Below are 140553 nucleotides of genomic sequence, written 5' to 3' on the forward strand. Positions count from 1 at the left end.
GAAACAAGCAAAAGGAGTCAAAATGAACCTTTATAAATGCTATAATACTTAGCTAGAAGTCATCAAATTATTAGTGACCTTTTGTGTCTTTAAATTATGCAAATTAAATAAAACAAAAATAAAGAAAATTGTACAAAGAACTATTTCAAAACTTTGTGGAAAAGAAATTTTCTAATTTCACCTGTGGATTTCTTTCTAGACGAAATAGACTCATATTTATTGACCACCAGTTAAATTCTGAGGTTTTTTAACCAAAAAAAAATATCATTTTACTATTAGTTTGTGTCAAGTAAATTACGAAAGAGATTCATTCTCAACTAGATATTTGACCATAGGTTCACTGACTATATGGGGGTTGTATGGTGTGGACAACTCTAATTATAAATTTGTGACTTCTTCATAAGATTTTTTTTAAAAAAAAATTATTTAATTAGACTTAATGATTAATTGTTATGTCAAAGTATATATAGCATTTTCTCAAAGAGATTTTCTAATGACAATGGTTTTGTGCCTTTAGTTGTCTACGGCCCATTAGCCCATAAGTATAATAATCAAGGAGTAATATATATTCCTACCCATTTTAGGCCCATTAGCCCATTAGTATAATCATCCAGGAGTATTATTATTGTGTTTCAAAATAAAAATAAATAAATAAAAATTTATTTAAAAAGAAGTAAATTTATTTTTTTAAATAGTCATATATCTATGTGAGGATAAATATTAAATACCATGCATTTCTTTGGATTCGGCCATATATTAAAAATGAATGTATGAATCATCAATCCATTTCTATACTATATCAGTCACTATAATCATTTTTCTTTGGATTAATGATGTGCATGTGCTATTACCATGTAAAGTGTAAACACTGTGACAACAGAATTTTTAAGAAATCAAAAGGTAAAAACCACATTAATTTATATATTCATTTTATCCACCCAAACCAAGGAACATGAACTCCACCAAAATTTGAGGTAAATACTAGAAGAAAAAAACATTTCCAGCAAGATAAAATCAAATAAAAAATTGGAAAATAAATAAAAGTGATAATAGTACAAATCTGGACCACAAAAAATGGAATAAAAAACAAAACAAAATTATTAGATAATCCCACTTGTCATGCCCCATATCTTCCAATTATAATAATTCCATAAAAAAATAAATTACTCCTATAAATTACTCCAATCTATGCATAAATCAAACCAGAGAGGGATGGTGGGATTCAGTGAGAAACAAGAAGGATTGGTTAAAGAATCATGGGAAGTCATGAAACATGATGTTTCTAATCTCAGTCTTCGGTTCTTCACCCTGTATGTAACTCTCTCTTTCTCACAATTCTTGATTATATATCAAAGTTGATTAATTTGAATGTTTCATTGTAGAATTTTGGAGATTGCACCAGCAGCTAAGGGGATGTTCTCATTTCTCAAAGACTCTGATGAAATCCCACAAAATAATCCAAAGCTAAAGGCTCATGCTGTTAAGGTTTTCAAGATGGTTGGTGTCTCTATATTTTCAATTTTTTTGGATATTGAAAAATTGGTAATGTTGATTAATTGGTGTTTTGATGAAATTGATGAAAGACATGTGAGTCAGCAATTCAGCTACATGAGAAAGGTGAAGTAGTGGTGGCAGACACTACTCTCAAATGGTTGGGAGCTATTCACCTTCAAAAAGGAGTCATTGACCCTCATTTCGAGGTAAATCTTTTTCTACTTTTATTTATTTTTATACTCTGAATCTCGAGAATCTAAGTTATCTTTGGCACATCTTTGAGTGCCAAAGATTGTGTTGGGGATGTGTTACGGACTCAATTCTCATATCGGTTGTGAGAACAACTTATTTAGGGTATATAGATTAAATGTGCTATCTCTCCTAACATGTTAGTCTTTTGGGATGAGTTCTCATGTTTGGTCTGTATCAGCATGATTAGTTAAATAATACTCCTCCGTCCTATTCTAAGTGAATCTCGAGAATCTAAGTATCAATTAGGGTAAGTAAAGCCAATAATATCGTTGAGGGCCAAAGATTAGTTAAATAATACTCCTCCGTCCTATTCTAAGTGAATCTCGAGAATCTAAGAATCAATTAGGGTAAGTAAAGCCAATAATATCGTTGAGGGCCAAAGATTATGTTGGGTATGATTAGTTAAATGAGGAAATCTAGTAGTTATTTGATTTATGAATTTTTTAGTCTGTCTAATAGCATTTGAAAATAAACTATTAAATTAACATGTTTCAATTTTTCTCTCAATTATCTTATTTATATACAAAACGATATGTTCTGGCGATGTTCGAATTAACAATATCTAACTAAAATAAGAAAAGAAATGAATACTTTGAAATAATTGGAAAGAAACAAAAGGAAATACTTTTTTCAATGAAACAATTGCATTTCGAGCATTATCAAAGACGTCGTTATGTACACAGACAAGACGATTTAAAAAATTGAAACTCACGAGAAGCAATATACAGGTTGTGAAAGAAGCATTGTTGAGAACGGTGAAAGAGGCGATGGGGGAGAAATGCAGCGACGAGATGAGTGGCGCGTGGGCGGACGCCTACGATCACTTAGCAACGGCAATCAAGAATGAGATGAAGGCTGAAGCATCTGCTTAATTAGTTACTGATAATCCTCTAATTTACGTTTGAAATCAAATAAATCTTGTAGTTTGGAGTCATAATGTACTAATCACTAGTGCCCAAATCAAGTTCATATCCTTTTTTAGTCCTTCAATTTTCATGTCTCTTTATACATACCTATTTTATAACATAACTTTTAACCGATTCTAAGATGTATTAGATGCTTTAACATTAGTTCCATGAAATCGATTCATGGTTTTGGGTATGAGCAGTCCGTGGTGTCCCACCAATCGAATTGCCTATAAATCAATGAAGGATTAGATTCGTCAATCAAAACATCACCACATCCAGAAAAAAAGGAAAAGATAAATGAAAAATTTGCCAAAGTTGTAGTACTATCATTTTTTTAGATGAACTACAAAATGTTCAAGTCAAAGAAGCGAGCCAAAACAAATAAAAGCATGAGACGTCACAAATCCAAACACAACTTGTCCACGAGACAGAAAAGAGAAACAACGCAAATCATACATAATAAATGGCTAGACAAATACCAATGACAATAGACCAAGAACAAAAAGACGACATCTCGACTACTAAAAAATTTTATTAAAAAAAACAATTAAACACCAAACTATGATCAAAAATGCATTTAAATCACCTCAAGCAAAAAATTGTATCGTGAAAATCTAAAATGGGATATTATTCGGATATAAATATCTGGCCCAATTAATCAACACAAATCAAGCCCGTAAACTAGTAATATGGGCTGCCCAGCAATTTCTACATTAATGGGCCTAAAAAACAATATTTCTAACATCATTCAGGCCTTGGCCCAAAATCTTGAAATATTAAATTGATTTTTTTTCGTTGATCTCATCTAATGCATACACTCGAGCCATGGAAATGGCAAGTAACAAAGAAATTAAATTGATTACAGATATTATATTGTCATAGTCTGAATTTATGTCTATATGTGTTAATAATATTTATTAGTATAATATCCAAATAAAATTTAGATAAAAACATATATGGATCAACACGAAAGTACTCAGAAGCATAGTCGAAAGCGAAATGTAACAAAAAAAAAAGCAATAAAGTTCACTTATTTGAAAGTGTATGAGTTTTTTTTAATTTCAATTGGGGATCAATGGTATATTTCTCTTGTATAACAAACTAGTTAAATGAAGAGTATTAAATTAGTATTAAATCTAATAGGAGAATCATATTAACAACTAAGTCACTACTTGCGTTTGAGTTAAGTAATAGATTTCACAATGATTAATTTGTCACAATTATTAATCTTATCTACCCCAATAATCCAATTATGATTCACTTTTTGTTAGAAATGTATTACGAAAAATATCGTTTACCCTTTATTTAATCTTGGTTAGAACTGCAACACTTCATTCAAAACTAAAATCATCAATAAAATTTGGGAAAAGTATTTTGTTGAAGGGCATTTAGAAAAACAAATGTAGGCTACATGTGTGGGAATTGGATAGCCATTGAGCATACAATTAAATTGATTTTACTAAAGAATATTGATATAATGTTGAAAAAGTATTTGAGAAATCTAATACTCCATTCGTCCCATAATAATTGTCACTCTTTTCCATTTCGGTCCGTCCCACAATAATTGCCACACTTCATTTTTACCATAAATGGTAAGTAGGTCTCACATTCCACTAACTAATTTCACTCACATTTATTATAAACCAATATAAAAAATTGGATCTCACGTTCCATTAACTTTTTCAACCATTTTTTTACATTTCTTAAAATACGTGCCCACAATAAGAGTGGCAATTATTGTGGAACGGATGGAGTATTATGCTCTTATTTTAAAATAAGAGAAAGCAACACAACTATTAATCTCTTGCAATGAATAGGATAAACAATGATTGAATTGGTAAGAAGTAATGAAATTTGGTGGAGAGAAAGACATAGCAAAAATCCAAGAAACTAAAACCAACTGTAATAACTCCATAAACCAGACCCCCCCCCCCCCCAACCCCACCCACCCCACCAGCCTGACCATATCCCTCATCACTTCTTCTTCTTCTTCTACTTGACCAATTCACATCATTATTACTTACATTCTCTTCAACACAAACACACACATTTCTTTTATTTATTCTCTTAAATTGTATAGAGTGATTAGAGAAGGAAATATCTCACACAAAACACACACACACAAAACACAATTGAGAAATGATAAGAGAGAAGATTTTCAGACTTCACAGGCACAAGTCTTCATCATCTTACTCATCAGCCACCACAGATGCATCTGCTCAGAAATTTGATTTCACTTTCTCCAAAATTCAAGCAACTCAGGTTCTTCTCCTTTCATTTGTGTATGTATGTGTATCTATGTTTCTTGATTTTTTTTTCAATTGAAAAGATGCCTTTTTTAATGGAATCTTGAGTTGGTTAGATGCAGATTCTCTGCACATGCTTTCTTATCCATATTGTTATGTAGTAACATGGGCTGGTTAGGGAATTTCCCATTCCTAGGTTGTCTTTTGTATTTATATAGATTAGATATTTTAGTATTTGATTATTTTGCAATTTGGTGAAATAGGTTAGAAATGTGAAAGTTTTTAGCTAATTGATGAAGAAATTGGGTAGTAAGGAGTGATAATCAATTGTCAGATAATGTGTTCAGTCAATCACAATTGCAAAAAAAATGTGAGATTTTAGCTAGTTGGGAGTAGAATCAGTGGTTTGGTTAGGAAACATTGCCACGTGGTATGTCTAGTTAATTATTATTGCAAAAATATTATTTCTTACTAAATTTTTTTTCATTATGTAGTTAAAATTGGCTGAAGATACTACGTAGCAATATATATGAGCAACTAAAACTTTTACTAATTAAGTAGTTAAAAGAGTTTAGCATCATTTGATTTAATAGTTGATTGGTGGCCATGAATATGTTTGAATCTAGAAGTTATATAGTTGCCTATGATGTTATTATAGTGGACCTAGGCAATAAAATGGTGGTTAGGACTACTACTTATAGCCAATAAAGATGAGTTTTGGTTATTATTTGATTCTCCTTTTCAAGACAATAATTAATTAGGCCTCTTTATTTGTTTTGTTATAGAGTTATGTCGTCACCTCCAATAAAAGTTGTCAAAATTTTAAGTTATGATAGATTGCTTTTTTGACTAAAGTGGTGCTATAATTGGAAATAAAATGTCCCGATAATAGTGATACGGTTGAAATCCACATTTTTTGGATCAATTTGCTATCTCGTAAATAGATAATTGATAGTATGTCATACTATGTCACACATTTTTCAAAGTTTTCATATATTTACTTGTTATTATATTACAGAAATTTCTATATATAGATCATCGGTTTATAAATTACACATAACATAATTTGTTATAATAATCATTTTAATATATAAAAGAGAGTCATTCTTCTTTATACTTTTGTAGTATAATATACAAGTGTAAGTATTAAAAAAATAATAAAGATGTTGGTGTGAGTGGCGAAGGGGCTTGACCCCATACGAAACATTTTTTTTTCAATTTTGTAAAGACTTTAAATTTATCAAAACTTATTTCAATTAATGTGCATACACCCTTAATCTAATCACCTAAAAAAATATAATTATTGAATTCATTTTAGAAATCACAGCCCCTATCAATTTTTTTCTGCGTCTGGCGTCCCTAAACTACTGGCCCGGCCGGCTGACAAGCCTAGGGCTGGGAAAAAATACCGAAATGCCGAAATACCGGCCTTATCGTACTGAAAAAATACCGAAAATACTGAATTTTTGTATACCGTGATTTTCGGTACGGTATGATACCTTACTGAAATATTTCGGTAAGGTAAAGGTATGAATTTTTATATACCGTGGCATATCGAAATTCGGTATATACCGTAATTTAAGGTATATACCATAAAATATGAATATAATAATATATAAAGTATTTTATATATTTTTAAATTATAAAATTTATTGTGAAATATAATATAATATGAATAAAATATACTAGTATTTAATACCCGTATATTATTTAAATTACTATAAAATATAAATAGTATTCTAAAAACTCAAATATTCAATTTTCATTGATATTGAAAGTAAGGTATACCGCAAAAGTATGGTATACCGAACTTTGGTACGGAATATCGAAAATGAGGTACGATATCGGTATGAAAATTCTCCATACCGAAAATAAGGTATACCGAAGTTTGGTATACCGAAAATTTTGGTAAGATAAAGGTATGATTTTTTCGCATACCGAATTTACGGTAAGGTATACGGTATGGTGGTTTCGATAAGGTATACTGTACCTACCCACCCCTAGACAAGCCCCCTATATGGAGACAGTTCATTTAAAGCATAATCAAATAATTATTGTAGTACAATTCATGACAACATAAACGTCACAAAATTTAATAAATCATTTGTAACTATTGTTCTCATTAATAAAAATTAATTACAGTATGTTTCTTGATGTGTTAGGTTCCAAAAGGATGGGACAAAATCTATGTCTCCCTCATCTCTCTAGAATCAGGTAAAACAGTGCGTAAATCGGTTAAGGCAAATGTGAAAAATGGGAGTTGCCATTGGACAGAAACCTTTGCAGAATCAATATGGATTTCAGACATTGATTTGGAGGAATGTCTCTTCAAATTCCTTGTTGCAACGGTTACACATTTCATTTCTTAGAAGATTATTATGTCTCTTTTCTAATATAACCAAAGATTCACATTTCTATACTTAATTATTATAGGGATCTTCCAAATCTAGTATTCTTGGAGAGGTTGAACTGAACCTTGCAGCTTTCTTGAGCTCGGAATCTCCGGTGTTAGTTACATTGCCTCTCAAAAAATGCAGCTACGGGACTGCTTTACAAGTAAGTTTGTTATGTGCTTTGATATCGTTCTGACATTGTCGCTTGCATGATAGTTGGAGATTTAGGATGAACACGGACGAATTAAAATGGAAAAATCAAACCGAACTAGAATCGTTTTTTTTATTTAAATAAAGGTGTTTTAGTAATTTTGTGTTATGATAATTTTTTTTGAAGTTTTATTATTTTAGTAAAATATGTGAATCAAGAATTTGTTCTATGTTGGATCTTTAATCTTATGAATGACTAAGATTAATAAAGAAGCAATGATATAAATATAACTTTTGGAAATTTGTTAAATTTTTCTAACTTTGGCTTAATATTTGTATGATTTCAATAAAAATCTTGTTGGAAAAACTGTGAAAAGTCTTCTTTTGCCCTCATTGTGATATGATTGGCTCTAGTTAATGAATGTGTGAAATTCTTGCTTCTTTGTAGGTTGAAGTGAAATGCCTCACACCAAAAACCAATCCAAGGTTTGTCACAATCTTGTTAAAATCTTTTATAAATGTAATCTTTTTTCTCACATTTTTTGTGTAATTGTTAATGCAAAGGGAAGAGAAATGGAGAGCCATGAATGCAGCAAAAGATGAGAGTTTAGATCATGAAAGCATAGAGAATCAATCTGAAGCATCAGACTCTTTCAACAAAAACAGCTTCAACAAAGTAAGTGAATTTTTTTGCAAAAAACTTCCCACTTTATGATGATCCATGGCCTAATGCTGTCGATTCTAGGAGACGTGCTACAGCTTCGACTCCATGGATGATTCTGTGGGGAGGCAGAGCAGCTACTCCTCTCATGGCTTTGGAAGGCAGGACTCGGTTGATTCGAATGAGAGCTGGAGCCATAGCTCGGTGAGGTCAGTTCGATCTCTTCAACGGAATCAGAGGGAGGAGTTCAGAAGATCTTGCCATGCTGCAGCCACTTTGCTCCAGCCAAATCTCTCTTTAAAGGAAGATGGTGATGACGATGATGGTAATGATTCGAACGTGAGAGAATTTGAGGCCGAGGCGAGGATGTGGGAGCAGAAGGCAAGGAAGTTGTCTGTGGATTTGGAGAGGCTGAGGGATGAGTTGTCTGATCAGAGTGTGTGTGTGACAAGGCTGAATATGGAGCTTGCTTCGTCGCGTTTGGAGTGCCAAGAGCTCACTCAAGAGATCGAAAACACGAAGGCCTTATTTGAGGAGGAGAGGCATACATTTTTAGGCCAGAAGGAGTTGGAAGAGGAGTTGAGGTTTCAGAGGGAGGAGAATGAGAATCGGTTCTCTCAGCTCAACAAGACCCGAGAATCAAACATTGAGCTTATCGCGATTCTTCAGGAGATGGAGGAGACTATTGAGAAGCAAAAGCTTGAGATAGAGAGCCTTTCTGTCTCTGCTAACAAACCATCAAGTGTTTATTTGAATGAGTCGAAGAATTCGAATGGTAGTGATTTGGAAGAGGAAAACAGCTGCGTCTCGGAGATGCAGGGAGCTCTCCAGTATGAGGTTTTGATCCTTGAAAATGCACTGCAGGAGAGGAACATAGAGGTGGGGATCGAGGAGGGTGTGTGGAGGCGCGTTGTCAAGGAGTTTGTCGTTGATTGCACGCGCGTATTAGCTCAGAAGGAAGACAAGATCATGAGTTTGGAAGGTAGGATGAATGTGTCCAAGATTAGCAATGAAGATAGTTGTGGATTTGAGAAGAAGAGTGAGATTCTTCAAGATGAGATTGCTGATTTTGATGATGGCGTCTTCGTCTCAGAGTCCTTAGACGAAATGATGGACGAAATGGATCAAACCGAGCTTATGAAGCTCTTGTCTGATCTGCAAGGAGAGAATATCTACTTGCTGCAGCGCGTTGGCGGTTTGGAAGCTCAGCTGAGGTACCTTACTGATATGAGTGAGACGAGGCGTGTGGAGCTGCAGCAGTCGGAGGGACAACGCGTGAATCTTGAGAAACATGTCAACAGATTGGGAGAGGAAATTGAGTCAGAAAAGGCTTTAATGAGGGAGAAGTTGAGTGAAATGGAGAGGAAGTGGTTGGAGGCCGAGGAAGGGCGTGTGGCATTAGGCGAAGTGAATGTAACGCTTCAGGCTACAGCCGAGAGACTAATGGAGGAATGCAACTGTGTTCACAAGTTCAACGGGGAGCTGAGGGAGCAGAAACGGGAGCTCCAAAGCCGGTGTTTGGCTTTGGAGACGAAAGCAAGAACGCTTCGAGAGTTTAAAGAGGATGTCGAAGATCTTGACTATGAATCGAAGGTGAAAGCCATCATCGATGAGCTGGACTCGAGGCTGGAGGTGTCTGAGGGCGAGAGGCTTCGTCTGGCTGAGGAGAATTCGCTGTTGCATATGCGGTTGGTGAAGGCGTCTGAGGTGGAGAAGGAGGTTTTGGGGCTGAGAGTGTTGGGGCAAGAGATGAGGCTTCGGAGCCAGAAGCTTGAGGCCTTGTTGAGGTCTGTCTCGAGGGATCACCAGGAGATGGAACGCGCGAATGCATCCATGGCTGAGGAGATTTGTATCCTGAAGAGGGCGGTGTGGAACGAGGAGGACTGCAGGAAAAGGAAGGTCGCGTTGGAGGAGAAGATTCTTCGGCTCGAAGGAGATTTGATAGCAAGAGATGCAGTGTGTGTGCAGGATGCAGAGATGAGGAATGAGCTGAATCTGATCAAGATTGTCAACAGTCAGCTGCTGATGAAGGTGAAACGTCTCGAGAGTCTAAGAGGAGACGAAGATGGATGCCGTAAATCCACTTCAAAATGTCATGGACCTCAAGTTCAGGTTGATCTCTCAATCTATCTCTTTGTTGTGTATTGTCTTTGCAATGGGGCGAGTATCCATTGCAACATGACAAATCTAACGCCCTTCGTCTCTTTCTAGACGCGCGAGAATGGACTTGCAGAGGCCAATGTGGAGTGTGAATCACAGCTTGAGAGGTACTGTATATATTCCTCTCTACAATTCTGTTTTAGTAGTTTTTTAAGGCATGGTATGGAAGAATGAAAGTTGGGGTTGGATTTTCTATTGTGTGGACAGTGCAAAAGGAGAAAATGAAAGAAAGATTAAACGGCTCGAGGCGGAGTTGCAAGAGATTCGGGAGCGATACTTTGATATGAGCCTAAACTACGCAGAGGTGGAGGATCAACGCGAGCAGCTCGTGATGAAACTCAGAGCTTTCAATGTCTAGAGCTCAACGATCCTCGGTTCATGCCGGTTTCTAGGAAGAAACCAGCATGAAAAGGGCCATGATTCTTGATGCAAGAAACCATTTTGAGGAAGTTTTGAGAAAGTAGATAATCATTTGATTTTTGAGGTACCAACAACATCTTCTTGAGTTGTTTGTAAATGAATGTCTGAAGAAGGGGGCTTCAACATATTTTTTTTTCACTTGGTTGTGCAGTTTCAAAAAGCATTCTTTTATGTAAAGGATTTGTTTGTGTTTTGAAATTGTAACGAGCAATGGGATATTTACATGAGTGGTCAAACGTTGAAAATATGAAGTAAAAAAGAGATCAATTTAATTCCAATAGAACCACTTCCCTAATCACCAATTGATTTTTGGACGAAAAAATCACTAGGATTTGGTTGTTCTTCCATCACCAATCACGAATAACATTATATCAAACCGAATGTGAATGTGAATGTGACACAAGTGATCCTCCGTAAAATCTAACATGGTATTGAACCGAATAAGAATGCGACAAAGCACTAGTGATTCTATTCGGATATTAACATAATACGAAGGACTTTACGTATAAGGGGGGCGTGTTGAAATATTCACATGTAAACTGTCCAATCTCAAAATGTGAAGTAAATTGGGCACATTCTTGATTATAATTTGATGCAAATAACTAATTTCATGGTAATTAATTATACTACTAGTACTTTAGAGAGAAACAACATTGTTAAATGGAAGAAATGAAATTAACATTTATCCATTAACATGGCTAACCAGAAATTGAGTCACCACACATACTTAAAAGAATTGGCATTAATTTATATACGAATTGAATGAGGAAGCAATTAGTGCCAATTGTTGTTCCATACTCCACCATATATCTTACCACAGTTGTTTAAACCTCCCTTATTTCTTCTTCTCTACATCTTTTTTTACAGTATGGAGTAAGCTCTAATCACCTCCACAATGGGTGCTCGACACAACGGACATTTCCCTCCTCCGTGCACCAGCTCGTTTGCACATTTCGAGCACGTGCACATATGCCCGCATCTATGCACAGAGACAGAAATATAAGCCAAAACCAAAGAGAACCAGTAACTGTCTTGAGTTAACGAAGATCGTGTATTTGATAACCACCATACCTGTACAGTAGGGCGTCAATATGGTTATCGCAGCATACGCAGCAGGTGCCCTTTCTCACGTTGCCCCATCTTGACCCGTCGTCTGATGTCTCAGCAGCCCCTGCATTTACAGAAAAAGATGTGCTTGGTGAGTCAGTGACAATTAGCGGGCAGAAGTTGTATTCTACGGCTTAGCAGCACGAGTGCAGACCTTGTCCACCAGGTGATCGATTGAGAGCAGCGGAAACTTCCTGTCTGACCGAGCGTTGGAGTTCCAGTTGCATATCCATGCAAGCTTCCAACATCCTCTGCATGTGATTCATTCCTTGCTGGAGTTTGGCAACATCAGCGCGTAGATCATTCATCATCTCCCATTCCTGCTGGAAGTTGGAAGAATCGAGTGTGTCAGAGGAGTTAAAAGACAAGTTCTGAACGATGAAAGTTGTAACACGAGGGGGTGAGGGTGGATAACATACAAGCTCTGAACGATGAGCACTATGACGAGACCATCCGGAATGGTGCAATTCCTGGTGCCAAAGAGGTTGTGGTGGTGGCGCTGGAGGAGTCGGTAAAACTAGCGAAGGTCTAGCAGTAGCATCACGTGGATCTTCATTCGGCTCGTCATTCTGTTGGTCCTCGTCCCTCTCAGGTGATGGAGGAAGGGGCAAGTTCTGGTGGAGATCCCAATCAATAGGAGCCCCTCCTCGCCTTTCCACATATGACTGAATCAACTGATCGAGGCTCTCACGGAAACCACTACGAAGAAGATTGGAAACACTCCTCCTACAAGAAGTTACAGAAAGTGCGTTTAAAAAAGAGTAAATTAGATAACGAGAAGATCAAGACTCATACAATACGAGATTATAACCTGCTCAGTAGTTCCCTGAGTTCCATGCTGTACACATTATCATCATCTGGAGGGTGGAACCTGGTAACTCTCCTAGAAGGAACTGATCGTCGCATTCTTGGAGGGTCTGAAGGCCCTTCCGACCAATTGTCCACGGCCTCTCGTGAGCCATCATCAGGCCAAACCTCATGGCTTTGTGGTAAATGACGCTGTCCTCCATCTTGGACCACTGCTTCTTCAGATGGCCAGTCGGATGCAGGATTTTGCTGCACATCTCGTCCTATGCCATCTGAAGCACCATACATACGTCCAGTAGAGTCATTCTGTGCAGATTGTTGTACGCTTGTTCTCTCATCTCCAGCGACCTGACCTTCTCTATTCCTTCCTTGATCAGGTGCAACATGTTGAATTGTAATTTGAAAAGCTGGACTCCGATCCATATTCCCCATTCGATCTGAAAATTGAGCACCAATTTCCTGATTTCCATGTGGCACTTCGTGTGAAGTATTTGTATTACTCTGATCGTTTCTAGAATCAATGTTGCCACTGTTAGGCGAAGTCTCTGGATGGCTGCTTACTTGCCCACGAACTATACTTTCCAATCTGGAACGGAACCCTTCCCTAAATGGAAACAACATCAAATCAAAATCACGAACTTCAATTATGCAATTAGAATGATGAACCCATGCCAACATTAACATCACTACCGGAAAAATATTAAAACATGCTTACTAGAGTAAACATTAAGAAGCAAAAATGAGATCTAATTCCCAGTTCAATAGACTTTCTTAGCCAGATAGATTCTTAAAGAAATTCTATGGCCTCCAAAAAAAATAAGATCATTTCTAAACGGAAATATTTTCCTCAACTTCGGTGGGGAATACAGTAACTGAAATCACTAGCTAGCTCAAACACTATTCTCTTAGCTGCAGTTATATTTAAGATTCTGGAATCACCTCTGATTGAGTTGCAGTTTTCAGGATCTGAACACTAGAGGAAACAATTTGGGTAAACTGTAAGCTATGTTAATCATATATATTGATTTGTAAATATCTTAGCAGCAATCTAAAATGTCATGCAACAAAGAATGCATTCAATCGATTCCACAAATGAATTTTGACTTTTGAAAGAGGAGAAGCTGCCGGTCTATTGCTTAGCTTAATCAAAACATTTAACCATAAGATGACAATCTCAAACAAGTACTATCAACAAATTATTCTACAAGAATAGGAATTGAGTATCTGTGAAACTTCTTGAACAAAATAACCAAGAACATGAGATTGAACTGACTAAATGGTACAGTATATCATAAGCAACTCAGACTGCGATTAAACACAAAAACGGCAAAAGGTGAAAGAAAGGGAAGGAAAGCCAAAAATCAAAATTAAATTGTGTACGTAAAATATATTGCTCGTGAATATAGCATACCTCATTCCAGAGACCGTATTTCGCTGTCTTAATTGATTCAACTCACCAGCCGCCACTGAAGGTGGTCTCTCTTCCTCAGCAGGCCTCTCGTTTCTCAAGAATCGGCCTCTAAGAAGTGACTGAAATTTTAAAATGTCCTTCAGAGTAGTCTTTTAGTGGCACAGGATAAACAAGTTTGTACGAACAACAGGGCGGCATTAAGATACTAACACACTAGTTTAAAATGCCCAGAATGGCAGATCAAGATATAAGTATATAACCATTCCGAAAAGGCCTTCCCACCATAGAAAATCATGAAACGGGAGTTGTTTATCAATACAAAGACAATATCACAGCTAATCCAGCATAAACTATCATGATTTTGAAACTTCATAAGATCAGCAATGTAAACTGTCACCCAATGATGAAGTGTTCTCCTATGCAGGCATAGCTTACCCAAGTTAACCATAGATTAAAGTATAAATACTATTTGTATAAAAGAACCTGAATACGATTGCGGTGAGCAAAATCAGATACAGCGCGATGTTCAAGCAAACCCTGAAGTTCCCGCTGCCTTTCCCTTTCAACCCTCACAAGCAGATCAAGCACAGCTTGCCGTCCTCTTAACCTCAAAAGATCCCTGCGTATATGCTCTGGCTGACTTTCTTCATGGTTAGCAGCAGACACTTCACGAGCACCATCACTTTGGTTTCCAGTCCTAGTTTCCCGATCCCGTTCTTCCCTCCGTCCACTGCGTGACCCTCTTTGCTGACTTGTCATTTGCATCCACTCCCTCACAATCCTAACCCTCTCACGCTCTGTTTCTCCAAGCCATTCAGCTCTTGGAATATCATTCCGCTGTATAAGATTGGAGGAAGTATCACTGATACCACTCTCCATCCATCCACGAACAATATGCCTCACTCTTTCCCTTTCAACTTCTCCAAGGTCAGGTGATTGCTCACGACTAGAACTGTCATGGTCTCTATTCTCATTCTGAGGGCCCAACTGATCATGCGTCCAGGTAGCATAATCATTCTCACTCTCAGTAGCATCAACCAGACTACCCTGATTCTCACCCTCCCTGCCTTCTTCAGTATTTATAGACGCATTGGTGTTAGAATCGACACTCCTCTGCTGCCTCAGCCTCTCTCTTACTCTCCCCCGAGTACGGTCCAGCACATGCTCATCCTCCAACTCCCGCCACATCTGCAAGATAGATGAGGCTCGGGTGCTGAGCGTTTCCACATTCCCCTGATGCCTCGAAGTCGGAGACTCTGTCTCCCTCAGGAACGACGAGTCAAGCATTGACACCGTATGCAAGCCGGCAAGCGCCATCAGCTCTGACTCGCGGTTCCTCCTCTCCATCGTGGTCATCATCTCCTGCGCCTGCCTGGCAGCCCACCTGCTCAAAATCCTAGAGTGACGCCTCCTGGCAGCAGAAGATTCCGCCAGGTCATCCCCATCAAGATCCGACCTCCTCCTCCTCCTGATGAGCTGTTCCCCTTCATCATCCTCTTCCTCAGTAGTAGTTGTTCGGGGAGTGCTACAGGAAGCAAAGGACATGTACTCATCATAATGCCCATTCATAAGCTCCTCCAAACCCCTCTCGAATTCCGAACGAGTATCGTTCTCTGTGCTCTCAGGTTTCTGCTGCAGCTGCTGACGAACATCATCCATCCTTCACTCACCCTAAAAAAGCTACCTTTCCTAACTCAATTCGCCCAAACAGAAAGCCCTAAAACTCAAATATTAACCACAGAAAGCCCTAAACCACATTCACACAAAAACCCAATTTCCACAAACAGGGAACAAACCAAACCCTAGACCCAACAATCCATGCTTGGCATCACAATTTCTCATCGAATAGTACTCAATCAACCCCTCCAAACCACTGAGCCGACTCATTTTACCACCTGATCAAACAATAATTTACGAATATCACCATTTCCAGCTAACACCGCCGCTCAATTATAAAATCAGGATCAAATTAAGATCCAATAAACGAAATCAATTAAAATTGGCAATTGAGCAGCAAGCATATTGAAATTCAGCAATCGATTTGATGAAGGAAACGTACCACTGAAGCTATATCTCTTCGATTGCAGTGTGGCAATAGGCAAAGATTAAAAAACCCAACTTTTCCCGTGATAATTATCAGTGTGCGAATATAATACTAATATATAAATACATGCAGTAATTGTACGTATAACTTTCACTGTATGAGTGTGTGTGTGTGTGTGTGTTAATGGATAGCGGTAGAGAGAGAAAGGAAAGCAACTGTAAGAAAAAATCAAATGAGAGAGAGAGAGGAGAAGATGAAGAAAGGACCATGGAAATTTATAAGGAGCGAAATGAAAGGGTTTTCTGTTTTCTGTTTCTCTATAATTTTTCATTATATTTTTTTAATTTAGTAATTTTATATTGCTACATTAAATTATAATTTAGCTACAACATGTCATCGAAAATAGTAAACATAATTTGTATATTTATTTAATTTATTGACATAATATTTTTAAAAATATGTGTATTTCAATATTAGAAAGCCTTTAGTACTTTATGGGTATTTTTAAGGAAAATCTACTAAAATTGAGAAAATGAAGTTAATAAAACAAATTTCAAAATTTCGAACTAAATATAATTAGCTTAGTTTATTAATATTGAAGAAAGTGAGTCAATACCATTGATGAATATGAAATAAGGAAGTGTTCTAACTCTAATATTATTAATTGTGACTGTATTTAATATTATTTCACAATAAAATTACTAGTACTACTAATCATTAATACTGTGTAGTTACTAAACTGCCCTTCTTTGATTGAATTAAAGCCAATACGTCTATCAAAGAATTTTTTCATATAAAACAAAAGGTGATTGGTCAAAAGCAAATGAACAAATAATATAGTGCTTTCCAACAACCACAGCAATAAATATATTTCATACATATGTGTATAAATAATTACAGGATTGTAGATAAATAGATGTAGGTGTAATTATGTGATTGGTTGGTCTACGAGGTTGCAATATTGCGCCGTATTATGATTTTAATAAGTATTACTCTAATAAATCATCACCAATTCATATGCTTTGTGTAGGGGTAAATTAGTAAATTGCGTTGAGCATACAATTAGTTTACTAAATTGAATATCAAGTCCAAATACTAGGATTTGGTAAAAACATAATTCATTCTAACATATCAAGTAAATCCTAATAAATTGATAATAATAACATTGCAATATTTTTATTTAGTCAAAAAATATAACGTGTTTCTATTTTAAAATAGCCGAGCCACTATGACTTTGTAACAACTATGTTGTTTGTGCTTAAGTAAGGTCAATACTCAATTGAAAAGAAAACAAAAAATAATTATCATTTGTGGTTTATATTGAATTTTCTTTACAATTTGATTCAGCAAAAATAAATTTGATTTTACAATTACCGTTGCTAGTGAAAGTGACATCGCCCAGTGGCGGATTCAGGATCTTTAAACGGAAGGGGCAAAATAAAATTTATCGGAAGTCAACGGAAGAGGAGAGGCAACGTTGGAAGCTATCGAAGGGGGGGGGGGGACAATGAAAAAATCACGTCCGGATCAATGGTAGAGGATAGCCGGGGAGCCCCCCCCCCCCCCCCCCCCCCCCAAAATCCGTCTCTAACATTGCCAAACGACATGTGACAGTGATGAAGGATGAGGTGATGGCACAGAATGGTGGTGGACTGGTGGTGGTGGTAGTAGAAATAGCGAGAGAAGAAGGATATGAGGAAGTCCAACTCCAACTCCAAGTATTTGAATGGAGAATAGAAATTTCTCAAATCTACAAAATCAGTCTAGGTTGAGGATAAAAACGTACAACCCATCTCGCCCTCTGTGGGGCAAGGCTTGGGCCACACTCTATGCATAAATGGTGACTCAACTCGATCCTACGCTAGGCCAACATATATCAAGACAGATTGACATGTTTTTTTTCTAACGGTAATACTAAAATCTTAAATTTAAGTACATAATTAAGTTGCAACAATCCCAAAATACACTCAAATTCTATTTTCTTGATGCTAGACAATAAACTCAATTCAAGTGTACTAATTTTTAGCCGAAAAGTACTAATTGATGATGATGTGAAATTAAGATATTTTTTGTGTTAGGATTATGATGGAAATAATAAAGAATAAGAAAATTGTATCCCAACTTCACATGTGGAATTGGCTAAAGAGAGAGTTGGAATGTAAATATTTGTTGGGATGCCCTTTTCTGATTTTGATACCTGCTCCCAAAAATGGGAATTTAGTCATAATTTTCTTTTTTTTTTTTAAAAAAACATCTGAATAAAGTATAATTACATAGAGCGATTTTTTCGTAGAAACATGGAGTACATATCAATTCCAAAAAACTAATATTCGCGAAATTAGAAAAAATGTTACTCCAGTTCGAACTATTTTAAAATAATTGAACTGGTGGGGTGAAGAATTAATATCTTGTAAAATCATTGGCATTCATTAAATAATTAAAATCCCAATCTAGTAAAACCAAATAATTGAACTCCGTATTATTTTCTCCTTTTGCATTTCACCTTCTAAGTCAACAAAGTATTAAAAAAAATGCAAATAGCAATTTATTAATCAATTAAATTCGATGATTTTATCCTTAAACACTTCTTATAGGCTAGTTATGGAGATAATATTTGCTTTAAATAGGTTTTCATAAATAAAAAATTGATTAATTATACACCATTTTCATGATATTAGTGGCATCAATCAATAATTGTTGACAAAAAATCAAATAATTGTTCCAAAACATAAACAAACAAAAACATTAGTGAATATGATTGGTCTAAAATGGAATCTAATTTATCTTCTGAAATTGTTTGCATAAAGAAATAGAAGTCCCTTTAGTGATTTACACTCCTACCCTAGGTCTAGGAGAAATATATGCATTTTCCCTTTTGGGAGTTATATAAATACTTTCACAAAATTAATGACATAAATACATAGAAATGTTATGATATATACATTATGTGAGCATTAACTGAGAGCATTGATCTCGTTTTGAGCACATTAGTCTTATTTGTGTTGTTTTATATATTTATTTTGATTCTATTATATAAATTATTATTAACGTAATTAATTTTACAAATCACATAAAATTAAAACAAAATGTATCATTCATCAATTCATTTAAAAAAAATTGGACTGCTAATGCACACATAAGGTGAGAGCATCCGCAGCGGTGGCGGTTGGCGCCACCGCCGTCCGTGCCAGCGGCAAGGCGAAGAACCGCCGCCGCTGCAACCGCGCCGCTGGCACGGCGCTGCTCGATGTATCGAGCACGTCCGTGCCAGCGGACGCACACGTGTCACTCTCCCATTCGCCAACGGCATAGCCGTTGGTTTTCAAACAATTTTTTATTTTTTTTTAAAAAAAAATCGGTTTTTTATTAAAAAAACCGATAAAAAATAAAAAAAAAAATTTCACTTCCCCAAAAAATTATATCCGTTTATAACCGTTTTTCCCCACTTTTTAATTTTTTTTTTATTTTTTTTACCCCAAAAATACACACTTTCATCTATAAATACCCCCAATTTCACTCCCAAAAATTCACACTTTCACTACACAATTCTCATCATCATTCTCTCATCTCCATTCTCATCTTCAATCTCTCATATCCATTTTCATCTTCCTCTCACACCCTACAACACCACTATGTCCGGTAACGACGACAACCTAAGCGGCTCTCACGGTTGGAACCCCGAATGGTTCGGTTCGCAACCGTTTCCTAGTCCGGAAACGGAATATTCGGCCCCTCCTCTCACCCAAGATTCGGGCGTTCCGAGTGGCTACCGGCCATACCCAATCGACGATCAAGGTGCCTCCGATGGGCGCTACGGGTGGACACCGGAGCCTAGGCCTCGCGCCCCTTCCCAAATGCCGAATCCTCCATCTCGCGCCGGTGTCCGCACACCGTACTCACCGGCGGAGATGGAAAGATTGTTCAAGGCGTACTTGGAAATCTCCGAAGATGCGGTGGTTGGAACGAACCAATCCGGCGATCACTTTTAGTGGCGCGTCTCTAGCCGGTACAATGCACACCGGCCGCCGGGAACGATCGAGCGCAACGAGAGTATGGTGCACAACTGCATCGGCCGAGCCAACGAAGAAATTGGCAAGTTCAACGGCTATTTCATCCAGGAGTCCCGGAATGCCGGGAGCGGCCAAAGCGAGGTCGACATCATCACCGCCTCGCTGAGCACCTACCAATCCATGAACGGTAAGTCGTTCAAATATCTTAACGTTTGGCAGGAGACGCGGACGCACCCGAAGTATAAGGGAGGCATAACATCCTCCTCTAGCGGCTCCTCCAAACGCTCACGGTCGGTAGCACTATCCGACTTCTGCTCGGAAGAAGTGGCTAGCCAACTCGCCGGAGCTAACTTGGGTAGCCCCGATGCCGGACCAAGCGGTTCCCGACGCCGACCGCAAGGTAGGAAGAAGGCGGCGGCCGAACGACGTCGCGCCGCGACTCCATCTGCCCCTGCTCCCGAACCCGCACCCTATGTTCCACCTCCACCCCCGAACAACTCGTTGTGGGCCCTTTTGGCCCAACTCAATATGGCCGATAGGTCAACTATGACCCCCACGCAACTTCAAACGCACGAGTCCATGATATTGGGTCTCCAAAAACAATTGGGGTTGGTGCCGCCGGATGCGTAGTCTTCCTCGGGTTATATTAGCCAATAATTATGTAATTTTTAATTTTTAGGAGTTTAATTATGTAATTTTTAATTTTTAGTATTTTAATTATGTAATTTTTAATTTTTAGGATTTTAATTATGTCTTTTTATTTTATTTGTAATTTGTAATTTTTATTGTGGTTTTTTTAATGAATTTTAGTATTATGAAAATGTTGTTGTGTAATTGAATTTTATATTAATTGTGCTCGTCCTTGCGGAAGAGCACAGTTGTGGGTGTTGTGCTCTTGCCAGAGAGCAGGCATGAATAGTACCGCCCGGGCCCACAACCGTGCCGCTGGCAAGAGCACGGTTGTGGATGCTCTGAAACATTCAACCATCATTTTGTTGAACAATTTGACAATCCATTGTTGAAATGCATGTGAAGCCATACTCTATTACATACCTGTATATTAAGTATAAATCAATAATCTATTAAAATGTAAAATGCAGTGAGGTGCATGTACATCAATGAGTAATAGTTACTCCTTTCTTTCTTTTTTCCAGAGAGGTTATTAGTTAAAAATTAAAGAATTCATTTATAGAACCGGTGGCAAAAGAAAACATTTTAACTCCATTTGGATGATATTTGATTTTTCATGGAGTAGCAGTTTATATGTCATTTCAACATCAAAAAAATCATAAATCTTAAAAGTTTAGGAGAAATTGCTACTGAATCAAATCAATATACCTAACTTATACCCAATAATATTTTTAATAAAACTATACAGTCATATTGTAACTTGACACACAAGATTATTACATATTTGTTACATATTCTTACCTTTATTTTACTGATTATGAATAAAGATTCTAACAATTAATTTTTATTCTCTCATTCTTCCCACCAAACTATGTCATATTATTTAATTCAACTTTACAATTCCTACCAAAGAATAAGAAACCATTTGTGCATGAACATAAGTTTGACATGTCATGTCCAAGAACCCTAGTTGAGTAATTTTATGTCTGTCTATTAGCATTGGGACAAATGCATTGGGATATAAAGTCTCTGCACCTATCCATGACGTTAGGTTAAAAAGATAATTATTTTCAATCTTCATCACATGTTCTTCCATAATCACACTATTGCATAAAACTATGCAAAACTCCATCACCAAGAAACAAACGATCTAATCTATCTTCACACATTTAGCTCTTGGAGACACTTGGTGCGGACCTACACCTAGTCTTTCGTTTGTCGAACATTGAACTCTTGCATGCGATTTTATGATTTCCTCGGATGGGACATGAAATCGGGATCTTAGGTTGTTGATAGGGTTTACGTTGACGAAACAAGGTTGGAAATCGAGGGAAGATCTTCAATGGGACCGTTTGTCGTGCAATTTGCAAAGATGTGGTTTAGCCGCGACCTTGTAGTATAGTAGCTCTTGAGTTGTGGCGAAAAGCATACTAGGGCATCATCAGCGAAGTAAGGAGAAGCATGTCTTGGCGTGCGCACACAGCAATGGAGGAGAGGCACGCGCAGAGATAGCATGCACCGCATGCCGTTTCACGCGACAGGTGTGGACTTTATTTCATTTCAAATTTTTATTCAATTAGTTGTATAAATAACCATAAAAAATCATATACAAAAATATAATACCCCTATAGTATAAGTTATTGGGGAAAAGTGAAAACAACACTTCTCTCTAAGACAAGAATTCAGGTTTAAATCTGAGTACTCTCAACAGTGTTGAGTGGAATGCAATTTTAATACTCATGGTTGTGAGCGTCAAGCGATGAAGGAAAATGAATGTAAGGCACACGAATAGTGTATGTGATAGTGCAGTTATAGTGCGTCCGATTGTTGATGTCCTTATAAAGACCGACATGCATGGCCATATTTTGTAGCACATGTTTGTGTTGCACTTCAATTGTTTGTTGCTCTGGTTCATGCCTATTTTATGTTTATGGTTTTTCTTTGGTGTCCATATTCATTTTGTTTGATCTCTAACAAAAGGAATCAGAAGCTTCTTGAATGTCACACCATATTATTAAGGAAACAAGCTTAATTGGTTCCTGGGTGGTAGATTGTCCCTAAGCAGACAGGATCGAATGCTGGCAGCCGCAGTGTGGGAGTTTCACCACTGTGGTGGCTCCTTGTGTGCTGGTTACCAGTGTAAGTTCCTCCCACCTAATGGGCCGCTGAGGTACCGTGTTTGAACCCCTCCATAGCGATGTCGGGCCGGGTTATGTGGGCGCCTGGGGTGAGCGAATCACCTTTTGTCCCTAAGGAAACAAGCTTAATTACGACGTGTGTCTGGATATAGGAATATGGTTTGCACGTACATATAGCTTAGTTGCATATTCTGTCTCCCAATTGATGATTAGTATATAGAACCCCATCTCGTGATGGTATCCTAAGATATTAGTATTTGAAAACGGCGACGTTTAGGATCCTTAAAATATATCTTAAATTGTATGAAGAGAGTCCATGTGTTGGCTCTCCATTGGTCACATGAAAAATGTGCTTGACATTAATAATCTTAAAATTACACTAAAGCATAAAATTTTAAAAAAAATAAAGGAAAAGCATTAAATCACTCATTTTCCTAGTTGAACTGAAAGATGTACTTACACCACAATAGAGATACTAAAATAGCTAGTGTTGAAGTAGAAAGCTTGTTTTTAGATCTCACCCGTCCCAAGCGGCTGTCGGGAAGTATCTCCGGAAGCCCAAGCTCGATAGTCCTTCACTAACTGCACATTGTTTAAACGAAGAGATTTTAGTTTACGGATAAGCAAAAAAGAAATCGGAATGCCAATCTTTAGCAGCACAAGAATACGTACCAAGCTGCTTCCAAGACGAGATCACACGTTATTTGGTGAAAGATCTATCAATTTTACTCCTATACAGGAATATTTCTAATAAACAGAATGGGATTTTAAATCTGAACTTGGCTTTCTATTAGTACTACTATTATTTAGCTTATATGCAGCGCCAGAGCATGAACTCGGAGGAAGGGATCCCTTTTTTACCCTTAAATGCTCAATAAGACTAAAACCAGCTATTTTTATAATACAAATACAATATCTATAAAACACCTGAGAAATAAAAATAATCACATTAGCAGACCTGTGACATAAATCGGGGAAGCATAGCCTTCAGTATCTGTCCTAGAACTTGGGAGCCAGTTGACTCAATGGATTGTGTTGGAATTGCACGAAATGCAAAAGGAATTTCAATGCTAACCTGCACAAGGCAGACGATGATCATCAAGCCATGTAAGAAAAGTTGCCTGTGTATGTAATAATTGATGAGTTCCACGGGCATAGTGTGAGTACCTCAATGACTGCATTGGAAGTCAACTTCTGAACCGGTGAATCACTTCTTGGGCTATCACAGGATATCTTATTCTCCATTGAAGCTGCATTGCCCATACCAAATCAGTGTCAAAGGACTCCTGAAAAGAATTATGTAGTGATATTCAGAATCGAAAGACGCAAATTCAGACAATCATGCCTTGTTTTTGAAAAATGAAAAAAAAAATTACACACCCTATAGTTCAAAAGGAAGAATAGGAAATATGAACCTCGGATCATTAATCATGTCATTCATGATTTAACAACACAATCATTGTTGAAGCTCTATTACTAATGACAGTGATATTCAACTAACGTAGAAAGGAGAATGATCAGTCAATCAGTGGATAACATAATGGAATAGCTTACTCGGGCATGAACATACTGCAACTGAATGGCTTTCTTGGTTATGTAACGTAATCTAGTGAGAAGGAAAAACTTAATAGACTATGAACCAGAACGAAAGACACAAAAACAAAGGAGCTGACACCGAACCGAAGTATGAGAAATCATTTTACAAAAGGCAGACGATGCAAAGAGCTCTCTTACTGCAAACTACACTGACTAGTTCATCTAAACAACGTAATTCTAGCATCTTCAGCATAATAAAGATCAGTACATTGTTAACACCGTAGTATGGAAAACACACATTAGACCGGAAACCACTCTTTTTTTATTTGTTACAACAAAAAACCCCAATCAGAAAATCCAGTCAACACCTAATATTTAGAAAGTTTCATAACAAAAAAATCAAGCTAGAAACAGTAAATATACATTTAAAAAATTACCGCACAATGTAAACGAAGATGCTAACCATCAAATTTGTCATTCTGAGCAACCACAATGGGCGAACCCTCAAGCTGCAAAATTAAAATATAAATTCAATTTAACTAACCCTAGCAGAAGCATACTCAACGAGAGAGGGCGAAGGCGATTCACTACCTTACAAGACAAGAGATTAATGGAGCAACCATCAGGCTGCTCCTCCACTCTCACCAGCAAAACAGGGCAAACTTCGAAGGCGAAAAACTTGAATCTATACACATAACACCTGAATGTATTGTCGTCCACTCGCTCTATCCGCTCCGCATCCAACACCGAGTACTGACTCGCCGGCAAGCTCATGTACTCAGCTGGAGCAAAAAAAAAATCAACAAACACAGTAAGTCTAAAACGAAATCGCACGAATTCAGGAAGAATGCATTACTGAGCGGGCGCTGGAGCTGGCGCACGGAGACGGATTCAGTTCTTCGCGCGATGAATCGAGCTTTGGGGCCGGAATCGGCGGAAATGCGACGCGCGGGCTTGGAGGAATCCTCCGGCGAGGAGGCGAGGTTGGAGAGTACGACGAGGTACGGAGGAATGGACCTCCTGGATGGGGATTTAGCGTTTCTGAAGTGGAATTGGATGGGATTTGGGGTGAGCGACGCCATTTTTCGAAGAAATCGGCGGATTCGGAATGCTTTGGTGTGAGAGTTTTGGTAGTGTGAGTGGATAGCTAGATGTGGTGTAGGATAAGTCCACGAGTGCGATAAAAGTGCAGAGCGTGACGTCCCGGCGTAGGTTAGCTGGGACCTGGATGTATGAGGCTAAAACTTGCCGGGCCCCCCTACCACATACGTCCTGATACGTTTAATATTTAATTATTTAGTTACAGTTAAGTAATATAGAAATTGTATATATTTTCCATATCTGATTATTAATATTATAAATAGGGTTATTGTTATTCTTTTCGATAATTGAATATATGAATTTAAGTTTCTTTCTATTTTATTTTACGCACTTAGGTTTAAGTTTTTCTTTTGTTCTAATCCCTTTTTCTAGTTCAAAATCATCTGCTACATTTTACAAAACAGATTCAAACCAAATCTAACCACATTCTCCAATAAGTTACTATGAAGAAAAAAAAATCTCATCTATACTCTTCATTTCATCTTAATTTTCTCTTTGAACACCAACGTTGTCTGCACTCTCACTGTCACTCCTAGCAATGACAATGCAGCAGCAACACTTCCTTCCATTTCCTCCGTGCCCATCGTTCATCATCTCAAACGCCCACAAAACAAGCCCGCATGATCAATGGGACGCGATGCATGCCGACTCTCATAGATATGCGAAACCTTTCTTCAAGATGCGGTGTGCCTTTCTCACTAGAAGTGTACTCTTAACTTTGTGTTGCATACGGTTACATCTGCATCACAGTCCCAACCATCCTCTTGATTTCCTACAAAATCGAGCAGCCACAGTCCCAACGCGTATCAAAGCCACCTCAAAACACCAAGCTCTTCAAGAAAAACGATCTTGAGATCATATCATTCGAGAGAAATTAAAGACTTAAGCCGGGGTAGTCGAATCTAGGTAGCTGCAACCGGGAACTTTTCTGAGCCCTTTCTCACTCATCCTCTCCCTCAAATCAGACACATTCAACCATCTCTCAGCCTCTGCATAAATGTTGGACAGTAACACATAGTTCCCAGCGTTCTGAGGCTCGACCTGAAAGAGCCTCTTCGCGACCATCTCGCCCAATTCAACATCACCTTGACTCCTACACGCCCCCAGTAGGGCACCCCAAGCACCAGCATGGGACTCCATAGGCACAGACCGTATAAGCTCATAAGCTGCCTTCACCCTCCCCGATTTCCCAAGAAGGTTCACCATACACGCGTAGTGATCCGGAGACGGACTCATGGAGTACTTCTCAGTCATCAGGTCAAAAACACGGCACCCCTCATCAACAAGCCCGGCGTGGCTACACGTGGTCAGGATGACCGTGAATGCCACGTCGTCAGGCCTCACGCCCTCGTATATCATCCTGTGAAACAGGGCAACGGCCTCTGCACCACGCCCGTGGATGCAGAGGCCTTGGATCATTGAACAATACGAGACAAGATCGCGCCGCGGCATCTCCTCAAACAGCTTGGTCGCTCGCGCCATATCCCCGCATTTCGCGTTCATATCAACGAGAGCTGCAGCTACGTGAGGGCGCATCGTGTCATATGGCCCTTCGTGCATATAGGACTCGATCCATCTTGCTAGCTCGGACGATCCCAATTGGGCGCAAGCAGACATCAAACTCACTAGTATGAACTCATCCGGCTTCAAATTCCTATCCCGCATTTCGCCAAAAACCTTCACCGCCTCACCTGGCTTTCCGTTCTGCACGTACCCGGACATGATCGCGGACCACGACACTAAATCCTTGCTATCCATTTGATCAAACATAAACCTCGCAGCCGCCATATCTCCAGCCTTCGCATAACCACCGATCAAAGTAGTAAAAGAGACAGCATCTCTCGCAGGCATTTCATCAAACACCTTCCTCGCATTCACTAAATCCCCCAACTTCACTAACCCTTTAATCATCGCATTCCACGTAGCATCATTCTTCTTAGGCATTTCATCAAACATCTTCCCAGCAGCATCCATATCCCCACAATCCAAGCACCCCACCATCATCGCCGTCCAAGACACCTCATTCCTCACACACATTCCATCAAACACCTTCCACGCAGACTCAATCTCCCGACACTTGCCATAAAAATCAATCAAACTCGACCCCATGAACACATCCCCCTCCGTCCCACACCGCACCGCCGCCGCGTGGACAACCCGCCCCTCCCTCAGCGCCGACACGCTCGAGCAAGCCTTAATCAGCGAAGGGAAGGTGTACTTATCCGGAACCACATTCCCCCCTTTCCGCATCCTCCTAAACAGCGAGAAACATCCGCTGAGAGGCGCGTTCTCGCAGTGGATTTTAATCAGGATGTTCCAGAGATATATATTAGGGCTGATTACGGAGTTGAATGCGGCGGTGGGGTAGCGGACGTTGGCGGGCTGCGCGGCGGTGCAGATGGTGAGGAACTGGGCGATCAAGTAATGGTCTTGCTCGCAGCCTCTGCGGATGATGTGAGCGTGGACTTGATTGAGATCTCTGAGGGTTTTACAAGTTTTCAGGAGTGAAAGAATGGCGGGGGGAGAAAGGCGGAAGGGCATCGGAGAAGAAGATTGAAAAACGCCGCCACATTTGCTATGATTTTCTTTCCCGTTTCTTTTGAGTGTTTGTTCTTAAGTTAATGTTGCTATTTTCCATTTATCAAATGCTATTTTCCATTAATTCTAGTTGTGAATTTAAAAGAAAGTAAATTGAAAAACATAAACAAGGAGTAGTATTATGCTACTAGTATTTACTTTTTGTTTTGGAAAATATAGTAAAATATAGTGATTTTTTAAAATTTTAAAATATATGATACTTTTTGAAAAAAAAAATTTCGGGAATGATTTATTTATGTGAAAAATAAATGTGAGTAGTTATTTTTCTTGATTTTTTTATTTCCTTTTTTATGTATAGTCACAATCTAGCCTTAACCCTATTTTTTCAATTGTTACATTATTTTTTTTTCATTTTAGCTACTACAACACTTGTAAAAGCATCCGCAGCGGTGCATCCGTCCGTCCGTGCCAGCGGCACGGCACGGCACCGCCTGCTCGCCGTTGCGCTCTTGCCGCTGACGCGGCGCTGCTCGATGCATCGAGTGCGTCCGTGCCAGCGAGCAGCACACGTGTCAACGTCTGATTGCCCAACGACAATGCCGTTAGAATTTCCTTTTTTCGATTTTTTCCCCCAAAAAATCACATTTCATCTATAAATACCTTCACTTCCACACAAAAAATTTCACACCACACTACACAATTCTCATCTAAATTCGCTCATTTCCATTCTTACAATTCTCAATCTTTCTTTCACTCTTACAACAAAAAAATATCCGGTTCCGGCAATCACCCCTCCGGCTCCCGCGGTTGGAACCAAGAATGGTTCGGCTCGCAACCATTTCCTAGTCCGGAAACGGAATTTTCGGCCCCTCCTCAAACCCAAAGTTCGCAAGCTCCGGGTGGCTATCGGCCTTACCAGGTGGACGACCAAGATGCCCCCGATGGGCAATACGGGTGGGCACCCGAACCACCCGTACCTAGAGCGGGATGGAGCGGCAGCTCTCAAACTCCCCATCTTCCTACTCGTGGTGTCAGCACCCCGTACACTCCGGGGGAGATGAATCAATTATTCAAAGCCTTTTTGTCTATCTCCGAAGATCCGGAGATTGGCACCAACCAATCCGGGGACCATTTTTGGTGGCGCGTCTGTCGCCGGCACAATCAAAACCGGCCGGCTGGAACAATCGAGCGCAACGAGAGTATGGTGCGCAATGCCATATACAGAGCCAACGAAGAAATCAAAAAGTTCCATGGGTATTACCTCCAGGAAGAGCGGTCGATGGGGAGCGGCAGAAGCGAGGTCGACATCATCAGTGCCGCGTTGGCGACCTACCAATACCAACACTACAAACCGTTCAAGCACCTCAATGTTTGGCAGGAGGTGCGTGTGCATCTGAAGTATAGGGGAGGCGTATCATCCTCCTCTAGCTCCTCCAGCAAACAGTCGAGGTCGGTATCCCTATCCGACGCCTGCTCTGATGATGTGTCCACCCAGCTCGCCGGAGCTAACTTGGGTAGCCCCGACGCCGGCCCGAGTAGTTCCCAACGCAAGGAAGGAAGAAGTCGACGGCCAACCGCCGTTGCGCCGCGACTCCATCCGCCCCCGATCCCGCTCCCGCTCCCGCTCCCGCTCCCTTTGTGCCACCTCAACCCCCCACCAACTCGTTGTGGGGGTTTTGGCCCAACTCAATTTGGCTGATAGGTCAACTATGACCCCCGAGCAACTTCGATCGCATGTGACAATGATACGGGGTCTCCAAAGAACATTGGGGGTAGAGCCAGATGAATAGTCTTCCACGTGGGTATTTGTAGCCTTTAATTATGTGATTTTTATTTTTTAGGAGTTTAATTATGTAATTTTTATTTTTTAGGAGTTTAATTATGTAATTTTTAATTTTTAGGATTTTAATTATGTAATTTTTAATTTTTAGAATTTTAATTATGTAAATTTTTTTTATAATTTGTAATAGTATTTCAGATAATTTTAATGCATTTTAATATTGTGGAATTGTCTTTATTTAAATTGAATAATAGAATGTTGGGACCCTTTATCTTGTCCTTGCGGAAGAGCACGGATGTGAGTGTTGTGCTCTTGCCTAATGACAGGGAGTAAAAGTGGGTCTGGACCCACATCTGTGCTCGTTGGCAAGAGCACGGATGAGGATGCTCTAATGCAGCCAGTCCCATTTTAGCCATAACACATTTTCAAGTATCATGTAAAAAAGAGAAATTTATTCATTATATTTGATAATATGACATTACAATAGTTAAAAAAAATTACTAAAAAGTACAATTAAAAAATATTATTAAAAATATATTTACAAAACTACATTATAGTGAACAAAAGTGTCGAAGAAAGAAGTGAACTACTCCCTCCGTCCCATAAAGATTGTCTCATTTTTTCATTTCTGTCTGTCACACAAAATTTGTCTCATTTCACTTTTTATCATTTTTTGCAGTGGACCTCATATTTCACTAACTCATTCCTACTCACATTTTATTATAAAACTAATATATAAAAGTAGGACACATATTCCACTAACTTTTTCAACTCACTTTTCATTACATTTCTTAAAACCCATGTCCGGTCAAAGTGAGACAATCTTTATGAGACGGAGGGAGTATAATCTATCCAACTTGTACGTATATTGTTCCAAAACGATCACTCAATAACAAGCTTCGGACCCTGGTCATTGACTCCAAATGCATATAGTCTTGAAAACTATTGTGATATGGAGTACATGTCTCACCACCATATATTATCTCCTATCACATATATACCCTAAATATTTTGAACGAATCTGAAGCTAACTCCCATCCTCTTGGTTACTTCCTCATCTTCTATTCTCTGTGTCCGTATGTCCCACACAAGTGGCAAAGCATCATGTTTAGCTCATGACCTAAATTCTGTATTTTGGTTATTAGGGCATCTCCAGTGGCTTTCGCCCAGCAATAGCCCAACAATAGCCCAGCCACAACCTCCTTCTGCCACATCATCAGCACTAAAAATCTTCTTGCACATCATCAGGACAAGCAAATAGCCCAGCAATAGCCTAACCACATCACCCCTAATTATATAAAACAAATAATTGACAATCACACAAAATACGGAATTAAATGTACGACACAGATACGAGAAAATTCAATAATATTATTTAAATTTAAAAAAAGTACAATAAAAAATACATTAATTTAGAAAAAAGTACAATAAAAAAATACATTAGTTTAAAAAAATTACATTATTTAAAAAAAACATGACCTCCTCCTCACTCTTCGTCTCCGTCGCCCCCCTCGCCACCGTCACCGTCATACTCCCCCCGGGTGCCATCCCGGGCAACATCTGCTGCCACAGGTACATGTTGTAGTACCCTGGCATCGGACCCCGTCCACCTCCCACGGGTACCGGGGGAGTTTGAAACCCGCTCGTCACTGGAGTACCTTCGTTGTTGTTCTTCATTTCGCGTTATTGATCTTGTACAGAAATTAAGATATAGAGAGTACTCGTTAAAACAAGTGGTGTGAATGAAAATGACATGCAAATCGCGTATATATAGTGTTTCGAAAAAAATTAAAAAAAAAATTCGTTCGCCGAACGCTCGCCGGTCCTGAGCCTGCAATGGCGGCGAGCGGACCGGCGAGCGCTCGCCGATTTTTTCGCTGAAATGACGCTCGCTGGTTCTAATGATTCGGCGAGCGGACCGGCGAGCGCCGAAAATCGGCTAGCTGGCGCGCTCGCCGCCATTGAAGATGCTCTTACTCTCATCTTAAGTCTACGTGTGCCTTTGTCCCGCACAAGCTGCAAACCATCATATTTAACTAATAGTATTAGTAACTCATTCACAATTAATTATCCATGACCTAAACTTATTGAACACTAACCATGATGCATCATTTCTAATAACACCAATAGATAATTTCACTTGGTCTTGACATTATTGGGCCACCAAACAAGTCCAAAGACCACATACACAAGCTAGATGTCTCTTGGAGCGTCCACTATAAGGTGGACGCGGCTATAGCCGCGAGCGGGGCGGTAGGCGCGGCTATTATAGTGGAGGGGGTGTCCGCCGCGAGGGTGGACGCGGCTGGTGGGGGGGAGGGCGGCGGACGAGGCTTCGCCGCGAGTGGGGCGAGGACGCGGCGGTGGGTGTATAGGCGCGGCTATAGCCGCGGCTATTATAGTGGCGGATATCCGCCGCGGCTATAGCCGCATTTTTTGAATTTTTTTTTTCGTTTTTTCATCTATAAATACCACTCCCCCTCTTCCCCCACTCCCATTTTCACAAAATCCATACACCCACTTTCTACAAAAACACTCTCTACAACGAATAAGCCGGAGTTTTGTAGTTGTATTTTATTTTAATTATTCGTTGTATAATTTTACCGGTTTGCAATACAACGAATATTCGGGCCTAATTACCTCGTATTCTAGTTATTTATACTGCGATTATTTAAATTACACTTGATTAAACTAAAAAATATTTAAAAATGAAAATTGATTATAAAATTTGGGGCTATTGGAGTTGTCCACTGTAGTGGCGGAAATAGAATTTTGGGGCTATGGACAACAAAATTGGGGTTATGGACAAAAACTGGGGCGGGGCTATTGAGCGTGTCCGCTTATAGTGGACACCCTTATAAATAGGAACGGCAAAACCCTAATCCTGAAAGAGCTCCTTCACTATTCTCTTACATTATTACCTGCTGATTCAACTTCTGTTTTGTGATCTAATGTTTCGATTTTAGCTCCTACGGATACAGAATCACTCAAAATAAAGACCCGTTGCTTGATTCGTCTCCGCCGCCGTTTCTGTCGACAGTCTTTGTGCCTTCTTTCCAGACATCATCCAGGACTCCGCATTTATTCAGTACAGCTTTGCTGCTTGCCTGCTTCGGATCTTACAATTTAAACTGTTTTATATATCTGTTGAAATATGATTTGAATTTTGTGTCTTCTGCTTTTTTGCTAGCTCAATTGAATTAGTAGCCAGGTTTTTTAATCGTTTTCCCCCAAAACCCTGATTTTGTTGCTTTTGCGAGAAATTGGGATTGACAGAGGTGAATTACTCCACCTTCTGATTGATTCAACCCTTTTTGTTGAGTAGGTTAATTCGTTTTTGGATTTTTTTGTTTCTCACCTAAAAGTTCGTTTTTGCTAGCTCAATTGAATTAGTGGCTAGGTTTTTAATCGTTTTTCCCTCAAACCCTGAATGTGTTTGCTTTTGTGAGGTATTGGGATTAACAGAGGTGAATTGCCCTACCTTTATGATTGATACAACTCATTTTGTTGATTGGGTTAGTTCGTTTTTGAATTTTTATGATTGCCAACTCAAAGTTAGATTTTTTGGCTAATCAAACGCTTATTTTGCTAATTTTTTGTAAAAAAACTTTGAAATTTGAAATACGAAAGCTGGCAAAAGCACAATGCTGGCATGTCCTGGGTGCTGTGTGGAAGCAGATGCAGAGAAGTTTGCCGATTTGCTTGTTCTTGTTGTTTATGTTTTTTCTTGCACTTATCACTTATTTGGATGTTTAATTGGAAATCTATGTAGTTGAAATGCATAGCTTCTTCGAGTATGTGATTTATGTTGGAGGGCATCTAGATTACTTAATGAGGAAAATGTATGGCGGATCCTTTTGCCTGATTCAACTGCCCGGCCTATGGCTGCTGGTTGTCGAGATTCGAGGCTTGGATATGATTGTTGCCTTACTCATCTGATACTGATTTTATCAGAACTAATAAGTTTCTCATATGTTTAAGGGCTGTTTACTTTGACTAGTATCTTAGATTGAACAATTAGATTGGGTTTGTAACATAATAACTTGATCTATGCTGTTTGGTTCTTGGAATTAAGTTAGATATGGAGAAGGAAAATGATGAGCTTTGACAGGTACTGCTGAATGGGCTCACTTTTCGTCTCAGGTGTTTCTCCTGGTGCAGCCAATTTTATTTGTGCTTGTGCCGAGCATCTGAAATGAACAGTCCACCTGATTAATGTTAATCATAGGCTGATTCCTCTCTGTCCAAGCTCAGTTCTAAAAGTCACATGACTCAAATCTTGAGGCTACTACATTTCATCCTTGTTCAGTAAAGGCATTTTCATATACTCAAATAAGAATGAATGCTGATTTATAGTACTATTCTTACATCTATGTTTGTTCGAAGTGAATACTCTACTTGATTAATGTTTATCATAAGCTGATTCCTCTCTGCCCAAAGCTCAATTCCAGGTGCCATCTCTTGATCGTACTACATTTGATCCTTGTTCAACAAAAGCACTTTCAGATTTTGGTGACTTAGGAAATAGGAATGAGTCTTGGTCGAGTCTTGTTAAGTTATACTCGTATGTTTCTTTGTAGTGAAATCTTGCAACTATTTGTGCAAGCAAAAGGTAGATTTGTGTCTAGTTATTTTTGTTATTCATTAAGATGAATTTCTTGTTATGTAATGGAAGCATTTCAAGCTGCAATGCAGGCTGAGAATGTCGAACAGTTTCTCATGGTTAGAGCATCTCAGCATGCTTACCCGAGCTTACTGTGATCAGATGTTCAAGCTATCTTGACTCGTTTGTCGCATTGTTTCCTGGTTGTGCTTTTGCATCCATCAAAATGAGGTTGGCACTTTAGCTGCTTAACTTCCTGCTAGTGTGGCTGTTAAAGAAATGGTTTTAGCACTGTTATTATTCCTTTTCAGGCAGACTTTATACATCAACAAGTTTGCATAATTTTGTGTAAAGTGTTGTAGGAGTTGGGTATATTTAAAGGAGAAATGTGTATTAAAGGGACTTTTGTTGCCCTTCTTCCATCTTTTTAATTGAAATAAATCCTTTTCCATCTCAAGACTTCTACTTGTATTTCTTTTTGGTACTTTGGTTGTAATATGTCTAAGGGCATTAGCAATGGGGCGCCCTATGGCGCGCCACGTCAGCAGTTTTATCCTCCTACCTCCCCACCTGCAGTGGGGCGCCCTAAGCCGCGCCCTATGGCGCGCCACGTCATCATTTTTAAAATATTTACAAAATCTATACGAATTTAAAAAAAATAATACATTAAAATACGAATTTCAAAAACTTCATTTCATTTAATAAAAATTAATACATTACAATGTGAATTGAAAAAACGCAAATTCAGCGACGGCGGTTACGAGCCCGTACTTCTTCAATCATGTCGCTCATGAGCTGGGCATGCTCCTGTTGGTTGCGCATTGCAACCTGTCTAGATAGAACCTCTTCGAAGCCTAACAGTAACCCTCTATCGGGTGTGTCGGTCGATGTGCCGGTCGATGTGTCGTCTTCATTCCAGTCGGTGATGCTTCCGCCTTCACTCTCGGCTATCATGTTGTGCATGATTATGCACGTATATATAACATCGGCGATGACTTCCTTGTATCAGAAACGAGCCGGCCATTTCACAATTGCCCACCGTGATTGGAGCACCCCAAATGTCCGCTCGACATCCTTCCGCGCCGCCTCCTGCTTTTGCGCAAATAAAACCCTCTTCTCACCAATTGGGCAGCTGATCGTCTTTAGGAAAACTGGCCACCGTGGGTAGATGCCATCGGCCAAGTAGTACCCCATATGGTATTGGCGTATGTTGGCAGGGCCGTTGCCGTTACATTGGTCGGTGTAGAGGGTGGACGAGTTGAGGACGTTGATGTCGTTGTTCGACCCGACTACGTCTGTTGGCAGTGAACTCGATGGCAGGGCTTCGAGGATCATCGTCGGGTGGCTGCCCTTGTATCCACTTGTGAATTGGCCTCTCCACGCCGTCGGACAATTCTTCTACTCCCAGTGCATACAGTCGATGCTCCCGAGCATCCCGGGAAACCCGTGCGCCCTCTCGTGCATCTGCATCAGACCCTGGCAATCAGTGGTTGTCGGCTTGCGCAAATATGTGTCTCCATAGGCCTCTACTATCCCCCGACAAAAGCTCTTCAGACACTCGCGGCCTGTAGTCTCCCCACAGTGGAGTTACTCGTCAAAAAGGTCCGCCGTGATGCCGTATGCCAACTGACGAATAACAGTCGTGCACTTTTGCAATGGTGTAAGGCCGGGTTTCCCGATGCCGTCCTCCCGAAACGTGAAGTATTCATCACGTGAAGACAATGTACGAACAATGTTGAGAAAAAGGTACCTCGATATTCTAAACCGGCGGCGGAAAACAGTCGGGCCCCATCGCGGTTGATCGGTAAAATAGTCTTCAACCAGACGTCTGTGAGCTTCCTGGTGGTCGCGTCGGACATACGACCTATGTCGAATAGGCCAATGGACTTGCTCAGCTGCCGCTGCCGCTGCCGCCGCCGCTGCCGCCGCCGCCGCCTCCTTCTCGCGCTGCATTTGCGCATAGCATGCCGCCATGGCCTCTTCAACGGCTGCATCTAATGCTTCGTCAAGCGAACCTCCGGATTCAGACGAACTAGAACTATTGGTGTCGCCGAGATTCATTTTGGTTGAATGTAGAGAGAGAATATGTAAAGAGATAGTCGATTATGTTCGTATGCACAACTGAATGAGAAACAAGATTTAAATAGAAAATCAAAACCGCGTGCCATCGTCCGCGTCGATCGTCTACGACAGCCGCAATGGGGCGGACGATGGCGCGGACGATGGCCATCGTCCGCGCTATCCTCCGCGACCGAAGTATAGGGCGCAACTATCATCCGTGCCCTATGGCACGCACTCGCAATGGGTGCGGACGATGGATGGCGCAGACGATGCGCGCCATCGGGCGTGCCATCGTCCGCCCGTCGCGGATGCTGTAAATGTGTGTATTCAACTTTATATCAAAGATTTCCTTTTTCCAAATATTGGATATGACAGTTTATTACTATGTCAGTTCATATGCTTTGGTTTTCACACACACTCATTTATACACCAATTTACAAGGTTAGTTAATTTATTTTATTTGTTGAAATCAAGGGTCCCTGTCCCTGACGTCCCATCTTCAAATCAATCTCATCCGTCGAAATATCTCATCCAACGGCTCCACATCCCGATCCGCAACACTCCAAAGCAACCAATCAAAACACAGTCCCCATTCTATAAAATAACCGCCTCAAATCTCTCTTTCTACATCTCGCAAATTCCACACTCAGATTTCATTCAATCCCACTCTCCCTTTTTCCCACAGACGATGGCAGCCAAAGGAGAGAAGAAACCCGCCGAGAAGAAGCCCGCCGCCGAGAAATCCCCGGCCGAGAAGAAGCCGAAGGCCGGGAAAAAGCTCCCGAAGGAGGCCGGCGCCGCCGCCGGAGACAAGAAGAAGAAGAGGAACAAGAAGAGCGTGGAGACATACAAGATCTACATCTTCAAGGTGCTGAAGCAGGTCCACCCCGATATCGGGATCTCCAGCAAGGCGATGGGGATCATGAACAGCTTCATCAACGACATTTTCGAGAAATTGGCGCAGGAGTCGTCGAGGCTCGCGCGCTACAATAAGAAGCCTACGATCACGTCGCGGGAGATCCAGACCGCCGTGCGATTGGTGCTTCCCGGTGAATTGGCGAAGCACGCCGTGTCGGAGGGGACGAAGGCGGTGACGAAGTTCACGAGCTCTTGAATTTGTGCGTTTGTGGTACCTAGGGTTTCGCACCTCCGAGAACTGGTGATGATTTGATTTAAATTTCAGCTGGTGCTTCCGATTGTGTAAATTTGGTGCTTATGAATCGTTTCAGTGGAAATTTGAGTTTCGATAAATGCATATTTCTAGATACTGAAATTTCTAGTTGTGGATTTGGAATTCGAATAATATTAGCTCATTTTTTGGATCATGGATATAATTTCGAGTAATATTTGTTTTGATTAAATGTGTTCTTCACTTAGATTGGGATTTTCTGTGACAGCCTTGAATCCCTCTCTCTATCCATTTAGGAAGATGAATTGAGCATCCTGTTTATGCAATAAGCTAAAATCATGATTATAAAACAAGCATTTTGTATTTGTATAATCTGGTATAGCTCTTAATGAGTGTCAGTTCTTCAAATTTTGTGATTTTGCATATTTTTTATGCTCTCAAATGATGGAAAGCAAACTTGTGATGGAATTTGATAAAAGCAAACTTGTGAAATTTTGTATATTGTAGAATTTGATAATGGGACAAACTTTCTTAGAAGGGAGTAGTATATTGCAATCCCGTGACTCAAAATATAGCATTGTATTTATTTTACTTTCACTTTCATAAGAAAATAATCATGCCTTTTACTAAAATGAGTACCATTCATTATAGCAAAATCAAAGCTATTTATCACCTTCAGATTTTCAATTAATTAAACATTTAATCCAAATCAAGATCATCATTTCCAAATTCCCATCGAAGTAAAGGTGTCTACTATAGGCAGACACCCTAATAGCCTCGCCCCAGTTTTTGTCCATAGTCTCAGTTTTTTTGTCCATAGCTTCAAAATTTTGTTTCCGTCGTTATGATGGACACTTCCAATAGCCCCAAAATTTTATAATCAATTTTCATTTTAAAATGTTTTTAGTTTCAATCAAGTATAATTAAAATTATCGTAATCTAAATAATTAGAAAACGAGGTATTTGGGGCTAGATATTCGTTGTATTGCAAAAGGGTAAAATTATACAACGAATAATTAAAATAAAATACAACTAAAAACTCCGCCACCGTCGTTTCCTCCGTGCATTTTTTTAAACTGAAAGTGTAGATAGTGAATGGAGGGATTGTGTGAAAATGAAGAAAAAATAGGTGGTGGAAAGTGGTATTTATAGAGGTAATAAAAAAATAAAAAAAAAAACAAAATTCGACCTATAGCCGCGGCGAAAGGACGTCCGGCGCATCCTCACCCCCCGGTCACCTATCCGTCGTCCGCCATCCTACCGCCCCCATTTCCGCGTCCGCCCCGGGGGCGGACAACTCCTACACTATAAACCGCCCCGGGACCACTCCCGCCGGAGCTATAGGCGGGGCGATTCCACAGTGGATACTCTAATGGCGGTCAAATTAAATCCAGCGCCAAAACGAAAAACTTTCAAAATTCCCAAACGTAAATCTCCATTATCCAATCTCCACCGTCCATTCCAAATCACATCCACGGTTCAAAATCAATCACATCTCAATATAAACACCACCACCTCACTCTCTTATCTCCCATCATTTCTCCTCTTCAATCTTCATCCAATCAAATCTCTCTCTTTCAAGCATCAAAATGGCACCAAAGGCGGAGAAGAAGCCGGCGGCGGAGAAGTCTCCGGTGCTCGAGAAATCGCCTAAGGCCGCCGGGAAGAAGCTGCCGAAGGAGAGCGGCGGCGCCGACAGGAAGAAGAAGCGGTCGAAGAGCATCGAGACGTACAAGATCTACATCTTCAAGGTGCTGAAGCAGGTGCACCCTGACATCGGGATCTCAAGCAAGGCGATGGGGATCATGAACAGCTTCATCAACGATATCTTCGAGAAGCTCGCGCAGGAGTCGGCGAGGCTCGCGCGCTACAATAAGAAGCCGACGATCACCTCTCGCGAGATCCAGACTGCGGTGAGATTGGTGCTGCCTGGTGAATTGGCGAAGCACGCGGTTTCGGAGGGGACCAAAGCGGTTACGAAGTTTACGAGCTCTTGAATTTATGGTGATTGATTATACTAATACTCTGTTTTTCCCCCTTTGGTGTCGGTAAAAGAATGCTGGCATTGCCTTCCTACTGAAATTTCTTTTCGATCAAATATAAAATATGATTAATACTATTATGAATTTTCTATTTGATTATCGTTGAAATTTGAAATGTTTCTTATCGTTAGGTGTTTTACTCTTTTAGTGATGATGCAAATATTTACTTTTTTAGCTAAAAATGAACTAAATTAAGCTTGTCAAGAAAACAAAATGCCAGTTGCTCTAAATCCAAGTATGATTTACAGCAATAATAATTTTTAACAAATATTTTAAATAGAGAGAAAACATTCGGAAAATGTAACATTTCATATATTCACTATTTGGAGAGAGCAACAACCGGAGAGAAGACAGCAGAAACATACAATCGAAATTAAAACTATCTTAAAACCCTAATTAGCACAGAAAATCCCCAATTCAACCAAAAGCCCTAATTTCAACTAATTCAAGAGCTCGTGAACTTCGTCACCGCCTTTGTCCCCTCCGACACCGCGTGCTTCGCCAATTCACCGGGAAGCACCAATCTCACCGCGGTCTGGATCTCCCGGGACGTGATCGTCGGTTTCTTGTTGTAGCGAGCTAGCCTCGCCGCCTCCTGCGCGAGCTTCTCGAAGATGTCGTTGATGAAGCTGTTCATGATCCCCATCGCCTTGCTGGAGATCCCGATGTCGGGGTGGACCTGCTTCAGCACCTTGAAGATGTAGATCTTGTAGGTCTCCACGCTCTTCTTGTTCCTCTTCTTCTTCTTGTCTCCGCCGGCGGCGGCGTCCTTCGGCAGCTTCTTCCCCGCCTTCGGCTTCTTCTCGGCCGGAGCCTTCTCCGCCGCGGGGGCTTTCTCGGCGGCGGGCTTCTTCTCAGCTGGCTTCTTCTCTGCCTTTGGTGCCATCGTTTGCGTGCTGTGAAGTTGTTTTGATTTGGGGGAAAATTGAATTTTTGGTTGTGGTGAAATGTTGGAAGAGGAGAAGATTTTATATAGTTGGGAGATGGTGGTGTTTGATTGGTGGATTGGTATGGGCGCGGATCGTGATTGGAGGCGTTGATGGGTGGAGTGTTTGGACGGTGTAGATTGTTGCTAGTAACGGTACTTTGGAATAAAATTTGGCTTTATTGTTATTGGTGGGATTTCGAGGTTGCGGATTGTGGTGATGGACCGTTGATTGGAGGATTCATCAACGGCTGTGATTCAACATGGCTGGAGATGTATTTAAGTATAGTTGACATCTTTGGTTAAGGAAAAATGTGTTTAATAACCTATATAAGCTTATACCAGTATAAAATTTGTTTAAACTCAAATGAATGACAGATTTAGATAATTTGGAATTAAGTATAACAATTACAAAAGTTTTTAGCCATTATTAGAGTTAACATTTACGTTGGTCACACCTGATTCTTTAATAGGTTATTAGTCCAAGTTTTCGTTGGTGGTGGCTAGTTCTTTATCAAGTCATCATTCAAATCCCAATCATCATCGTAATTACAACGGTCTTACACATGCCACCACTCTAAATAGTTTGGGATCCCAAAAAAAGCATCAGTTTTACAAATCAAATATGAGAATTCGCACTAAAAAAGTAAGCTTGTTAAGGAATATAGCTCATTTGTTTTATAAACCACACCACATGTTCTTCACAACCGGTATGAACATTATTACTGTAACAAAGTAATTGCGAATTACTATTTGGTTATCAATATAGTACCAACAATTAATGCATCGCATGCTACCATGTAGAACCAGTTAAGTACCGATATAGTACCAACAATTCATGCATCACACACTATCATATAGAACCAGTTAAATAACTTTGTTATGAGTTCATCTACAATCACATTTAACGAGGTATCAATATAGTACCAATAACTCATACGTCGCACACCATCATGTAGAACCAGTTAAATAACTTTGTTATGAGTTCATCTACGATCACATTTAATGAGGTATCAATATAGTACCAATAATTCATGCATCGCACACCATCATACATAACTAGTCAAATAACTTTGTTATGAGTTCATCTACAACCACATCTAAGGGAAAGGATCATCGAGGCTGCCCCCACAACACTTATTATAGTTCACAGACCGAACGATAACAATGTCATTGGTCATAAAGCAATGGAATTGGTGACGACGATCTTATGAGTATTGTGGCTGAAAAAATGAATTCAATAAGTTGCACAATATCAATTTCAGATTTTCGTCCTCAAATTTTATGAAAATGAACTCGATCGAATTTGAACTATAAAATTTAAAATTGCATAAACATATAAAAACTCAAAAATTTTAGATCCCAATAGCAAAAAATAATAGAAATACCATGATAATTGTCCAACATAAAAGTTAGTTTTAAATATTCAATCAGGAAATCTCAAGTTTTTTAAAAATTTGATTCGATCTGAATAAAAAATTCAAACCAAAATTAAGTTTAAATTTGGTTTGAATTAGATTTTAAAATTTAGGATAATTTGCTCGTTCGTATAACACTTTTTGTAGCAAACTGGTCAAACCGTAGGAAATGTCACCGCAGAAGACACGCGAAGGCTCAAATCCTTACCCGCAGAAGACACGCGAAGGCTCACCGCAGGTACAGCACATTCTCTACACCTAAACGCCCTCTCTCACAAAGTCGTCTCTCTCTCTATATTCACTGTATCCATAAATTATACACGCATCAGAGAGTCAGCATCACGTTCCCCCTCTCAACTTCGATTTGTTTCTGTAGAGTTCAGATTTAGAATCCTCTGACTTTTATTTGCTTAACAGAGCATTTGAATGGAGCTCGATGCACCGCCGTCCGAGGCTCAACAGATTGAGTCGCCGCCTCACAAATCGACCGGTAATTTCATTGTTTTTTAACACGAAAGATTTATTGCTGTTGTTGTGGTTGTCACTGAAGATCTGTGTTTGCCGTGGTTTGGTTTCGATGCTGAGATTGTGATTTTATTTCGGATTTTGCTTCTTCTGAGCTAGTTTTAGGTGTTTTTGTTGTTGTTGTTGAAGATATCGGGCAGTGTTGTTGGTTGTTTGTATGCGGCTTCGGTTTCTGAAGCTGATTTGATACTGAGCTTGTTGTGTTACCATCTTACGGAGGCGTGGATGAACATTTGAAGTGTATTAGTGACACTCAAATCGTGATGGAATGGATTGCAGTACAGCGTTACTTTTTCTGTTAATCAGTTTCAACTCATTACCAAGTAATTTGTGTTCAGGATATTGATTGGTTAGACATTCGTTTCCATGTTTTACAACAGCCTGAATGTATTAATTTTATGATTGAATTCCATCTTTCTCTATTTTCTGCTGTAGGTTGTGGTATGTTTATGAACTCGAACTACAGTACTTAATTTTGTACCTAGACTTCGTGGTCAAATTATCATATTTTCGTACATGTTGGATTGAAATGCTATATCATTGGAATTTTGATATTGAAATTGGATGGTTTTGGCTGAGAATGAGTTCAAAAGCCTGCAGATCTTAGATCTTTCTATTTGTAAATATTATTGTAGTCTGTAGAGTAGAGTTAAAGTAGTAGATTTATATAGCAGTATCTGTCCATTTGGAATTCATGGGCTGCATTTTACCGGTTCAATCTGATTACGAAGAGGGAGACATAGTCATTGAAACTGAAAACCTTGTATAAAACTTCATATGGTTAGCTTATGTTTGGCAGATCACTACATCCTTGAATATTGAGATGTGACGTCCTCTCATTTGACACATTAAATGCTACGTGTAGGGACAGAGGATATGGAATTTCTTTGTCATACATGAATAACCTCCCAAAATTCCATATCCACAACATATTGCATCTATTTCTTATTAACAACATAAAGCTTTAAACAAATCTTATACTGTTGGTCTGAGTGTGATCACTAGTACATCTAATAACGACTCCGTTATAGACTAGAGCTTCATTTTCTGCTACTTCCCCCTTTGAGTTTATGAAAATAGTGAAACATGGTTGTTCTCACTCCTTGCCAGTGCATGCTGTGGATGCCAGTTTATTCAATTTCTGATTCTGCCTGGATGAAATTTTATAGGCCGTACTATTTCCTAAATTTCTGTCTCTATTTTTATACATATTGCGCAGACAATGAAGAGAAAGCCACTCATGTTAGGTTCCTTTTATCAAATGCGGAAGCTGGAGCTATAATTGGAAAAGGTGGCTCAACAATAAATGAGATTAAATCGCAGTCTGGAATCCGTATCCAGTTGTCACGCAACAATGAGTGTTTTCCTGGCACATCTGATAGGATTATCATGCTCTCTGGAGGAGTAGATGGCATATTGATGGCAACTGAGCTTATTCTATCTAGATTGATGGATGAGGTTAGTGATATTGATGCACTTTTACAAGCAATTTCCAGTTAATTGTTAAACAGTTAGTAAGAAGATCTCTTATCTGTTTGGGTTAGTTTTATCCTGAGGATGGAGCTGAAATGGATCCAGAATATAAAATAAGAATGGTGGTACCCAATAGCTCATGTGGTGGAATAATTGGGAAGGCTGGTGCCAACATAAGGTAAACCTACCCGATGTTTTAAATGTACATGATAGTAATACTCGTGATTTTTATTCTTCTCTTGATATTATGGTGGAGTCAGCAGTGGTCAGGAATCTAGTCAAGCTCAAAGATTCCAATCAATTCTTTGTTCATGTCGTCTCTGGTTTCTCTTTTGGGAGGTACAGGGGTGGGGTGGGTAGGATTTTGGAGTTTCCTTTTTTTACCTTCTACTTGCATACTCAGCTTAAAGGCATCTGATGCATGTATAATCTCAGACCATGATGAGTTTAGAAGTGGCCATTCTTATTTGTGTATACACATGCCTCTACCATGCCTATATACTATTTCATTCATCATCTCACATTTGCTAGCATTGCTGATTATGTATCCTTGCCATTGTTGTTGGTGAATTAAATTGGTGGGTTTTTGGTATCTTTAAATGAACAGAGTCTTGTTTATTTAAAGCCAATAATGCTGTTGCTTTTGGATATGTTCATCTGATTCTTTATTCAGAACTCAGACAGATGTTACCTGATATTGGTCAATGGGTGATACTTCCAACATGTATTGCTATACTGGCCTGATATACCTTTGCATGCACTTGCTTGAATGGGCTGTTTCTTGGATGTTTGTTCACTTTCATGTTTCTTTAACTTAATTATTTTTCCTTAAAAAAATTAACCGAATTTGGGAACAGATCATTGATTGAAGAAACTGGAGCTGACATTAGGATATCTCCCCAAGATATGTATTACCCTGGCTTGCAGGACCGGATTGTAACTGTAGCAGGTGCTTTAACCCAGCAAATGCGGGCGATTGCGCTAATCATATGGAAATTGATGGAAGACCCATATTATCAGCAGTCCGCAAATACTCCATTTCCTTATGCAGGTTTGGTTTTTAATTGCAACTTATTTCTTCTCTTTCTAGTTCTAAGGGCAGTTGTTTAGTTTTCTAAGGGACTAAGGGTATCTTCTTTCTTTTGTGTCTTGTTCTTTCACCTTTAATTTTGAAAGAGATTTATTTATTTTCCTTCTTCTTAAAACCATGTTGTCTGTTTCCTGTAGTTTATGTTTATTATTTATTTTGTCCCACTTATCCAGCTCTTATGTACAATGCGATGAACTATGGACAAAATGGACCGGGAATGATGTATCAGAACAATAGACAGCCTAACAAGGTATGCTCACAGCTTTCATTAGTTTGGTGAATGTTTCTTTCATGTTTTCTAGCTATTTGCTTCTGGTTGCACATGCACACTGCTCATACAGATCTAATGCCACCTTTTTTCTCATCAACCAAGTGATTTTACTAGTGCGTATTATTATTGGTTACTTTTGTCGTGCCTTAGATGTACTTAAGTGATTACACCCTTTAATTCCTAGAAATGACTATAACCATGCTCTTTTGCACTTGTAATGAGCTTTGAGGAAATTCATCTTTTCTGTTAATGTTGGTTACAAAATACAACCTCTGTCCTCAAAAAATAGACAAACTTGTAAATGCCTAAACGACACGGGTTTTAAAGTGCAATTGGTAAAGTTAGGGAGAAATGAGAAAGTAAGGGAGAGAGAGAGGGAAAAGGTAGTGAGAGTAGTGTTAGTGCATTGTGGGGTCCACATTATTAGTGGTGTGCAATTGGTTAAACTTTCCATATTTAGACTTGGTCTAATTTTGGGAAACGGCCCAAAATGGTAAAACTAGTCTATTTTTTGATGACTGGGAGTATGTGTTTTCTCGGAATTGTTTACACATCAACCTGTACATCCTAATTCCTAAACCATAAAATTGTTGTTAACGACTTAATGTTCTTATTATTGGTTGCAACATTTCTTCACTTTTGGGATTGAGTATCAATCTCTCATACCTGATCAAGTTTCTCATGGTTCATTTATGTGGCTTATTCTCTGATTCAATGTGTTACTGCAGGACGATAGAAGTACTTCGATGACTATTGGGGTCGCAGATGAACATATTGGACTAGTTGTGGGACGTGGAGGAAGGAACCTGATGGAGATTACCCAGGTTAACATTCTGGTTTTCATTTTCCATTTTTCTCTTTTTTTTTCCGAGTGCCAACTGTTTCCTTCTTGCTGTGCAGCTTACTGGAGCCCGGATAAAAATCTCTGACAGAGGTGATTTCATGCCCGGGACATCAGATAGGTAATGAGTGGATCAACTTCTCGATGTCTTCTCAATGTTTGTTAATGTGTATCTAATAAGTATGTCACATCTGCATCTTAATCCAGGAAAGTCACCATCACCGGGTCTGAAAATGCAATTCATGCAGCCGAGTCCATGATATCTGCAAAAGTTGCTTCTGCTGCTGAGAGATAATCATGTAATGGTCCTGAACTCTACCTACCTTTAAGTTCCTAGATTCTGAGTGAACCTTTCCAGTTCATCATTCAGTGACTTCTTAAATTCGTTCATGCCATCAGCTATAATGAGACTGCGAATTTAGGATTGTATGTTTATTCGAAGCAATTGTGTTGCACTATATAATAAGTCGGAGAATGTCTGTTGTAGGCTATAGATCATGAAAGAGGAAATTGTGGCAAAATTTATTTGTTTTCCCTCTGTTTCTTTAGTGCTGTAAAATTCCATTACTCTCATGTTGTATATTTGATTATTAAGGTTAGCCATATGCCCATGTTGTTGTTGTTGTTGTTATTGAAGTGTGTCGGATAATAGTGGATTCTACACCCGACGAGCTCACTAAGTGATCTATTCCTGCTTTTTGCGTGTCCTCGAACATTTATAGCAGGTACAAATTCACCTGATTTGTGATCTGCCATTCTATCTATTTTGTTTGATGATTGCTTAAACTTGACGCTTTTTGTGCATTTCTGCCATCTTGTTGCTTTTCACCATTATACTTGAGTAACTTGACTTTGCTTATCACAGTTTTTGTTAAGATTTAGGACAATAGTTCAATTTCATGTTTTGGTGTCATTTTTTTCTTTCTTTCTAGATATTCAATAATTTACCTTGTGTCTTTGATGTCTCGAATCTCTATGAAATATTAAAACAGGACTTACATTCTATAAAAAAAAATTTAACTAACTTTCCATTACATTTCTTAGACTAAAGTCTAAAAGGAGACACCCTTATATTTGCCAAAAAAATTTGGTCCTACACATTAAGTGTTACCTTTTGGTCCTAAAAAATGCACTTTCATTCAAACTAAGTTTGAGTCAAAATTTTTTGGTACAAAGATTAAGAAATAGTGTTAAATAGATTAAATGAAAGTAAGGTAAAATAAGAAAGATGAAAAAAGCAGGAGATATGAGAGTAAAAAGCAGGTTATGAAATAAAGTAAGAGTGATTGATAGTTTTATTTTTTATTAAAAAAGAAATGACTCAACTTTGTTGTGACGTTCCGAAAAGAAATAGGAGTACGACTTAACTCAGTTAGAGCGGAGGGAGTATATTTTGGTCAATTTTTTCAATGGTTATGTCAAAAATTAATTGTCAACTGCAATATGACCTATTTGATGAGTTAAAATACAAATCGAAATATATTACTCTAGGACTAAAAAGTTAACACACTTAAAATATGTATGACCAAATAAGTTTTTTTGCAAATGTACAAATCAATTTTGTACTATAAAATGTGGTTAATTATTAATTTTTGAAAAAATTGTTAAATATGGATCAAAAGAAAACACTCTTAATATATATGAACAAAAAAGTTTTCTGAGTAAATATAAGACTTTAGTATATTTCTTAACAATTAATGGTGGACAAAGAGAGTACCACATTTTGATTTTGATATAAATTAAGTTCTAAAATTTCTTAACAATTAATGGTGGACAAAGGGAGTCATGTTTCAACGAATCATTCAGGAGAAAAAGAAAATAATAGAGATGCGCTCTAGCTGCCTAAGTTAACACGATGAATTTTTTTATTCAACCCTGACTTCCGTACCCGGATCCGGATCCCCACCCGGATCCACTTCCATACCCGGACCCACTCCCGGAACCGCCTCCGCCTCCTCCACCGCCGCCTCCGCCTCTACCTCCGCCTCTACCTCCGCCGCCACTCTTCCCATCTCCACTCCCGTAGCCACTCCCACTCCCGCTCCCGTACCCTGAACCGCTCCCGGACCCACCGGAGCCACCACCGCCCCCTTGGCCTCCTCCTCCGCCGCCACCTCCCGCTTTCGCTCCCCCTCCACCGGACCCATACCCGGACCCTGATCCCAACCCGTACCCGTATCCTGACCCTGAAGTGGGAGCGGCAGCAGGAGCACTAGCACCTCCTCCTCCGCCTCCGCCGCCGCCGCCGCCACCTCCTCCGCCGGAACTCGGCGCAAGATACGCACCCTCGGCATCACAATCTACGTGTTCCCAATCACCATCATCACAATCTTCATCTCCCGAGCCACTCCCCGAGCCTCCTCCCGAACCATACCCCGAACCCGAACCAGATCCCGAGCCTCCTCCAACACCACCACCGCCGCCGCCGCCGCCACCACCGCCGCCGCTTGCCTTAATGCTTTTCCCGATCCTAGATCCCATGGCAATGTTCACAAACAGCATTACTAACAATGCCGTAGCTAAAACACTGGAATTACGTGCCATTTTTTCGATATCTCGAAAAAAAAGCACAATTTGTTACTAAGAATACTCTGAAGAAACAATAGTGTTTTTAATTAGCTCTAGTAGAGTTAATTTGTGTTGTTTGTGAATGAGTTATGTTAAAGAATGAGGTCTATTTATAGGTCGAAAACTTGCATGGACTTCTAGTATATTCTTTTCCATCGAATTTAATCATTAATTGAGATTTGGAGGAAGTTATTAACGTGTGGGATGAGACAAAATGGCGCAGTTGGGTGGTGCGGTGGTTATATAATAAAATTTACTTTTCGGTAAAAATAATTTATATCATCAATCTAAATTTTGTCTTTTGCCAAAATGTCATAATGATTAATACCCTCTCATTTTTCAAAATGTAGTCAACTTTTGAAATGGCCAATCATCAAAATTAGTCAACTTTCTGTTTTAGTAATTTTATCTTCTAATGAGATGAGGTCAATCACTATAAAAAAACTTATTTTTCTTAAGAACACAAAAATTGAGATGCAATTACTTGCATTTGAACATTTTTAAAAATAACAACAATTTAGAACGCAAAAGAAAATGTTCCTACATTAAAGATAAATTGGCGTATGCTTTTGCTTTTTTAGGACGCTTCCATTTGCGTTCTCTAATTTTAGTTGAGACACCAACAATAAAGACTTTTTTTGAAGCGCTAGTGGTATATTTAGAAACACAAATTAACGTCTTTAATTGCATTAAAAATGTCCTTGATGATTTTTTTTGTAGTACAATTTTCTACTAATAATACGTTAATCACTTATTTTTTCTATTTTTCTCTAACTTTATTAGTAATTTCATATTAAATCTCATGTCAGTTTTTAAATTTTCTATTTATAAGAGATGGAGGGAGTAGAATACAATTTCAGTTAATATTAGTCGTCAATAGTGAGAAATTATAATTCTTTCTTTGGTTAATTCCACTTTTTGACAAGTCAAAAACAATTTTATGAATAGTGAACTTCAATTTAGGTAATTGGAAAATGGAGTTATCACATTTTAAGTCCCTGAATTCGGAAAATTAATATCATCACAACTCTCTGGACAATTATTAATCACATTCCTAGGTATTCTCAACTTCCATTCCCATATTGCCCTAAACTCCTTAAAACATACTTCCCTCGTCCCTAAAGAATATGCACTTTGGATTCAAAACAAGTTTTAATGAAAAATTGAGAAAGTAAGAAAGGGGTAGAGAGAAAAAGTAATTAAAGTATTGTTAACGGAGAATGAGCCCCACCTCATTAGAGTGAAAAGAGTTTCCAAAATTAGAAAATGCATATTCTTGTAGGCGGACTAAAAAAGAAAGAGTGCATATTTTTGTGGGACGGAGGGAGTAGTAATTAGCTTTATTAGTATTCTAAGAATTTAAATTTAACATTTAAAGTTCAAATATATTAATATTTTAGTTTTTACATAACATAAATATATAATGTGCATACATCATGAGATAATAAGTAAAAAACTATTTAAAAATATGAAAATAAATATTTTTAAAAATAGTGTAATGTTTTAGATACTAATGTTGTGTATGTGATTCTTATGTAAGATAAAAAATCACAGAAACTATTATTACTATTATTATTAAATATAATGTATACATCTGGAAATATACAATATGTATAAATAGATATTTTTAAAAATGGTATAAATTTGATACGTTAGATTAATTTTTTTTTCCTCCGGTCTATATTAAAAGTCTGATTTTTGCCAGTGAGGTCCTCATTAGAAATCTCATTTAAAATTTAATAAAAATGACAATAAACTTTATATCATCGCTTTTTCTCCTTATTACATACTCCTAGGAAGCACTGTGAAAATATTAAATAAAGTCAAACAATTAATAACATACCAACTAAGGTAGGACCCAATATATATCTCATTTAATACAAAGTCAAATACTCTTTATTTAGAAATGAGACTTTAATGGGAGTAATTGTTTTGAAACTCGTGGTAGTTAGAAATGAGACTTTAATGTGAGCGTAAAACCATCTCCAATGGTACACTAAAATCTAAAATAATATAGATGATTAGCTCCAATAGTACTCAAAAACCAATCCCATATTTGGTTTTTGAGAAAAAAATATTTATCTTTAGGTTCACACTAAACCAAAACCTAAAAGTTTTTCAAATTTTGTAAGTAAAAAAGGCATAAATTAGAGAACATTCTTTTAAGTGTGAGTTTAGTGTAAATGATTGGAGTAAATTAGTAAAATCATATTTGATGTGATATTTATACTAAAATATGTTTGAGTTTAGTGTAAATGGTTGGAAATGTTCTAAGTAGTAATAATGAATATATAAGTTAATTATGCCCCCAAGTGATTTAGTGGTACAATGGATGTTTTTTTAAAAAAGAATCTAAAATGTGATTAATGACAATTCAGAGATATATGGTGATATTCTTTGAAGTTGAGGGACCTAAAATGTGCAATCCTCTTTTTTTAGGGACTAAATTTGAAATTCATCAAACTTAAGTCTCCTACTCAAATTTTTCCGATAATTTTTTTTTCCAGCGGCTACAATAAACTTTTATTCACAATAACTTTATTCAATAAAGATGTTATTTTGATTTATAATAAGTGTAACATTTATTTTGATAATCAAGTTTAGCTATATCGCTTAGGACTTAGGTCTTAGGACAATAGTTCAATTTCGTGTGTTGGTGCCATTTTTTCAAAACGTTTTATAATGATTATGCCTTTACCTTATGTCTATGATATTTGGAATCTCCAATCTAAGTAATTGGAAGAGAAGGTCATAACAACTATTACTCCGTCTCACATTAAGTGTCACATTTAGTGTGGGTACGGATTTTAAGAAATGTAAAGAAAAATGAGTTGAATAAGTTACTGGACTATGAGTCTCACTTATATATATATATATTAGTTTTATAATATAATATGAGTAGAATTGATTGGTGGAATGTGGAGCCTACTTACCATTTATGGTAAAAGTGAAATGTGACTCTTATTGTGGGACGGACCAAAATGACAAAATATGACACTTAATATAGAGCGAAAGTAGTACTACTAAACATTTCAAAAATGGTTGTAGGATTCATTGCATGAAAATCACTATGTCTGTACACTATAAACTTTAAACTTTACAATTTTAATTCCACATTTTGATAATGCTGTAAATGACGTATATCCACTTTTTTTTTTGTACAATCGGATTCTAATATATATTCAATATTTTTATTGGCAATACAATATTAAAGGATGTATCAAATTCCTTGATTTTTTTATAAATAAAATTACAAAAAAACTCAGAAATTAGAATTTATTGTGCGTGTAAAAGGGAAATATCATTGCTATTCGAAACAAGTACAATAATATCATAACATCAATAACAAAATTACAATAGAGAAAGATAATACATATGCATAGGTCATCACTAACATAAGAAGATGATAAAACCATGCAACTTTATTGCTAGAGATACTAAAATCCAGATACCCCCAATTATGTGCAAAGAAAAAAAACCCCTTTCCCCATTATCTCATTTTTCATCGAATCCTTTCGAAGAAAAAGAGAATGATAGAGATGCATTCGAGCTGCCTAAAGTGACACGAATGATTTTTTTATTTAACCTCCACGGCCACGTCTGTGTCCCGATCCGGATCCAGACCCGGATCCACTTCCATACCCGGACCCACTCCCGGAGGCACCCCCGCCTCCGCCACCTCCGCCACCGCCTCCTCCACCACCACCGCCTCCGCCTCCGCCACCGCTCTTCCCACCTCCGCTCCCATAACCACTCCCACTCCCGCTCCCGTACCCCGACCCGCTCCCCGACCCACCAGCCGAGCCACCACCGCCCCCGCCGCCCTGACCACCTCCCCCGCCGCCACCGCCTCCTTTCCCTCCCCCTCCACCCGACCCATACCCGGACCCGTACCCCGACCCATACCCGGACCCATATCCCGACCCGGAACCACTAGCACCTCCTCCTCCACTACCCCCTCCGCCGCCGCCGCCACTACCGCCGCCTCCGCCGCCGGCATTCCCATAATACTCACCCCCCTCGTCGTCATAGCCTCCATATCCCGAGCCACTCCCCGAGCCATATCCCGAACCATACCCCGACCCCGAACCAAGGTCCGAGCCTCCCCCACCACCACCTCCGCCTCCCTCGCCTCCGCCACCGCCGCCGCCGCCGGCCTTAATGCTTTTCCCGAGCCTAGCGCCCACGGAAATGTCCACAAACAACATTACTAACAATGCTGCAGCTAAAACATTGGAATTGCGTGCCATTTTTTTTATGAAATATTCAAAAAATAGCACAATTTGTAAGAAACAATGATTTATTTTTTAGCTCTTGTGAGTAAGAGTTTGTAATTGTTTTTTAATGATGATGAATTACGTTAAGGCATGAGGCCTATTTATAGGAGTGGGAAATTCAACTTTTCGAAAAGTTGCATGGGTTTCTAGTATCTTCTCTCGATCGAATTTAATTATTTATTTATTGACATTTTGAGGAAATTATTAACGTGTGTGATGAGATAGTGGCGTAGGTGGGTGGTGCGGTGGTGGTAGACTCTGACAAATTTTTATATAATAAATTAAATTTTAGGTGAAAATATATTTTATACCATCAATATATTTTTTTTTTCAAAATTCATAATGTTTAATACACCTAGAATACAAATTGATTTTGAATATTTTCGACATGTGACATGTAAATTATTGTGTTATCTGATTGAAATCTTAGGTTTACGCACTCACCTAAATAATTTGAAATAATATTGGCCTCCAATATTTTTATGCAAATTTTTGTAGTTGATCCCACTTTTTGACCATGAGGCCAAAAACAATGCAATGAAATGCTTCAAACTTAAGTCTCCCACTTAAGTTTTTTCTTTTCCCTTTTACAAATAGATAAGAAAGATTCATAGTTGTAATAATACTTTTAATACAATGGTTACTTTGATTCATAACAAATGTGACATTCCTAAATGAGTCATGAATCAGTTCTGGTTCAGATGGGATCCTAGTTGGTTGTTCCATAATTGAGTCATAAATCTGGTTTGTTAATTCATTACTATTATTTACGTTCGGGTTTGAATTGAATTCGAGTTAGTGGTTTCATAAATGAATTGTAAATTAAGTTTGGTTCAGATTCAGGTTTGGAGTTTGATCAACATGTTTAATTAGTTCAGATTCAGGTTTGAAGTCGGGGTCGAGGTCGGGGTCGGATTCGGGCTGATCCAACCCTCACGTAACATGTGGTTGCACGTAGTGAAGTGTTTGATTTTGAATTTTGTACCCACAAACCAAAAGGGATTCCCACTTAACTTCTTTCACATCCGATTTTGACTATAGCACTCCAAAGCAACACTTATACTAGTATATTTTTCACCATATTTAAATTTTTATATCCATGACCCACCAAAAAGAAATAGAAATGATAAAATGGAAAATCTTATATTTCTAGAAGCTTTTTTTGACTACTCATGGTAACTTGTAAAGTATATACATATTTCTTAGGATAAATAGTAGTACTAGCTAGTACTTAGGAAATAGTTATAAAATTTGGTCAAATTCATCCTTAAAACATGAAATTTGTATTTATTAGCTGTTATACTTCATAAGAAAATATAGTTTCTAATTCTTTGTCGAATTGCCGGTAACGTCCATGTATGATTTCTTGGATGTCATAACATATACTCCTATATACATTTTCACTAACAAGTCGTCTTCATATATGATTACGAATGAATCCAAACAACCTAAATTTTTCGACTGATTTTTAAAGACGCTGGACCAATCAAATTTAAGCAAACTTCATAGTTTTTCTATTATTTTCCTTTTATATCTCGTACTTATATTGTTTTATTGCTTTACTACATACAACACAAGCCACACAAATTGCCAAATTGCAAATCGCAATTGGAAGATATATAAACTTGAACTTTTAAGAAATTTTAAACCGCATAAAATGTATGTGTTCATATCATGCGTTGGTATTGTGACACATGACATTTCTTGATGGACATGTACGAACTTAAGTTCACATATAAAATCATTATATAAGTTGATTTTCACTGATTAAATTGCAATATGTTAGCATTATTAATTTTTTGTCAAATAAATATTATCTCAAAAGGTCAATGCCTCGTACTAGTAAAGAAACGTGGATGGTCATCAATCTAAGAATTATCTTTGATAGTGGTAAGACTTTTTTACAATTTCTTGTTTTTATTCGTATCCAAATCAAGCCTCATTTTTATTATCCCCCAATAAAAAATTAACCCATGGACTTTGTGTTTACGTACCCAAAAATCTATGTTTATTAGTGAGGAATAATTATATGGTTAAATTATTTTCCAATGTGATTATAAATATTAATGACAATAGTTATTGGGACTAAACTATTCATATATACACTTTTTGTAATTATTTGATGATTTGTATGTTTTTGTATAAATTGGCGCATGCCAAGTAAAAGCATATCCAAAAAATATATATTAATTTAATATCAATAATATTATTCGGCATCTAGACCTAATTATTGAATTGAAAACGATAAAGAGTTATCACCTAATATCTCATGTTCTTATCCCATCAAAAAATATATATATCGTGTTCTTATCATTTTCCTCAACCGATGCGTATAAAATAATTATACTAATTTCATAAATTAAACCACATTTGAAAAAAAAAATAATAGGAGGCGTCTAGTCTTTTACTAATAAAATCATAGAAGTCGAATGTAGCTGATTCAAGAATGGTAATTTTTGATTCGGAACCGATGATTTTTTAAGGAAAACAAAATCAAAATCATATATAGGACTCATCTAATCTAAGGATCTGAAGTGAATCTCGATTCAGAGAAAAACATAACCATATATAATCGATACGACAAATAAATTCTTAATTCGAAGAAAAACAGAACCATAATCGACCTAACAGATAAATTCACGATTCCGATTTTGTACCGCTCACTCCCTCCCTCTCTCATACACACCAACCAAAATTCCTTGTCTAGAATGTGAGTAGGTTAGTGGGGCTTTCTTTCATAAGCATGCTTTTGTTCATAAGTGAAAAAGGTATTGGGTTTTGGTATAAGTCTTCTATGAGACAAATGTCTTCTCCAATTCCAAGTTTTATTTGTGTGGCCACATTCCTCTCTCTACCCATGCTTACTTGCACTTTACAGTTGGTAAATGCCTACATACATCTCTATATTATTATACAAATATGATATATATTGTGTACACATTATATGATTTTGTTGTCACCCACCGCTCAATCGATTATATATTTCAAGGTTAATCATTCTTGGGCAGAAAATGAAAAAAAAAACAATTATTTAAGAATAACAAATGATACCATAGTCGAGATTTCAAGTCATCACAATTTTTTTCCTTTTAAATTATGTCTGCATACGATATATATTCCACTGGAGGGGGCACCCCTACGACTAATTAGCCCTTATCTACATGTAAAATTTCCATGTTCGTCCCATTATTTGCCTTTAACATTGTTCCGAAGACTGAAAATCTGCCATTTTTATTTTTAAATATTGGACCTGTCAATAATCACACTGTATAATTAATGATTGTAGAGTATATATTATGTAATTTTAATGTCAACCACCAATGTATCGGTTTTAAATTTGAGGTTGAGATGAATTATAGTGGAATTCTTTGTCACACCATTATTAATTAATACTATAAGCATTTAGGTGTTAGTAGTATTTATCGAAATTGTTATTGCGCGTTTTCGATTAGTTCATTTCATTGTTTGGACCAAATTAAGGTCAAAATTGACAATTATTCGATCAATGTGTCGGCATGTCTTAATCATATCTCTAATTGCGCATGAATTTGTCTAAGTGTATTTGTTTATTGTTAATGCATAGACACATAGTAGTTCGTAAATATACTAATTAATGATATGCAATATATAATTCATGACACGTTTTTTTTCTTCTAAACGATGTACAATTTTTTAAAATTCCAAATATTACTACTTATTTTTGTTTGATTATGGAAGGAAACGGTGGAGTCGAACCCTAAACCTTTTGCTTACAAACTAAAATTAGTACTGCTTGGTAGGGTGGGAAAATTGATATTGGAATTGGATACCCATTTTTTTATTTTTTTTTAAAAGGATACCCAATTTAAAAATCCTTCTGCTAGGAGAAATCTCCTTAATAATCATACTTTGTCATTCAAATATTATGTTAGGCCTATCATGTTCGAATCAATTAATAAGATGTTTTACATTTGTTTTTTCAGTGAAGTTCACAAAATCTGAATATGTTTTGTAAATTAACTTTGAATATAACCTCAGTAACAACAAGGTATACACTCAATTTTATTGTATTGATCTAAAAATAAATAAATAAAATATTGTTTCTTTTTATTATTACTATAGTCTATAGCCCAACTCACGAAGCTATATCGCAACAAGCCCAATACAATTAAACTGGACTAGGTTAATGAAATTGGGTCATTATTCATTTTGCCTTCCAAACTAGTAGTAGGCTAGAGTGACTAGACCCAATTTTTTTAAGAGTAAAGGCCAAAAGTGGTCTTAAACATATGACGATTTTACAATTTTGGTCTTAAATATATTATCTTTTGAATTATTTCATCCTGCACAATTAAAAACGGGTCACATTTAGTCCTTTTTTAACGACACCGTTAAAAAATGACGATAAACATTGGTTTAGTCAAAATCATTATTTTCAAAAAATATCAAATATTCTAATCTAAACCATTAAAATGGCGTTGAAGGAAGAATTAGCTGAAATTGATATGGGAGAATCTGTACGCAGAGAGTATTCGATTGGTTGAGCTCGCCGTTGGAGCTATCACTACTATTGCCGTTGAAGTAATTTGCAATGGTTGCAGGCGCATTTCACGGAGGTGGAGGACGCTCGTTGTTATCCTCCATGTCTGAACCGTTTTATCCAAACAGACCGAGCTTGAACGAAGTACGGAGGACGTTGGTGTACGAACGGCCAAACAACCGTTTAAGCTGAGACTTAAACACCGGTGGCTTCACGGCGTCGCTCGGGATCCAATCGATAGACTGAATTCTCATCGGGAAATTTGATTTTCCGCTGCTTTGGGATCGCTCATCACCTGGACGCGACGCCTCTTCTTCCTCGAGGGAGAGGCGCTCGTAGGCGGCGTTGCAGAAGGAGGCGGCCATGGTGACGACTGTGCAGCCGCCGACCTGGCCCTGGGACCGCAACGCGTTGGCCCTGTCACGGGCGATAATGATGGGAGGTTCGGCTTGTTCTTCGCCCCCGTCTGCCGCCCCTGTGGCCGCTGCGACACCTCGCCGCCCTTCTCTCCCGCCGCCATTGTAGCTCTGGTCACGGCCGCGCTGCGCTTTAGGTTTAGGGAGATGTTGTTCTTGTTCTTGTTCTCGTTGTTGTTGTTGTCGTCCGGGTTGGAGTGGGAGTGGTGGTGGTGGTGCTAGAACGATTGGTGGTGGAGGAGCCGGAGATCTCTGGCGTGGAACAGCGACAACAAATTTACGAATCGCTTCCCAGAGAGGATAAGCAAGAAGATGGGTTTGCCTATTTAATTTCACTTTAATTAGTTAGATTAGAATATTTGATGTTTTTTTAAAATAATGATTTTGACTAAATCAACGTTGACCGTCATTTTTTAACGGTGCCGTCCAAAAATTACTAAATGTGGCCCGTTTTCAATTGTACATGACGAAATAATTCAAAAGATAATGTTTAGGACCAAAATTGTAAAATCGTCATATGTTTAGGACCACTTTTGGCGTTTACTTTTTTTTTAATATTAGTACTCCTTATTTACATTCATATGCAGAAGTCCTAAATATATAATAAATGGACGTATTAATATTGAGCTTTTTGTATTAATTTTGGGCGTATATATCATATACAAATGATTATATGATAATCCTAATTTGTTTTGTCAGTACAACAAAAACAAAACCCCTAGTCGACAATAGTACTAATATTGAATTTGTTCGCAGTTATTAAATTTTTTGCTAAAATTCTATCTGATACGACAACAATAAAATTATATGTAAACATTATTACTGATGAATTAAATCGATGTTCTTATTTCAAATAAAATAAAGTTATTTAGTTAAAAAATACTATGAACAAATCACAATAATATACTCCATTTTATAGAAATTGAGAATCAGTTACCCTAATTTAAATATACTTTCCGATATTACTATTTATACCCTTCTCCATATAAACTACGACGATACGTCGTCGGTTTCGCTACTGTCAATCTCCAAAACCCTAAACCCTCGCAGCTCAAGAAAATCTCTCCCATGGCGGTAAGCTCCCGTTCTTATTCTCTATATGGTTTGTGTGTTTGTGTATGTATATTCAGATCTAACCGTTCATGAAATTGGAGGCTAGAAAAAATAACGAAGAGAGCAAAATCGAGGGGAGGGGTGGATTAAGTGTCTTTGGAATTTCCATTTTCTGCTTTGCTTTTATATGCTTACGATGTTTCGTTTTCATTTTTCTGATGAATAGCGTGTTATTATACGAGATAGGGGATTTGTTTGAATTCTTGCTGTTGCTGTGAAGAAAAGGCGAAAATTCAAGGGTTTCTGAAAATGCAGTGTGATTCAGCAACTTAATTGAGTTAAATTATGAGTTGATTGAGTTTCTCCTCTCTGTTTGAAATGATTACATTATTGTTTGCCTTTGGAAAGCTCAGTTGAACGATCCAAACTTTGCCGATGTTAATGACGTCTTTTGTTGCAGGCCGTATTTCGACTTATGGTTATTGAGTGGAGATGAGTTTACATCTTGCTTAGCACTGTTTTTTACTGCATACTTAGGTTTAGGTGATGTATGTATCTACATACCTGTTCTTAGGTGTAGATTATTTTAAGTTAAGTATGCCCAAAACACTATTTATTTCCAGCTTGCATTGTCAACTCATATTTGTGCTTTAGAGATAAACCCCATGCCATTGCATCAAGGATAATTAGTTGGTAGGAGTGAAAGACTGCCAATTTTCATTTTGGGTTTCGTTTGCATCTTTCTTGGTTTCACTAAGTCAGCCTGGCTTGGTCCATTGTTTCAACTTGATATAGTATGCATATATTATCTGTGGTATGGGCATAATGATAAATTTCTGGGTTCTGAAATATTTTTGGTTGTTGCTTGCAGACCGTGCCAGTTAACCCCAAGCCTTTCTTGAACAATTTGACTGGGAAGCCTGTCATGGTCAAACTCAAATGGGGAATGGAATACAAAGGTTACTAAAGTTTTGGGATTGTTTTTTCTAATAATATGAATACCTCTTCATTACTCTTATCTTTTCTCCTTCATATATTAAATATTCAGCATTCTTATATCACTGAGAAGATTAATTTTCTATTTCTGTTGTGTTCCAGGTTTCCTCGTCTCTGTGGATTCATACATGAACTTGCAGGTACCTAGTACTGTGTTAAAACATCAACTTATAATTTGCTACATTGTATATTAACTCACAACCACAGTACTTGATACGAATATGGATGTGATGAGAAATATGACAATTACCTAGCTTGTAGGTTATACTCTGACATGAAAATGTATGTTCTTTTTATTTTGATGGAATATTTCTGCGGTGGAAAGTGGGAACTTCCTTCCTACACCTGACAATTAGTAATTCCCTGCATAAATTCACTCCCCATCTAAAATGAATGTGAATTTTGTTGGGCTAGTTTCTGCTATAGCATTTATTTACAGGAAAAAGTTAAGCTTCACTCTTCTAAACTTATGTTATGCAAGCAAAATATTTTTATAAATATTTTTATATTGAATGTAGAAACTGAAGAAGGGCGGAATCTGGTGGTTATATAGCTTGATAGTATATTATCCCATTGGGTGATTTACCTTAAAATGGTCAAAATTGTTTGACATATATCTATTAAATGCTTAATCATTTATTTTTGTAGCTTGCGAATGCTGAGGAATACATTGATGGGCAGTGCACTGGAAGCCTTGGAGAAATCTTGATCAGGTTCCATTCATCTTCTCTTCAATCATCTTCTAAGTACATACACATTCTTGGATGAAACTAGATAGATTAATATACTTCGCACAAACTACTATTACTTCTCCCTATCTCAGTTCTCATAGAATACAGTATGTCTTAATTTTTCATATGAACATTTGTTACTTAGAGGAATTTATTGCTTAAGTTGTGAATATTCTGTTCAGCAGTTGGGCTTTTTACGAAGCAATATAGTTCTCAGAGAAATACGGTTAGCTGATGAAATCTTTTTGGGTTATCTTGTGCAGATGCAATAATGTTCTGTATCTTCGTGGTGTGCCTGAGGATGAAGAGATCGAAGATGCTGACCGTGATTAGTCTGACCGATTGTATCATCGTGCCTAATTGAACTGGTGTTTGATCTTGCTTCTGCACTTCTAAGCTTCTATCATTTGTGTAGTAGTTGTACTTGACATGCATATTCTATCTTTGTTCATGTAAAATTTATGCACATGAGCTGTTGAAGGGATAATATTTTGTTTTAAATTGTCTCAGATCAGTCCAGATAATTGGAAAAAATGAGAGTTTGAATTAATTTGGTGCATTAGGGTTCTTTTTTACTCGTTGAATTATTGGATAGAAAATTAATTTGCCCATATTTTTTCCAATGGGTTCAATTATCACCAAATCATGATTTTCTTGTTTTGCCTACATATATATATTATGTGATAATTGCACAAATTTCAAAACTTTGTGATTTCTGATTTCATTTTTCAACTGTGTACGCATTTTAATGGCATGATGTATATCTACTAATTAAGATGATCTGATGTGTATGCGTACTAAATGGAGTAGTTATTTAAATCAGACTGTTACATATAATCAGAATTAGTATTTTATTATGGAATTATAACAAACCTCACTGATTTGTCAAACTTAATACCAAACTACCTATTTTTGAAATTTAAACACTACATGCCTAAATTATGGCCAAAGTTGGGAATGTAATAAGATGGAAAATTATGTATCGTGACTCGTGAGAAAAGTCCCATAAATCCGATTTCCTCCAAAAGGCCAATTAATGTTACTATTAAAGATTATGATCTATTGGAATATAATTTCAAGGTACTATTAAAAATTATTGTTATCTCTAGTTTCAACAATTACATTAAGATTGATATAAATAATTATTGATTGCTAATAATAATACTAGTAAAATATGATTGATAATTTAAAATCATGTTAAGATTTTGTTAATTATTCGTTAATTTTCCAGATATAATCCTCACAAATAAACAACCCCAATGAAGTAGTTCGAATATATATTTTTGTATAATCTAGCATTGTACTAATTAGAAAAAAGATGAATGTAACCCACATATAAGAAAACATTGTTATAAAATAGAAATTATTATCCAAATGACAATTATACCCCTTTGACTTGCATCAAATTATCAATTCTCAACATATTGTTAGAAAAAAATCCCTCATCCATTAAAACCAGAGCTCAACCGCTTTGTAAATTTCGGTTTCTTCGGTGCCTCGATCTGCTCCATTTGTCCCGGTTCGAGATCGAGCGATCTCAGCCGTCCGATCTCTCTCCACTGCGCGGATCCGATTCCCTACCTCTCTCGTAAGGTTTCTGCTGTTTTGAATTCTGAATTTTTTTGCCCTGTAGTTGATCAATTTCTGTGTTTTTTTGGCGGCATTTCATGCGATGATTTTTGTTTTGTTGTTTTGATTATTGCGTATTGTTGAGCTATCATGTGCATTTTCGAAATCTGAAGACCGGGAAATGAGCGTCGATCATGAGAATTTTGTGATTGTGATACTTGGTTTTGATCAGTGGCTGGATCTAATTAATCACAGTTGTAAGTGTGCTTTGGAGTTTGATGACCGTGTACGAAGTTTTAATCCAGCTGAGTGTGTTGCTTTGAATTCGAATTAGCTCAGTCGGCAGCTGAAAGGGAGTATTCCAATTATGTACTTTGCGAAATTGAGAAATTAGAGTTAACTTGGGATTTGAAACTTCGTTATATTTGCTGATCGTTCCTTTTCTTATATTTTTGGAAAATGTAACCAAATCTAAATCTATTTGAGTTATAGATTTGGCAAGCTGCATTATGAGCCTCAATAATAAATAGCTATACTTTCTCTCATTTTTAGGTTCTTAGTCTAGAAAAGATAGATTATGTGTACTACTGTAGCTTATGCTTGTTTTTTCTCCGAACTGATAATTTTTCTGGTGTGGCAGGACACCTGCAATGGGAATGGACAATCAAAGTTGGCATTTGGATTTAAACCATGAACAGTGGGCAGCGCTCCCGGTAGATGGCCAGCGGCCTGCTGCTCGGTACAAGGTAAAGTTATCTAGAAAATTGAACTCTCTGGATTTTCAACTGTCCTTTTCCTGTTTTAAGTTTCTCTTCCGCTTTCATTTTATTGAAAAAAGCTGTAAATTTGTAAACGTTGATTGCTATTTACAATATGCTTAATGCACTTTTTCCCTATATATATTTGTTCTTGCCTTACAGCATGCTGCAACAGTATTGGGAGAGAAGTTATACGTTACGGGTGGAAGCCGCAATGGTAGATACCTATCTGATATACAGGTATTGCTAACTATTCCTTGCTCACAACTCATGAATTTTTGATTGGGGGTTTATGTTTTATTAATCTATTTTGCATGATTTTAGGTGTTCAATCTGAAAAACTTGATGTGGTCAAGTATCAAACTGAACATGGAAGCCAATGATGATAAAATTACAGATGGTGCCAAAGTTGGAGCTTTCCCAGCAACCTCGGGTCACAGCATGGTAATCAGTTTGGATGTTTCATCTTTTATGCATTTTATATGCCCTCCTCCTTTACCATTCATCATATTTTCTAATTTTAGGCTGCAAATAGCCATGATAGTTTTCAAGTGATATTAGTTTATATTTTAATATATCTAATTGATCTATAGAGTTAATTTCCCAACTCCAGATTGTGTGGAATGGAAGACTTCTTCTTCTTGCTGGCCTCACAAAGGAGAGTGGTGACACCGTCGCAGGTTCGTTTTTAAGATCTACTATGCTAAACTCTTGATTATGCTGAACTAACATTTTTTTAATTTATTTATTTTTCATCCAGTACTGACCCTTATGTCTTTTCCTATATACCCTGTAGTGCGGTTCATTGATCTTGAATCATACACTTGCGGTGTTGTTGAGACCTTCGGAAATATTCCGGTAAACTGATTCTTTGATTTCGCATTAAAAGTTTTGTCTTCTTCATATTAGTTTTCCCTTCATTGACTAAACGTGCCCCTTGTTTTGCTAATATGAGTCATGTGGATAAAACAAAGTTTATGTAGTTTCTAATTTTCTATAAAATGTTTTCTTGGGGGTTCGTTTTTGCCTCAATGATGTAATTATTAAGTGTTCTTATGGTGTTTCATTAGGCAGCTCAGAGTGGACACTGTATGCATGTTTATTATTTATTTATTTTTCCTTCAATGATGTAATTGTTAGGTATTATCATGGTATTTCATTAGGTAGCTCGGAGTGGGCAGTCTGTTATACAGTTTGGTTCTAAAATTATCATGTTTGGTGGAGAAGACCGCCATAGACGAGTACTAAATGATGTTCATGTTCTTGATTTGGAGACAAAAACATGGAGTGCTGTTGAGACCACGTACGTAACTTTATCTAATCAATGCGTTACTGTATATACTCAAACTGCTGATTTCTATATACATTTCATTGATGAATTCCAATTAATATTTGCTTTTTACTTTGACAGACAGACACCTCCATCCCCTAGATTTGATCATGCAGCTGCTCTACACGCCGATCGCTATCTTTTCATATTCGGTGGATGCTCTCATTCAGTCTTTTACAATGACCTTCATGTGCTGGACTTAGAAACAGTGAGCCTACCTTCTTCTTTCCATTATATTTCTGTCCATGTTGATCCAGCCTCTGTAATGACATGCGAGCAAACTTTCCCAATTTTCCTTATAAGAAGTAATTAACTGAGTAAATAGAAATCCATATGCAAGTGAACCTTTAGCATATTGCTTCTTGGTTGAGTTTAGTTTTTCCTCCCAAGGGACTCCTTTTACTGTTCGGAAAGTCGTAAACTAAATCAGGTTGTGGCCAAGTGTTGCTCTGTGCTTTGCATACATGGAGTTTGTTTCAAAACATCTCTATTTTTTTTTATCACAAATGTTTATATGCCTGTTTATTTGTTTCTTGTTACATTTGGATGATATCTTTTCTTGTTAAATGTATCTCCAAGCTCTGTTAGTTTACTGTATATTTTAGGACTACCAAACAATAGTAATAGAGAAATGATTTGAATCTCATGTGACCCAACTAATTTAGTTAATTGCATATGTTGTCCGAAACCATTGTGGGACTGAGTTACATATTTCTTCTTTCCCTTCCAAGGCAAATGTAGGTAATTTTTTGGATCATGGAGGATGAGGAAATTACAACTTGTCCACAATATTGCCTTTAAAAATTAAGATAATAAAAAGATCCTTACTTATTTTTCTAGACCTTATGTAATAAACTAAAGGCATTTGATTTGCATGAGGGGGTAAGGTCTTGGGATTTGATTTCTTGAATTACCCGATTGTTACTTGCTAATAATATGAATGTTAAATGGACTGCAATTCTTTTATTGTAGATGGAATGGTCCAAACCACAATTGCAGGGTGATGTGGTTGCTCCTAGGGCTGGTCATGCTGGTGTTGCAGTTGATGGAAATTGGTATATAGTTGGTGGTGGAGATAACAAAAGTGGTGGGTGAAATCTAATATAGGCTCGAGTTTTGTCATAACATTTCAATTTCCTTCTCACATTAGTCTGTGCTTCTGTTTTTCTATGACTAGTTGTGAAACACACCATGTTTCTTGCAGGTTCCCTAGAGACCATTGTTATAAATATGTCAAAGCTTGCTGTATCTGTGGTTACTTCTGTGAAGGGAAGAGATCCACTAGCTAGTGAGGTACTTCACTGGCTGTGTGTATTTAATTTGTTATATTGTCATTTGAGCTGTATCTATAGATTACAGAACTGGCATTAAATATATTTATTGTTTGCATGAGATTTTAATGTGAAACATAAAACAGGGTCTCAGCATTGCATCTACATCACTTGGGAGTGATAACGTGTTGATCACGTATGGCGGCTATAATGGGAAGTATCACAACGAGGTATTTTTTTGTGATTGTACAAGTGTATCTACCTTCATACCAGGAGTGATTACAATTAGATGTTGGTTAATTTGTCTATTTGTTTGTTTTACAATTAGAGAAGTTCCATCTTCATATGATATAAGTATGTCTATTTTATGGGACATGTAAGTTTACCATGGGCCATGGGGACACAAAAATGGGAAGTATGATGATAAAATGTTATATGAGAAAAATTAATTTAGTTGTGTAGGAAACCTTTGTGTATGAGTGGGGTGTTTTGGCAAAGCTCTTGAGTCTTGAAGCTTATATATATCTTTTATCATAGTAATTTCTATCTGTGCAGTACCCAAACAGCCTCTAAGTAAAATATGAAAATCTTTTGTATAATTACGTGTATGCTGTGAGGGATACTTCTTCATTTCTACCTTTTCTTTTAATAATTTATTTTACCTTATTTGTTTTTTCAATACTTTAACTTTCTTGTTTTCCTACTGCTTAACTCAAACTAACCAGTAGGTTTGGTGTATCCTTTCATGTATAGGTGTTTGCTATGAGGGTCAAACCTAGGGATTATTTGCAACCTAAGATTTTGCAATCACCAGCAGCCGCCGCTGCCGCTGCTTCTGTAACTACTGCATATGCCTTGGCAAAACCTGAACTGTTGAGTTTCAGTGAAAAAGAAGATTCAAATTCTAAGATAATCCCAGTGGATACCTCCCAGAAGGATATCTCAGCTGAAATTAACTCACTCAAAGAGGAAAAGAAGGCTTTGGAATTGTCACTTGCTGAGATAACAGCTGACAAGTCTGCTATCAAGACAAAGATTGAAGAGATAAATGGAAATCATGCTGAGTTGTCCAAGGTTAGGTGCCAGAATATTGTTTAAAACTCTTTGCATCCTTGTTTCTGTAAAAAAAATATTTATAAAATTGAGAACTGGACGCAGGAATTACATTCAGTGCAAGGACAGCTTGTTCAGGAGAGGTCAAGATGTGCCAACCTAGAGGTCATACAACTATCTGCATCCTCTCTTTTTTTTGGGTCATGTCAACTCTGTCGAACTTGCCCCCATCCCGAGGATGACCAACTATATTATGCTCTTTTGGAGTGAGTGATATAATGATTGTTGTGGCTGATTTCTGATATATCTGATATCTTATGTCATTTTCAGGCACAAATAGCAGAGCTACAGAAGGTGCTTGAATCACTTCCATCATTAGAAGAGGAGGTTCAAGCACTAAGGATGGAAAAATCTGCCCTTGAAAGTGATATGGAGCATGCGGAAGTCCAGAAGCAGCGATCTGGTGGTATCTGGAAGTGGGTTGCTGGTTAAGCTAGTTGCTCGGAGCAGATGAAATTGCCAAGGGCAGTCGAGTCCATAAACATGATGATTGTCCGACTGCAATCCCTATGCTTGATGGAGTGAAATTTGAAGTACTTTTTTCCCATTGTAGAATGTCTTCGCGTAGAAAACTATATTGATTATCTTCACCCCATCCACATAACGTTTGTTTCTCTTGAAATACTTTGGAACAGCACAAATTCCCTTGTCTTTTTGTAATTTTTGTGAGTTTTAAACATTTAGATTCATTCATTTTGTCTTTTATCTTCTATGTAAAACTTCCAATTAAAATGAATAACAACATTATGTGCAGCTCGAGAATATACTTTTTGGACACTTCTTAGGCAATGCATACTACTGGAAGGTAGTTTGAACAGAGTTGAGCTGCTAGAACAACCTTTTTATTACAAATTTGGACATTGCAGTTTCTTTATTACATGATATATATATAGAAACACAATGATTCGATTTGAAAATTCAGATGAAGATTCCTTCTACTTCATAATCTGGAGGGCATCTGCTGCTTACTCTGTGATATCAATTGCCTTCTCAGAATTTTGCCAGCAGCAGACCTCGGTATGGCATTGATGAAATTTACTCTCCTAATCGCTTTGTATGGTGCTACCTGCGAATTTTTGATATAGTTTTTTATTTTTATAATCACGTTTCAGCAGAAGGGACGGAAGGGCTGGTCTCGTGAATACCTGGCTATTAATGAATTGGATGACTTGATCTTCTGTTAACTTATCAGCCGATGCTCTGACCACACATGCGACAGGTATTTGTCCTGCAGCTTCATCTTCAAGCCTGCACATTGTTCTTACCGCATTAGAATATTACGTAAACACAACATGTATAGGTTATTCCGTATATGCATTTTTTGCGTCTCTGCACTTTGTGTGTTTTTGTGTTTTGGGGATGGGGAAGGGGTTAATTGAAGGTATATGGAAACATACGGTATGACTGCTGCATCGGTTATTTCGGGATGGCCTATTAGTATTGCTTCCAGCTCTGCTGGAGCCACCTGCATTATGGCAGCAGTTTAGTTATCTAAACTATAGTTTTAAATGGAAACACTCTTTTATTAGATGTTGTGACTAAATAATACCTGATAACCATTGTGCTTGATCAGTTCCTTGATCCGGTCGACTACATAAATGTATCCTTCATCATCGAAGTAACAAAGATCGCCTGTTTTAAGCCATCCTTCCGGATCAAAAGTTACAGCAGTTGCCTCCTCATTTCCCAAGTACTCTTTCATCACAGTTGGGCTCTTTAACCAGAGTTCTCCTTCCCTGAAAGGCGGAAGCACCTCTCCCGTCTCGGGGTCCACCACCTTGGCACTGAAATACGGAAGCAGCCTTGCTGATGAGCCAGGGCGAGCCTTTACCTCCTTATCAGTAGCAAAGTAAGTAGTAGCTCCACAAGACTCAGTTAATCCGTAGCCTGGCCTAAGCTCAACCCATGGGAACTTCTTTCTGAACGCCTCAGCCACCTCGTTGCTCAGTGGCGCCGCTCCTGATCCCACTCGTCGCAAGGAAGTTAAGTCATGCCTTCTTGTATCATGCTTAACCAGACCAAGAATCACTGGAGGAACAGCAGGTATGTTGTTCACCTTGTATTTCTGAATAGCTTCAAGCATTGCTTGGAAATCGAATCTTTTCATTAGCACGACCGTGTTTCCCGTGCTGAACAATCCCAGCGCGAAAAATACTAGGCCGTAGATGTGGAATATAGGTATGAAACATAAGATCACATCATCACTGGCCTTGGATACTTGGGTAGACCATTTCATCATTGTCACAACCGAGATGAAATTGGAATGAGTCAATACCACTCCTTTGCTGGTTCCGGTAGTCCCCGAAGAGTACAAAATTGCTGCCGTCTCAGACTGATTCGGCTTCACCTCTGTAATCTCCAAAGCTTCACATTTCTCGATCAGCTCCTCAACAGAAAGATGACCGCCTCCTCCACCACGCGAAGTATGGAGAACAGGCACTCCAGCCGAAGACAGCTTGGAAACCTCCGAGGGTACAGCAATGGCTAGGATTGCACCCGAATCACGCACTTGCTTGATGATCTCCTCTTCAGTATTAACCGGATTAGCAGTGGTGATGACGGCACCAATGTAGAGCACAGCGAGACATATGGTTGGATACAGCAGCGAGTTAGGCGACAAGACGAACACCACATCGCCCTTCCTCACCCCGAGCCCGTGATGCAAACCAGCAGCCAGGCAGGTGATGGACCGGTGGAGCTGAGCATAGGTGATGCGGTGGCCGGTGTCGGAGTCGATGAGCGCAACGCGGCTCTCAGCCTCCTCCGGTGGAGGGAAATGAGACAGCACGTACGTGGCTATGTCAAGATTGGGATGAGTCGGGATCTTTTGATGTTCGTCGAGACGAACCAACGAATGATAGATTCCAGTTTGCGAATCGAAACCACACTTCTTATCAAAGTGTAGACACTTTTGTAGGGATTCTTCCTCCATAGCAGCCATTACCATTAGCCTCTTCTCACACTCTATGTTCTATAACATTTTTTCAATAATTTTCCCACATTTTGTATGATGTTTTTTTGTTAAATATTTGTTAAAACCATGTCGCATTCTGCTAGTTGCCGGCTATAACGAGGTGATGACAGCTTCATATTTGCAAGATTCAGTTTTTATTCCTTTGGAATGTTGTCTTTGTCGAGAAAACGACATCGTTCTTAGTGTTTGGACATTTTCAAGAAGATCAGCATTTTTGCCGCCCAAACTTGTCTGATTCTGGTTGAGGTTGAAGTGATGACCTAATGAGCTAACACTTAAAAAAATCATAAAATTTTCAACCTCAACCAACAATGTCAGACCAATTCTAAAATTATAATAAGAACTTTAATTATTTTTTTTTATTAGAAAGATAAAAAAATATTTGAAAATTTTAGGTACCCACTGCTCTCTCTAGGCCTGCCATTGGTAATTAGCAGTCTTCATTTCATATTAGAGCTGCATCAACTCATGTTTAGAATGCATTATTCTCTCTGCAATGGCAATTTCTTCGCTTCTGTTCTTCGTCTTCTTCATAATATTTGTTGACGGACAATGCCTCGATCATCAAAAAAAGTTGTTACTTGACCTCAAGAGTGAATTAGTGTTCAATTCTTCCATATCTAGAAAGTTAGTGACGTGGAATCATACATATGATTGCTGCGAATGGGGCGGCGTTGAATGCAATGGTGCTGGCCGTGTTGTCAATTTGCTCCTCAACGGCGAGCACATATCCGGTGGATTTGGTGAGTCATCGGCCCTTTTCCGGTTGACATACTTGTCGGAGCTACGCCTCCGATGGAATGACTTCACCACAAGTGAGATTCCTAACCAATTCCATCGCCTCACAAATCTGAGACACCTTGATTTGTCGCGATCCGGTTTCACGGGATCAATCCCCTCCACGATTGTTAACATAACAAGCCTAGTTTATCTAGACCTGTCAAGAAACTCCCTCACTGGTTCACTACCTTCTTTTCGTTTGTGCAGCAAACTCGAAAGCATAGACCTTCGTGGTAATTTTTTAATGGGATCGCTCTCTCACTTGGATTTTGGAAGTCTTGCAAACCTTTCTTCTTTATTGTTAGACCGAAACTCGTTGAACGGTAGCATTCCTCACCATCTCTTTCTTCTGCCTTCACTTAGTACTCTTACTCTATCCAACAACCAATTTAGTGGACAAATTGAAGAATTTCCCATTGTAAATGATCTTATTTGGTTAGATTTGAGTAATAATAGGATAAGTGGTCCTCTTCCCATTTCCTTCTTCCTGTTTCAAAACATATCCATTCTCTTGCTTTCTAACAACTTGTTCAATGGCACTTTTCAACTGCAAAAGATTCAGACTCTTTCAAAGCTTACAGAATTTTCTCTTTCTCACAACAACTTGTTAGTTGACACAACCAACTCAACCTCAAACTCCGATGTTTCCCCCCAGTTTGTTACGTTGCACCTAGCATCCTGCAATCTGTACGAGTTCCCATATCTCGTAAACCAACCCTATTTGAAAGATTTGGACCTCTCGAACAATCACATTGGAGGAGATATTCCTGGTTGGATTTGGGAATCTGAAAAGAGCTACTTGAACCTTTCTTTTAATCTTCTGACTGGTCTAGAAAAGCCACACTACATCCCTTCGTATGTCAGTTATTTTCTTATCTTGCTTGCAAACAATAAACTAACCGGGGTGATTCCAACCTTCATCTGCAATGCAACTGTACTTGGTGTTGTCGACTTGTCTTTCAATAACTTGACTGGTAGCATACCCCCTTGCATAATAAAGAAAAATCTCGTGCGTAAAGTGCTCAATCTAAAGGGAAACAAAATCAGTGGTGTTATCCCGGATCAATTTTCCAGTGAGTGTGGCCTACACACCTTTGATGTTAGTAACAACAACTTAGGCGGGAAGGTTCCTAAGTCTCTCGCAAATTGTAAGGACTTACAGGTGATGAATGTTGGAAACAACAACCTCGAGGGTAGTTTCCCTTGCATGCTGCCGTTGAGCTTGCGCATCCTTCTTTTGCGCTCCAACAGATTCTATGGTAACTTGAGATGTAGTAAGAGTTGGCCGGATCTTCAAATTCTGGATATATCTTCAAATCATTTCAGTGGTCGTCTGAATGTGCTAAACTTCTCGAGTTTGAGAGGAATGATGCTACAGAGTCCTACGCATTCCAGGCTCAACCGCTCGAACTCTGATTTTTTAAGTGCCAATGATTACTACCACAATGAAGTGATATTAACAGTAAAAGGGATTGAGGTGAAGCTTGTGAAGATTTGGCCCGATTTCACATCTATTGATTTGTCTTCCAATCGCTTTGAAGGAGAAATATCAGATGGAATTGGTAATCTCAGCTCACTCTATCTTCTCAACTTATCCCACAATGCTTTCACCGGTGTCATCCCAAAGTCATTTGGCGCGTTGACAGAGCTTGGGTCGCTCGACCTCTCTGAAAACAAGCTCACTGGAGGAATACCTTGGGAGCTCACGAAACTTACATTTCTTTCAATCTTGAATGTATCTTACAATGATTTGACGGGGATGATCCCAACTGGCCCTCAATTCCAAACGTATTCGGCAGATATGTTTGAAGGAAACCCAGGGCTATGCGGTTTCCCACTCGATAGAAGTTGCAGCAGCTCTCGTGGACCAGGTTCAACGCCATCAGAAGTGAAAGATGAGGAGACCGAGTGGGAATATGTGTTTGCTGCGCTTGGTTATGTTGTGGGATTCGGAAGCATTGCATGGACACTTTTATGCTGCAGAAGCTTCAGAGAAAGATACTTCGAGAAGATAGAGGAGGTTGTTGATGAGATATTCTATGAGAGAGGAAGGCGAAGAAGGCATGAAAGAAGAATAAGTAGAAGAGCAGAGAAGAGGAATGGTGTTAATTAGGAGACTTCATCAATGAGGTTGTGTAGCGCAATATGATTTTGTTTGGCATATGGTGTGTTGTGATGTTTCCTTTTACAATGTGTGTTTCTCGTTGCGCTTTGATCCTCTATTGTATCTATGTGTGACATTTGCAAAGTTGTGTTGTTTTGTAAGTTAATGAAGAGAGAGTAGAGTAAAAGTGATGAAAAAGTAGAGATGATGTTGTTTCCATTTTAAGAAACGTTTCATTTTAATGAGACAACCCAAAAGTATAACCCAAAACTGAAAACGTTTCATTTTTAATGGGACAGATTGAGTAAATAATAATCATCCTTTACCATTAGCCTCTTCTCATAATGTATGTTCTACACCATTTTTTCCATAATTTTTCCACATTTTGTATGATGTTTATTTGTAAAATATTTGTTAAAACTAAGTCTCAATTTGCTAGTTTTCCCTCATAGTTGATTTCTTCTAGGTAATAAGGTTGTCGTTTTGAGATGTTAATTTACTTGCCGGCTGAAAGCATCATATTTGCCATATTCCATTTGTCTTCTTGTGTTTGGACATTTGAAGAAAATCCACATTTCTGCCGTCCAAAATTGTCTGAATCTGTTTTACAGGAGTCCCATTTGCCGGATAAGGATATGGTGTGTGCGATGCGCCTTGACGACTGCGCAGCTGTGTGAACAGCAGTTAACGGGTGAAGTCGCGCGCTTATTGGCTATTACATTAGTTCTCTAACTACACATGAAAACCATATCACTTTTCATCCTACTAACAATATCACTCTTTGCAATGGCAATTATCTAACAGGATCACTTTCTCAGTTAGATTTTGGAAGTCTTACAAACCTCTCCTATCTAGTATTAGACCAAAACTCATTGAATGGTAGCATTCCCCAACTTCTCTTTCTCCTTCCTTCGCTTCGTATTCTTAGTGTAGCCAACAACCAATTTAGTGGACAGATCGAAGAATTTCCCGTTGTAAACGATCTTGTTTGGCTAGATTTGAGTAATAATAGGATACAAGGTCCTCTTCCTAGCTCCCTCTTCCGTTTTCAAAACATTTCCGTTCTTTGGGTTTCTGACAACTTGTTCGATGGCACTTTTCAACTGCGAAAGATTCAAAGTCTTTCAAAGCTTACGCGACTGTCTCTTTCTTACAACAACTTGTCAGTCGACACAGACAACTTAAGCTCGAATTCCGATGGATTCCCCCAGTTTGATACGTTGCACCTGGCGTCATGCAATCTGTACGAGTTTCCATATCTCAGAAATCAGTCCTTGAGAGATTTGGACCTCTCGAACAATCACATCGGAGGGGATATTCCTAGTTGGATTTGGGGACCGGAAATGAGCTATTTGAACCTTTCTTTTAATCTCTTGACAGATCTGCAAAAGCCTGACTATACTCCCGCTTCTCTTAGTTACCTAGACTTGCAGTCTAACAAGTTGCGTCGTGTTTTGATTTCCCCGATTCTATCCTCTCTAAATCTTAGTTATTCTGTTGTCTTGCTCGCAGACAACGTACTAACTGGAGTGATTCCGGCCTCCATCTGCACTATATCTCCTCTTAGTGTTCTAGATTTGTCTTTCAATAACCTGACTGGTAGCATACCTCCTTGTCTAATAACGAAAAATATCGTGAGCGAAGTGCTCAATCTTAGGGGAAACAAAATCAGTGGTGTTATACCGGATCAGTTTTCGCGTGAGTGTGGCCTACAAACCTTTGATGTTAGTAATAACAACTTAGGCGGGGAGGTTCCTAAGTCTCTGGTAAATTGTAATAACTTAGAGGTGTTGAACGTTGGAAACAACAACCTCGAGGGTAGTTTCCCTTGCATGCTACCGTTGAGCTTGCGCATACTTGTTTTGCGTTCCAACAAATTCCATGGTGACTTGAGATGTTGTAAAAGTTGGCCGGATCTTCAAATTCTGGATATATCTTCAAATAATTTCCGTGGTCGTCTGAATGTGCTAAACTTCTCGAGTTTGAGAGGAATGATGCTACAGAGTCCTACACATTCCAGGATCAACCGCTCGAACTCTGATTTTTTAAGTGCCAATGATTACTACCACAATGAAGTGATATTAACAGTAAAAGGGATTGAGGTGAAGCTTGTGAAGATTTGGCCAGATTTCACGTCTGTTGATTTGTCTTCCAATCGCTTTGAAGGAGAAATATCAGATGGAATTGGTAATCTTAGCTCACTCTATCTTCTCAACTTATCCCACAATGCTTTCACCGGTGTCATCCCAAAGTCATTTGGCGCGTTGACAGAGCTTGGGTCGCTCGACCTCTCTGAAAACAAGCTCACCGGAGGAATACCTTGGGAGCTCACGAAACTTACATTTGTTTCAATCTTGAATGTATCTTACAATGATTTGACGGGGATGATCCCAACTGGCCCTCAATTCCAAACGTATTCGGCAGATATGTTTGAAGGAAACCCGGGGCTATGCGGTTTCCCACTCGATAGAAGTTGCAGCAGCTCTCGTGGACCCGGTTCAACGCCATCAGAAGTGAAAGATGAGGAGACCGAGTGGGAATATGTGTTTGCTGCGCTTGGTTATGTTGTGGGATTCGGAAGCATTGCATGGACACTTTTATGCTGCAGAAGCTTCAGAGAAAGATACTTCGAGAAGATAGAGGAGGTTGTTGATGAGATATTCTACGAGAGAGGAAGAAGAAGAAGGCATGAAAGAAGAATAAGAAGAAGAAGAGAAGAGAGGATGAATGGGATTAGGAAATATCATCAGTGAGTCTGCTTGTTTACTATATTGTGTGTTGTTACAATGTAAAGGAAAGACTATAATGAAACAAATATCTAATAAAGAATAGTTAATAATATTCCCTCTCTATAGGAAAAAATGTCCCCATATTTGACCTGCTCGGAAATTGTTTGATTTTGTAAATGAAAATGAGTAGAAAAAGTTAGTGTAACGTGAGTTCTATTTTGAGGTAAAAAGGTTGTCATTTTGAGTTGTTTACTTGCTTAAATGCCGGATATAACAGTTGCCTTTGGGATGTTGCCGGCTATAAGAGCATCCACAACGGTGGCGGAAGAGCCAGCGTCCGTCCGCGCCGCTGGCACGGTGGTGTCTCGCCGCCGCTGCGCTCGCGCCGCGCCAGCGAGCAGGACACGTGGCGTTGGGCGATTGGACAACGGCATAGCCGTTGCCTTTAAATGTTTTTTTTTTTAATTTAAAATCGGTTTTTAATTAAAAAATCGATAAAAAAAAAAAATTTCACTTCCCAAAAAAAATATATCCGTTTATTACCGTTTTTTACACCATTTTAATTTTTTTTATATTTTTTTCCCCAAAAAATACACACTTTCATCTATAAATACCCCCACTTTCACACCAAAAAATTCACATCTAGCTACACAATTCTCATCTTCATTCTCCAATATCCATTCTCATCTTCATTCTCCCATATCCATTTTCATCTTCATTCTCTCATACCCTACAACATAACAATGTCCGGCCAAGGCGATGACCACTCTCCCTCTCACGGTTGGAACCCCGAATGGTTTGGTGGACAACCATTTCCTAGTCCGGAAACGGAATATTCGGCCCCTCCTCAAACCCAAGATTCGGCCGTTCCGGGTGACTATCGGCCATACCCTATCGACGACCAAGGTGCCTCCCAAGGGCGATACGGGTGGACACCGGAGCCTAGGCCAACCGCCCCCTCCCAAACTCCGCCGGCTCCTACTCGTAGCGGTGTCCGGACACCGTACACTCCGGCGGAGATGGATAAATTGTTCAAGGCGTACTTCGAAATCTCCGAAGATGCGGCGGTCGGCACGAACCAATCCGGCGATCACTTTTGGTGGCGCGTCTCTCGCCGGTACAATGCAAACCGGCCGCCGGGAACGATCGAGCGCAACAAGAGTATGGTGCGCAACTGCATCGGCCGAGCCAACGAAGAAATTGGCAAGTTCAATGGCTATTTTCTCCAGGAGACGCGGAATGCCGAGAGCGGCCGGAGCGAGGTCGACATCATCACTGCCACGCTGAGCACCTACCAATCCATGAACGGCAAGTCGTTCAAGTACCTCAACGTTTGGCAGGAAACGCGGTTCCACCCGAAGTATATGGGAGGCGTAACATCCTCCTCTTGCGGCTCCTCCAAGCGGTCAAGGTCGGTATCCCTAGCCGACGCCGGCTCCGAAGAAGTGGCTAGCCAACTCGCCGGAGCTAACTTGGGTAGCCCCGACGCCGAACCAAGCGGTTCCCGACGCCGACCGCAAGGAAGGAAGAAGGCGGCGGCCGACCGCCGTCGCGCCGCGACTCCATCTGCCCCGCTCCCGAACCCGCTCCCAATGTGCCACCTGCACCCCCGAACAACTCGCTGTGGATGCTCTTACACCAACTCAATATGACCGATAGGTCAACTATGACCCCCACGCAACTTCAAACGCACGAGACCATGATATTGGGTCTCCAAAAACAATTGAGGTTAGTGCCGCCGGATGAGTAGTCTTCCTCGGGTAATATTAGCCAATAATTATGTAATTTTTAATTTTTAGGAGTTTAATTATGTAATTTTTAATTTTTAGTATTTTAATTATGTCTTTTTTATTTTATTTGTAATTTGTAATATTTATTGTGGTTTTTTAATGAATTTTAGTATTATGGAAATATTTTTGTTTAATTGAATTTTAAATTAATTGTGCTCGTCCTTGCGGAAGAGCACAACTGTGAGTGTTGTGCTCTCGCCAGAGAGCAGGCAGAAAAAGTGGGGCAGGGCCCACAACCGTTCCGCTGACGAGAGTACGGTTGTGGATGCTCTAACGATACAATACAAGGACCAGTTTGGAACATACATGATTTAGAAAGTTCAGAATGCATCATTCTGTTGCAATGCCAATTTCTTTGCTTCTATCCTTCTTCTTTTCTTCTTCATCATTTGTTACGTCGAAGCCCACTGCCTCGATCATCAAAAACAATTGTTACTTGATTGAATTAGTATTCAATTCTTCTCTGTCTAGAGATTTAGTGACATGGAACCAAACATATGATTGGCTGGCCGTGTTGTCGGTTTGGCCCTTGTCAGCGAAGGCATCTCTGGCGGAATGGGTGAGTCATCAACCCTTTTCCGGTTAACACACTTTTCGAGCCTCGACCTATCCTTCAATGACTTCACCAGTGAGATTCCTAACCAATTCCATATCCACGCTTTCTAACCTATCGAACCTCGTTTATTTAGACTTATCAAGTAACTTCGTTACTGGTTCACTTCCTTCTTTCCATGTGTGCAGCAGACTCGAAAGCATAGACCTTCTCGATAATTATCTAACGGTATCACTTTCTCACTTGGACTTTAGAAGTCTCTTACAAACCTCTCTGATTTAATATTAGACCAAAACTTATTCTGTGGTAGCATTCCTCACCATCTCTTTCTCTTTCCTTCTCTTAGTCTCGCTTACAACGAATTTAGTGGAGAAATCGAAGAATTTCCCGTTGTAAACGATCTTCGTGAGATAGATTTGAGCAATAATAGGATAACAGGTCCTCTTCCTAGCTCCTTCTTCCGGTTTCAAAACATTTCCGTTCTCTCACTTTCTGAAAACTCGTTCGATGGCGCTTTTCAACTGCGAAAGATTCAGAGTCTTTCAAAGCTCAAGGTGTTGGACCTTTCTTACAACAACTTGTCAATCAACACAACCATCTTAACCTCAAATTCTGATGGATTTCCCAAGTTTAATATGTTGCATTTGGCATCATGCAATATTTACGAGTTTCCATATCTCGGAGAACAATCCTCTTTGGTGACTTTGGACCTCTCGAACAATCACATCGGAGGGGACATTCCTGGTTGGATTTGGGAAGCCGGAAAGGACTATTTGAACCTTTCGTTTAATCTTCTGACCGGTCTAGAAAAGCCTCGCTTTGTTGCATCCGCTGCTTACCTAGACTTGCAGTCGAACAAGTTGTCGTGTTCTACGTTGCTTTCCTCAATTCTTACCTCTCCAAATATAAGTGATGCGGTTATCTTGCTTGCAAACAATCAACTAACCGGAGCGATTCCAAACGTTTTCGGCTGATCTGTTTGAAGGAAACACGGGGTTATGTGGTTTCCCACTCGACAGAAGTTGTAGCAGCTCTCATGGACCCGGTTCAACACCATCTGAATCGAAAAACGAGGAGATTGCGTGGGAATATGTGTTTGCTGCATCTATGTTGTGGGATTCAGAAGCATTGCATGGACACTGTTATGTTGTAGAAGGTTGAGAGAAATATACTTTGAAAAGACAGAGGAGATTGCAGACAAGATATTCTACGAGAGAGGGAGGAGAAGAAGACATGAAATAAGAATAAGAAGAATGGGGTTAGGAAACATCATTAGTGAGGTTTTGCTTACCATATGGTCTGTTGTTACAATGCAAAGGAAATACAGTACTCCATAATGAAACACAGATCTAATAAAGAATAATTACTAATTAATACTCCCTCTGTGCGATAATAAATGTCCCATATTTATATTAACCAGCTCGGACTTTAAGAAACTTTTTTGACTTTGTAAAGAAATGTGAGTAGAAAAAAAATTAGTGGTCTTACTTTTATATATTAGTTAAATGAGTTAGTGAAATTTGAGGTCCAGTGACTAGATACATTAAAAGTGAAATATAACATTTAATGATAGACGGACGAAAAATTAAATACTCTATCAGTTGCAAATGGGGTGGCGTGGAATGCGATGGTGCTGGCCGTGTTGTCGGTTTAGCCCTCAGCAGAGAAGGCATCTCCAGCGGAATGGGTGAGAGTCATTCACCCTTTTCCGGTTCACATACATGTCGGAGCTTGACCTTTCATTCAATGACTTCACGACGAGTGAGATTCCTAACCAATTCCATCTTCTCACGAATCTAAAACACCTTGACTTGTCTCGTTATGGCAGAAGATACTTTGAGAAGATAGAAGAGGTTGTTGACAAGTTATTCTACAGAAAGTTAGTGTAACGTGGTTTCTATTTTTATATATCGATTTTATAATAAAATGTGAGTGAAATAAGTTAGTAGAATGAGAGGTTTAATTAAAAAAAATGAAAGTGAAATGTAATGTTTAATGATGAATGGATAGACGAAAAATGAAAAAAAAAATAAAAATATGTAATTAGTAGGCTTTCCCAAGTTTGGGCCCTTCTCAACTTTATTGGGCCTGTGCACGCACTTTATATTGGGCTTCGATTGTAATAAATGGGCCTTTAGAACCAGCCCAATAACAAGGGCTATCGAGGGAAATTCAACTAATAGGAGTATTATCTTTTTTCTCAAATAACACCCGTTTTAAAAAGTAGTCATTTTATTTTATTTTAATAATATTGATAAAATTTATTTATTTCAATTTATAGATCAGCTTCATAATCTAGAGGGCATTTTGTTGTTTACTCTATGATATATATATGTTAGAGGTGCAAACCATCCCACGTGGAGAAATGAGAAATAAGTAAATATGTAAGCAATATAGGTGGTGTTCGGTTTCCTAGATAAAATAATACTAAGATATAATTTAAGATTGAGTTGTGGGATTATTTTAGTCATAGGGAGTTAGCTATGACTAATTATCCCATGATTATCCATCTAGGATTGAGTTGAAGGACTAAATCTCATGAACCAAACATACTACTAATTTAATCCGGGATAAAATCTTGCAAACCGAACACCCATAGTATATTAATCCCAACTCTATTAGTATGATAACTTTTTTAATTTGAAATATGATTCAAAAGCAAAAATAGCGTATTAATGTTGAATTCAAATGTGTATCACCAAATCCTAGAGAAACTATATCAGTTAATCAAGCATTTCTATCGACAATTTGGGCAAATTTTATAACAAATCCACCCATAAGAAATTTGGAATTTGCAGGAAAGTCCTGACTTATGTCAGACTTTAAACTATTAAAATAATGAATGGGTTTGGAATATTCTCATAAGAAAATTATTAATCTCATACTAGTATAAAAAATGACACAGGGAACTGAGACATTTAATTTACAATGAGCAGGCATAGACAAAAAAAGTTCCATATAACAATGACCTAGTCTGTTGTTGCATGTGGCTTTTGACCTTTTGCAAACTTGTTAGTGTAAAATTTAAATCTTTTCATATACAACCACTTCGCCTCAGAAAATAAACATTTACGTACTAAAAATATACAACTTGTTGTCGAATGTTAATCCTAAAAATATTTTACACTAGTGAAGAGTTACTATTAATTATAGGATCCGTATTATTTTTAAAATATTACTATTGATGACTTAAACCGATTGGATGTGTCAAAAACAATTTACACCCACTATAACAAAAACATTTAATTAATAAAAGAGATTATTGTTATTTAAATCTCAACTTTTCGTTGAATTCTGATCGGGCTCACGACTTTTGAAATTGGAATATATAAACATAACTTTTCATTTCACAATTGTCCCACAATAGTAAAAATCGATAATAATATGACAAAATCAAATATAACATGATAACAAAATGACATTGTTTTGAAAAAAGAATAAAAAAATGTAACTCTAATTTGATTGTTGATTAAAATGGCATTAATTTATCTGAAACGATGTTGTTTCATTTTAAATTTTGATAATTGTGAGATGGTACGAAAAATTGAATCGTTATGATTTTATATACTGACCAGAAATCAACGAAAAGTGTTGAAAAGTAAAATGCGGAAAATAAAATACTATTGCAGAAAGTAAAAGATGAGGAGAACTTTAAAGACTACATTGTGAATGACTTGAATTCATTCTCTCAATGGTTACACAACCTTTTATAGGCTATAATTCTAGCTATACATGGAAAATATATTCTAATTCCATAAATATATTCTTGATTTGATTTTTCATAATCTTTAATTGATTTCCTTCATTATTCTTGCCATAACTTCATCCCTTGCCTTCTTGTTCTCCAATTAATTGATTTCCTTATTCCAACACTCCCCCTCAAGTTGAGTATCGAGTTTTTCGACACTTAACTTGCACGATCTTTAGTTTGATAAATAGTTTATACTCGTATTTAAGAGTTCTTCTATTTCCATTGACAGTTTATGTTCGTATCATAGAGCTTCTTCAATTTATCATTGATAATTTATACTCGTATCAAAGAGTTATTTTTTCTTCATTGAAAGTTTAGACTCGTTTCAAGGAGCTCTTCATTCATCATTGAAAGTTTAAACTCGTTTCAAGGAGTTCTTCAATTTTTCTTCATTGAAAGTTTAGGCTCTTATCAAGGAGCTCTTCAATTTTTGTTGACGGTTTTAACTCGTGTCAATGAGCCAATCTAGACAGTTAACTCGTGTCCGGGAGTTTGTCTAAACAGTTTTTACTCATATTTAGGAGCTATCTTAAATAGTTTTAGCTCGTATCTAGGAGCCATCTTAGACAGTTTTGACTCGTGTCGAGGAGCTAATTCTGACAGTTTTGACTCTTGTCGAGGAGCTCATTCGGACAGTTTTGACTCATGTTGAGGAGCTAATTCTGACAGTTTTGACTCTTGTCGAGGAGCTAATTTAGACAGTTTTTACTCGTATCTAGGGGCTATCTTAAGACCATTCTCGGTCCATTCCAGCTCAAACTATGAGCCCATTAAGCTTCACCAATATTCACGTATTACTTCTCGCCCTCTTGGCGACTCCATCTCTTCCGGCAGGGTATTGTCTCTCCCCCTCTGCCGGATAATTCTTCGAATGCTTTACCTTTCCTGGTTGTCTTGCTACCAATCTTTCCTGGCTCCACCAACATGTGGGTTGTGCCTTTGCAGCTTAATGGGCTCCCTTTTGGCAATGATAAATATCCATTAATATAAATAGCTAGTGTCAAATGCACAAATTCGAATATTATTTTCATGTCTTTTGCACTAGAGTATTCAATCATTCGTCATGTTTTCGTGCATTCTAGAACTGCGATGCGTATACAAAGAACGATGAACGACGACAATGACCGTCGACGGAGGCTGTTGACGGAAGAACAATGGCCGGCCCATCCGTTCCGTCTACTGTAATTTGGAGCCATTGCATGTGGAGGAAGGGCAATTTGGTAATATAGGTTTATATATATATTCTAATACAAGTTGGTACTATTTTATCTTGTTTTTTTAAAGTGGGAATCTCCCATTTTCGCAGGTAGCACCTTCCTCGCAAACACTTTTAGACACATTAACAATAATCAATACAAAAATTTGTTTAAAAAAAGAGGTGACAAATAATAAGGTAGTTGGGTCAAAGTCACGGATTTGAAAAGGGTCGCATTTTCATACACTTTATGTCCACTAAAAAATGTTTGTATTTATCATTTTGAGTGTGCATAATTTGAAATTTAATTATTTTTTTTGAGTAAATGGACCTTACATTCTCCTATAAAAAAAGAATGTATAAAAATGCGATTCATTCAAATAATTTTTTTTCACCCACCTTCCTTTATATTTTTATAATTTTTTACAAGTCAAAGTGAGACTTTAAGTCGCAGCCTAATTCGACTTCCCATCTCGTATTTAAACTACATCAACTCAAGTTCAGAATGCATTACTCCTATTTGCAATGGCAATTTCTTCCCTTCTCTTCTTCGTCGTCCTCGTCTTCATAGTATTGATCGACGGCCAATGCCTCGATCATCAAAAAAACTTGTTACTCGACCTCAAGAGCGAGTTGGTATTCAACTCTTCTCTATCCCAAAAGCTAGTGACATGGAATCTAACATACGATTGCTGCGAATGGGGCGGCGTGGAATGCGACGGCGCTGGCAGTGTCGTCAGTCTCCTCCTCGACTACGAGAGCATCTCCGGCCGAATCGGTGAGTCATCAACCCTTCTCCGTTTAACACACTTGTCGAAGCTCAGCCTCGCCGGAAATGACTTCACCTCAACTCAGATTCCTAAGAGCATTCATCTCCTCACAAATTTGAAACACCTTGATTTGTCACGTTCGGGTTTCACCGGAACAATCCCAAACACACTTTCAAATCTAACAAACTTAGTTCATCTTGACTTATCCGCAAACTCCCTCACTGGCTCACTTCCTTCTTTTCGTTCTTGCCACGGGCTCGACACCATTGACCTTCGCGATAATCATCTAACCGGATCGCTCTCTCGCTTGGACTTCGGGAGCCTCACGAATCTCTCTTACTTAGCTTTAGAGCAAAACTCAATAAATGGAAGCATTCCTCGCAGTCTCTTCCTCCTGCCTTCGCTAAGTCTTCTCATGCTAGCCAACAACCGATTCAGTGGAGAAATCGCAGAATTTCCTATTGCCAGCGATCTTGAATTGCTAGATTTGAGTTATAACATGATCAAAGGCCCTCTTCCTAGCTCATTCTTCCGGTTTCCAAACATTTTCTCCATCCAACTCTCTAACAACTTGTTCAATGGCACTTTTCATCTGCGGAAGATCCTAAGTCTTTCGAAGCTCGTGGAGTTGTCTCTTTCACACAACAAACTGTCAGTCGACACGACCAATTTCGCCTCAAATTTCGATGGAATCCACAGCGTTGGTGTATTGCATCTAGCATCCTGCAATCTCCACGAGTTTCCATATCTCAGAAACGTGAGGCATTTGGATCTTTCAAACAATCACATTGGTGGGGAAATTCCTGGTTGGATTTGGGAAACTGAAAAGGACTATTTGAATCTTTCTTTTAATTATTTAACGGGTTTGGAAAAGCATCACTATTTGCATTCTTCTCATCTATTTAGTTACTCTGCTCTCTTGCTCGGAAACAATAGACTAACCGGCGCGATTCCAACCTCCTTCTGCAAAGCATCTTCGTTCAGTGTTCTCGACTTGTCTTTCAATAACTTGAGCGGTAGCATACCTCCGTGCCTATTCCAGAATAGTACAGTGCTCAATCTAAGAGGAAATCAAATCAGTGGTGTTATCCTGGATCAATTTCCGGGTGAGTGTGGCCTAGAAACATTGGATGTTAGTAACAATAATTTGGGCGGGAAGCTTCCTAAGTCTCTGGGAAATTGTAAGAGCTTAGCGTTGCTTAATGTTAGAAACAACGACTTCGAGGGTAGTTTTCCTTGCATGCTACCGTTGAGCTTGCGCATACTTGTGTTGCGCTCCAACAGATTCCATGGAGACTTGAGATGTCATAAGAGTTGGCCGAATCTTCAAATTCTAGATATATCATCGAATGATTTCAGTGGGAATGTGAGTCTGCTAAACTTCTCGAGCTGGAGTGGTATGATGCTAGAAAGGCGAAGGCCTAACCGATCGAGCTCTGATTATCTACGCCCCGACTATTTCTACCAGGACCAGGTGGTGATAATAGTCAAGGGAAATGATCTGGAGCTTGTCAAGATTTGGCCTGACTTTACATCCATTGATTTGTCTTCGAATCGTTTTGAAGGAGAAATACCAGATGCAATTGGTAATCTTAGCTCGCTTTATCTTCTCAACTTATCCCACAATGCTTTCAGTGGCGCCATCCCAAAATCATTGGGTGGATTGACAGAGCTTGGGTCACTCGACCTCTCTGCAAACCGGCTCAGGGGAAGAATACCGGAGGAGCTCACGAAACTAACTTTCCTTTCAATCATGAATGTGTCTTACAATCATCTGACAGGGATGATTCCAACTGGCCGTCAGTTCCAAACGCTTTCTGCGGATTTGTTTGAAGGAAACGCGGGGTTATGTGGTTTCCCACTCGACAGAAGTTGCAGCAGGCCTCCTCATGGACCATCAGAAGCAAAAGATGATGATGCAACGCCATTGGAATCGGAGATAGAGTGGGAATATGTGTTTGCTGCGTCTGGTTATGTTGTGGGAATAGGAAGCGTTGCGTGGACACTGTTATGTTGCAGAAGGTTGAGAGAAAGATACTTTGAGAAGATAGAAGAGGTTGCTGACAAGATATTCTATGAGAGAGGAAGGAGAAGAAGACATGAAAGAAGAGTAAGAAGAAGAGAAGAGAGGAATGCGGTTAGAAGAAGGCATCATCAGTGAGGTTGAGCAATGTGGTTTGTGTTTAATTAGCATATGAAATGGTGATGTAAAACTTTTCTATTAGCATTGTGTGATTGTGTTTTTGTAATACTAGAATTGTGTGATCTGCCTCTTTAAAATTCACAATAAAAGTTATAATTAAATACTATCTCTTAAGAATTTCGTCAAACACCTTCTGCTCCTTCAAATTCCAGCTTTCAATCAGGCAATCTAGCAGACAAATGGCAGATACTATCAACAAATTTAGATAAGGATATTATTTTTACGAATTATTGCATATATCCATGGTATGTGGATCCATTTTCAATCCAAGTTTTTAAAAGAAAATTGTTTCAATAAATGTACCTTTTCAAGAATGTATTACCAACTGAAAAATGAGGTATAAATGTGTATTTACAAATGAATCAACACTTTGGGTAAAGTTGAAAAAAAGAAAAAAAATCGTATAAATATTAATTTTTGTTTTTCGGCATAATTAATTTCTAGGCTTTTTTAAGGTTTGGGACCTTCTCAACTTTATTGGGCTTGTGCACGCACTTTTTATATGTTGGGCTTTTATTATAATAAATGGGTACCGAACCAGCCCAATAACAAGGGCCCAAAGAGAAATTTTCAAAACAATTTTAAAATAGTTTAATTTTATTTGTTTTGAAATATTCATGAAATTTATTAATTTAATTTTTGTTGATACTATCTCCAAATATATTACTACGATATAGTATTATTTATTTAACATATATAGTATCTGACTGACCAATTTCACTACATATTATACATTTATTTATCATTATTAGTACTATAACATTATATCGACCATCTCTAAACAACAACAAGATATTTTGAGAAGATAGAAGAGGTTGCTTACAAGATATTTTACGAGAGAGGAAGGAGAAAAAGACATGAAAGAATAAGAAGAGGAGAAGAGAGGAATGTGGTTTGTATTTAATTAACATATGATGTGATGTAAAACTTTTTTTTTTTGTGAATGTGTTTTTGTAATATGAGCATCTTATTTTACAAATATATCAAACAGTTTGATTGTGTACTAGATCTGCCTCTTTGGAATGCACAATAAGAGTTATAAGTAAATAAGAAATCATCCCCTAGTGCATAACTAATAAATCATATAAACCATTGGATTACAAAATGGAAGGTTAGGATTATATATTTATATTTCACCGAATATCAATATAGTTAGTTGCACTTGTATACCAGTATATTGTTAAAACGAAAATGGAAAATGTTGGAAGTCTTAAAGAAAAGCTAATTACTTTTCATCCCTCCAAAATATATCTCAACATTTAATTCCATATAATCGATATTCAATAACATTGAAGCAAATTATTATATTTGTGACTTTAAACAAGCAAAAAGAAAATAAGAAATTCAAATATTAAAATTTGGATATTACTCCCTCGGTCCACTAAAAATAATCTAAACCATTAAAATAGTCATATGTCAATTGTTTATGAAAGCAATAATAGAAGATATCATATGTGATGACAATAGAGGATCCGAGTTGGGATTTAGGTGGCAAACAATAAAGACTTGGAAATTCAATTAAAAAATGATGAAGTGTGGAATAGCTCCATTAATATATAAAAAAGGTAACATAAACAATTCAAACTTTGAATGTAAAACAATGACCCAATTTACATATTGATCATAGTCATCCACTAGAGATTATTATTCACGACTGTCGGATGACTCGGATCTACACAACGACGATAGAAAAAGCTGTCAATTCAAAAGAAATATGGATAAAACAAGTGAAAAATAGATTTGTCAAATAAAAAAATAGTGAAAGAACACAAAAAAAACATCACTCTACTTAACTCATAAAACAACGCTACATACGTCGAGGATGACTATGTTTACTTTTATATAAGTGCGTGTAAGATGGTTGGAGTACAGACACTTTTATATATTGGGCTTTAATTATAATAAATGGGCCTATAGAACCAGCTCAATAACAAGGGCTTTAGGGAAAGTCCAATAATTTTAAAAAATATTCTACTTTTATTTGTTTTGATATATTCATAAAATTTATTTACTTTAATTTATAGATGCTATCTCAAAATATATTCTAACACAATATATACTTTATTTATCATTTATAATCCAGTATTTAGCTGACCAATTTCTCTACATGTACTATCCATTAGATAAAATTATTTCTACTCACATTAAATTAATAATCTTTATCAAAATTTAAGTGTCATCTAAGTCAATATATTTCGGGATGGAATGTTAATAATAATGATAATGATAATAATAATAATATCAATAATTTAACGAATTATTGCATATAAATATCAATTGTTTATGGGATGTGATTGATTGCATATAATATTCAGAGCTTTGATTATAATCAATGGGCCTATGTGATCGGCCCAATTACAAAGTTCAATATGTGAAATTACCAATTGGTACGTAAGGAGTAACTAATAATTATAGAATACACAATCATCATTTATTTATGCAATATTCTGAATTTGATACAAATATCAATATTGAGTTTCAAATTATATATTTATAGTTGGGGGAGGAGCAATGGTAATCATTGAATCATTCAAATTAGGAAAATTTTGGATATTAACATCTTTGGAGAGCAAATAAAAATATGTTTGACTTTTTAAAAGTGCAAATATGAACATAGAAAAGATTGTCTCTCAACTTTTATAAAGTGGATTTACAAAAGCTAAGATCTAAGTGAACCGACGAGGCTCCATGATAGCAGCTTCCATCAAATTCACAAAATTGTGATTCACATTTTGTGCTTGTTCATTTAAAATAGCAATAATCCAAAAATCAAATATATATGATAATTGGAAAGTGGAAAGAGGGAGTATATCCACTAGTCCCAAACTAATCAAAATGTTTTTTTCATTTGGAAGGTTTAAGAAAGTGGTGTGTAGTTTGTTAAGTAGATAGAGATTAAAGTAATAGAGAATAAAATATGATATAATAAAGTGAGAGCAAAATTGTTTGTGTAGTTAGTAGTAGAATAGTTGATGTTCGAATTCGATGGTCTTGGGTTTGAGTCTATCGTGACACTACCTTTAAATTTTTCTAAAAAAGGATACGGCACATTTAGCATGAGAATCATGTAAAGAAATAAAAATTAACTAACTTTTGAGACTGAGAGAGTAATTCTTAACAAAAAGAAGAAAAAAAGAGGAAATGACTAATTTGGCTTGGGAATCTCTTAAAGAATACAAATCAATTAACGAGAGTAATTTTTAACAAAAAAAAAAAGAATAACGCGAGGATTTAAACATTTATGGGGCATCATTTATTGTAAAGTCGTGTGACATATTGCATTGCATACTTCAAAGTTAGGATTATAGTACTATATATTTTACTAAACCATTAAAATAGTTATATATCAATTGTTTATGTGGCAAACAATAAAGACTTGGGATTTAGGTGGCAAACAATAAAGACTTGGAAATTTCATTAAAAATGATGAAGTGTGGAATAACACCATTAATATATAAAAAAGGTAACATAAATAATTCAAACTTTGAATGTAAAACAATGACCCAATTCACATATTGATCATAGTGATCAACTAGAGATTATAATTCACGCCTGTCGGATGACTCGGAACGACACAACAACGATAAGACATCTAAATAGAAAAAGCTGTCAATTCAAAACAAATATAGGAAAAACAAGTAAAAAATAGGTTTGTCAAAATAAAACATACTAAAGGAACACAAAACAAAATCACTCTATTTTAACTCACAAAACAACAACGCTATTTATGTGCTAAAAAACAAATGTTTCATGAATTCATGGAGTAATATATATAGTAGGACACATGGAGTACAAATCAACATCATTAACAAAATCAACATTATAAATAAAATATATTTAGCATAAACTAAAAATAGAAAATGGATACAAGAAAAATATTAAATTTATGAGAAAAACAAGGAAATACTAATCAATTCTTAAGCATTTATTTATATAGAAAATTTCTTTCTTTTTTTCGTTTAATTTGGAACATTTATAAACCGCACCGCAACCTTTTTATTTAAAAATTCAATTTTCTTGTTTTTTTTCTATCCAATTTTCATCTATAAGTGCAATATCAAACACAATTTTGACAAGTTCTTATCGTATGCTTCAATTCTATACACGAAGAACAAGCTTCCAATAAAATCTCATTGAAGAAATTTGGTCATGCACAAGTACATTTCAACATTGAAGTTCATTTTTTCGTTCAAAATGTAACTTTTGGATTTTTAAATTACATAATTTTCGATATATAATAGCATTGAATTTGATGTACTTAAACAAAGATGGTTGGAGGGTTTGTGATACAGACCAAACATGAGAACTCATCTCAAAAGAGTAGCATGTTAGAGAGAGAATCCATTTAGTTTATATACCCCACACCAGTTGTTCTCATAACCGATATGGGAATTGAGTCAGTAACAGTTTGAGTGGCATGCCAATTGAAAAAGGTGAATTGTAATAATGATTTGAGGTTTGAAATAAGACTAAGTTGCTGATGGCCTAAGAAATATTTATGCTTCTACATTTCAAATAGACAAAAATCCAATATGATAATTTGAAATCAAATGGCTTAGTCTTCTCAGCTCCCCTATTTATAGCAATGTCTCAACCATAGTATATATATATATTTCTCCTGTTTTTGCAATGGTAGTTTTCTTCACATTTCCGCCTCATTTTCTTCTTGGTCTTCATAATATTTGTCGATGGCCAATGCCTCGATGATAAAAAAAAATTGTTGCTTCAGCTCAAAAGCGAATTAGTATTCGACTCTTCCATTTCACAACGGTTGGTGAAGTGGAATGCGACAAATGATTGTTGCGAACGGAAAGGCGTGAGATGTGATGACTCTGGTCGCCTTATCAGGTTGGTCCTCCTTAATGAGGTCATCTCCGGCGGAATTGGTGAGTCATCAAGCCTCTTCCGGTTGACATACTTGTTGAGCCTTGACCCCTCCTTCAATGACTTAACCACAAGTAAGATTCATCGCCTCCCAAATTTAAGAGACCTTTATTTGTCATGTTGTGGTTTCATGGGACCGATTCCATCGACGTTGGCCAACCTAACAGAGTTAGTTAATCTGGATCTTTCGAGCAACTTCCTCACCGGGTCGCTATCATGGGACCAATTCCTTCATTTCGTGCTTGCAAGGGTCTTGTATACGTATGTCTGAACGATAATAATTTGACGGGCTCACTTTCTCACTTGCATTTTCGAGGTCTTACAAACCTCTTCATTTTAGATTTAAGCCACAATTCATTGAGCGGCTCCATCCCTCCCCAACTTTTTGCCTTGCCCGTTGACTATCTTAGTCTGTCCAACAACCAATTCAGTGGCCAGCTCGAAGAGTTTCCAATTGTTAATGATAACATTTCTACGCTAGATTTGAGTAGAAATAGGATAGAAGGTCCTATTGCTAACTTCATCTTCGAGCTTCGAAGCATGGAGAGTCTCGACCTTTCTGACAACTTGTTCAACGACACTTTTAAGTTGAGTAAGATTCAAAGTTGCCTTTGGGAACTTATTCTTTCTAACAACAACTTGTCAATTGACACAACCAACACGAGTTCAAGTTGCTTAAAAAGGTTGCACATGTCATCCTGCAACCTGCATCATTTCCCAAACCTTAGAAATCTATCCTCTTGGTCGAGTTTAAACCTCTCAAACAATTATTTGGGTTACTGAAATGCACAGTTTGGACATTTCTTTTAATCTTCTTACATGTGCTGAAAAGTCTCACTATGTTAATAATGCTTCTTATGTTGCAAGACTAAACTTGCAGTCTAACAAGTTGCATTGTGCCTTCTCTTCCTTGATCCCAACCTCTTCAAAGTATTCCACTATCTTGCTCGCAAACAATAGACTAACCGGAGTCCTTCCAACCTTCATCTGCAATGCATCTTCAATTAGTGTTCTCGACTTGTCTTTCAATAACTTGAGTGGTAGCATTCCTTCTTGCCTAATCAATGCAAGTTTTGTGAAAGGAGTCCTCAATCTTAGGGGAAACAAAATCAGTGGTGTTATCCCTGATCAATTTTCTAGTGAGTGTGGCCTACATACCTTTGATGTTAGTAACAACAGCTTAGTCGGTAAGGTTCCTAAGTCTCTGGCGAATTGTGAGAAAATAGTGGTCGTGAATCTTGGAAACAACAACCTTGAGGGTAGATTCCCTTGCATGCTGCCGTTGAGCTTGCGCATCCTTCTTTTGTGCTCCAACAGATTCCATGGAGACTTGCGTTGTGGTAAGAGGTGACATTAACCGTCACACTTGAAGTGAAGCTTGTGAAGATTTGGCCTGACTTTACATCCATTGATTTGTCATCGAATCGTTTTCAAGGGGAGATACCAGATGCAATTGGTAATCTTAGCTCGCTCTATCTTCTCAACTTATCCCACAATGCTTTCGCTGGCGCCATCCCGAAATCATTGGGTGGGTTGACAGAGCTTGGGTCGCTCTACCTCTCTTCAAACAAGCTCACCGGGAGAATACCAGATGAGCTCACAAAACTCGATTTCCTTTCATTCTTGAATGTGTCTTACAATCATCTTGTTAGGAATTCTTGTATTCATCTAATGAGCGCAGCGGAAATTGCAGACAAGAATAACAGATCTAGATTCATAATCATATTGCAAGTTGAGCACGTAATACACAACGGAATTAAATCTTACTTGTTGTTGTGGTTTTCTTCTACAATTGTGTCCTGCAAGTTGAATCCACTACTATCGAGGTCCACGTGTATTCTGATCCGATGCAGGAACAATTCCTCGGTACAATCGTTCTATAGAGAAAGCTAGGAAATCTCTGTTGAACGTAGCGCCGCTTTTCTCTCTTAGAGAATTAGGTTTTCTATATTTTGTGTTCTCTACCATAGAGGATATATATAATAGAATAATTGTAACATTGGACCAAGCCCAATAGAATTATTTCCTATTAATCTAATCTAGCCCATTAATCTTTCAATCTCCCACTTGGACTAGCATTAGATGTAATACACAACTATAACATTGTACCCTTGAGCGGATCATAATACACATATAGTGTGACCCTTTAGGCCCCCATTATCGACGACGATCTAATCGAAGTCTGCACAAAACTCCTTGACTGCGTTGGCAGCGTAGCTCGATATATGACGGACGTTTACGTGAATTCGGTAAACAAGCCTTTACACAAAGTTTATAGTAATATCCTTTCATTCACGAACCACCCGATTGAGCCTAAGATTTGTCATGTGTCATCCAAATAGCTCAATCACTTTATCTCATCTTTATTAAATGACCCATTCGATCATATTCAATTACTTTAATTGAATATATCTTTGCATTGGCCAATGACTTAATGGTCAAATAATATAGAGAATTTGAGTGTTCTCTCGAAATTCTAATCGAGGAATGAATCTCATTCTTGGCTCAACTACCATTTCCATTTATCTTATGATGTACCCAACACAAGTCTGTGTCTCAATCCTCCTTTGGGAGGCAAAGCATTGGACAAGATCAAAGCACACCACTCAACAAACAAAATGTGTAATGACCTCAGATCCAAGGACTATTACATACTTCATGCACTAATAAACTGTAGACACCTAACAAAACAATTTAAGAGTAGGGTATACCAATACTCTCCAAAGTATACCATGTGTCCATCACGAGTATCTAATATCTCATAGTTGTGAGAACAACTACATTCTCGAAGAATGTGATGCAAACCCCATGCTAACCTATAACATATCATCAATATCCCATTCTTAATGATCATTGGTTAGGGCTATTTTAGAATTATACTATATCATTAATGTCTCACACCATTAACGACAGTCATAATTCAAGGGAACAAATATTTAGAATAAAATCAAACATTTAACACAATTATTCCAATAAGTGCACAAAACCCATAGAAAATGAAATTTTCATATAATGTGATCAAGTAATATTGTCTCAACACAAAATGTTTCTAAGACATATAAAACTGTAACTCCCACTGATTCAAAGCCATCTACCAAGATGCTTAACACCTAAGCTCTCAAAGTGCTTGTTGTGTTTTGCTATACATAACGGTTTGGTGAAAGGATCAGCCAAATTATCATCAGTGGGTACTCTTTCTAATTTTATGTCACCTCTTTCAATTATTTCTCTGATCAGATGATATCTTCTGGGAACATGCTTGTTCCTGTTCGTAGCTCTGGGTTCTTTTGCTTGCGCAACAGCACCAGTGTTGTCACAATACAAAGGTATTGCACTATTGGCACTCGGAATGACACCCAGTTCTTTAACGAACTCTAACAAAGCAACAGCTTCTTTGGCAGCTTCAGATGCAGCAATATACTCGGCTTCGGTGGTGGAATCGGCAGTTGTACCTTGTTTGGAACTATTCCAACTCACTGCTCCACCATTGAGGACAAAAACATATCCAGACTGAGACTTATAGTCGTCATGGTCTGTTTGGAAACTAGCATCAGTGTACCCAGTAACTGATAACTCTGGTTGTCCACCATAGACTAAGAAATATTCTTTAGTCCTTCTAAGGTACTTAAGAATAGTCTTAACAGTTTTCCAATGTTCCTCACCGGGATTTTGCTGAAATCTGCCTGTCATGCTAAGCTCATAGGCCACATCTGGCCTAGTAGAAATCATGGCATACATAATAGATCCTATAGCCGAAGCATATGGGATCCTTTTCATGTTGTCTCTTTCTTTGTCATTAGAAGGACAATCCTTCTTCGACAATACAATGCCATGTCCCATAGGAAGAAAACCTTTCTTAGAATTCTCCATTGAGAAGCGCCTTAGCAACTTATCTATGTAAGTGGATTGTGATAATCCTAACATCCTATTTGGTCCATCTCGATAGATCTTGATTCCAAGGATGTAGGAAGCATCACCCAGATCCTTCATCATAAAGGAACTAGACAACCATTCTTTCACGGATTGCATCATGGAACGATTGCTTCCCATAATCAAGATGTCATCAACATATATGATGAGGAAGACAACGTTTCCATTCTCGCGTTTACTATAAACACATGGGTCCTCTTTGCTTCTGACAAAACCAAACGATTTGATTGTTCTGTCAAAACAAATATTCCAACTCCTCGAAGCTTGCTTAAGTCCATAGATGGACTTCTTTAGCTTGCACACTGCATTCGGCCTTTCTTTCGATACAAAACCTTCAGGCTGTGTCATATAGACATCACCTTCTAATTCTCCATTGAGAAATGCGGTTTTGACATCCATTTGCCAAATGTCGAAGTTGTAGTATGCAGCAATTGCAAGTAATATCCGAATGGACTTTATCTTAGCAACGGGCGAAAAGGTTTCATCATAGTCAATGCCTTCGCGCTGACTATAACCCTTTGCCACTAACCTAGCCTTGTAGGTTTGTACTTTGCCATCTGCATCTCTCTTCTTTTTGAAGATCCATTTGCAGCCTATGGGGTAAACCCCATCTGGCAAGTCAACTAGTTCCCAGACTAAGTTGAAGTACATCGAGTCCATTTCAGATATCAAGGCTTCAAGCCACTTCTCTCGATCGGTGTCCGACACCGCCTCGGTATAGGTCTTAGGCTCATCGTCATCTAAATCAACTTCATCATCTTGGTTCTCAACCATTAGATTCAGTCTCTCAGGTGCACGACGAATCCTCCTAGGCCTATTGAGTTGGTTTTGCTCTGGTTCAGGCTGTTCATTCTGTATGTGAGAAGGTTCAGGAATATCACTATGATCTTCTTGAGGTAGAGGTGATGCAACTATTGTATCATCTTGTCTTTGATGTATCTCATTGTCTTGAGGTGGTCCTTCGAGAGTCTCTCTAAGGTCCTCTCTAAGAGTAATTTCCCCTCCCAATAGATCATCAAAAACTCCCACTGAGTTATTGTCCAATCCAGTGGATAATACCTCATCCTCATTGTTAACTTGTAGTTCTTGAATTTCTTCAAGATCTACTGTATTTTGACATTGTTCCTTGCAGACATAATTGTCTTCAAGGAACGTCACATTCCTTGATGTTATCACCTTGTGATTTTCAGGACAGTAGAAATCGTACCCTTTAGTTTCTTTAGGATATCCCACAAAATAACATTTCTCACTTTTAGTTTCCAATTTATCAGTCATCATTTTCTTAACAAAAGCTGGACAACCCCAGGTCCGGATATGATTAAGACTTGCTTTCTTGCCACACCATAACTCATATGGTGTTTTCTCGACTGATTTAGAAGGAACCCTATTTAGAATGTAAATAGCCGTTAGTAAGGCATGACCCCATAGGAATAAAGGAAGACTAGCTAAACTCATCATGGATCGAACCATATCTAATAATGTTCGGTTTCTCCTTTCAGATACTCCATTCATTTGTGGTGTACCAGGAGGTGTCCAGTCTGACTGAATTCCATATGATTTCAAGTAATCAAGAAATTCCCGGCTCAAGTATTCCCCTCCTCGATCTGATCGGAGAGTCTTGATACTTTTCCCAAGTTGTTTCTCAACTTCACACTTAAACTCTTTAAATTTCTCAAAGGCCTCAGATTTGTGTTTCATAAGATACACATATCCATACCTTGTCAAATCATCAGTGAAAGTAGTGAAGTACGAATAACCACCTTTTGCTTGAGTTGGAAACGGTCCACACACATCTGTGTGGATCAACTCTAGCACATCATTAGCACGCACCCCCTTCCCAGAAAGTGGCTTATTAGTCATCTTTCCTTTGAGACAGAATTCACAATCACCATATGATTCAAAATCAAATGAAGTGAGATAGTCTAACTTTCTCAATCTTGCTATTCTTTTCTCATTAATATGACCAAGTCTGCAATGCCAAAGATAAGTTGCATTATTCGTATTACTTAGTTTAAGTCTTTTATTTTGCACATTGAGAATGTCCCGTTTGCATTCAAGCATATACAATCCATTCTCTAAAGAGACATTTCCATAAAACAATCCATTATTAGAAAACGAGCATCTGCTGTTTGCAAAATGGAAGGAAAAACCTTCGATGTCCAACATCGGAATGGAAATAATATTCTTTGAAATAACTGGAACAAAATAACAATTATGTAATTCTAGTCTATGTCCTGAGGGAAGATCTAATCTATAAGTTCCTACGCGTTCGGCAGCAACCCTTGCTCCATTTCCAACACGAAGGTCTACTTCCCCAGGTCTCACTTTCCTGCTGTCAATTAAACCTTGCACATTATTACAAATGTGTGAACCACAAGCAGTATCCAATACCCAGGATTGTGTTATTCATAGACATATTTATCTCAATGACAAACATAGCTGAACTCCCACTCATTGCACCTTGTGCCTTGAGTTTTGGGCAGTCTCTCTGCCACTCCGTGAAATTTGACCTAGTCAATTTGTTTGTTTCCATCATACACTCATAAGATAAGTTTGACATATTATCCGAACAGAAAATAAAACGAAAAACAAATTACAAAAGCATATAAAGATCACATTCGTATCACTAATCAAACAAGGGTTTATTGTATTGATTAGCTCCCACTAATTTTAACATATATTATGTCCCCCAAACATAAAATACGAATTTATATCAAATATAAATTTTAGTGGTCCAAGATCCAAGTCTATATTATTGCAGCCCCTGCTTTGGCTGATCACTACAATAATATCACAAGGTAGGCCTCCAAGCCAATTGCAACAACTATTTTGCAATTCTTGGTTTATTAATCCAATTAATATGCATCCATAAACTATTTAGGTCGCTTTGGCGTCACTAAACAATTTAAGTAAGTCAATCCCATCACACGATGCCAACCATGCATCTATGAATAAGCCTAGGCCTTGTAGATTTAGAGTAAACACTTTGGCGTAAAACTCGTGGTCGAAAAGGCTAGGAACATCAAACAATTATGATGGACGATGCATTTGTTTCAAAACAAGACTTATATTTTATGGGGAAAAGTGTGATACTAGTTTTGTGAATATAATATCCAATATTAAATTTCAAACAATTACTGGACGCCGCCTACCCAGACATAGTATAACACGGACTACAAATACTGGGCGCCGCCTACCCAGACATAGTATAACACGGACTACACATACTGGGCGCCGCCTACCCAGACAATAAAACGGTCTCTAACTACTATAGTTAAAATAAATAAGCATAAAATCAAATAGCATGCATATCACATAAGATATCAAATAATGCTCAACAAATAAAATCAAATTTTATTCTCTAATTAAATGTGGATTTAAAAATTATATTAATTCTAAATTAATATAATATTGCTATTTCCAAAATAACAGCTATTGCAAAATACAATTCGCAAATCAGTAACAAGTTTGTCTGTGTAATTGAAGTTTGTATTATTGATTCCAAATTAACATTAAATCATTAGCGTAGCTTTTAATATTTCTCAACCCTACTGAAAAATAGCAGCCTAGCTGCAATTCTGGAATCTGCTCATTTTAAGGAAGCCCAACAGATCTACAAAACCCAACAACCCACAACCCCTAACCCAGCCCGAAGACAAGGCCCAAAACCCGTTAGGGTCAGAGGTTGTGATGCCGCTGTCTGGTTTCTTCCACTGTGCTTCCGGTGACTAAAACACAATTCCAAAGGTCTCCTTTACTGTAAAACCTTGATTTTCCGATTGGATTGCACGTTCTTTTGATTTCAAATATATATGTTGGCTTCATATTTGTAATAGAAAAGTATTCAAGATGACCTTTCAAAATATTTTAATGAAAACTGGTCTACAAACTTGCGAGTTGTTTTCGAAAAATTTTAAAGCATCACAACATGTTCAAAACACTATTGGACGAATTTTAAATACAAAATTTCATAGTCTAACTTTAGTTTTCAACAAGATTTTCACAAACCTTTAATTCGATTATTCTAAATTCACGAATTAAACAACAATTTCAAATATGAAATCTGATTTCATTCCACAGATCAAGTCACGGTTTTAATTTCAAAAATTACTCCACAAATTATTAGACTACAAAACAATTATGAATCGAGCCCTGAGCTCTGATACCACTGTTAGGATCGTCGACTGCAACATTAGTTTGATATTGTCCGCTTTGGGTCAAGCCCGCACGGATTTGTTTTTGGGTCACTCCCAAAAGGCCTCAAACTAATTGGGGTTGGACAGGAATTATATACACCTTCCAACTTCCCAACCAGCAGCCATTTTCAAACGTTTTCGGCAAATTCATTTGAAGGAAACGCAGGGTCGTATGGTTTCCCACTCAACGGAAGCTTCAACAACCCTCATCGACATGATCCAACACCATCAGAGGATTCAGAACCAAAAGATGAGGAGATTGAGTGGGAATATGTGTTTGCTGCGTCTGGTTATGTTGTGGGATTAGGATGCGTCGCATGGACACTGTTATGCCACAGAAGATTGAGAGAAAGATACTTTGAGAAGATAGAAGAGGTTGCTGACGAGATATTCTATGAGAGAGGAAGGAGAAAAAGACATGAAAGAAGAGTAAGACTAAGAGAAGAAAGGAGGAATGGGCTTAGGAGACATCATCATCATCATCAGTGAGGTTGATTATGGTTTATGCTTTAATTAGCATATGGTGTGTTGTAACTTTCCTTTTAGCAATGTCTGTTTTCCTTTGTGGGATCTTTACTTCTATTGTATCGTTCTGATTGTGTGAAGTATATTATGCATTATGTTTATCTTGCTCGAGAACAAGCAAGAATTTAAGTTCAGGGAGTAGTATTTATCACATAGGTTTCACGAGTTTTGTACATGTTTTTAGACTCATATTTGGAGTCCGACATAGGAGTCCCTCTTAAAGATGGTAATCGAGAGAGGTAAAGAAAGATTGGTTAGACATTTGATAGTAAAGTGTATAGATAAATATTCCAATGTTTTTGTTGTGTATTTGAAATGCTCTTCTCCCTAGTATTTATAGGGAGGTTTGAGTCTCTTGGAGTACACCAATAAATGAGTATTGGAACTACACCACAACTAGGAACACTACACTATTAAATATGTTCTAGGAACTCCACTGTAATGAATGAGGGGCGGCTAATTTATGATTCCTTTTTCCAACAGTCCCATTTGAGTTTGTCACTGGTTTTAACACCTTCAATCTGACCCCGTGAAATTGTCATACCACTTCACTCGACCGCGTGGTGCATATAGCCAGTGAAAATTGAGGGAAAAAGAGACGGTTTTGGGATGCCATACTCAACGAAATTGAGAGAAAACCATCAAGAACAAATAGATGAAGATGGAGAAAATTATCGACGATCCAAACTCTTTACTACCAGCAATTGGAGAACATCGTGAATTGTACTGTTTTCAAGTAATAAGAATAAGATAATAATCACATATATTCTGTTATTAAATTTATTCATCATCAGGATGCAGTAAAAGTGGAATCATAGTTGGGATAAAATGTTAGTACTGAATTTGAGGTGGTTGTAATATAGGTAATTCATACCTCTTTCAGGAATTTCGTCAAACACCTTCTACTCCTTCAGACTTCCCGGCTTTCAACAGGCAATCTAACAAACAATTGACGGATACTATCAACACATTTACATAAAGATAATCTTTTTACGAATTATTGCATCTATTATTCATGGGATTGATCGATTTTTAATCCACAAAATTTTTTTTAGAAAATTATTTCGACAAACGTACCTTTTCAAGAATGTATTTCCAATGTACTATTAAATGTCGTATTACCAACAAATTGTCATTGCATCAAATGAATATAAATTTTGAGCATAATTAGTCTTTTACATGGATCAATTTTAGTTTTTTAAGGGTTTTGGCCTTCTCAACATTATTGGAAAGAGTAAAAGTTGTTTTTTAGTTCTCAATATATGATCATGATCATCTTATCAAGTTGGTCTGAACATTCATTTTAATCGAGTCCTAAATAAATAAAAACAACGTTGTTAGAATTATTCGTTTTTACAGTGCCAAAAAAAAACTAATAGTCAAATGCTAATTGACCAAATTTTAACTTAATTAGAATATTAATCCATTATAAAAAAGGACTCTAGTCTATATAAACTGAGTAGAGAAAAGGCCAATCAAAATTTGCTACTCCTTTTGTGCCACTATAATTGATTGATTTTTACTTTTTAGTTGTCAAATCTATGATACCAACTGTATAATCAGAGATACGATATAAAGTGACAAATTTGTTTCTATCATCCATAATTACTCTAGATGTTATGAAAATTATAACTAAACAACTCATTGAAAAACAAGTGCGCAGTTTTGACTTAGTATTAAATTATATTTATGAAATTATATAGTAAATAAAAAGAAAATAAGTTAAAGAAAACAAAAAAAAATTGGCTATTTATATAGAAGAAAAGCAGGTGTGAACTTTTGACTTAGAATTGCATATAACATAGGTAGAGAAGAGCTATCAAAGTCTGTGATGTTTATAGGCTTTGTAAAAAGTCTTTAAATCATTTTAATACGTCCGACCGGTTTTATTTCTTTTTAATTTTTTATTGCTAAACAATAATAATATTGGAAAAGATGCAAAGCTTAAATTTGATAATACTTTACCATCACTTTTACATAAAGTATATATCGACATGCCTAACAATCTTTGCTTTTGAAAAACAAAATCGCAGATTTTTTTTAAATGTAAAAAAAGTGAACAACGAAGAAGGCTAACACGTTCATAAACAATAAAATAATAATTCTGAAAAAAAAACTATTTATGCAATTCTTCAAAAGTGAGCTTACTTAGTCTTCCCATAACGCATATTAAAGCAAATGTCTCAAATCATTTCCCACCGTAGTATCCTTGCAATGGCTGTTTCTTTGCTTATCCGCCTCTTCTTCTTCTTCGTCTTCGTCTTCATAATATCTGTCGATGGCCAATGCCGCGATGATCAAAAAAAATTATTACTTGACCTCAAGAGCGAATTAGTATTCAACTCTTCTTCCTATTCGGCTCGTTTCTTGATGTGGAATGAGAGGGATGATTGTTGCAATTGGAGCGGCGTGGAATGTGATAATGAGTCGGGTAGAGTCATGAGTTTGCTCTTGAAGAACCAGGGGATCTCGGGCGGAATTGGTGAGTCATCAACCCTTTTCCGGTTGGCATACTTGTCGAATCTTGATCTCTCATTCAATGACTTCATCACAGGTGAGATTCCTAACCAATTCCATCGTCTTACAAATTTGAAACTACTTTATTTGTCACAATCCGGCTTCATGGGACCATTTCCATCCACGCTTGCTAACTTGGCAAACCTAGTTATACTGGATTTGTCAAGCAACTTCCTCACTGGTTCAATTCCTTCATTTCATAAATGCAAGAATCTTGAATCTATAGACCTTAGTGATAATAATCTAATGGGCTCACTTTCTCGCTTCCATTTTCAAGGTCTTACAAACCTCGTCTTATTAGATTTAAGCCACAATTCATTGAACGGCTCCATTCCTCACCATCTTTTCGCGCTGCGTTCACTTGGTTTTCTTGATCTATCCAACAACCAATTCAGTGGACAAATCGAAGATTTTCCCATGGAAAATCAGTCTAGCATTAGTTGGCTAGATTTGAGTGGTAATAGGATTGGAGGCCCTATTCCTAACTTCTTCTTCCATCTTCAAAGCATGTGGGGTCTCAGGCTTTCTAACAACTTGTTCAATGGGACTTTTAAACTGGATAAGATTCGAAGCCTTACAAGTCTTTCGGAACTTACTCTTTCTAACAACAACTTATCAGTTGACACAACCAACATGAGTTCACATGGATACACCAACTTAGAAAGGCTACTCCTGTCGTCGTGCAAGATGTACAGTTTCCCGAATCTTAGAAATGTATCGTATTTGTTAGATTTGGACCTCTCGAATAATTATATGGGAGGAGCTATTCCTAACTGGATTTGGGAGATTGAAGTTATGAGCTTGAATCTCTCTCTTAATCATCTGACAGATTTCGAAAAGCCTTACCGTATACCTCATACTATTAGAACACTTGACTTGCACTCTAACCTGTTCAGCTGTGAGTTTCCCTTGCTTTCACAATCAAACCAATCTATCTTGGTTTCCACCAATTTGTTTTTTCTCGCGGACAATAGCCTAACCGGAGTGATTCCAACCTCCATATGCAGTATATCTCGACTTGTGGTTCTCGACTTGTCTTTCAATAACTTAAATGGTAGCATACCTCGCTGCCTATTGGAAAAGAGTAGTGACCTTACAGTTCTCAATATTAGGGGAAACAATATAAGTGGTTTTATCCCTGATGCAATGAGAGGGAATTGTGTCCTAGAAACCTTTGATGTTAGTGACAACAATTTAGGAGGGAAGATTCCAAAGTCTTTGGAAAATTGTAATGAATTAGCAGTGATGAATGTTGGAAACAACAACTTTGATGGTAACTTCCCTTGCATGGCACTGCCGGTGAGCTTGAAGGTTCTTGTGTTGCGCGGCAACAGATTCCATGGAGAGTTAAGATGCAGTAAGAGTTGGCCGGATCTTCAAATTTTGGATATATCTTCAAATAATTTCAGTGGCACTTTGAATCTGATAAACTTCTCAAGTTTGAGAGGAATGATGCTACAAAGTAGAGCACATTTAAGGCCTACCCGTTCAGCCTCTGATATTTTAAGTGCAGACAATTTTTATCGGGATGAGGTGACAATAACGGTGAAAAATGTAGAAGTGAAGCTTGTGAAGATTTGGCCTGACTTTACATCCATTGATTTGTCTTCCAATCGTTTTCGAGGAGAAATACCAGATGCAATTGGTAATCTTAGCTCACTCTATCTTCTCAACTTATCCCACAACTCTATCAGCGATGCAATCCCGAGATCATTGGGTGCCTTGACAGAGCTTGGGTCGCTCGACCTCTCTTCAAACAAGCTCACCGGAAGAATACCAGAGGAGCTTGCCAAACTCACTTTCCTTTCAGTTTTGAACTTGTCATACAATCATCTCACTGGACTGATCCCAACTGGCACTCAGTTTCAAACGTTTTCGGCAGATTCATATGTAGGAAACGCGGGGTTATCTGGTTTCCCACTTAACGGAAGTTTCAACAACCCTCATCGGCCTGGTCCATCGCCATCAGATGATTCAGAACCAAAGGATGAGGAGATTGAGTGGGAATATGTGTTTGCTGCATTTGGTTATGTTGTGGGATTTGGAAGCATTGCATGGACACTGCTATGTTGCAGAAGCTTGAGAGAAAGATACTTTGAGAAGATAGAAGAGGTTGCTGACAAGTTATTCTATGAGAGAGGAAGGAGAAAAAGATATGAAAGAAGAGTAAGAAGAAGAAGAGAAGAGAAGAAGAGAAGAGAAGAGAGGAGGAATGGGCTTAGGAGACATCATCTGTGAGGTTGATTGTGCAATTTGGTTTGTGGTGTGAACTTTCTTTTTCCAATGTGTGTTTTTTTTGTCTGCTCAAAACTTCTATGGTATAATTGTGTTTTTGTATCTTATTTTATAAATATATCTTATTATTATTATTATTACAAATTATTGTACTATTACAAAATGGATGGTTAGTATTATGTTTCATGAATATCAGAATAATTATGTAAGGAGTAACTAATAAATATGTAGAATGCACATTACTCATATCATTTATTTATGCGATATTATGAATATGATACAAACTGCAATATTGAGTATAGTTGGGGGAGGAGAAATGGGAATCATTGAATCATTCAAATTTGGAATTTTTTGTATATTAACCTATATGAAAAGCAATCAAAATATGTTAACTTTTATAAAGAAGAAATATGAACAAACTAAAAAGTTGTCACTCAATCTTTTTTAAAGTGGATTTACAAAAGCTAGAATCAAATGAACCGACGAGGCTCCATCAAATTCACAAAATTGTGGTTCATGATTTGTCTCTCAATTCTAAAGCAATATTTTGTGGTTGTACATTTCAAATAGCAATAATCTAGTAATCAAATATGATAAAGAAGAAGAAGAGAAGAGATAAAGAGAAGAGAAGAGAGGAGGAATGGGCTTAGGAGACATCATCATCTGTGAGATTGATTGTGTAATTTGTTGGTGTGGTGTGAACTTTGGTTTTAGCAATGTGTGTTTCTATTTGTGTGCTCAAAATTCCATCGTTTGATTGTGTTTTGTGATCAATCAATTTGTTGGTGTATGTGTGAATTTGGAGATTTTACAAGACTAGATATGCTTCTTTGCAATGCACGATAATAGTTCTAATTAAATAAAATATAAAGCATAATCAATGCTAAAAATTCAGATAAATCATTGAATCACAAAATGGATGGCACGTGCATATGAGTACAGGGTAAAAACAGAAATGGAAATTATTGGTGCAGTAAAAGTCGAATCATAAATGAGATTAATGTATTTGAGGTTCTTGTTGAGCAAAACATGCACAAAACATACGTAATCTTTGATTTGTTTTCTTTTCTTTGAAAGTCCAAATTTCAGAATAATTGTTGTGTAAATATTATATGTAACTTATATTATTGAATAAATTATCGTCTATATGCGTTTGTATATTAGTTGTCACGCAATCTAATTATTAATTCGAGATATAGAGTATGATTTTTTAATTTTAGGTCCCACCAACCTCGTTTTTCTTCGTTGTATATGACTCGTGATTTAAATACATAATCTGCTAAAATGTTTTACAATTATTATTTTACACATTAAATTGATTGGTTATGCGTACGAAAAATTATTAGTATCTGAACTTAATTATACTGATATAATTTATGACATTTTCTCTCCCTCATGGAAACTGTGGATTAAATGAAAATAGGAAACATCTTTTTAGGTCCACGAACTTTACTAAAATATCATTTTAGGTTCATAAACTTTGAAAATATCATTTTAGATACGTTAACTATAAGTTAATATTATTTGAAGTATTTTGGACTTCTTTCAGATGAAATGCCCTTAAGGCCTTCAAAGGGCAATTCGAACAATTCTTTCGCCACCCATCTTGCGTCAAACACCTAGAGTCCAATAATTTTTTTACTACAGTTTAATTCAATTACCATCCAAATTGAATTTAAATATAATTAAAATTTACCGTAAAAAATAGTACATTTTTCAATTATTAGATGACTAATTATATAGGGATAGTGAATTGAGACTTAGATACTTTATTTTATTTTTTTATCTAAACTGCATTTAAGAACTTATTATAGGTGATTTGTGAATTATATTTAGTTTATTTGTTTTTAAATTGGATAGCTATTAATTTGGATTGTCATTCAGAGTATTATTTATATGAATTTCAGAGTGAGATCAATTACCATCCAAATTAAATTTAAATATAAAAATTATTGGACTCTAGGTGTTTGACGCAAGATGAGTGACGAAAGAATTGTTCAAATTGCCCTTTGAAGGCCTTAAGGGTATTTTCGTCCGAAAAAAGTTCAAAATACCTCAAATGATATTAACTTATAGTTGACGGACCTAAAATGATATTTTCAAAGTTCACGGACCTAAAATGATACTTCGACAAAGTTCGTGGACCTAAAAAGATGTTCCCTCAGATGAAAAACAATGTCAGCTATTATAAAATGACAATCGTATTTAAAAGTAACTGAAAATGATTATAAGCTGATAAAACTATTGAATTTTAGTCCAAATGGAAAACTAAGAACAATAAAAGGAAACTTTTGTAATCAATGTTTCTTGCTTAAGTACAAAAGAGGATGATTCCTTCTCATCCCCAAATAACTACTCATAAAAAAGACAAGAATGGAAGACTTTTCACGAATAATTTAACATTTATTGAATTGTAATCCAGGTTGGACTATGGCAACGGTACAATCACAATATAACTTTCAAAATATTTATTCTTAATTTTTGAACGATTAAATTATTCACTTTAATTATAATAAAAACTAGTACATTAATTAACACATCAACAGAACTAATCAATAAAAAAAATATAAGTTTTATTTTAAAAATTAAAGAATACTATAATCACAAAATATTTTGTTTGATTCATATGAATTCACAACCATTATCTAAGTCGCGCGCTTAATAAACTATACGTCCGTAATAGCTTAAAATTCAAAGAATACTATAAATCGTGCTATACGACAAAGACCGTGCTTTTCCTCTAAAAAATCTGCAGCGGTTATCTTTAGTGTCCTATAGTAAACTATGCCTCCACGCAATAACTTGCCAGCTACGTAAAAGGGATAGACCATATCTTGGATATCTTGGACACCAGACGTGAGATGTAATCAACCCAATAGTCAAACACGCCTAATAAAAGGAATTATATAGGGTTTCATAACATATCTCATGGGATCAGAATTCGCTGGTTGAAGAAGGTCGCTGCCGACTTGCTGACGTCGTCTACCGCCATTTAGGTTAAATAATGAAATCGCACAACAAAAAATGGTCGAAATGGAGACAAAGAGATAAAATAGGGTTAGAGGCTTATTTATATAGTTTCCAATACTAGTGGATTCAGTCGGCGATGCATGTTCGACCCGACCTAGGTCTATCCCAGATTCATACAAAACTCATTTGATACCCGTGAAAATGTCACATTTTCATTTTAATTTGCCATAAATAAGATTGTATATTTATAAAACTGATAACATTACTACGTACTTTAAAGTAATGCTGCATAAAATCTTGTGTTCGTTTTAAGAAATCGGTCACATTCGATTGGAATGAGGGAGTAATAGATGATAAAGTTGTAAATAAATAAATAATAGTAATGCTTTTAAATTCAAGTTTGATACTCGTTATTCTCGAAGAAGGAGGGTGAGATACAGAATTGTTACAAAAGTATAAGGGTAAATGCATAAATTTGAGACTTAATGACACACTATATATATCACATTACCAGAACAACATTTACAATAAGTAACAGCTCATCTACACACACTCACACACTCCATTTCTCTTCTATCCTTCAACTTTTCTTGCTTTGATATCGATTTCAGTGTCAAGCAACCCTCCCATTTCTTGAGCCTCTTGGCCAAAATCCAGACCCCAATTTGGGTAAAAAATCTCCCAAAAAACCACTCCAAAATCCCTTCCTACATTTCATTTCTCCTCTGTTTAATCCCTGAAAGCCATTCTCAAATCTTGCTCACTTTTCCATTTAAAAACCCCAACTTTTTTTTCCCGGTTTGTGCCTTTTTTAGTGCTCTATTCTCATTCGGGCTTTTAAATAAAAGTTTGATACTCGTTATTCTCGAGGGAGAAGGGTGAGATACAGAATTGTTACTAAGTACAAGGGGAAATACATAAATTTGAAACTTATGGAAACACTATATATATAACATTTACAATTAGTATCAGCTCATCTACACACACTCACACACTTCATTTCTCTTCCATCCTTCAATTTTTCTTGCTCTCTTTTCCATTAAAAAACCCAACTTATTTTTTCCTGGTTTGTGTGCATTTTTAGTGCACTTTTTTCATCCGGGCTTTTGTAATTTAAAAGGGGTTTCTTGCCACCAATTTCTTGTGTGTTGTTTGTGAATTTGGTGTAATTTTGTAAAAAAATATAATCTTGGGGATGGAAACGGGGCAGGAGATTGTGGTGGCGGCACGGGTGGTGGCGGTGGGGGCTCCTCCGCCGACTTCTTTGGCGCCCGGGTTTAGGTTCACCCAACGGATGAGGAGTTGGTGAGGTATTATTTGAGGAGGAAAATTTGTGGGATGCCTTTCAGGTTTGAAGCAGTTAGTGAAATTGATGTCTACAAATCTGAGCCATGGGAGCTTGATGGTATGAAAAAGATTCAATCTTTTTTTTATTTTTTTAAATAATTGTTGTAGATTCATGCTTTGTTTGATGTAAAGTTGCAGTCTTTGAAGATTCCTGTTTTTTTTTTGTGTTTGCTTTTAGGTTGTTATGTTTTTCAAGTTTAGATGAAGAAATGATGTTGTGAATGAGTGTTATTTATATGTATAAATTTGAACTAGTGAATGAGTGTGTGTGCGGTGTGCGTGTGCGTGCGCGTGCATGGTGCGTTACACACATTCGTCGATTTCTAACTAGCTTCTGTATTGTTATGATAATCTTGTTGTCTAAATAGAGCATTCGTCGCTGAAGACGAGAGATCTGGAGTGGTTCTTCTTTAGCCCTGTGGATAAGAAGTACGGGAGTGGATCCCGGCTGAATCGCGCCACAGGGCAAGGGTACTGGAAGGCGACCGGGAAGGACCGCCCGGTGAAACATAGGAACGAGTCCATTGGAATGAAGAAAACGCTCGTTTTCCACAGCCATGATGGAAAACGGACTGATTGGGTGATGAGACATTTAATCATGGATTTACCGTTTTCCTAACAATCTCTCTCAAAATGTGTTGCAGGATGTGCAGCCTCTCGTTGCTCCGGCCGATCCTCTCCTGTCGAAGAGGGATCGACCTGCACCCGACCCGGAGCCCCTCTCGCAAGACAACGGCAGGAGGCTGAAGCGCGATGATCCAAACTGCAGCATCGCCAACGGATCCGAGGACTCCGCCGCAACGAGCCACGGCCGTTCCTCGACAATGATGATGACGAAAACCAACTCCCCGCCTGTAGAGATCCCTCTTCTAGAGACCCTAGGCGCGAGCGACAACCTCCCGGGCAGCACGCCCACGTTTAACTCGGCGGAACTGGAAAAATCCGTCCCTCCCGGCTACCTCAAGTTCATCGGCAAGTTGGAGAACGAGATCATCGAGATCTCGATGGACAGGGAGAGGCTGAAGATTGAATTGATGAGAGCACAAGCTATGATCAACATTCTTCAATCTCGGGTCGAGGCCTTGACCAAGGAAAACGCGGAGCGTGAAAGACGTGAATAGGGATGGGATGCCAATTGCTAAAACAGACAAAACTACTGTATATGGATGAGATGCCAATTGCTAAAAAGTCGAATCATAATTGAGATTACTGAATTTGAGGTTGTTGTAGGCAATTCATACCTCTTTTAAAAATTTCGTCAAACACCTTCTGCTCCTTCAAACTTCCCAGCTTTCAATTAGGCAATCTAACAAACACTTGGCGGATACTATCAACACATTTAGAAAAAGATGATATACTCCCTCCGTCCCTAATAATTCGTCACCATTTGACCGGGGACGGGTTTTAAGAAATATAATAGAAAGTGAGTTGAAAAAAAGTTGGTGGTATGTGGGTTAACCGGGTAATTTTCTCTCAAATAGTGAAATGAACCGATTCAGTAATTTCAGAGTTAACCCAATGGGGTCTACTCGATAAAATTACTTCTCCAAATAAATTCTTTGGAAAGACTGGCGAGGACACTGTCCCTCTTAAATACCAGATTCCTAACAGAATTTATCAGTCGGTGTATTTATCACAATATAAAAACACCCAAAAGAACCGTACAAAACACTACTACCAAACCCGCAAATAATATTGAATACAATATCACAACAGAAAATAAACCCAGAAATAAATGCGGAACAAAATAAATAATAAAGAAAGAACACACCCGAAACTTTGATAACGGAGTTCGGCCAAATTGCGTACGTCTCCGAGCACCCTCTGCAGAGCCCGCTTATATATAGACGGAGAAGAGATTACAAATTTGGGATGGATTACAAAATGGGGGGTGAGCTCCTTTTATAGGCAGCCAACCCCCCCATATTTCCTACTCCCCACTGATGTGGGATGGCAAAATTTTGCCAATAACCAAAAGTCCACAATTGTGGGCTACAAATTAACAAATCTCCACCTTGGCAAAATTTCAAATCTCACTGAACACAAATCTTCCTCATCCAAACAAACGACTCGCGGTGCTTTCATATTTGCGCAGTCAAGCGCCAACTCCAAATCGCAGAATATTAACCAAGTCCAAACAATGTTCAAACTTGGCCCTTGTCACCACCTTGGTCAACATATCTGCAGGATTCTCCAAAGTCGGAACCTTTCGGATGACAATTTCATCTTCTTCGAGAATTTCCCGCACAAAATGATAGCGAACATCAATGTGCTTCGTCCTTGCATGAAAGACCTGATTCTTTGCTAAATGAATAGCACTCTGGCTGTTAGAATATACTTCAAGTTGTTTCTGACCAACACCCAATTCTTTCAGCAACCCATGAAGCCAAATCGCCTCCTTCACAGCTTCAGTAATGGCCATGTACTCTGCCTCTGTCGTAGACAAAGCTACCGTTGACTGCAAGGTAGACTTCCAACTAATTGGCGCACTCGCTAAAGTGAACAAGTAGCCCGTAGTAGATCTTCGCTTATCCAAATCACCAGCATAGTCGGAATCACAATATCCAACTGCAAAATGACCAAGTGATTTATCCTGCTCAAACAACAAACCAATATCTACAGTATCTTTGATATACCGCAGAATCCATTTCACAGCTTGCCAATGACCCTTTCCTGGATCATGCATGTATCTGCTTACAATACCAACGGCCTGTGAAATGTCTGGTCTTGTACACACCATTGCATACATCAAGCTTCCAACTGCGTTAGCATAGGGAACTTTCGCCATATATCCTCGCTCATCTTCCGTATTTGGAGATAACTGAGAACTAAGTTTCAAATGAGGAGCAAGTGGGGTACTTACAGGTTTGGAATCATCATTTATACCAAAACGCTGTAGTACTTTGGTCAAATACTGCTTCTGTGTCAGCCAAAGCTTGTCTCCTTCTCTATCTCTTGTTATCTCCATGCCGAGAATCTTCTTGGCTTCCCCCAAATCCTTCATCTCGAACTCTTTACTCAACTGAGCCTTCAATCTGTCAATTTCAACTTGGCTCTTTGATGCTATCAGCATATCATCAACGTATAAGAGTAGGTAGATGTAGGAACCATCTTGAAGTCTGCGCAAATACACACAGTGGTCGTATTTGCTTCTTGTGTGCATCTGATCCTTCATAAACTTGTCAAACCGTTTGTACCACTGTCTTGAAGACTGCTTCAATCCGTACAACGATTTGTTCAACTTGCAAACCCAATTTTCTTTACCAGCAACCTTGAATCCCTCCGGTTGGGTCATATAGATTTCCTCCTTAAGATCACCGTGTAAAAACGCGGTCTTCACATCAAGTTGAGCTAGCTCCAAATTCAACTGCGCTACCAAAGCCAACAAAATTCTAATGGAGGAATGTTTAACAACAGGAGAAAATACCTCATTGTAATCAATTCCCTCCTTCTGGGCGTAGCCTTTAGCTACCAATCTTGCTTTGTAGCGAACATCATCTTTGTTAGGAAATCCCTCTTTCTTTGCAAAAACCCATTTACATCCAATTGCCTTCCTGCCTTTCGGCAATGACATCAGCTTCCACGTGTTGTTCTTCTGAAGAGATTGCATCTCTTCTTCCAAAGCACCTTTCCAACCATCGCTTTCTGAACTTTCAATAGCTTTCGAAAAGATACATGGAACATTATCAACAACTGGAAGCGCATATGCTACCATATCCGCAAATCGAGCAGGTTTCTTATTTTCCCGCCTCGTTCGCCTGACTGCAATTGGCTCTGATTGCTGCGAAGGTTCTTGGGGTGGAACCTCTTCATCATCTGACTCCTCTTCTTCCATAGGAGAGTCATTTGTGGTGTTCGTAGTTGGGATCACAACTGCTTCTTCGAACTCCACCTGCTGCGAAGTATCACTACTATTTGGATTTACCTTATTCAACATGGAAGATTCATCAAAGGTAACATCCCTACTTACAATCGTCTTCTTAGACTCCAAACACCATAACCGATATCTTTTAACACCAGCACTGAAACCCATAAACAAAGCCTTCTTTGCACGTGGATCCAACTTTGATTCAGTCATATGATAATATGCAATAGAACCAAAAATATGCAAAGAATCATAATCAGTTGCAGGTTTACCGGACCATACCTCTAAAGGAGTCTTGCCATCAATGGCAGAACATGACAAACGATTGAGAATGTGTTGAGCGTATGTGATGGCCTCAGCCCAAAATTTCCTGTCTAGCCCAGCATTAGACAGCATACAACGAACTTTCTCCACTAGTGTTCGATTCATACGCTCTGACACTCCATTCTGCTGTGGTGTATGTCTCACTGTGAAGTGCCGAACTATGCCACACTCCTGGCATACATCTTGGAAAGGATCACTCTTGTATTCTCCACCGTTGTCTGATCGGAGAACCTTGATCTTCCTCCCCATCTGATTTTCAACTTGAGCTTTCCATTTCAGAAAAATCCTAAGGACTTCATTTTTGCTCTTCATAGTGTACACTCAAACTCTCCTGGAAAAATCATCAACAAAAGTGACAAAATAGTGTCTACCTCCAAGTGACGGAGTCTTGGCAGGTCCCCACACATCTGAGTGCACGTAATCCAGAATTCCCTTCGTATTATGGATTGCAGTGCCAAATTTCACTCTTCGATGTTTTCCCAGAACATAATGCTCGCAAAACTCTAATTTGCAAGACTTCGTACCTTTCAATAATCCTTGCTTGGCGAGAATTTGCAATGATCTCTCACCAGCATGTCCCAATCGCAAATGCCAAAGCTTCGTCGCCTCTGCATCCTTCTTATTACTCGAAGTTGCAGTTGCTACTGTCCCAACAACTGTACTACCTTGGTAGTAATACAAATTGTTCTTCCTCACACCTTTCAGCATCACCAATGCTCCTGAAGTTGCTTTAAGAATTCCATCTCGCATCATCACAACTAGGCCTTTAGATTCTAGGGCCCCCAATGAGATGAGATTCTTCTTCAACTGGGGCACGTACCGCACATCCTTCAAAATTCTAGTGGATCCATCCTGATTTCGTAGCTTGATTGAGCCTATCCCGGCTGTCTTACATGGACTGTCATTCCCCATGTAAACAAGTCCGCCATTGAGTTCTTCGAAATCAAAGAACCACTCCCTGATGGGACACATATGATAGGTGCAACCTGAATCCAATATCCACTCGTCTGGATGCGATGTTGAAGGTGAAACCGTCAAAGAACAATCTGACTCCGCATCATTTTTGCATTCAGCAACATTTGCATCTTGCGAAGCCTTTTCTTTCTTCTTCAACTTTGGGCAGTCTTTCTTCCAATGTCCTTTCTCATAACAGAAAGCACACTCATCTTTGGCAACTCGCCTTTTCGATTTGGACCTTCCTCTTCTCTCATTTGATCGGCCTTGTTGACGACCTCTTGCCACTAATGCTTCATCTGTAACTGCTTTGCCTTTCATTTTATCTGCCTTTCGCAATTCATGACTATACAAAGCAGAACATACAGTATCTAAAGACACATTCTCTTTACCGTGGAGTAATGTGGTCTCCAGATGTTCAAATTCATCAGGTAGAGACGACAACAACATCAATGCCAGATCCTCATCCTCAAATTTCACATCTAAATTTAGCAGGTCTGCTACTAATTGGTTAAACAAAGTAATGTGTTCATTCATAGTGGTACCTGATCGGTATTCAAATCGAAACAACCTTTTCTTCATAAGGAGCTTATTCTGACCACTCTTCTTCAGAAATTTGTCCTCCAGTGTCTTCCACAATCTATGTGCAGAAGTCTCATTCTTGACAGCATACTTCTGCTCCCTGGATAGACACGACCGAATTGTTCCACAAGCTAACCGATTTATGGTACTCCAATCCAATCTTTATCATCTATATCTTCTGGTTTCTTTTCTTCAATGGCAATGTCAAGACCTTGCTGGAAAAGAGAGTCTAGAACCTCCCCCTGCAACATACCAAAATGGCCAGTACCGTCAAATATCTCCACCGTCAATTTCATATTTGACAGTGGAAACCTCGACCACGATGACGAAGAACTAGCCTTGTTTTCTTGATCATTACCCGCCATTACAGACTAAAAATAAAGTATTCAATATTACAAACAAATAGAACCAAGGACGAACCTTGGCTCTGATACCACTTGTTGAGAAAACCGGGTAATTTTCTCTCAAATAGTGAAATGAACCGATTCAGTAATTTCAGAGTTAACCCAATGGGGTCTACTCGATAAAATTACTTCTCCAAATAAATTCTTTGGAAAGACTGGCGAGGACACTGTCCCTCTTAAATACCAGATTCCTAACATAATTTATCAGTCGGTGTATTTATCACAATATAAAAACACCCAAAAGAACCGTACAAAACACTACTACCAAACCCGCAAATAATATTGAATACAATATCACAACAGAAAATAAACCCAGAAATAAATGCGGAACTAAATAAATAATAAAGAAAGAACACACCCGAAACTTTGATAACGGAGTTCGGCCAAATTGCGTACGTCTCTGAGCACCCTCTGCAGAGCCCGCTTATATATAGACGGAGAAGAGATTACAAATTTGGGATGGATTACAAAATGGGGGGTGAGCTCCTTTTATAGGCAGCCAACCCCCCCATATTTCCTACTCCCCACCGATGTGGGATGGCAAAATTTTGCTAATAACCAAAAGTCCACAATTGTGGGCTACAAATTAACAGTTTGGTATTTTCCTTGGCGTATCTATCACTGACTAACTTACGAGGCTTTTTTTTATCATACTTGACACAATTAAATCAATGTGTTTTTCTACGTAACTTTTTATCATACTTGTTATGAACTTAAAAAGTGATTTAAAATATCATAAAACGTATCACGGTTGTCCACGTAAAATAAGATTTTGATGAAAATATTTTATTTGGATAAGTTTGGGAAATACAAAACAAAGTACAAAGTTTGTGATATTGTAAGTCAATTTAAGTTCATGGGAAATACCAAATTTTAGCCAAAATTTATAGTTTTAGAGACCAATATTCATTTAGAAAAACATTTTTTAAAAAAATAGAAAATGAGGAGACATCCATTTTCAAATTTAAAAAAACCAACGACTCTTCCATAGACCATTTTGAGGGTTACTTTTGTGCACGTGGTGAAATTTGACTATTCACATAATCTCTATCACGTGGAAAACCACTCCTCAATCATTACAAAAATCTAAAAGTCTATATTATAAAGTTCAAAAAAATAAACTTTAGATTTACTTATTTCCAGATTATAGTTGCATAATAGTAGTATAATCTCATTTTAACTTTTCGTAATATAATCTTCTACTGTAATTGGAATGCATAATTTTAATAGATACTAGTGTTTATAGTTTGAATCCAAATTATACCGGTGGATTGACGAATGGTGAGAATCGAATTTTAAGAATGAGTTTTAAGAAATGTATAATAGAAGGTGGGTAGAAAAAGTTAGTGCAATGCAAATTCTATTTTTATATATCAGTTTTATAATAAAAATGTGAGTGAAATGAGTTAGTGGGATGTGAGGTCGACTACAAAAAATAGTAGTAAAAAATAAGGGTGTCAATTAGCTGAGGATTGATGAAAAAAGAAATTGATGTCGATCAATGAGAGACAGAGGAAGTACACGATAAGAGGTAACACTGCATAGTGCTTGTTGTCTCTAAAGTGATACAGTATATTCTTAATTTCTTTTTCAAATATTTGTTTTTATAAACAAAAATAATATATACCCCCTCTGTTATTTAAAAATAGGGAGGTTTGAAACGACATGAGTTTTAATACACAATTTGGTAAAGTAAGAAAGAGGTACAGAAAAATTGATAAAGTAAAAAAGAGGAAGAGAGAAACTGATAAAGTAAGAAAGAAGGAGAAAAAAAAGTAATGGAATTAATGTTAGTGGATCATGGGGTCCACTTTAAGTTGTTAATTGTAGTGGTATAAGTGGTAAATAAATTGATTTATTTTCCTAAAATAGAAAGTTTGAAATTTGCTCTTTTTAAAGAACAGACTAAAATGGAAAGAGTTGCTATTTTTAAAAAATGGGGGGAGTATATGATATGTAGAAATAAAATGCAAAGTTAATGAAATCACGGTTTATTAATATGATGATAGTTGATTTTAAATTATATAGCCATTAATAAGATGCACTATTGAAGATATTGAAGGAAATCACAAATGGTAAAGCTTACTTCACTATAAATATTTTTATTACAATTAATTTCTTTAACTTTGTTTTATTGTAATGATTCATTAATGTGATAAAAAAATTTAAAAATATAAGTCAATTTGTAAAATATCTTCCACATCACGTCTATAGTGTCAAAGTATCCACTTAATTTTATTAATTTAGAACAAGATAAATAATCTTAAATATGTTACAACTTGCAGTTTTAAATTTAAAAAGGCACCGTAATAAATTCAATTTTAGAATTCTAGTCATATGTGACACAAAAAAAAAAGATAGTGATGATTTGTAAATAATAAAAGAGAAATGACGCTGAGCTGGATGGTAAATAGCATACTGTTTATGGAATGAGGTTTTATTATTATTATTATTATTATTATTATTATTATTATTATTATTATTATTATTATTATTATTATTATTATTATAGTACATGTTAAATTTGTGGTAAATAATGATACATTAAATGATTGACATCAAATAAAAGTAGGTCTGAGGTTTCGTAACGGATTGGCAATAAATTGCTTAACTAGAACTTCATCATAACTTTATTGCACAAAAATTATTTTATTCTTCAAACTTTTATTTGCATTATATAATACTATTATATTATTTTCATTTTTTGTTTTTGACATGTTGACTCACATGCGATAGTCACTTTCGTATATGTCCCCATGCGTAATCTTTGATTTGTTTTCTTTTCTATGAAAGTCCAAATTTCAGAATAATTGTTATGTAAATAATATATGCAAATCATATTATTCAATAAGTATGCATTTGTATATTAATTGTCACGCAATCTAATTAATTGAAGATCTATGATTTTTTAATTCGGTCCCACCAACCTCGTTTTTCTTCGTTGTGTATGACTCGTGATTTAAATACATAATCTACTAAAATGTTTTGCGATTATTATTTTACACATTAAATTAATTGGTTACGCGCATGACAAGTTATTAGTATCTGAACTTATTATACTGATATAATTTACAGAATGAAATATTTTAGTTTTTCTAGATATAGACTTATTTATCTGACTGAACATTTTCTTAAATAGCACGAGATTCTAAATGAAGTCGTTAAATAAATTAAAATCAAAAGAATAATATAATTTAATGTTTTGATTGGAAGAGAGAAAGAAACAATTTTTTGCTAAAAATAGACAATTTTTTTTGGAACAAACTAACAAATATATGGACATCAACGAATGGTTAGGATTTTAGCTTGTAGATTTATTTAAGTATTTTAGTTAAGATTAATCATTTTAGTAAACCTAATTTATTTGTTAGTTTCAAATCAAATCCAAAACCTAGTATATCTATGATCCTAGTAAAATAGGTGAGCCGATTTTTTTGACGTTGATACTATTATTCATCCTCTAATTTTCTACCTCATGGCTATTAAATTCATGAAGCCTTGTTTTATCTTTTTTTCACACCCCATCATCGAAATCCTAACTCGCCATTGTATACAATCAAATTTGTTTCTTTTTTTAATTCTTATAAATTCCATATACTGTATTATCGTCATTGTATAAGATCAAATTTTTTTCTTTTTTAATTCTTATATTTCCCATATATTATCGTCAATCTAACCAAACAAATTATAGAAAATAATCCTCAATTCAAAAGTTATGTAAATGTTATTTATGACATTTTCTCTCTCATGGAAACTATCGATTAAATGAGAAACAAAGCCAAATATTATAAAATGACAATCGTATTTAAAAAACAATTGAAAATGAATATCATAATTATAAGCTGCCAAAACTACTGAATTTTAGTCCAACTAACAAAGTGTAATGGAAAACTAAGAACAATAAATGGAAAATTGCAATAAATGTTTCTTGCATATGTAAAAAAGAGGCTGATTCCTTCTCATCCCCAAATAACTACTCATAAAAAAGACAAGAATGGATAACTTTTCACGAATAATTTATCATTTATTGAATTGTAATCCGGGTAGGACTAAGGCAACGGTACAATTACAATGTAACTTTCGAAATATTTATTCCTAATTTTTCAACAATTAAATTATTCTATTTTATAATAAAAACTACATTATTCTATTGACACATCAACAGAAGTAATCAATAAAAAACATAAGTTTTATTTTAAAAATTAAAGAATACTATAATTATAAAATTATATAGTTTTTAAGTTAATATGAATTCACAAACCGTTATCTAAGCCGCACGCTGAATAAACTATACGTCTGTACAATAATTTGTAAGCCCATACAATTAATAGCTTAAAAAGTTTAAGAATACTATAAATCGTGCTATACGACAAAGATTGTGATTTTCCTCACGAAAAACTGCAACGGTTATTTTCAGTGTACCCATAGTAAACTATGCCTCCACACATTAACTTGCGAGCTACGTAAAACGAATAGACCATATCTTAGATACCAAACGTTAGATGTAATCAACCCAATAGTCAAACAGGCCTAATAAAAGGAATTATATAGGGTTTCATAACATATCTCATGAAATCGGAATTCGCTAGTTGCAGAAGGTCGCCACCGACTTGATGACGTTTTCTGTCGCCATTTAGGTTAATTAATGAAATCGCACAACAGAAAATGATTGAACCGTAGGCAAGGAGATAAAATAGGGATAGAGGCTGATTTATATAGTTTCCAATACCATTGACCGATAGTGGAGTCGGTCGACAGTGCATGTTCGACCCGACATAGGTCTATCCTAGATTCATAAAAAAAAACTCATTTTTATAACTATGAAAATGTAACATGTATATTTAAAGAAAAAAACTATTATTTCTTCATATTTCTTAAACCCGTGCAAACTCAAATGAGACCTCTAACGAGGAACGGAGGGAGTGTAATACTTGTAAATAAATGTTTGATACTCGTTATTGTCGAGGGAGGAGGGCGAGAAACAGAATTGTTACAAAAGAAAGGGAAAATACATAAATTTGAAACTTATGGGAACACTATATATATCACATTACCAAAACAAAATCATACAATTAGTAATAGCTCATCTACACACACTCACACACTCCATCCCATTTCATTTCTCTTCTCTTCCCTTCCCTTCCCTTCCCTTCCCTTCCCTTCCCTTCCCTTCCATCCTTCATTTTTTCTTGCTTTGATATCGATTTCCGTGTCAAGCAAGTATCCTTACCACACACCACACTCACTTATTTCTTCAGCCTCTTGCCCAAAATCCACACCCCAATTTAGGTAAAAAATCTCCCAAAAAACCAATCCAAAATTCCTTTCTACATTTCATTTCTCCTCTGTGTAATCCCTGAAAGCCATTCTCAAATCTTGCTCTCTTTTCCATTAAAAAACCCAACTTTTTTTTCCTGGTTTGTGTGCCTTTTTAGTGCACTTTTTTCATCCTGGCTTTTGTAATTTGTGTGTAAAAAGGGGTTCTTGCCACCAATTTCGTGTGTGTTGTTTGTGAATTTGGTGTAATTTTGTAAAAAAAAGCATTCTTGGGAATGGAAATGGGGCAGGACATTGTGGCGGCGGCGCCGGTGGCGGCGATGGGGGCTCCTCCGCCGACTTCTTTGGCGCCCGGGTTTAGGTTTCATCCAACGGATGAGGAGTTGGTGAGGTATTATTTGAGGAGGAAAGTTTGTGGGATGCCTTTCAGGTTTGAAGCAGTTAGTGAAATTGATGTCTACAAATCTGAGCCATGGGAGCTTGCTGGTATGAAAAAGATTCAATTTTTTTTATATTTTTTTAATTAATTGTTGTTGATTCATTCTTTGTTTGATGTAAAGTTGTAGTCTTTCGAGATTCCCGCTTTTTGGTTTTTTTTTTGTGTTTGTTTTTAGGTTGTTATGTTTATTTCAAGTTTAGATGAAGAAATGAAGTTGTGAATGATTGTTTATATGTATAAGTTTGAATTTGCTTTGTTTTTGTGGATGAATTTATGAATGTGGTTCTGTTTTAGCCTCTTTTGGAACATGGTTTTGGTCCCATTTGATGATGTTTTGTGAAATGAAGTGTTAGTGTGTGTTTTTGTAAATGATTTGTAATTGATGATGAGATTATAGTGACTGATGTTGTGAAGAAGAAATGCAAACTTAATTCATGCTTTATTGTTGCTTTTAGACTGAATTCTGCAAGAAAATTGATGGTTTTTATATGAAAATTGGCTAAAGATGAGATTTTGCTAGTCGGAATATGGTAGGATGAGTCGAGGGGGATTTAGTAATGGTTGTGTTGATCGAATGATGAGACGTAGTGATAAATGTGCGAGTGCGTGCATGGTGTGAATTTTTTTTGTGTTGCTTTGCAATTAATGCTGATGCAACGAGTTCTACAAGTGTTCGCTGGTCCTTTTTGTCGATTTCTAGCTAGCTTCTGTATTTGAAAAGCTAATTCCTTCTTTGTCATGATAATCTTGTTGCCTAAACAGAGCATTCGTCTCTGAAGACGAGAGACCTAGAGTGGTACTTCTTTAGTCCCGTGGATAGGAAGTACGGTAATGGATCAAGGCTGAATCGTGCCACTGGGCAAGGGTACTGGAAGGCGACTGGGAAGGACCGCCCAGTGAAACACAAGAACGAGTCCATTGGAATGAAGAAAACGCTCGTTTTCCACAGCGGACGTGCCCCTGATGGAAAGAGGACTAATTGGGTGATGCACGAGTACCGGCTGTGCGACACAGAACTGGGAAATGCCGGCGTTCTACAGGTGTATATTGATTCTTAGTGATGTTAAATTAACTTCAAAAGCAATCAATCTTGAAATAAAATTCCTGTCTTGTTTCTTCAATTAGGATGCATTTGTGCTGTGTAGAATCTTCCAGAAGAGTGGCCTCGGACCACCTAATGGGGACCGATATGCCCCATTTATCGAAGAGGAATGGGATGAGGACGCCCCGCTTGTTGTCCCCGGGGAAGACGTGGAAGATGACCTGGCAAATGGCGATGAAGTGCGCGGAGATTGCACTAACACCGAACAGGTCTTGCACTTCGTTTCTTTTCCTTGTGCATGTTTTGTTCATTTTTGTGCTAGAATCTCTTTTATTGTTTATGTATTTTTGATCTTTTAGCATCATGAGATCTTGTAATAACTGTTTTCCTAACAATCTTGAAATATGTCGCAGGATGTGCAGCCTCTCGTTGCTCCGCTCCTCCTCACGTACGCGGCCGACCCCCCCTGCATCCCATTCCTGGGCAAGAGGGATAGGCCCGCAGTCGACCCGGAGCCCCTCTCGCTGGACAACGGCAAGAGACCGAAGCGCGATGATCCAAACTGCAGCATCGCCAACGGATCCGAGGAATCCACCACGACGAGCCATGGCCGTTCGTCGACAATGATGATGACGATAACCAACTCCCCGCCTGTAGAGATCCCCCTTCTAGAGACCCTAGGCGCGAAAGACAACCTCCCGGGCAGCACGCCCATGTTTAACTCGGCGGAACTAGAAAAATCCGTCCCTCCCGGCTACCTCAAGTTCATCAGCAACTTGGAGAACGATATCATCGGCATCTCGATGGACAGGGGGAGGCTGAAGATTGAAGTGATGAGAGCGCAAGCGATGATCAGCATTCTTCAATCCCGAGTTGAGGCCTTGACCAAGGAAAACGCGGAGCGCGAGAGACGTGAATAGGGATGTGACGATGTAGCTGTCGCCCTCCTCGAGTTCTAGTGTCGTGTAGTTGCCGGCCCTTCGTCTCCGACGAACCTCATTTTTTTGTGCCGCTGCTTTTGATTAGGACAGGGAAGGTAATTTCTGGGGTTTTAGATCTCTCTCTACAGTTTAACTGGGAATGAACAATGATGAATTTATGACAATGCAATTTTATTTTTTTAAATAAAGTTGGTTTATTTTGTGTTGGCTGAATATATTTTTGTTAGGTTTGAAGTGTATGAATGAGCATTTATTGTGATTATTTTGGCGACATAGTGAGATTTTGGGAAAATCGGGTTTTTAGGCTAGTTTACGTTAAAAATAATGAAAATGTACCCATTTTCTTATCTATTTCATATATGGGAAAACACCACCCATATTGACGTTTTTATAAGTGAATACGCCACCCATATTGGCGTTTTTTAAGTGAAGACGCCACCTACATTGGCGTTTTACAAGACCGTATGACGCTGTATTGTATTGGAATACAGTATTTGTTAACAACGCCTTCGCCACTGGCGTGTTTCAAGTTAAAAATGTTGTCCACATTGGCGTTTTAAAGAAGAGACGCCAACACCAGTGGCGTGTTTTATTGAAAAACGCCAACCCCAGTGGCGTCTTTATCCTCCATAGCTGAAGTATATTTTCCTTCATTAATTTGTGTAACATCATTAATCAGAGGAGGCGGCGCACTTAATTTCTCGTAAATTGCTGAGATTCCCTTCACATTAGCCCTTTGCACATCCTCCAATTCAATATGCTGCTGCACAATTTCCATAAAAGATGGAGGGTTGGTAGCTTTATTCTCGGTACTTAGAGGGAATGAAGAGGATGTAGCCTTTGCATTAAATGCATTCCCATTCCACATGGCCGTAGGCATTGCATTTTTGATAGAGTTGGTGGGAGAATCTTCATGAGTGCAGGCTTGATTTTCGGAACTCCTCACAATTGAAGAGGTAATGCATGCCTTTGCATTTAATGCATGCATACTCCCTATGGAAGCATGCAAGTTGGACTCTACGGCGATGCAATTTTCAAAAAAAGGCGTATCCATCTTCTCTTAAAAGGCGACGTCTTCTCCATGAAGCAAATGATGCCTTGCCATCTTTCCCTGAATTCCCGTAAATCAAATCCTTCCTCAAACGATGAGCTGCTTTGTCAGCCAGAGACCCATTTTTAAAACGCCAATGGCATTGGCGTTTTATACTTTGATATTTTCGTCGCCATTGTTAAAAACACCCATTCTTTATTGACTCGCCACTCACGTTGGCGTGTTTATAAAAGACGCCAATCTCATTGGCGTGTTTAATTAAAAACGCCAACCGAGTTGGCGTTTTATACTTGCACTCTTTCCTTCAAATTTTTGCCGACGAAAACAGATATTCTGCATAGAGATGCCATTCCCGTTGGCGTTTAACGAAGAAACGGCATTCAAGTTGGCGTCTTTCCTAAGTTAAAAACGCCAATATCGTTGGCGTTTTTCAACTTGAAAACGCCCACGATATTGGCGTGTTTTAACTTAGCTGTATTTGGAGAAAATACAGCTAAAATACGACGAAATTATAAAACGCCTACTATGTTGGCGTCTTCACTTATAGACACACCAATGCGGTTGGCGTTTTTCCCATATATGGAAGAGATAACAAAATGAATACATTTACGTTATTTTTAACGTAAAGTACCCTATAAACCCGATTTTTCCGTGAGATTTGTAGATGCACACGTTGTGCAATCGGGGCGAGTTATATGAGCATAAATTTTATAGATAATAAGATTATATGTAATCGTCAGCATAAAGTTTAAAGAGCATAAATAATGATGGCAAAAGTATGGATTTGGACATTATTCCCATATTTTACACATAAAAAAGTTTGCAGAAAATGTTGGCACTGTAAAAAGATAATTTTCCTGTACATGAAATATTATTTCAATTACCATCCATCTTGGGATGTCAAAATTTTAGAATTTTATTTACTTTATTTTTATTTTAAATATATGGGCTTCATAATTAACTAAATTATTATAAATATATTTTATTACAAAATTAATACATAAAAGTTGGATTATAACTAATGCCACCAATTTGCCATATTAAAAAATAGCACGAGGTTTAAATACTTAAGAAAATAATTATTTAATTGCAAGAATCCAAGGCACCAAATATGATAATGACATGTTTGATTGGAGTGTGGGGCCCTTCCTTGAGGCCTAAGCTATTGACGACGTTACACTGGAGTATATGTTTGGAATATTATTTTCCGAATTAATCAAAATAACAGATCAAACTAAATTATTTGGATTTAAATCGTTATTTATACTTTTATAAAATTTTATGATTTTAATTTTGTGTTTCCAATCCAAATGATGAAGATATAGTATTGGTATATCAATATTGGATAGTCTTAATGTATTTTATATCTTAATCTATAAAATATAAATTATCCATATAACTTTAGTACTTATCATAAATTACGGAGCAAATCGAACGACGCTATTATTTTAAAAAAAATCTCCATATATTTAATTCTTTCACATAAACCAAATAGTAGATGGAATAAAACATTAATTTAAATCTGGAAAAAGTTTGACCATGATAACGCCGTCAAATTTTTAACAGCGCAGCCGGCTTCACCTAACCTAGCTTACGTTACACTCAACACCTCCGTCACCGTCAAAACCCCTCCAATAAAAAGCAAAATTTGCCTCTTTTTTTCCCCAAAAGCTTCGCCTCCAATGGCAATGGCGAATCTCCTCTCTCGACCTCACTAAATCATCCTCAACCCCTCCCAAAACCTTCCTAATCGATCCTAATCTTAGTTAGAAATTGAAATTCTTTGAATTGAATCGTCAATTTTGATGCAATGGAGCTGGTAGCGAGTAGGAGCAAGCAATCGCGATTGCCGAGTTCGCTCGGGCCGGGCTTCCGATTTCACCCGACCGATGAGGAATTGGTGCAGTATTACCTGCGGCGAAAATCAAGCGGTAAAGGTTTCCGATTCGACGCTATCACTGATGTCGATGTTTACAAGGTCGAGCCCTGGGATCTCCCATGTATGTCTCTCTCTCACCACCTCTTTGTGTTTTTCGATTAAGCGTTTGCGTTTGTCAGCTGATTGAGAGTTTACGGAGGTAGCGTTTCATGAGCTCGAGTTGTTGATCATGATTTCGTGTCTTTTTTGTTTGATTTTTTGCATAATTGTTGATGAGATATGTATTGATTTTGTCTCAATACTGTTGCTAATTTGATTATTATTAAGAATTATGAGACTTATGCTTGCAGTGGAATACGAATTTGTGCCTTTTGCTTTACAAAGATGCCAATTGTTTATGGATGTGATATCGCGATTTCAGTACCCCGAGATAAGTGATTAGTGGAAATCAATGATCGGGCTGAATTTCGCGTAGGTGGCTTGTTGAATCGGGATTGAGAGGTGAAACAAGTCAAACCCCCTGAAATTTTGATTGTCAGTGAAGATGGTGAATATAGATATTTGTTCAATTTCTTCTTCTGTATAAATAATTGGTGGAAATCCCTATTTTTTACAGTTATGTTTTGTTTTTATATTGCTACGAATGTTGCTGGATGCGGCTACATGGCTCTATATGTTTATATGCACGATTTAACTAGTAGCTAATTTTACTCCTCATGGATGACTGTAGCTTTTATGTGATTTTGGGTGTTTTAGATATGTCAAAGATGAAGAACAGGGATTTGGAGTGGTATTTCTTCAGTTTTCTGGACAAGAAGTATGGCAATGGAGCCAGAACAAACAGGGCAACTGAAAAAGGGTATTGGAAGACAACAGGAAAGGATAGGCCCATTTATCATAAAAGGCAGATTGTTGGTATGAAGAAAACTCTTGTGTATCATTGTGGACGGGCCCCCAAGGGTCAGAGGAGTAACTGGGTCATGCACGAGTACAGGCTTGCTGCCTCTGAGTCGGAGACTGCTAAAGTTGCTAAGGTTGGTTGTATTGGTTGCATGGTCCTGTCTCATCATGAGTTTTTATAGTACTCCTCCACCACCCCGCAGACACAATAATTGGAAGCATAAGCGAGGACGATGTTGCGAGGAACTTATGCAATGCCTCGGGGTAGGATGCTGGAGTAAGTTTGTGTTTGTTGATAGATGAAGAAAGTAAATCACTAGATTTGGACCTTAAGCAATATCACCCCCTATTTGAACACTGAGTAGTTTTTCCTCTCTGACTTTACTTCATTGCAACCCATAGGTTATGCCCCCATTCCTAATTTGAATTTCTACAAGAAAAAAAATACTCTTCATGTGATTCTATTGATTATTGGCCAGATATCCCAGTTTTTAATATTTCAACTATCATCTGAAATTCCAATTGAACAGTGCATTATTACTATTATTCTGGATCTAATTTTTATTGGCATAATTTTTTTGGAGTAGGACTCGTTTGTGGTATGCCGAATCTTTAAAAAGAGTGGCTCAGGTCCAAAGAATGGTGAGCAGTATGGTGCACCATTTGTGGAAGAGGAGTGGGATGATGATGAGTTCGAATTGATCCCACAGGACGAAACTACACATGAAATTGACTTTGGTGATGATACCTATATGGACGAACTTAAGCAGGTTTTCACTTTTGGCAATATTTTTATATGGGCTGGCATATAATGTTTAATGTGACAACCATCCTTGCTTGTACACTCTATTCATTGCATTATACTCTCTCAAGTAATATACTTTTTTTTTAATTCCAGATTATTGAGTCAGATGTTCCGTTGAACATGACTCCTGTCAGCTCAGATGGCAGCCATGATTGCGAGGCCATTGAAACTTTTAGCCATCAGCAGGTTTGCACTTTGCAATATTTTTGGGATTGCATATAAGTCTTAATGTGACAACAATCCTTGTACATTCTGTTCATTTCATTGTACTCTCTGAAGAAGTATATTTTTTTTTTAAAGTTTCAGATTATTGAGTCAGGTGTTCCGTTGAACATGACTCCTGTCAGCTCAGATGGCAGCCATGACTGCGAGGCCATTGAAACTTTTAGTGGTACCCAAAATCCCTTCGAGTCAGCAGGTGATAGCTATTGTCAACCCAAGATTTGTTATGACCAGAACATACCAAATTGGCCTGCTTCATATGATACGGAGGCTATACCAGTCAATCACGCGGACCTTGGTGAATGCAGCAAATCTGGGAACTCTGATGATCTTAGTTTCTTGCTTGATGAACCCTTCCTCGATTCCTTTGAAAAATTCCTAAATGATGATGATGGATTCATTGAAGCTAATGATCTCTCAAAACCCCATGAAACTAATACTGGTGCTTTTGATATGCTTGCGGAGTATCTTGATGCTGGTGATGATGATAGCTCGCTCTACTTTGCTTGCGATCCTTCTGTGATCTTCGGAAATGAGGATCTTGCTTCCAACCAGACATTGCTTCCTCAGATGGTAAGAATACATTTAAAGTTTCATTGTGTTTTCTTTGTACTGCTTCAAAATACTGATCTTTGGCTGTTCTCTGTTTTTGGTAGAACATGAGCAATGGAACCCAGCAAGCAACGTTGCCAAGTGGACCACTTATCGACAATAATAACTTCAATGCTGTGTTTTCACCTGAGAAGCAAGCATCTACAGAGTCTCATTCAGGTCATTGATGTTTCTAGTTTTTGATCATTTAATTATTATAGAATGTATCTTTAGTTTCTGATCGCCTTATTCGTTTTTCATATGCTACAGATTTCCAGCAACAGTATATCAATCAGGCAAGTCGAATGCTGGGGGATATCAATGCTCCACCAGCATACGCTGCAGAGTTTCCCTCCAAAGATACAATGCGTCGTCTCAATTCTGTTCTGCGATCTCCCAGTTCTGTGCATGTTAGCGGCAGCACAATTCAAGTAAGAAACTCGACTATGGGCACTAAAGGCACAGATCAGTCCTCCGCCAACCACAAGGACTTCAACATCGTCCTCTCTTTCGGCTTCTCACATGCTGATGACGGTTCTTCAAGCTTGGAATCGAGTGTTCACATTGTCCCAGGGAAGACTGTTGCTGCGATCTCTCGGGGCTGGCTCTGCTTCATATTTTTCTGGATCCTAATCTTCTCAATGATGAGCTTCAGGTTTGGGAACTATGTAGGCGTCAAGTGAAGTGGCTTGATACTGAATTCATAAACACTTGCCAGATTCATTACTTATATCACTGCATAACCCAAATCTTATCATTTTTTCTTTAGTTTTTGTAGTGGTTAGTATATATTTATATGCATATATAGGAATGAGTAGAATCTGGTTTGACTGAGAATGTATTTATTTAAACCCAAACATGATATGGCTGAACTCTCTCTCTTGTGTGTGTGAAAAGAGATACCATTTCTGCAAATAGGGTTTTACATTGAAGCTAAAGCATAAGTAACATTACAACAGCCTGAATGAGTTTGTGGTATGTGAGAACTGTGGGTGCAAAATGCACCCATTATTAGTGCAAATGTCTTGGTCTTTTTGATGCTATTCAACAAATACATACTCACAGCCAAGACTAGGCCCGAGCCGGCCGACACTGTGCGATGATCTATCTCACATTTCTCCGGGGAGCATCGTGTCCCCGGGGAGATCACATACAGCAATGCCCTCACCTGTAAGGTGAGCTACACATTTCTTCTCTGCCAGCAGCTCAGCTTCAGTCTGCACAAAATCAAGATGCATAAATCCTCGTATTCGGTCCAAACAAAATCGCAGAACAGAAACATACCGTCTTGATTCGATTCCAAAGGTAGTCGTCGAATTCCACGTCCTTGACGAGTTCATAATCTCCATCTCCCTACAAACAGAGGAGGCAGATGTTACACAACGTCGTGTTAATTAACGGGACGAGCTTGCACAAACACTTACATTAGATCTGCAAGGCATGCTGAAGACGATGTCGTCTGCTATACCGTAAGGATTCCCATTGGTATATACCTAAAAAATATAAATGTCAGTTTAAGATACGAAAGCATTAAGTTAGTTTTATAAAATCTTTCATTAGAAATCGCAGCATATTTAAAAGGCTTATCACTTACTGCTGTTGAAAACCAATCTCCCTCGGGCGTAGGCGTCACAAGAGATCTCATCGCGTCAACAATGGAAACAGCTGTCGATGCAGCTGATGATCTTCCCCATTTCTTAATGAGAACGCCACCTCTCTGAAAAATAAACATTGAACAACGAGCTATGATCATCGGCTTACTGTTATAGACTAAACAGTACAACTCATTCGAAAAGACTAGTTTATTGTAAGAAAGAACCCTATTTGGTAAATCAAATGTTTTACACAAACGACGTGAGACAAGTTTTCTTGCACTGAAGTCCGTAACGTTTATGCACAACTTACCGTTTGGACCTTGTTTGTGAACTCTTCTTCTAGCCATTTAGTATCTTTGATAACCTCCTTGACGGGCAAACTGTTGATCCTAGCGTTCAAGAAGTCCGGAACCTTAAAAACAATCAAACCACACAATCAAAACACAAGATTCTTGTCTTAACTATCTTTCAAAATGGAGTCTCAATCCACTGTCTGAAAATGACCTGAGTGGTAGAGTGGTTTCCCCAAATGGTCACATTCGACACTTTGTCGTAGAAGACTCCTGCCTTCAAGGCGAGCTGCGAATGATACGGGCAAGAATAAGATCACTTCAGAGTCGAGACAGCGATCGTGTTGTCACAAAACAAGAAAACATAAACATACCTGACATTTTGCTCTATTCTCATCCAACCTTGTCAAGGCATGGAAGTTTTTGGCAGGGATGTTCGGAGCATTTTTCATACAGATCAATGCGCTTCAAAGGAAAGAAGATACATCAGTGAGACGTCGCTGAGAATATCAAGAACAGAGAAGAAAAAGGATGAATGCGATCAATTTACTTGGTGTTGCAAGGGTTGCCCACAACGAGCACTTTCACATCACGGGAAGCAACAGCATTGAGGGCCTTCCCCTGCATATAGTCCAAACGTAAGAATTCATCCAAAAAAACTAGCCAACGAGAGGAGAAGTTTCATTTTGGTCTATGAACCTTAGATATGTTGCCTTACGACCACAACTAAAGTCCGAAACATATGTGCACGCACATAAAAACACGAATATGAAGAAGAAGACGAACAACATGAAGAGAAACCTGTTCGACAAAGATTTGTCCATTGATGTCTAGTAGCGCTGCTCGCTCCATGCCAGGTCCACGAGGCTTGGCTCCGATCAGGAGAGCCCAATCCGCATCTTGGAACACTTCGTATGGATCAATGCCGATGCTCACTTCCCTTAATAGGGGAAACAACGAGTCCTCAAGCTCCATTGCCACACCTAGAATGTTAAGGTTAATAGCGGACTTATAATTACAACAACTTGGAGCTTCGAAGTTCAAATTCATACCTTCAAGCGCCTGCAGTGATCGCTCGGATCCCAACAACTTCAAGGCAATCGGCTGATCATATCCAAGAACCTCACCAGAAGCAAGCTGAAATATCGCAGAATTTATTACTCAATTTGTAAATACTTCTTGAAGCAATTAATTCACAATGAAGCCTTCATTTTGCAATCACAAAACATGCATTTGTTCATTGATAGTTCAACAAAATCCCAACTTTAGACACTATTGGAATACAATTTTCTTACTTTGAAGAGTAGATGATTGGATATCATCCCCGCAGCACCGGAGACCGCGATGTTAACCAACTTCTTCCACGATTTCGTCTCCTCTTCCTGTCAAATGACACAAGAAAAATGTGCATCCACACATTAGGACGTCTATACTGATCTGATAGCGATGAAGCCAGATATTTCATGTTGGGAGACCAAAAAGACATTGCACAACTTCATCAGCAAGGTTTCCTTTGCAATCAAAAGAAAAATTAAACTCAACTTACAGAAATTCAACAAATCTCTAAATTTTTTTTATAGCTTATTGATATTAATCTTATACTAACAAATAGAAATATCAAAGAAAGTGATAGGAGTATGAATTAGTCAGTCATATAATCAAATTATAAAACCTCCACCACAAACACAAATTCCAAAATTAGCTAATCAAATAATAGTAATTTTATAGTATAAAAATAACAAAATTACTAAATATTCCTAAAATTTTCAAAATAGCTCCATCCATGCTAATCAATATAGATAAGCAAATGAAGGAATGTAGTAATGTCTTAAGAGTTTTGAATGATAAAATATTCAATCTTTACACAATCCCACCATTGATCTACTTCTTTACATGTATAACCATGAAGGAAAGAGACATAATTTGCTAGTTATACTTATATCTCAAGCTTTTGGTTTAAATTACCAAAATGCCCTTGAGATTTAAATACTATGTACTTGCTAATTATCTAATTATCTCAAAATTCAACTGTTTATTGCAGAAGTCAAAACCTCATACACACAATTAAATCCAGGATAAAACAATTAAAAACCACTCGAGAATGATGTCGAACGCGATATGTGCACTAAAATATACTCACAGCTTTGAGATCATAAGTGAGACAAAAAACCCCATAGCACTCAGCTTTCTTCTTCACTTCCTCCGCCTTCACCGCCTCCGGCGCCGCCTGAACTTCACTGCGCAAACAAAGCCATCAAAAAACAAACTTTTATCAACTTCACTCAATAAAAAAAAAACCCCAAAACAGCTGAAATTCGATGACATTTCTGCAAAAAAAGACTTACTTAGACGTGACAGAGCACCTAATTCCCGAATTCCTGATCGGCCGGAGATGGAGGCGGCGGCGGCCGGAAATTCTCGTGGAGGCATACGAAACCTCCGATGAAAAACGGCGGGCTGTGTTTGTGTATTGGGTTAGCTCTGCCACCGCCGCCATTGGAGCTGCAGCTGAGACTCCGTGTGTGTGTGAAAAGTGTGAAGTAAAGATGGGATTTTGAGTGTGTGCAGTGTGTGAAAAGTGGGAGGGAAAGCAGAGGATGACGAATGAGAAAGAGAGTGGATATATGGGAGTGGGAGTTATGAGGTTGGAGGAGATGACACGTGGCGACAGGATATTATCTCATCTGGAAAGAGTTATTTTCTGTTTGTACTGATTTGAGAATTTCTGGACTTTGATGATTCTAGTAAGTTGCTTTCGAATGGGGATGGGTACAAATTTGGGAAATTTTGGTGAAGTTGAGGTCTTTGGTTTGTTTGCTCAAACACAAGATAAAAAAAAGATTAAGAATAATACTTCTTCCGTTCCTAAAAAAAGTTCCTAAAAAAAGTCACTATTTTGTAGAGAATGAGACATATATATACTCCCTACGTTCTTTATAATTCGTCGACATTTGACTCGACACAGGTTTTAAGAAATGTAATTAAAAATGAGTGGAAAAAGTTAGTGGAATATGAGTCCTACTTTTATATACTCCCTCCGTCTCAAGTTACTTGAGTCGTATTCCTTTTTGAGTTTTTTTTTTTCCGTATTCCTTTTTGAGTTGTCCCAAGTTACTTGAGGCATTTCTCTTTTTGGCGAAAATCAAAACCTCTAATCTCACATACTTTATCTTTCTTTTACTTTACTCTCTCTTCTTTCACTTAGTTTATTCTCTTCTCTACTTTATATAGCTTACTAAACACAACTTTCTTAAATCCATTGCTGAAAAGAAACGCCTCAAGTAACATGAGACGGATGGAGTATTAGTTTTATAATAAAATTTGAGTGAAAATGAGTAAGTGGAATTTGGAGTCTACTACAAAAAATGGTAAAAGTGAAAGGTGACAAACTTTTAGGGATGAACGAAAATGAAAATAAGTGACAAATTTTCAGGGACGGAGGGAGTATAAGATAACTCCAAATAATAACCGCTTCATAATTTATAATTAATTTTTGAAAAGTGCAAAACAAATCTGAATTTGACCTTTTTTATAATTTATTTAATAATAATAATTACAGTATTTATAAATTGAATTAAATAAATTTAGTGAGTATATCAAGATTAAAAAAACATACTAATTTTAAAATGTGAGGGAGTATTATTTCTGAAACAAATAATTTGTATTATTCCCTTTGTTCATTAATATAAGAGGAGTTTTGACCCGACACAGGTTTTAACAAATGTAGAAGAAATTGGGTTGAAAAGTTAGTGGAATGTAGATCTTACTTTTATAATAAAATGTGAGTAATATAAAGTCAGTGGAATATGAGGTTCATTATCAAAAATAGTAAAAAAGCAGACTCAAAGTCGGAATATAGATTAACCAGGATGTCATACAAATTTCAGTAAAGATGATAAATTTAACGCGAGAGTAAGAAATAATTTTATCACATGATTAGTACAAATAATGGTGAATAAATGTGTTATAGGTAGAAAAATTGGAGAGCCAAATACTAATAAGTTACTTTGACAAAGTATCTATAAATTTAAATAAATAAATTCCATTGAATATATTAAAACAAATAAAAATAGATTATTTTTAAAATTGTATTGGAATTTTCTCTATAGCCATTGTTATTGGGCTGGTTCCATACCCATTTATTACTATAATCAAAGCCCAATATATTAAAAGTCCGTGTACAATCCTAAACAATTTGAGAAGTCCAAAATCTTTAAAAAAAGCCTAGAAATTAATATTCATTTGATTTTAACATATCTTGATCTTATGTACATGCACAGTTAGACCTTATTTTTATTTTTTAGTAATACATTCTTGAAAAGGTACGTTATTTAAACAATTTTATCTAAAAAATCGTGGATTAAAAATCGATCACATTCCATGGATAGATGCAACATTTATTGATCTTTATATGCAATAATTCGTAAAAATATTAGTATCTTTTTCTAAATGGCTTGACAGTTTCCGCCGATTGTCTGTTAGATTGAATGATATAAAGCTGGAATCTGAAGGAGCAGAATGTGTTTGACAAAAGTCTTAAAAGAGGTATGAATAATCACACTAGCATATCTTACGCACTAGTAATATCCAAATTTCAATCAAAACACATTTTTTTCCCTTTTTCTCGTTTCCTTTTTAATTATAGAGTAATTCATAAATATGATAATTTGCTTTAATGTTATTGAATATACAATATTTTATGAAATTAAAAAGTTTAAAGTTAGTTTTTGGAGAGAAAAAGTAATTGGCTTTAATACGACGGGGACGAATGGATCATTATTTTAGCTTTGGATATGTTTTGTTTTTTATTTAATTGTAGCTATCACTGTGCTATTATTTTAGCTTTGAATATAATCAAATTGTTTGATCGATTTATAAAATAAAATATATTACCAAAAAACAATAATAATATAGAAGTTTGGAGCAGACATAAAGAAACACACATAGCAAAAAGAAAAGTTGAGAATATAAAGTGAGCTAAGATTACCAATTGCATATGGTATTTCTCCATGAAAACGATTGGAAGACAAGTCAATGCACGTAAATTCAGACCAAATCTTCACAAGCTTCGCTTCATTTCCCTTGAGGGTTAAATCCACCTCATTGTGGAAGTAATTACTCTCATCTATAAAATGGTTACTGGCATGTGTAGGACCCTCTAGCATCATTCCTCTCAAACTTGACAATCTTAGCAAATTCAAACGACCACCGAAATCATTTGAAGATATATCCAGAATTTGAAGATCGGACCAATGCTTACGATGGAATCTGTTGGATCGCAAGACAAGGATGCGCAAGCTCAACGGAAGAATGCAAGGGAAAATATCCTTGAGGTTGTTGTTTCCAACATTCATCACCTCTTGTTTCTTACACTTCATCACCTAAGTTGTTGTTACTAACATCAAAGGTTTGTAGCGAGAAAATTGATCAGGGATAACACCACTGATTTTGGGTAGGCCAAACAATTTATCAAGTTAGGAGAGATCGGGCCACAAAACAAAGATATGGCCCGACCCAGCCCAAAATCAAGCCAACTCATCCTTGAATTTTTGGGTAGCTTTAGCTAATATGGGTATTGAACAGAAGGATTTGATAGAAATCCATGGGTTCCATCCTAAAATTAATTGGTGATAGGAGGAGAGGCCCGTGAGACTTATATAGTGGATTAAGCTCTTTGTGTACACTGATGTGAGATATTTTTTATGTTCATTTTATGTTTCAATTGCTAAAAGGATCATTATTTTTGCTTTGATTTTGTTTTGTTTTTCATTTAAGTTATAACCATCATTGTGCATTGTAAAGAGGCCGGTCTAATCTTATAAAAACTCCAAATTGACACTGACACACCCACAATCAAATTGTTCGATCTTTATAACATAAGAATTGTGAACCGTGTGTGGATAAAATCCATTACTCCATATTTTTTTGTTAATCAATTCTTTGTCAAAGACTACACACCTTTATAGCAAGGAGAGTCCTATATTGCTAACTTAATACTTAATTGCTAACTACAATTAAATAATAGCCATTAGATATTCAAATCATGGGCCTAGATCATCAGCATCGGAATGTCAGTACGATCAACAAAAAACGTCAATGAGGGTATTAAGGTCAATTTACAACAAATTAGTTATAACTATCTTTAGAAAAGTATCCCATAACTTTAAAACGCATATAGCTTTCTCGATTTAAATTATGTTTTCGCACAACATATATCAAATTAAAGATAATTTCAAAAGGATTCTAACGAGATCTCACTTGCATACGTTCCGATGTCAAAATTTTTATAAAAAAATTCAATTTTTTCGTACAACAACAAATGTCAACATAGTATATAAAATATGTTAATATAATATGTGCAAAATATCAATATAAGCATTGTGTTGACATTCTCAAAGCATTGTGTTGATATTTTCGAAACACTATATTGACATTTTCATCCAAAACCCTAATTTGGTAGGTTTTTATTTTTTTTTATTTAATTAATAAAAACTAAAATTACACGTGACAAATTTTAGACCACAAGATTTCTAAAATCCTATATCCTTAAATTAGTTATAGTTAATAATTAAATGATAAGTTAGCAATTGATCACTCCCCTTTATAGCAATATAAGGGATTACAAGGATATAACCTCTATTAACGAAACTCCCCTTTATAGCAATATATGGGATTACAAGGATATAACCTCTATTAACAAAAATAAATTACTATCCTAACATTCTATGAAAATAAATTAAACAGATAAGTCTTGACAATACTATATATTCATGCATAGGTGATCTCGAATAAATATCTAAGTCACTAATAGAGAGGGCAGAAGTCAATTGTGCCAGTCTTTTGCAACCATAGATGTAACTCATATACAAACTCCACATCCGATCAACACATTAATTGTAGATCAAGATGGTCCCCATTCCAAGTAACTGCATCTATATCGTAATCCTGGAAATAGAGCTCATCTCCAAGATTATTCTTGATATGATTTTTGTATCTAGAATTGTTTTATTTAATTAAATGTAGCATGGTTGAGCTATCTAACTTTCTTTGTAGGTTCTTTCCTGTAATGCAAAGAAAGTCGAACCGCATAGAATTTAGTTTGCCAATTTAAACTTTCGTTATCTCGTCAATTTGATAATAAGAAATAGATTAAATAAAATCTCGCCCTCCTTTAACTTTATCTAATCTCTTTTTCCATTTCTCTCTAAATTTTTGAAAATATGACCGAAAACCCTAGTAGGGTTCTGCCACAATCATACGTTCCCTCATCACGTCGATTACTTGTCGATGAAATCTCGATACGAAACAAAGCTGCATCACTAAAATACTCATAATTTAGTAAAATCCACTGCCACGTGGCTTAATCTTATCCGTTTAATGTTGAAATCTCACTTCAAGTCAACTCTTAAGTCTATATATGTTGAATGAGTCTAACATGGCTTCTTAACTATACTTGTCACTATAAATAGCAGTGGCCTACCATGTGGACTATTGAACAAAACTTTGATGATATTATATTAATTATATATATAGTATTATTTTAATTACATAGAATTAATTCTCCTACCTAATGGAGTAACTCTTACAAGTGGTGGTCTTAACAAGGCATCCAAGTTCACTGCGGTTGTCTATTTAAATCCAAATGCACATATCTTAAATTCTGCAACACTCATTATATCCTTCGCAAAATGCTTCCAAAGTTGTTATTGTTCATCTGTATACTAATTTCCTCCTTTTTCACTATTAATCCTTATAATACCCAACAATGTGTTCACCATCAGAAAACCTTGTTGCTTTAGCTCAGAAACGAATTGATATTCAATTCTTCTCTTTCAACAAAACTGGTTCGATGGAATGAAAGTGGCGAGTGCTGCAAGTGGTATGGTGTGGAATGTGATGCTTCTGGCTATGTCGTTAGTTTGCAGCTTGATGATGAGGCCATTTCTGGTGGAATTGGTGATTCGTCAAGTCTCTTCTGATTTAAATATTTGGAGAAGCTCAGCCTCGCCGACAACGTCTTTGAATACACTCCCATCCCTATTCTAAGAGGTATTCAGAATCTGACATATTTGACACACTTGGATTTGTCATATGCCTTTGCAGGACAGGTTCCTACTGAAATTTTGTCCTTGACCAGATTGGTTAGTCTCGATATCTCTGGCTTTGATATCAGTCTTGAGCACCCAAATTTGGAGATGCTTGTCCAAAATCTAACAGGACTTAGAGAGCTCTATCTTGATTATGTCGGTATCACTTCCTCTTATGAAAGGACAAAATGGAGCCACATTATATCTTCATATTTACCCAATCTCACCGCTTTGAGCTTGTTTGAATGTCATTTGTCTGGCCCTTTGTCAAGCTCCTTTCTACAACTCCATTCTCTTTCTATTCTTCGACTTAGTTATAATGATCTTTCAGCAGTAGCAGCTCTGGACTTGCTCGCCAGTTTTCCAAGTTTGACCGTCTTGGGTCTTTCTAACTGCCGTTTGAAGGGTTCGATTCCCGCCACCTTTGCTAACCTAACCAAGCTCATTCATGATGTCGATTTGTCATTTAACTACTTGAATGGCTCACTATCTCCGACGCTGTTTGAAGGCTTTTCCAATCTTTCTTATTTGTATTTGGAACGTAATTCATTCTCTGGTAACATTCCCCACTCTCTCTTTGGTCTCCCTTCACTGCGGGAACTTGAACTTAGCTACAACCAATTTAATGGCACTTTTCGATTGGACAACATTCGAAACCTTGCCAATCTTACATATTTTGGTGTATCTCACAATATCTTGTCGGTAGATGTTGGCAATTCCAATTCAAGTTCTTACAGATGTGTCCAACTAAAATGGTTAAGTCTAGCTTCATGTAACTTGTCCCATTTTCCTGATTTCATCAAACATTTGAATATGGAAATATTGGATCTCTCAAAAAATCAATTGGCAGGGGAGATTCCTAGTTGGATTTGGGGAACACAACTTGAGTATTTGGACCTCTCATTTAATCGTCTAACAGATGTGCAAAAGCCTTTCCATATGTCTGCTTCTCTTAAACACTTAAACTTGCAGTCTAACCAGCTTACGGGCGAGTTGCACTTGCCAGTCCCACTTGCTTCTAATCTCTCGTACTTGTTAATCGCCAATAACAGTTTAACTGGATCAATTCCAACCTCCCTCTGCAATGCCATACACCTCAAAGTTCTTGAGTTGTCTGAAAATAAACTAAGTGGCGGCATACCCCCTTGCCTACTTGAAAACATTATCATCTTCCAGATGGGGCAAAACAACATCAGCGGCATTATTCCAGACACTTTTTCTATGGATTGTAAGCTAAGATATTTCAATCTTAACAATAATACTTTAGAAGGAAGGATCCCAAGGTCCTTAGAAAGTTGCAGGTCGTTGGTGTTCATGGACGTTGGAAACAACAACATCAACGACACTTTCCCATGCATGTTGTCATCGACGGTGACCGTTCTTATCTTGAACTCCAACAGATTCCATGGGGAAGTGAGATGTCACAACAGTTGGGCTTCTCTCCAAATTGTAGATATATCCTCAAATCATTTCAATGGAAGTCTGGAATCTTTGAACTTCTCTGATTGGAGTGCAATGACGCTAAAGGGTGATAAACAATCGTGGTTTGTTGAATTTGACACTTCCATTTTTGGGGGAGAATTTGGTATGACATTACACATGAAAGGGATGAATTTAGAGCTTAATGGTATTTGGACAGACTTTGGTAGCATTGATTTCTCTTCCAATAATTTCCAAGGAGAAATCCCAAATGTAATTGGTAATCTGACCTCACTTCATCATCTCAACCTCTCACACAATGCCCTCAATGGAAGCATTCCAATGTCATTTGGTCAGTTAAGTCATCTCGAATCACTCGACCTCTCTGCAAACCAACTAACAGGGCCAATACCGATGGACCTTGGAGAACTCACATTCCTTGAAGTCTTGAACTTATCATACAATAAGCTGGTCGGAATGATCCCAAATGGCCGTCAGTTTCAAACATTCACAGCTGATCGCTTTGAAGGAAATCCAGGCCTATGTGGTTTCCCTCTCCACACAAACTGCAGTCCTACTGATGACAACATCACGCGAGAACATGAAGACGTGGAAGACAAGAAGGAGATTGAGTGGGAATACGTATCTGCTGCACTTGGATACGTTGTTGGTGTAGGGATCATTGTGTGGCTACTTCTATTTTGCAGAAGATTCAGAGAGAAATATTTCGGCAAAATAGAAGAAGTTGTTGAAGACATATTCATTGCCAGAGACATGAGAAGAAGGCGTGCAAGAATGGTAGCCAGGAATCGAGCCAGGAGGCTATAGTGTTTTCATCACGGGCAGTTCTGTTTGGTAAATTTATTTATGCATGTGTGTTTATGTATGTGTGTGTGTGTGTTTTGGTCTAAATAAGTGCAGTGATATATGAGTGTACCCCAACGAGCCGAGAGATAGAGGCTGAACTCCAAGGCTCGCCTACAACGTCGCTCCCCAACGGCCGTTGCCAGACCTCGTTGTCAAGTTCAATGACCACATCTTCTCCAAGATTCTGTTTAGTTGCTTTCCTTGTTTACCCGTTAATTTTGGTATTTTTCAATAATTACCATGTATCGAGTCGAGTATACATTCTGGGTTTTCTTTGTCGGTTCTTTCCCAGGATAATAAAGAGAGTCGAACCGCAAAAGATTAGATAAGTATAATTGGTCCATTCTACTTTTATCCCAATAAAATAAATACAATATACAATATAGGCTTATCCAAAAGCCCATGACACCACCACATCATTTATCAATTTATAAATCAGGCCGGATCCATGTGCCTAAATCCTGTGAAACCTCAGACATGTCTCGGCCCGTTTCAAAAATCAAGCCCACTTATCAGCATAAAATATATTACTAGATATTTTTAATTCAAAATTGAAATATTGGTATTTTTTATTTTTATGAGTAAAAATTGTTTCTGAAAAGAAGAAAAACAATGACTCATATATTCATCTTTTTGTGGCATCTTTTGAATAGGGTGGGGTTTGTTTCAATAGCATAGATGGACAGTTGTTTTAGTAAGATAAACTATTAAAAAAAAGCATAATTCAAAACCCAATCCAAAATAAGGCTTATCCCAAGCCCATGAGACAACCACATAATTTATCAAGTTAGGAGGGATCGG

The 140553-nt window shown here is 37.5% G+C and overlaps 17 protein-coding genes and 3 pseudogenes across 27 annotated transcripts; 13 read left to right on the forward strand and 7 right to left on the reverse strand.

The window, feature by feature from the left end:
* The first annotated feature begins 1152 nt into the window (after positions 1–1152).
* On the forward strand, positions 1153–2736 carry LOC121760044 (non-symbiotic hemoglobin 2). Its single transcript, XM_042155647.1, has 4 exons — positions 1153–1310; positions 1383–1497; positions 1584–1700; positions 2475–2736. The coding sequence occupies exons 1-4, from the start codon at positions 1189–1191 to the stop codon at positions 2616–2618; spliced, it is 498 nt and encodes a 165-aa protein (XP_042011581.1). The 5' UTR covers positions 1153–1188; the 3' UTR covers positions 2619–2736.
* A 1875-nt stretch (positions 2737–4611) lies between these two features.
* LOC121759951 (myosin-2 heavy chain-like) lies at positions 4612–10906 on the forward strand. The gene is made up of 8 exons (XM_042155536.1): positions 4612–4916; positions 7063–7248; positions 7334–7456; positions 7892–7929; positions 8008–8119; positions 8189–10216; positions 10316–10371; positions 10472–10906. The coding sequence occupies exons 1-8, from the start codon at positions 4794–4796 to the stop codon at positions 10620–10622; spliced, it is 2817 nt and encodes a 938-aa protein (XP_042011470.1). The 5' UTR covers positions 4612–4793; the 3' UTR covers positions 10623–10906.
* Positions 10907–11337: 431 nt separating this feature from the next.
* Positions 11338–16315, reverse strand: LOC121762019. 3 transcript variants are annotated; one of them, XM_042157749.1, is made up of 8 exons: positions 16069–16314; positions 14493–15904; positions 14010–14128; positions 12603–13202; positions 12211–12517; positions 11946–12111; positions 11756–11855; positions 11338–11663 (listed from the first exon to the last, which is right to left on the reverse strand). In XM_042157749.1, exons 2-8 carry the CDS (start codon positions 15666–15668, stop codon positions 11546–11548), a joined length of 2586 nt encoding a protein of 861 aa, XP_042013683.1. In that variant the 5' UTR covers positions 15669–15904; positions 16069–16314; the 3' UTR covers positions 11338–11545. The 3 variants fall into 3 exon arrangements, with proteins under 3 accessions (XP_042013683.1, XP_042013682.1, XP_042013681.1); XM_042157748.1 differs by having other exon boundaries at positions 11946–12114; positions 16069–16312; XM_042157747.1 differs by having other exon boundaries at positions 11946–12517; positions 16069–16315.
* A 6566-nt stretch (positions 16316–22881) lies between these two features.
* LOC121762455 (uncharacterized protein SYNPCC7002_A1590-like) lies at positions 22882–25536 on the reverse strand. 3 transcript variants are annotated; one of them, XR_006042216.1, is made up of 6 exons: positions 25224–25534; positions 24959–25149; positions 24831–24876; positions 23999–24081; positions 23353–23906; positions 22882–22942 (listed from the first exon to the last, which is right to left on the reverse strand). XR_006042216.1 is itself a non-coding variant. In XM_042158341.1 (6 exons), the coding sequence occupies exons 1-6, from the start codon at positions 25447–25449 to the stop codon at positions 23342–23344; spliced, it is 735 nt and encodes a 244-aa protein (XP_042014275.1). In that variant the 5' UTR covers positions 25450–25536; the 3' UTR covers positions 23104–23341. The 3 variants fall into 3 exon arrangements, 1 of the variants encoding a protein (XP_042014275.1); XR_006042217.1 differs by lacking the exon at positions 22882–22942 and having other exon boundaries at positions 23104–23413; positions 23504–23906; XM_042158341.1 differs by lacking the exon at positions 22882–22942 and having other exon boundaries at positions 23104–23413; positions 23790–23906; positions 25224–25536.
* Positions 25537–25799: 263 nt separating this feature from the next.
* Positions 25800–28090, reverse strand: LOC121759956 (putative pentatricopeptide repeat-containing protein At5g37570). Its single transcript, XM_042155543.1, has one exon. It carries the CDS (start codon positions 28007–28009, stop codon positions 26351–26353), a length of 1659 nt encoding a protein of 552 aa, XP_042011477.1. The 5' UTR covers positions 28010–28090; the 3' UTR covers positions 25800–26350.
* An 8975-nt stretch (positions 28091–37065) lies between these two features.
* Positions 37066–39736, forward strand: LOC121763095 (annotated as a pseudogene).
* A 175-nt stretch (positions 39737–39911) lies between these two features.
* On the reverse strand, positions 39912–40571 carry LOC121762783 (histone H2B.3-like). The gene has a single exon (XM_042158774.1). The coding sequence runs from the start codon at positions 40505–40507 to the stop codon at positions 40067–40069; it is 441 nt and encodes a 146-aa protein (XP_042014708.1). The 5' UTR covers positions 40508–40571; the 3' UTR covers positions 39912–40066.
* Positions 40572–42104: 1533 nt separating this feature from the next.
* LOC121760146 (protein BTR1-like) lies at positions 42105–46795 on the forward strand. Of its 2 annotated transcripts, none has more exons than XM_042155763.1 (9): positions 42105–42202; positions 42382–42454; positions 43709–43947; positions 44034–44140; positions 44820–45013; positions 45226–45302; positions 46052–46147; positions 46224–46285; positions 46372–46795. In XM_042155763.1, the coding sequence occupies exons 2-9, from the start codon at positions 42391–42393 to the stop codon at positions 46457–46459; spliced, it is 927 nt and encodes a 308-aa protein (XP_042011697.1). In that variant the 5' UTR covers positions 42105–42202; positions 42382–42390; the 3' UTR covers positions 46460–46795. The 2 variants fall into 2 exon arrangements, with proteins under 2 accessions (XP_042011697.1, XP_042011698.1); XM_042155764.1 differs by having other exon boundaries at positions 42187–42296.
* Positions 46796–48033: 1238 nt separating this feature from the next.
* Positions 48034–48708, reverse strand: LOC121760946 (glycine-rich cell wall structural protein 2-like). Its single transcript, XM_042156535.1, has one exon. It carries the CDS (start codon positions 48706–48708, stop codon positions 48034–48036), a length of 675 nt encoding a protein of 224 aa, XP_042012469.1.
* Positions 48709–58873: 10165 nt separating this feature from the next.
* LOC121760050 (probable small nuclear ribonucleoprotein F) lies at positions 58874–61274 on the forward strand. Its single transcript, XM_042155651.1, has 5 exons — positions 58874–59018; positions 59869–59956; positions 60096–60133; positions 60642–60706; positions 60988–61274. Exons 1-5 carry the CDS (start codon positions 59013–59015, stop codon positions 61055–61057), a joined length of 267 nt encoding a protein of 88 aa, XP_042011585.1. The 5' UTR covers positions 58874–59012; the 3' UTR covers positions 61058–61274.
* Positions 61275–62169: 895 nt separating this feature from the next.
* Positions 62170–67458, forward strand: LOC121762583 (acyl-CoA-binding domain-containing protein 6-like). 3 transcript variants are annotated; one of them, XM_042158505.1, is made up of 14 exons: positions 62170–62317; positions 62934–63039; positions 63214–63291; positions 63376–63495; positions 63665–63731; positions 63848–63909; positions 64215–64354; positions 64463–64589; positions 65354–65468; positions 65586–65674; positions 65799–65882; positions 66406–66726; positions 66811–66870; positions 67036–67458. In XM_042158505.1, exons 2-14 carry the CDS (start codon positions 62944–62946, stop codon positions 67195–67197), a joined length of 1521 nt encoding a protein of 506 aa, XP_042014439.1. In that variant the 5' UTR covers positions 62170–62317; positions 62934–62943; the 3' UTR covers positions 67198–67458. The 3 variants fall into 3 exon arrangements, with proteins under 3 accessions (XP_042014439.1, XP_042014438.1, XP_042014440.1); XM_042158504.1 differs by having other exon boundaries at positions 62170–62312; XM_042158506.1 differs by lacking the exon at positions 62170–62317 and adding an exon at positions 62347–62550.
* Positions 67459–67645: 187 nt separating this feature from the next.
* On the reverse strand, positions 67646–69822 carry LOC121762582 (probable CoA ligase CCL5). Its single transcript, XM_042158503.1, has 4 exons — positions 68315–69822; positions 68163–68230; positions 67911–68013; positions 67646–67831 (listed from the first exon to the last, which is right to left on the reverse strand). Exons 1-4 carry the CDS (start codon positions 69710–69712, stop codon positions 67706–67708), a joined length of 1695 nt encoding a protein of 564 aa, XP_042014437.1. The 5' UTR covers positions 69713–69822; the 3' UTR covers positions 67646–67705.
* A 13284-nt stretch (positions 69823–83106) lies between these two features.
* Positions 83107–85720, forward strand: LOC121761097 (receptor-like protein 19). The gene has a single exon (XM_042156691.1). The coding sequence runs from the start codon at positions 83167–83169 to the stop codon at positions 85570–85572; it is 2406 nt and encodes an 801-aa protein (XP_042012625.1). The 5' UTR covers positions 83107–83166; the 3' UTR covers positions 85573–85720.
* A 4994-nt stretch (positions 85721–90714) lies between these two features.
* Positions 90715–91849, forward strand: LOC121760947 (LRR receptor-like serine/threonine-protein kinase FLS2). Its single transcript, XM_042156536.1, has 2 exons — positions 90715–91181; positions 91291–91849. The coding sequence occupies exons 1-2, from the start codon at positions 90715–90717 to the stop codon at positions 91847–91849; spliced, it is 1026 nt and encodes a 341-aa protein (XP_042012470.1).
* A 9470-nt stretch (positions 91850–101319) lies between these two features.
* LOC121761096 (receptor-like protein 19) lies at positions 101320–104039 on the forward strand. The gene is made up of 2 exons (XM_042156690.1): positions 101320–101631; positions 101704–104039. Exons 1-2 carry the CDS (start codon positions 101328–101330, stop codon positions 103902–103904), a joined length of 2505 nt encoding a protein of 834 aa, XP_042012624.1. The 5' UTR covers positions 101320–101327; the 3' UTR covers positions 103905–104039.
* Positions 104040–108066: 4027 nt separating this feature from the next.
* Positions 108067–109339, forward strand: LOC121760948 (annotated as a pseudogene).
* A 10096-nt stretch (positions 109340–119435) lies between these two features.
* Positions 119436–122261, forward strand: LOC121759902 (NAC domain containing protein 50-like). Its single transcript, XM_042155475.1, has 4 exons — positions 119436–120110; positions 120826–121103; positions 121189–121374; positions 121519–122261. Exons 1-4 carry the CDS (start codon positions 119900–119902, stop codon positions 122023–122025), a joined length of 1182 nt encoding a protein of 393 aa, XP_042011409.1. The 5' UTR covers positions 119436–119899; the 3' UTR covers positions 122026–122261.
* Positions 122262–124748: 2487 nt separating this feature from the next.
* Positions 124749–128409, forward strand: LOC121761460 (NAC domain-containing protein 53-like). 4 transcript variants are annotated; one of them, XM_042157104.1, is made up of 7 exons: positions 124749–125097; positions 125733–126010; positions 126464–126646; positions 126775–126867; positions 126982–127476; positions 127560–127674; positions 127765–128409. In XM_042157104.1, the coding sequence occupies exons 1-7, from the start codon at positions 124908–124910 to the stop codon at positions 128175–128177; spliced, it is 1767 nt and encodes a 588-aa protein (XP_042013038.1). In that variant the 5' UTR covers positions 124749–124907; the 3' UTR covers positions 128178–128409. The 4 variants fall into 4 exon arrangements, with proteins under 4 accessions (XP_042013038.1, XP_042013039.1, XP_042013040.1 ...); XM_042157105.1 differs by having other exon boundaries at positions 126988–127476; XM_042157106.1 differs by having other exon boundaries at positions 124956–125097; positions 125327–126010.
* On the reverse strand, positions 128400–131987 carry LOC121761461 (malate dehydrogenase [NADP], chloroplastic-like). The gene is made up of 13 exons (XM_042157108.1): positions 131725–131987; positions 131520–131616; positions 130675–130761; positions 130432–130516; positions 130181–130362; positions 129930–130000; positions 129754–129844; positions 129594–129668; positions 129400–129501; positions 129089–129211; positions 128919–128987; positions 128779–128847; positions 128400–128711 (listed from the first exon to the last, which is right to left on the reverse strand). Exons 1-13 carry the CDS (start codon positions 131874–131876, stop codon positions 128604–128606), a joined length of 1311 nt encoding a protein of 436 aa, XP_042013042.1. The 5' UTR covers positions 131877–131987; the 3' UTR covers positions 128400–128603.
* Positions 131988–137016: 5029 nt separating this feature from the next.
* On the forward strand, positions 137017–140081 carry LOC121761689 (annotated as a pseudogene).
* The last annotated feature ends 472 nt before the right edge of the window (positions 140082–140553 follow it).

This window comes from Salvia splendens, chromosome 13 (genome assembly GCF_004379255.2).
Source record: "Salvia splendens isolate huo1 chromosome 13, SspV2, whole genome shotgun sequence".
Classification (NCBI taxonomy): domain Eukaryota; kingdom Viridiplantae; phylum Streptophyta; class Magnoliopsida; order Lamiales; family Lamiaceae; genus Salvia; species Salvia splendens.

What these genes read in the sequence shown, in the direction of transcription:
- LOC121762583 (XM_042158505.1), top strand. Translation starts at nt 62,944, where the DNA reads ATGGGAATGGACAATCAAAGTTGGCATTTGGATTTAAACCATGAACAG. An exon ending in GAGTGGTGACACCGTCGCAG is followed by an intron (nt 63,732 to 63,847) that starts GTTCGTTTTTAA and finishes TATACCCTGTAG; the next exon opens with TGCGGTTCATTGATCTTGAA. An exon ending in AGACCTTCGGAAATATTCCG is followed by an intron (nt 63,910 to 64,214) that starts GTAAACTGATTC and finishes GTATTTCATTAG; the next exon opens with GTAGCTCGGAGTGGGCAGTC.
- LOC121760044 (XM_042155647.1), top strand. Translation starts at nt 1,189, where the DNA reads ATGCATAAATCAAACCAGAGAGGGATGGTGGGATTCAGTGAGAAACAA. An exon ending in AGTCTTCGGTTCTTCACCCT is followed by an intron (nt 1,311 to 1,382) that starts GTATGTAACTCT and finishes GTTTCATTGTAG; the next exon opens with AATTTTGGAGATTGCACCAG. An exon ending in TCATTGACCCTCATTTCGAG is followed by an intron (nt 1,701 to 2,474) that starts GTAAATCTTTTT and finishes AGCAATATACAG; the next exon opens with GTTGTGAAAGAAGCATTGTT.
- LOC121761460 (XM_042157104.1), top strand. Translation starts at nt 124,908, where the DNA reads ATGGAGCTGGTAGCGAGTAGGAGCAAGCAATCGCGATTGCCGAGTTCG. An exon ending in AGACATTGCTTCCTCAGATG is followed by an intron (nt 127,477 to 127,559) that starts GTAAGAATACAT and finishes TGTTTTTGGTAG; the next exon opens with AACATGAGCAATGGAACCCA. An exon ending in ATCTACAGAGTCTCATTCAG is followed by an intron (nt 127,675 to 127,764) that starts GTCATTGATGTT and finishes CATATGCTACAG; the next exon opens with ATTTCCAGCAACAGTATATC.
- LOC121760946 (XM_042156535.1), bottom strand. Translation starts at nt 48,708, where the DNA reads ATGGCACGTAATTCCAGTGTTTTAGCTACGGCATTGTTAGTAATGCTG.
- LOC121759951 (XM_042155536.1), top strand. Translation starts at nt 4,794, where the DNA reads ATGATAAGAGAGAAGATTTTCAGACTTCACAGGCACAAGTCTTCATCA. An exon ending in CCAAAATTCAAGCAACTCAG is followed by an intron (nt 4,917 to 7,062) that starts GTTCTTCTCCTT and finishes TTGATGTGTTAG; the next exon opens with GTTCCAAAAGGATGGGACAA. An exon ending in GCTACGGGACTGCTTTACAA is followed by an intron (nt 7,457 to 7,891) that starts GTAAGTTTGTTA and finishes GCTTCTTTGTAG; the next exon opens with GTTGAAGTGAAATGCCTCAC.
- LOC121762582 (XM_042158503.1), bottom strand. Translation starts at nt 69,712, where the DNA reads ATGGTAATGGCTGCTATGGAGGAAGAATCCCTACAAAAGTGTCTACAC. An exon ending in TCAAGCACAATGGTTATCAG is followed by an intron (nt 68,231 to 68,314) that starts GTATTATTTAGT and finishes GCCATAATGCAG; the next exon opens with GTGGCTCCAGCAGAGCTGGA. An exon ending in ACCGATGCAGCAGTCATACC is followed by an intron (nt 68,014 to 68,162) that starts GTATGTTTCCAT and finishes AACAATGTGCAG; the next exon opens with GCTTGAAGATGAAGCTGCAG.
- LOC121761461 (XM_042157108.1), bottom strand. Translation starts at nt 131,876, where the DNA reads ATGGCGGCGGTGGCAGAGCTAACCCAATACACAAACACAGCCCGCCGT. An exon ending in TCACTTATGATCTCAAAGCT is followed by an intron (nt 130,762 to 131,519) that starts GTGAGTATATTT and finishes GTCATTTGACAG; the next exon opens with GAAGAGGAGACGAAATCGTG. An exon ending in GGCAACCCTTGCAACACCAA is followed by an intron (nt 129,845 to 129,929) that starts GTAAATTGATCG and finishes TTTCCTTTGAAG; the next exon opens with CGCATTGATCTGTATGAAAA.
- LOC121760050 (XM_042155651.1), top strand. An exon ending in ATGGGGAATGGAATACAAAG is followed by an intron (nt 59,957 to 60,095) that starts GTTACTAAAGTT and finishes GTTGTGTTCCAG; the next exon opens with GTTTCCTCGTCTCTGTGGAT. An exon ending in CTTGGAGAAATCTTGATCAG is followed by an intron (nt 60,707 to 60,987) that starts GTTCCATTCATC and finishes TATCTTGTGCAG; the next exon opens with ATGCAATAATGTTCTGTATC.
- LOC121759956 (XM_042155543.1), bottom strand. Translation starts at nt 28,009, where the DNA reads ATGCCCTTCCGCCTTTCTCCCCCCGCCATTCTTTCACTCCTGAAAACT.
- LOC121759902 (XM_042155475.1), top strand. Translation starts at nt 119,900, where the DNA reads ATGGAAATGGGGCAGGACATTGTGGCGGCGGCGCCGGTGGCGGCGATG. An exon ending in TGAGCCATGGGAGCTTGCTG is followed by an intron (nt 120,111 to 120,825) that starts GTATGAAAAAGA and finishes TTGCCTAAACAG; the next exon opens with AGCATTCGTCTCTGAAGACG. An exon ending in ATTGCACTAACACCGAACAG is followed by an intron (nt 121,375 to 121,518) that starts GTCTTGCACTTC and finishes AATATGTCGCAG; the next exon opens with GATGTGCAGCCTCTCGTTGC.
- LOC121760947 (XM_042156536.1), top strand. Translation starts at nt 90,715, where the DNA reads ATGGGACCAATTCCTTCATTTCGTGCTTGCAAGGGTCTTGTATACGTA. An exon ending in AGTTCAAGTTGCTTAAAAAG is followed by an intron (nt 91,182 to 91,290) that starts GTTGCACATGTC and finishes TGAAATGCACAG; the next exon opens with TTTGGACATTTCTTTTAATC.
- LOC121762783 (XM_042158774.1), bottom strand. Translation starts at nt 40,507, where the DNA reads ATGGCACCAAAGGCAGAGAAGAAGCCAGCTGAGAAGAAGCCCGCCGCC.
- LOC121760146 (XM_042155763.1), top strand. Translation starts at nt 42,391, where the DNA reads ATGGAGCTCGATGCACCGCCGTCCGAGGCTCAACAGATTGAGTCGCCG. An exon ending in TATCTAGATTGATGGATGAG is followed by an intron (nt 43,948 to 44,033) that starts GTTAGTGATATT and finishes TGTTTGGGTTAG; the next exon opens with TTTTATCCTGAGGATGGAGC. An exon ending in TACTCCATTTCCTTATGCAG is followed by an intron (nt 45,014 to 45,225) that starts GTTTGGTTTTTA and finishes CCACTTATCCAG; the next exon opens with CTCTTATGTACAATGCGATG.
- LOC121762455 (XM_042158341.1), bottom strand. Translation starts at nt 25,449, where the DNA reads ATGGCGTCGCTCACCCCAAATCCCATCCAATTCCACTTCAGAAACGCT. An exon ending in TTAATCTCTTGTCTTGTAAG is followed by an intron (nt 24,877 to 24,958) that starts GTAGTGAATCGC and finishes TTAATTTTGCAG; the next exon opens with CTTGAGGGTTCGCCCATTGT. An exon ending in TTCCCCGATTTATGTCACAG is followed by an intron (nt 23,414 to 23,789) that starts GTCTGCTAATGT and finishes AACAATGTGCAG; the next exon opens with TTAGTGAAGGACTATCGAGC.
- LOC121761096 (XM_042156690.1), top strand. Translation starts at nt 101,328, where the DNA reads ATGTCTCAAATCATTTCCCACCGTAGTATCCTTGCAATGGCTGTTTCT. An exon ending in GGGGATCTCGGGCGGAATTG is followed by an intron (nt 101,632 to 101,703) that starts GTGAGTCATCAA and finishes ACTTCATCACAG; the next exon opens with GTGAGATTCCTAACCAATTC.
- LOC121762019 (XM_042157747.1), bottom strand. Translation starts at nt 15,668, where the DNA reads ATGGATGATGTTCGTCAGCAGCTGCAGCAGAAACCTGAGAGCACAGAG. An exon ending in CTCACCGCAATCGTATTCAG is followed by an intron (nt 14,129 to 14,492) that starts GTTCTTTTATAC and finishes TTAAAATTTCAG; the next exon opens with TCACTTCTTAGAGGCCGATT. An exon ending in ATTGACGCCCTACTGTACAG is followed by an intron (nt 11,664 to 11,755) that starts GTATGGTGGTTA and finishes CTCTGTGCATAG; the next exon opens with ATGCGGGCATATGTGCACGT.
- LOC121761097 (XM_042156691.1), top strand. Translation starts at nt 83,167, where the DNA reads ATGGCAATTTCTTCCCTTCTCTTCTTCGTCGTCCTCGTCTTCATAGTA.